We start from the raw sequence: 106,953 nt of genomic DNA on the forward strand, positions 1-106,953 counted from the left end.
ATGGTGCTTCAATAAGTTAAAATTTTGTATTAACGGTAGAAATTTTTGCTTCAGTTCTGAATGGTACTTCAATAAGTAAAAATTTTGCATTAACGGTTCTGAATGGTACTTCAATAAGTAAAAATTTTGCATTAACGGTAGAAATTTTAGTTTCAGTTCTGTATGGTATTTCAATAAGTTGAAATTTTGCATTAGCGGTAGAAATTTTAGTTTCAGTTCTGTATGGTACTTCAATAAGTTAAAATTTTGTATAAGCGGTAGAAATTTTTGCTTCAGTTCTGAATGGTACTTCAATAAGTAAAAAAAAATGTATTAGCTGTAGAAATTTTAGTTTCAGTTCTTTATGGTACTTCAATAAGTAAAAAAATGTATTAGCGGTAGAAATATTAGTTTCAGTTCTGTATGGTACTTCAATATGTTCAAATTTTGCATTAGCGGTAAAAATTTTAGTTTCAGTTCTGTATGGTACTTCAATAAGTAAAAATTTTGTATTAGCGATAGAAATTTTAGTTTCAGTTCTGTATGGTGCTTCAATAAGAAAAAATGTTGCATTAGCGGTAGTCATTTTTGCTTTGTTCCTGAATGATAGTACTTCAATAAGTAAAAAAATTGTATTAGCGGTAGTTTTAACTTTTAAGTAATGTTTATATATATATATATTAATTATATTATGTGAGCTTTTTATAGATTGCGATTAAATGAAATATATTGTACTTTTTTATTCGTACGATCCAGCTTATATTTAGTATTGGCGATAGATATTTTTGCTTTAGTACTTAAATAAGTTAAATAATTATTAATGGTTATACAAAATCTCTTTTGATATAAATATGCATAACTTATTACAAACATTCAATAAAATAGAGTAGTTTGAACTATTAAGTAATGTTCATATATATTAAATGAGTTTTTAATATAGCTTCAATATAATACTAGCGGTAGATATTTTTGCTTTAATACTTAAAAAAGTCAAATAATTGTAAATGATAATACAAATGCTTATTATAGTCTAACTATCCATAATTTATTATAAATATTCAATAAAATAGTTATAATTTTTAAGTAACATAGGATTATATTATATGAGCTTTTAATCTGTTGATATTAAATTAATGAAAATATATTGTATTTTTGATCCGTGCGATTAAGAACGGATCAGTAAAATCTGCTGTATGTTTCATTTAAAAATTTAATTTTTGTTGGTAGCTATCGTTTGACATTTTTAAGCTTGGATTTAGTACTAGCGGTAGATACTTTTGCTTCATTACACAAAAAAAGTCAAATAATTGTAAATGATAATACATATGCTTGTTATATTTATAAATTATTACAAATATTCAATAAAATACACTAGTTTCAATTTTTAACTATATTATAGAAGCTTTTAATCTGTTGATATTAAATTAAATAGCAGATATTGTAATTTTTGATCCGTGCAATTCAGAACGGATCAGTTAGATCCGCTATAAGTTTCATTTCAAATTTTTATTTTTGTTGGTAACTTTCGTTTGACATTTTTAAGCTTCAATATAGTACTAGCGGTAGATATTTTTGCTTCATTACTTAAAAAAGTCAAATAATTGTAAATGATAATACAAATACTTGTTATAGTGTAAATATCAATAAATTATTATAAATATTCTATAAAATACAGAAGCTTTCATTTTTAGGTTATCTTAAGTATATTATAGAAGCTTTTTATCTGTTGAGATTAAATTAATGAAAATATATTGTAATTTTTTATCTGTGCGATTAATAATGATTTGAGCAATAATATCTACTATGTGTTATATTTGTCTAGCATTTTTAAGTTTAAATGTAGTATTAGCGGTTTGGTTCAATAATTTAACATTTTAAGCTTAGATAATTTTGCTTCATTGCTTAAATAAATGGCAACACATAAACTTATATCATATAAATAACAATAAATAAATTATTATAAATATTCAATAAAATCGGGTAGTTTTGTCCTGTAAGTATGTCTTAAGTATTTTATAAAAGCTATTTATTGAGTTGAGATTAAATTAAATATAATTTTTTGTATCTTTTGATTATTTCAATTAATAAAGATAGGGACTGTATAATATGCGATGAGTTATTTTTTAGTTTTGAATTGTGTTCGTAGCTTTCGTTTTCACTTCATTTTAATGATTATAATATATAAGAAAGTACAGAACTTTTACAACAGCTTTTTATCAATTGAGATTAAATTAAATATTATTTACAATGGAACGTCGCTTAACGAGTTTAATCCGTTCCAAAAATTCAGGATTTTTACTCGTATACTGAAATACTCGTATAGTAAAACATATTCAAAAATACATATAATATGTGTACACAAGTTTTAAAAATGATGTAGCAGGCGCTCAATCCGGGACTGCTCTTCTCATCATCACTCGTAATGCGAAACGTCGCTCGTTAAACGAGTCATTTTTGTTACAATTCATTTTAATCGTTAAGCGAAATGCTCGTTAAGCGAGGTGCTCGTTAAGCGAGGTTCCACTATATTGTAATTGTTGATTCGTTTGATTACTAACAATTGGAAATGTTGGAATTGCTATGATTGATTTTTTAGATTTTATTTTTGTTATAGCTTTTTTATTGGACATATTTTTGTTACATTATATAAAGCAACTCAAATATGTTCAAATTTGTAAATGATAACACATGTGTAAAATAACATATATAATTTTTAACTTTAAAGTAATGTAAAGTAATATTTATTCGTCATTACTGAAAGCACTTAAATCAGTTAAAAAATTGTGATTAGTGACAAATAGGGACCTTTATAATATGTTAAAAGTAGATTTTTTTAAATATTTTGGTTTCATTATTTAAAACGACTTATGTAAACTGATTTGGAGCTTCCACCAGTTGCAGAAGCAAATGTAATAAACTTTGCTTGTATCAACATTAAAAAAATATTGAAATGCAACCAAACCAACACAAATATTGCAATGTTATCAATTTTTTTAATATGAAAATATTTTATTTATTACAAATCTGTAACAAATGTTACAAAATAATGATTACTAATTACATACAAACTATAATATGAATAGTAAATAAATATTTTATTTACTATTAACTATAATCATTGTCAACTTTGTGATTTTGTAACATGTACTTTAAAAAAAAAATGGCATAAGAAAAGTAAACTATATAGTTTAGTTTTAAAAAATATGTAAATACAATATTGTCTAGATCAGTTCATGAATGGCGAAGTAATATAAAAAAAATAACATTAACCTTAAAAAATTTAAATTTTACCTAGAAATTAGTAAGATATATATGTGAGTTCCTTAATATCTGTATTATTTAATAATTGGAGCTGTAGAATCATGGATATTACGATAATATTAATTTTAACTACAGGCTTCTATGCAATTTTAATGTTCTTTGATATGTTCTTTAAGGTAATTCTTGTTTAATTTCTGTAAATATTTCATAAGATTACTTTGTTATGTTTGTAGAGTTGTATGCATTATCCATATATACAGTATTTGAAGGGGACTGGGCTACAAATAAAGTTTTTCCAAATCCAATGGACTACAACAATTTTCAACAGATTCTTCTTGAGATGTGGCTACCAGACCAGATTCCTAAACAACTGGTTCCTATTAGGACTCTACATCACATTAACACTGCTCCCTCTGTCCGTATTGCTTTTGCTCTTTGGAATTGGGCAAAGTCTTTTCTTGAGCAACAATGATGAAAATTTGATCATCGAACCTATAATACCAGGTGTGAACACACCAAGCTCTGAATTGGGTTACTACAGTCTGAGCCTTATTATTTGCACCATAGTCCATGAGTTTGGTCATGCCCTGGCAGCAGTTATAGAGGATGTGCATATAATCAATGTTGGATTCAATTTATTCTTTGTCCTACCAGTAGCTTATGTTAATTTAAGCTCTGATAACTTGAACTCTTTGAATGTGTGGAAGAGACTGAAGATTTTAACTGCAGGGATTTGGCATAATTTAGTGCTAATTGCTGTGGCATATCTGATTTACAGTATTTTACCTTTTTGCTATTCGGCAGCTTTCAGAATAGATGAAGGTGTTAAGGTAACTTATTTAAGTGAAAACTCTCCTCTGCTGGGAGGTAAGGGATTCGAATTGGACGACATTATAACAAGGATCAACAATTGCCAAGTCAAGAATGAATATGACTTCAAGATGTGTTTAATACAAGCGAGGAATGAGAAAATTGGATATTGCGTTGAAACGGATATGGTGCACAATTTGGATGAGAGCGTACAGCTGAGGCAAACTAATACCGCTTTCGATTGTTGCCCACATGGAAAGGAGGATGGTATTTGCTTCGAGTACATTGAGAAGACGGACGGAGTTATGGAGATCCCGCCACATGCTTGTTTACCAGCTAGAATTATTATAGAAACTTCCCAGCATCACTGCAAGAACAGTGTTGAATGCCCTGATGAATTGCATTGCCTAAAGCCACTGCTAGAGAACAACACCAGTCTTTTCAAGATTTCTCGGGTTGGGAAGGCACCAGTCATTTATATTGGCCATCCATCTGATATTTTTCTGACTGTGAAAATATCCTCTTACATCCCCAAGTACAGTTTATCAAAGCACCTGCATCCAGATGTAATGCTGAAATTTCTAGAGTACCTGATAGTGATTTCATTTGGATTGGCTTTGATCAATGTGATACCTTGCTTATTCATGGATGGACAACATATAATCCACTGTTTGGCACAAATGTTCACAAAAGACTCAAAACCCATAGCTATGGCAATTACTTTACTATTTACAATACTTTTAATGATACACTGCATTCACTCTATTTATCTAAACTTAAAATAAAGTCACTTGGCCAGATTGAGGCTTGTCTGCAGTTCTTTCAAGCTCCTTTCTCCATAGTTAAGCATCATCTTGATAGTGATTTCGTCAGTGTGGTGTGATTGGGCTCTAAAATCGCTGCGTGCCCAGTCTCTCAGTTCCTTTCTGTGTACTTCATCAGGAACTTCTCTGATAGCTCTAAATATCTTGCGGTACAATTTCAGCACTTCCTGTCTCAGTATAAACTAAAAAAAAAATTGTTCAAAGTAATTCAAGGTATAATTAACAGGTCTATTACTTGTTTTAGAGAAAGCATCGGTTTAACATTAGCCATTCTTGTTGCTTTAATGGGTTTTTAAATAGTTTTGCAGGTTACGTTGGATGTTAGGCCACCATATTTACATGTAAACATTAATGTTAAATAGTTTTAACTGTATTATTTCCAATTAATGATTAAATTTAAGTTAAATAATTTGGTAAATCTAATATTAATATGTTATTTTGATGAAATTAGTGTTCAATTGCTTGTTTTCTAGATGGGCGATGGTTGTTGTTAAATGTTGGTAACTATTCAAGATGGGTCAGAGCTACCAATTGCGCTGGTAACGTCATTGGACGAGGCAAGCTCGCCGAAGTAAAATGGCTTGCGTTGAGTTGATTGTGTGATGAAGGCAAGCCGAAAAGAGTAATTGAATCGTTTCCAAGAGGAAGGGAAAACGGAGACAAGGAGCAGAAGGGAAGAGTTTTAGAGTGCTGTCCAGGAGGACCTGGTGGGTCTATTGGTGATCAATTTTACTGGTGGAAAAAATATGGACGCGGTCAAGTCGTTCAATGCCGAGGTATGTATGTGTGAGAGAGCTCCTTAGGAACTCAACCTTGCTCCTGCACAAGGCCCCCTCCTGTGAATCCTCCTCGAATAATCCTTGGGCGGAAGCTCCGGGGACGCCGCGCGATGTTTTTTTGTTTCGTATCGGGGCGTCCCCACGGCCAACTCCGCCGGAAATCCTCGCATCGTCGTCACCTTTTAATCAATATTTTCGCATGCTTTTACTTTTCTCTCCACGCAAAAACCGCCCCCCAAGGAGGCGGCAACGACCACCCAACCCTTTGTTTACTAGGAGACCCCCCAGTTCGTGCATCGCGACTACTGAAGTTATATAATTTATACTTCCCCTCCTTAAATCGTTAATTACAGGCACATTAAATCGTTCAATCCAAAAGATTAACGCTGTAAACTCGAAAAATAAAATACCATTCAAATCAAGACACAACAATGATTAATATTTCGAATAGTCACTAGTTGCTTTTGTTATTTTAAAAAAATACAATTTATTGCAAGATAAACAATTGAAGTGCAAACAAATTTTACGATTATAAATTATGCTTGGAACATATATATATATATATAAAACAAATCAATAGTAAAAAACAATACATGTAGTGGACATTGTCCACATTCAATATTTATAATTGCTAAATGTTTTAAGTTTTACATTGCTTTTAAATGCAATTACGTTTCAAAGTCTTCAGTATTTTAATTGAATAGTAGATTTTAATGGATAATTCCAAAGTATAGTTAAATTTTAGTCGTCCATTGTTGAATACAATTAATATTGTATTCCACATTCTAATACATTAACTACTTAATGGAAACACATAATATTCTAGTAAAACATAAGTGATTTGCAAGAACAATACAACTTCATTTTTAACGTTAGTGTTATTTGTGTATCAAATATAAATGTTTAATATAGAATTATAGTAATGAAAACATACAATTTTATTGATTTTTGCTTATTGTATTAATTATACAGAACTACTACTTGATATAAATAATAGATTATTGAATCTGTAAGAAATTTACATTACAATTAATTGTTGTTCACTTTTTTGTACGAAGTTTATTGCTTTTTCGTGGAACCACTTTGCAAACAAGTTCTGGTTGTTTACAGTTTGTTCAGTTCCTCCAATTAATACGTTGTTTAATTGCTTTATGTTTACGAATTAAACAAGACGTGGCAATGAATGTGGAACCTAAAAATGCAACTTTTCGTTTATGATTGTTTGTTTTTTGTAGAATACTACGTAAACATTGACCTATGAATTAGCACCCACGCATTCATTCAAAATGATAAATGTTTTTATCACTGGAATTGCAATCGCATTGTTTCATACTTCCTGTTTTTTTTTAAATGAGTTTATAAATCATACTCTATCTAGAGATTAATGCAATGAAAATGTATAGGTTAATTGATATAAAATTTTATCTATTATATTGTTGTATTTACGTTTTTATACTTTATTTTAAATTAATTTTAAAAATTAAGTGAATTCTTTTCATGTAGATTGAGTTGCCTATATTAACATGTCTCTATACTTAATCTTCATACAATATGATCATCAAAAACAACATTGGTTGCAATCGAAATGGAGTTTGGTTCTCTACCACCAGACGATTATCTTTCTGTTTAAATTAAATTTTTATTTGTATAATAACAAACGAGAGAATAATATCTCTTTTATGAAACCTTTTATTGCATTTTTTAGTTTTGTCCATTGTAATATATTATTTATGTAATGTATTTCAATAAACAAATATGTACATTAGTACTAAAGATGAAGTTTTCTTTACTTTATCTTTTACATAAGAGAAAATTAATTTAAATGATAATTGCTATGAGAGTATACACGAAAATTAATGTTCATAACAGTCCAAGTAATTAGTAATATACATTGTAATTACTTATATTTTTAAGTAGAATTTTTATAAATATTGATTATTGTTCTTCCTTTATAGCTGTCTTCGTTGTACGAAGTCAAGCCGCCCATCTCGAAGGCAAAGATGACGGCGCTGACTCGGGGAGCGATAAAGGCCATCAAGTTTTATAAACACGTGGTGCAGAGCGTGGAGAAGTTCATCTTGAAGTGCAAATCCGAATACAAGGTGCCTGGTCTTTATGTGATCGATTCCATAGTGAGGCAGTCCCGACACCAATTCGGAGCAGATAAAGATGTGTTCGCGCCAAGGTTCGCCAAGAACATGCAGCAGACGTTCATCAACTTGTTCCAGTGTCCACCAGAGGATAAGGTTCAATAAAATCCTACAAAATACTCAACTCATTACTAATGTATTTCTATCATCTCATTCAACAGAGCAAAGTGATAAGGGTTTTGAATCTATGGCAGAAGAACCAAGTGTTTGCGCCGGACGTGATCCAACCTCTCTTCGATCTGGCCGACCCTAATCATCCTATCCACAAGGAATTGAATGCGGCTTCGGTAGCAGCCGCCTCTGGTGCAGTCCAAAACAACGGAATCGCCTCCCAATCGGCCATTATCAAAGGTTTGTTGATGATTTCGTTTACATACGTTAAACTGAAAGTATCAAAGTATATAAATAGCGAGAAATCTATATTTACAAGCGGAAAACGCAGTATGCCAATTGCTCAAAATCATCAATAGTTCTATTATTTTTTAGGCGTTTTAATATGGTAAATGCAGTCGATTTTTGCAATTGTTTCGTCATTAGCAGTCTTATGAATTACTAAAAATTTCATTGCTACAATCGATTGCATTTGGTGAGGAAAATTGAAGGACCTTGTCATTACTACATTTCAATGTTTCATTGAAAAAAAGTCCTTTGATTTTTTTAGCCAGTTGCCAATATAATAGTTAATCAAAATCAATTCGTTGTAAATTTAAGTTTTTTGGAGGACATCAAAGGTAAGTTCCATAAAGTTTAAAATTCGCGACGAATTGTATTTTTGAGTCAATTAGTTTTGATTTATTTCTCTTTAGTTTTGCTATAAATAAAAAAGCTCTCCAGGGATAACCAACCAGTCACATATGTGTTATATAATGGGTTTACGGTTATTATTATTTTTTCTTGTGTGACTCGTTGCTAATCCGCGGATGGTTTTACGCATCTCACGAAGATGCTATTCATTTATTTTTTGGCATACTGCACGAATGTAGGCATATTGTCTAAATAAGTTGTTCGTAACTAGGTTCGCCAGCGCTACAGAAGACGCCGACGAAGACCGGAACAGGATGTAGTGCCGACCAGGCCGCCTTGGCCCAGCAACTTGGGAACATTTCTAATAATCCGGTACTAAAAATGACTATGGCCCTCCCCACGTTTGTCCTTGTTGTTGCCCTTCTCCGAGACGGAGCCCGAAGGGAGAGTTTAAAAATTACAAAGCAAACGGTCGGCGTGTGCCGCAACGAAGCATTACATTTTTAGGGAATAAAATGAACTAGCCAAGTAACAAACACAGACGGTTCTCTCGAGGATCTACCATGAATTTTCAATTATAAATCATTGGATAGAAACAGTGAAATGGACGAGAAACAAACATATTTGCATATAAAGATAAAAATCTTATTGTATGAGATCTAATCTTACCATGCATTAATTAATATTTGTTATATACCTTGTATAATTAGAAGACAAACCCTTCATAAGATGAGATACCTTGTTTCAACTAATTTCATACAATATTGAAGGTTTTATATAATATTTATTATATTGAAGTTATTAACTTAATTATTTAAAAAATACTTAATGTTATTTATTAATAAAATCAAGATAAATGTTGTCAATTGTAAATAAGAAACTAATTAGTAATTTGTATTGAATAGTTTTGTTAACAGAGAGAAAATGTGTATATTTATTCAAAGTTATGTTACTTGGTTACGAACATTTTTTTCCCCTAAAAATTTGATGAACTAAGGGAGAATCAGAAAAAGTGCATCAATTAATTATAGTTACGATTAAAAATACGAACAGACTTATTTAGACAATATGTTAATTGCATGACGCTTCTATATTGCTTTGATATGATGTGGCAAAGGTGCTTTGTATTCTTGTAGTACATTTTGTGTTGAATTGTTAATCTGTAATGCGTTTCTCATTTATTGTAGAATGCCTTGGATCCGAACACTTTGGTTCAACTGCAGCAGTTGCATAGACTTGTGCTAAGACAACAGCAACAGCAAGGCGAAGCGGGAAAACAGGAAGGACAGGTTCACTTTGACCGAAAACTATTGGACTTCGATTATGGTAGCGACGAGGACGATGATCCTACCAATCCATCACCTAAGCCCAATAACGCAGCCATTGACAACGTTGGAAGGTAAAAGCTTGTGACGCTTTCCTGAAAAGAACAAAGAGATTTATTGTTTGGATTTTACAGTCTTTTATCAAATCCTGAAGTGCTACGGCAGCTACAAACGCTCCAACAAACGATGAATAATAGTCAACCCATGCATGCTGAGTATGATTTGGAGAAGTTGCGCAAACTTCAGGAAATGAAGCAACAGGAGGAGGAATTCGATAAGCATTTGGCGCAAACATTGCCTGTGAGTTTAATAGTTAAACCAGTTGCAAAGTGGATTTATTGAGATTTTGTTTTAGAATCTGCCTTTCGCTGCTGAGTGTGAGTTTAAACCAAGTAATACCAATTCGCCTGCGCTGCCGGCGTTTTTCCTGCCAACTGGGACGGATCTTTCTCAGCCGCCACCTGGTTACAAACCTCCAGCTCCTTACGAGCTATCGCAGCCTGATGACAATGCAATGGAGTCGGAAGTAGAATTTATAGGGACCAACGATGACGTTGAGGTTATCGACATCGATCATGGCGATTCTAGGAGTCCATCGCGTGACCGATACCGTCGTCGTAGGAGTCGATCCAATGAAAGATCACGGGATCGTGGAGGAAGAGATCGTAGGTCACGTAGATCTCGGTCTAGATCCAGATCTAGATCAAGACGGTATAGGTCTAGATCGCGAGACCGCGAACGCGAAAAGGAGAAGGAAAAGGAGAAAGACCGTGAGAAGGAGAAGGAACGCAGAAAGCGCGGTTTGCCTCCAATTAAGAAAGACAATCTTAGCGGTAATTTAATTTGATTTAAAAACTTTGTATTTCTATTAATTGCTATGTTTTGTGTAGTTTGCAGCACTACGCTATGGGTTGGACACTTGTCTAAATTAGTACATCAAGAAGATCTTTCTGATACTTTCGGTGAATTCGGAGAGATTGTCAGTATCGATTTGATTATTCCAAGAGGATGTGCATTTATTGTAATGCACCGACGCCAAGACGCTGCAAGATGCTTGACGAAATTGAAAAATCACAAGATGCAAGGAAAAGCTATTACTGTAAGTAATTTGTTTTTGTTATTTATCCATTAAATTAATTTTATTAAAATTTTTCTATTTTGCATATTTTTTGTAAATTTAATTAGTTTTTATTTAAAATGTTTGTAACAAATAAATGTATTATTTCAGTTAGCATGGGCTCCAGGTAAAGGTGTCAAGGGCAAGGACCTTAAGGATTATTGGGAGGGTGATTTGGGAGTCTCCTACATCCCGTTTTCCAAACTGAAGCCTGACATCGACATGGAATTACTTGAAGACGGTGGTATGGTTGACGAAGACACCGTTCCTAATTGGCTGAAAGACAAAATGACAACAGATTCTACTAAGAATGATATTTCTGAACACACGAATTCAAGTGTCGTCCAGCTAACGGAAATTGGAACACCTGTGGGTGTGGATACAAGTCAGCCACCGCCGGTCCCAGGAGGCGGCCTTTTGCAAGCTCCACCTATGGGATTGTCTTTAGTGCCGCAATTCCAGCTAAATAACCGTCTGCTTGGTATTCCACCAGGATTAATGCCTAATGTGCCTATGGGTGTGCCGCCCCCGAGCCTAATGCCCAATCAAATGATGGGCATTGGTTCGCCTTTCGGGCAAGGTTTGCTGCAGCCGCCTATGTCGCAGTTACCTCCGTTGGACAAAAGCCAGTCCGAGGTGAGCGGCATACCCGAACAACTGTTGCCTTTTGGATTGCTTCCGCCTCAACCGCCCCCATTGGTGATGCCACCACAACATGATGACAATATGGATATTGAGATGGAAGACGCCGATAAATCGGATTCGAAACTTAACGATAGCTTCAACGGCAGCGATACACGGTCGTTAGATGAGCTCAGACGTGGTGATGGTAGGAATCATAGCCACGATAGAGATAGGGACATGAATAGGATGTTAGGAAGAGGAAGAAGAGATAGTAGAGAAAGAAGGGATAGGGAGAATGAAAGGGATAGTAGAAGCGGCGAAAGACGCGATCGGATTCCGAACAACCGTTGGGGCGATCCCAGTAGACGCGACATTAGGGATGGTAGAGACGATAGGAGAGATCGTGAGAAGGCATTGAATGATCGTTTACGCGAAATGGCCGGAGACAATTCGTTTAAAGAACAGGAACAACACAATAACCATCCACCACCGTTGCTGGAACGACCGATATTCCCTTTTAATAGCAATGAACCACCCATGGATTATGTTAGGCGAAGGCATGATGATTTTCCGTCCGAGTTTGAGGGTCCGCCGATCGAATACGAACCGCCAGTAATGGATTTTGATGGTCCTCCGATGGAATTTGATGGACAAATCAGACCTATGATACATCCCAGGGATACGTTGAGATTCGAAGAGAGAAGACGAGGACCTCTTCCGCCTGATTTTGCTTTTATGGGTCCCAGGGGACCTAGGTTCAGGCCGGATGGCTATGGCCCAAGAGGCATGTCTCCAATGATGAGACCACACATGTTCCATCCAAGAGGTCCACCTCCACCGCATATGCGAGGACCACGTCCAGGTAAATTACTAGCTTTATTCATTAGAATTAACAGAAATTAACATATTAGAGTCCATTAATTCTGAAATAAGTTTTTTACAACTTACACCTTTATTTAATTAATGTTATTATTTAATTTATCTTTTTACAAACTAACACTTAGGTTCAGTTGTTCTGAATGTAATTATTCCTGAACAACCAAACCGTTAATACTAAAATATCAAATATTTGTTCATGAAATGCAAACTTATACAGCCATCATTTCTCATACCCACTGAAATAGACTTACATTCAAATTAATTGCACACACTATATATAATCCAATTTCTAGATACACATTATAAGGAAAAACATTAAATATCTATTAGCGCTAGACTTGCACAAACCTTGCTTGCTTTTAGTATTCCTGTTAAATGTTATCAAAAAATGATTTTGAGATTGTTATTATTGTGGAATGATTGATGAGTGAAATTAATTATTTTACAATAATTATTTGGATAGTCTTTTATATTTCGGGTTGGTAATGGTAGTTGTTACGGTTTCGCAGGACCTTGGATGGATGGTGGTATGAGACCTAATTTTCCTGCTCGATTTGAAGGAGGTCCACCAGAGTTTTACCGCGGCGGTCCACCATTTGACGATTCTCCGCATCTGCCATCGAGGCATAGACCACGTCGCTTCCGACCAGATTTCGACGGGGAGCCATCCGCGGATCAGAGCTTCGACAGACCGGAGAGACGCAGCCGATGGGGAAACAACTCGATCAGTGAAGACAACCCACCATCATTGAGTGAATCCGGAAAGGACGACTGCGGTGACGTGGAGGAAGAAGTGGAGGGACAGTTGCAAAATGAGGACAATGAAGTCGTCGGCATAGAAGTTGATGATGAAGGCGATGTCGGCGGAAACACGACACCCCTTCACGACGAGCCCAGTGAGCTGGGAGGAGGTGAAGGAGGAGGCGGCAGCAACGACGAAATCGTTGATGACAAACCTTCCGCTGAGGAAGCGGTAGTCAATGCAGAAGATCCCGAGGCCGCTTCCTGAGAGCACATCACCTTCATTATAAGTATCTTATTTTTACTATAATCGATTCGGCAGATTTTTAAAGTTCAAAAGTGTTTAATTATTATTATTTTTAATTTTCATTAATGTTCATTTTTCTTTATGATTATTTTTCGTTTTTACAATTTCCTTCATCGATTCGAAACTATAGTGTTGCAAATATGGACTGCGATTTTGAATGGATTATATAAAAACACGGCTGTGATTAGTTTAATGAACACAGGTGAAACTTACTAGAAGAGAAAAAAACGACAATTATTGAATTATGGTGAGAAGAGCTGAAATAAATTTGTTATTTGATAGCTGTTGGATTTTGGTTTCCTTGAAGAGGATTGATCATTATTTTTATTTTATTGTTGAGGGTTGAAAGGTAGGTTCCATCCTGTGTTCATTTTTCGTTTATTGTCTGTGGTGAAAGAGACAAAGAGAGAGAGAGAAGGAAACTCCCGTCGCTCGGGCTCAAACTGAGCAGCGAGTGCAAGGTACTGTCTTTTTATATTCTCTTCATTCAAAGTAGATTGGTTCGTTTCCAGCTGCTGATGCATCGGTTAGTAATTGGATGCTATTACTAAAAATCGGGAATGTTCATGAATGCTACGAGCTGGAAGCGAACCAAGGCTAATTCATATTTGCAAACATTTGTATAGTAAACTCAAGTATATTGGTATATATTTATATAATATATGTATAGAGAAAATGAAGTGGACGATTAAAAAATAGAGAGAGAACGGCGACTATATATATTATATATACGAATGGTTATGTTATTGAGAAAAAGAGAGGATTTTTATTTGTAATAATAATAATTATTGAAAAAAAAGAGTGGTTCGAACGACGACGAGAGAGTTAAGATTTTTCATGTATTTTTCGTATTTTGGAATTAGATGGTAATTTTTGTGTAATTTCCTCTATGTTCTGTTTTTCTTTATTTTATTTTTTCGATTTGTATACAATTTAGTTTAACTAAATAATTATATAAATAACAATAATAATAAAAAAAAATTAAAAGCTCAGGTTCAATAATCTCTTTATTCTGTTTATATATTTTTTTGGTATCAATTGCAAAGAAAATTTACTTATTTATCCTGAATGTCAAGTTAAATTAACTGAATGAATTTATCAATTGTAATATAATTTGCTCAATAATAGTTTTTTTTTCATTTATTGAGAAGCATATCAATCAATCAACAATTGTTACTTATTTTATATTTGTAATCTATGGCATAAATCTTCTTTTTTTTTTAATAATTGGTTTTATTTATTGTTTTACTTTTATATTTTGGTTTTTCAAACACATCAACTTCGTATCGAATCTTGTGATACATAAACCAATTGAATGCATTAGAAAATCTCGAATTGGAAATTATTTTTATTCAAGTTGAATTAAGTTGCGCCATCTACAGGGTTGCGATCAAGATATAATTATGCATGCTCCCAAACTTTTTGTAATTTGCATGAGAATTTAGTAAAAATGAAAATCAACGAACAATAAAGGCAATATGTATATAATAATATATTTTTCATATATATATATATATATCTATAACTTATTTACAAATTTATTAATGTTTATGGTTAAATGAACACTAAATTATAGGTCATATATTTCTTTGACAACTAGTTTATTCTCGTACAATTAAAAGAAAATTCTGAATATAAATAAAATGTTAATGTTAAAATTTCGGATTTCTAGAAGAAAACAAAGCTATTAAACTAGAAAAGGCCTTACAATCATAAAATGGAATTAGAATATACAGTGGAACCTCGCATAACGGGCAAAATTAATTTTCAGAAAAATGATCCGCATAACGAGCGACGATAAGAAGAGAAGTCCCGGATTACGCGCCTTCTACATCATTTTCAAAACTTGTGTACACATACAAGTAAAAATGCGGAAATTTTAGAACGGATTAAACTCGTTGAGCGAGGTTCCATTGTAGTGGTAAAATTTACTGAACATAAATAAGAGTATATTTCTACTAAAATATTACAGTTTTGAATACTTTTAATTCCATAAATGTAACTCCGACTTTATGTTGCAAATATTGAATTATTCTATCTAAATTTATATCGTTTCTCAAAACATCTAAATTTTCCTAACTATACGTGACCTCTTTTAGCACTTGTCTAGGAACGCAAACTAAAATCTTACTGTATATTGTAGTCTATACATTTCAAATATTTTATTAAATATACTTTTAAATTTCTAAAATTGGATGACTCATCTAACAAAAAATGTTATGGTTGACCCTTTCCAGTCCAGTGATTCCAAAAGGAATCATTAATTTTGAATTTCAATTTTGTCTTTCGATTATTAAAACTGTTGGAAGCAACTAATGCGAATTGAAGCTAGATGTATTTTTAACAGTAGGAAATGTTGAATAATGAAAAAAAAGCAAGTACTGTGTTTTTTATGATTAAAGAAGTGCTTTTAAAGATTTGAATAAATAAAAATTGGACTGGAATGGGTTAATACTAATTTTAATAAAATATTTGATGATTTAGTCTTGAGTTATTTAAGAAATATTTTAGGTCTACAACCTTTTTTTTTGAAACGAACATTCTTTGAACGGATTATGTTCGTTTACCGATCAAATATTGCACTGGAAAATGTTTATACACATCGAATTACTAGTAAAATAAAGCAGCTGTTGTTGATTAATGTTGGATACTATCCCCATGGTTACATAATAAACAAGGAAGGATTGTCAGAAACGTCTTGTAAATTGTGCAGAGGCTAATCATTTTAATAGTCAGTGAACAATAATAATTAATAATGTCGGAGCGTATTATGGTAGACACCTCGACGTTGGTGAAGTACGATAATCCTATACTGGTTATCAAGCATGATATGTCGAGGAAGGAAATTGCATCGATTCAGCCGTGCAAAGCGAAATCTACTGGTGCCGTGACAGATGCCAAACGGGAAACGGAAGAGATCCTGAATTCGATTCTTCCTCCGAAAGAATGGGAGGAGGAAGGTCAGACGTGGAGGCAGCACGTCTCCACGACGCCGGCCACGCGTCAAGATGTGGTCAATTTGCAAGAGCAGCTCGATATGAAATTGCAGCAAAGACAAGTAAGAAGCATTTAAGCTTGCGGCATTTTGATTGAAGTATTTTAGGCGAGAGAAACTGGGATTTGTCCGATCAGACGAGAGCTGTACACGCAGTGCTTCAACGAGGTCATCAGGCAGGTTACCATTAACTGCGCGGAGCGTGGTCTGCTGCTGCTCCGAGTTCGTGATGAGATGAGGATGACCATCGAGGCGTTCCAAGCGTTGTATTGCAGCAGCATCGCGTTCGGGATGCGTAAAGCTCTGCAATCAGAGCAAGGAAAGACGGATCTTCAGAAGGACGTGGATCAGTTGAAGGATGAACGCACAGATTTGGAGAGACAGTTGGCCGATCTGAGACAGCGTGCAGAGCAGGCTGATCGAAGAGCGGCGGAACTGAGACAGGCGGAAGAGAGAAAACACGCAGAGGAGATTTCATTTCTGAAGAAGACCAATCAGCAGCTGAAGGTGCGCAACATTAGAACACTTTATTTACGACTTAATTATGTTTTCCATAGGCTCAGCTAGAAGGTATCATCGCCCCCAAGAAATAAGGATTTCAATATCGAAATTCGAGAAAAAGGAGACTATTACAATGTGAAATTCAATTACTTAATTTATATTGAAATATTTGCATTTGTGTTTTAACCAAATAAAATCGGTGGGTTTTGAAACCAACATCTGGACTTGATGAATTTTTAACATAGTAATATGATTAAATCAGGGAAACAAAAAAATCTATGTATATAAATAATATCAAAACACATCTTTTAATTAATTTATTTATTTAAAGTAATAAACGTTTTATTATAAGGCAATAATCCCAATGTTCTGATTAAATTTAATTTCCTACTTTTAATCATTTCCGTAGACCAATCAATATTTGAATTATTATATTCTCTGAAAAATATATGAAAATGTCCTGAAAAATCGATCTCTACTAAAATGTCTTAATTTTAGACTTTCAATCTGAAAAGTAGTATCCAATTTATTATTTTGGTTATGCCATTTCTTTGTATATGCTTCAAGTAGATAAATGAAGATACGAAGATTGTCCTTAAAATTCATTTTTTTGCAGTAAAATATACTTTTCACTTACATAATCTGTCAATTATTTACTTATTCAACCTTGAAAGAAACAGTTGTGGTAAGGAAATAGAGGTTTTTGATGGGGAAAAAACTATAAAATATGAAGCTGAAATAGAAAACAACATCTTCTCATAAAAAAATTGGTCGTCAGGTTTAGATATATTTATGATCTCGTTCGGAATTTATTTTTATTTTAAAATTTAAAATGTCCGTCTTATATAAATAGCACAATAATAAACGTCTATTGTATAAAATAACAAACACATACCACCACATTGAAGTTAAGAGACAGTGAAAAAAAAAACTGATGATAATAATAGTTATTAATTAAATAATAGTAATAATGATTTCTCTTCTTATAATTGTTGATGTTCTTGTTGTTTTTTTTGTATATATGTATATAAACTAACATTGAAAGAATGAAAACAAACGTAAAGATATTTGAATACAAGATAAATACTTTGTACATTTAACGCAAAAAATAATTTAGTAACCTAACGCTTAAGAAAGTGAAAAATAAAATATATTATGTATGTATAATAAGTATAATCGAAACGAAATAATAGTAGTGTAAACCCAGATACCCTTGGAAATAAAGAATAGAGATTTTTTTGATGATTTCTATATACCAGACGGAATGATTCTCAGTGTTGCTGCTGCTGCTGTTGGTGGGCTTTGCCGCCCTTTTTTGAACGTTTTCGTCGCTTCTTATTTTTGTTGGGCACAGCCGTGTCCAAGTTACGCTCCTCCTCCACCGTAGGCGTGGCCGGCTCCGAAACTGTCTCCTCCCCGTCCACCTCTTCCTCACCGCATTTTGCGCTGTTTCCGTTCAGACCGATCGATAAATGCAAATCATCGTCCGGCTTCGTTAATTCCAAGGATATGATTTTTTCTTGTAACGTTTCCACCTATAAATCGTCGGTAACAAAACAAAGCCGTCTTAAATGTGTTCAATCTGAATCGTACATTACATTACAAATAATAAAAACAATCCAAGACAAAAAAAAAACGATAAAAACAAAAGCTTAAATCTAAAAGCTACCAGTGATTTTCAAATTTGAAAGTGGAAAAGCTTATGACTTCTTTATATTTTACTCAAGTGCTATTCAACACCTATGTGTAATTTCAGTGTACATTTACAAATCGACTTGATATTTTTGATTTAAGTTTATAAATATTTCTATGGTGTTCACAAAACATTTAAAAAATAAATAGGTATTTAAGCCTTAAATTTAGTAAAGTTTATCTTTTTATATCGTTCCTAATAAAATTGGTAAATGTATACATGTTCTTATACATCTTAGAACTAAATAATTGTAGTTTATTACTAAAAAAATCAAGTCGATCTATAAGATTCACAAATTGTATAATTTATTCTATATTATACATTTTGAAAATATGTAATTTAGAAAAGTGTTCAATGAAATTAAGTATGTACAAAAAATACAGAATTTAATGAATACAAGTGATACAATTGACAGAAACTAAAGCTTACACTATTTAAAAAATTGCAATTTATGATACGTTTCAATTGAAATAAAGTGATTTGGTTTTGTATACAAGAAAGTGATTCAAAAGTAAAATATATCGCATGATTTTCTTGAAATGAGAATCACTCAGATACATTTGCAAAATATATACAGAGTGATCAATATTTTCAAACATTGAAGTCACAAAGTATAGATCTAAATCTACTGTACTAAATAATCATAATACCTTTCCAAGCACATGCAGGGAAAGCGACATGCTACCAAAAAAAAAGTACAAAGTACACTAACAATACTAGCAAAGTTAAGGTTTGGTTTAGTTTACATTGATTAATAATCTATATATGAATATATAGAAGACATAGATATATATAGATATAGTGTAGTTGTTAGACTAACCAGAAATGGTGCGTGTGTATTCATGCTGATGAACCTTTTTTTGCTGTTGCTGTTATACCTCTCTTTCAATGAGTTTCTCGACATATTCGACGGTACGGACCCTCCTCTCACCGGTGACTTCGTCCACGTATTCCTCTGTTTTTCTGGTCACCTTTTCGCCGACGATCTTCTCGCTCTCACGGACAGTCGTACTGCCCGGCTTGCTACGAACGGCAAGCCGCGGAAAATCGGCGCTCGACGGCCTCAACTGGTGTTGGCACAGAAAGGAGAGAAGACACACATGCAAAATGCTGTTAGTTTTAGTAGTTTACTTCTTAATCTGCGACGGACAACGTCACTGTTGTTGTCGTCGTCGCTTCCTCGTCCCAATTAAATCAGATATTTCAATATCAACATCGATATATATATATTAACGTTAGGCATACGATTTTCTTTTGTAAATCGAATCGGATTAGTCGAATCAATCAATTAAGTAAACAACAACAAAATCAAACGTCTAAGAGATGCAACATGCGCTTAATTGGAATCGAAATTATAAGGGGAGTTTTGGGGATGAAGGGGATTGTTTGTTTCGCACTTACCTCTACGTTCTCTGCTGTTGGCTCGAGCTGCGTATCACCTCCCGTTCCGACTATATCGCTCATGGATTTTATCACCATCTGAGCCTGGATGGCATCCTGCTCGAGAGACTTTAGTCTTGCTTGTCTCCAAGCAGCTCGTTTCTCTGCACGAAGTGTCCTCTCCTCAGCTGGCGACAGATTGCAATCGTCATCGTCGTTCAACAAACCGTCCTCCCTCATCCTATCCTTCAGTCTTCTCTCCGCCTTCGCGGTTCGCACTATGCCTATTGCACCAATAGTACTGTGTGGCCTACAAAATAAATAACAATTATGATTCACAATAAATTGTCAGCAAACAAGAACTAAGTATAAGTAAACTTTAACAATAATTACCTAGCGGGTTGTGACTCTATGGACTCGTTATCGGAGATATCCAAAACTCCTAAAGAACCCACATCGCATGAAGACAAATTCGCAATTTTCTTTTCTTCTTCCGCCTTCATCCTTTCAACTTCATCAGCGCTCAAGTAACTGAATACCCTTTCTGGAAGACAAAGAAAAGTACATTAAACTATTTATAATAATTAAATAAACGAGGAAACAAAGACTGATTTTTTATGAAAAAAAAATGCAACTAATAATTGAACATTGGGATAAAATAATTCGTTAAGATCTTACCCGCTTTAGGAGATGGTTTCTGGCTTTCCTCCATGGCATTCTCGAAGAATTTCTTCTTGTCACTCACCGACATTTTGTTGTTCTTCGGTGACTGCGGCGGCTAAACACAAGAGAATACAGAAATCCGTGAAACATACCATAAACAATGCACATAATATAAAGATAGATAAATCAACTAAAAAATACTATCAGAGAGATATAATATAAGAGAAATTAAAAGAATTATACGTTACCTTCGAATAGAGCGAAAATCGCTTATAGTAAGTATCATTTTCCTTATCTTTAAAGTGTCCGTCGTGAATGTTAGCGGAATTAGTAATAGAAGTTGCGGATAGTGGTCTTTGTTGGTTGGGAATTGGTGGAGGAGGTTTGCTGTAGAACGTTGCATTGCTAACAATCTCCGGCTGCAACAACAGAGTGTCTGTTTCCGTCGATAAAGTCTGTTTGAGGAGCACCTTTTTGGGCGGCACCGGTGGCGGAATTTTGATTGGTGGAATTTCATCGTCGTTTGGGGGCGGAACCGATGGAAGCGGTGGCGGCACATCGGCTGCATCGCTAACAATGAACTCGAGCAGCGTTTCAGATAAAGGATTTTTCGTTGTCGCGGGTTTCTGCTTGTTTCTGAACACGACATCCGGGTGTTTGGTTTTCAGGTCGATTGGAGCTTGAACCAAAGTCGGATGTGTATGCAGGTTGACTGGTGGAGGCGGGGGCGACATGACGCGGTCATTAGCAACAATATCGGCTTTCCTGACTTCACGAACCGGATTTATGTTTAGCACGGATATGTACGTCTCTGGGGGTGGTTTTGGTAAATTCTCGAATTGCTCGGGCGGATCGATGGGTACAACGAAATCATCGATACTATCATAGATATTTTCAAGTGGAGGCGGCGGCGGAGGAAGCAACAGTAAAGAATCCTCCTCCACCCTCGTTTCTGGTATTATTTTCTTGATGACAAAAGTGACTTGGGTTGGTTTAGGAGACGGGATTGCATTATTATTACAGGTCGTAGTAGTAGTAGTAGAATCCACATGCTCGTTAGTCTTGGCACCTTTATCCTGTCGCAAGATTAAAATCCTTCCTTTAATTTACAACTACATAACAATTGTTCGATGGTAATGGCGATCCCAACCACCGACAGACACCTTGTGCAAAGCGGGTGCGTTTTTTCTTTTTTGATTAAGAATACAAAATTGTATTTCTTTTCTTAGTTGTTGGTGTAAGATTGAAGACATATAATAGAGAGTGCGATTCAGTGTAATTTTTACCAAAAATATATTTGCCATATATCACATAAATTCATTTTGATTCCCAACAATAATAATGATAATTAATATTAATGAAACACAACAACAAGGATAGAGGAAGATCGCAGCGATTTTCCTTCTGAGGTATCTCAAATCAACGAAGCACCATATACGAAATATTGTGTACACACTTAAGCTCTTTAAAAGTTACATAACTAAGATATATATGTGTATATATAATATATACGCCATCATACAAAACTTAACATTGAAATTAACAAGAAATTGAAACGAAAACATCGATTCGCACATAATTCTCCTAAATATTAGACAAACATTGGCAGTACATACTGATAAAATATTCAATATATAATATATATATAGATATAGATGATATGACAACAACGAAAATAATTAACTACATATAGAATTAATGTTAATTTCCATTTGGCAACTACGACGAAACAAAGATATTTCATATATATATAGATTTGTGTGTGTGTGTATATATTTATATAATAAATTTTCCGAAAAGTTTCTCTTCTTAGTTTATATAGCTTATCCACTATTACAAAAGTACCTCGCTCTGAAATAATTGTTATGGGGAAGTTCTCTCTTCATTCTGCAAGAATCGTACTGCGTTATTAAAAATGTGTGTATGTATTTTTTTGTGAATTTCTTCACTAAGATCTACCACAAGACAACAATCATGCTCGCGCGCGCTCCGCCAATAATAACACTATATATGTAAATAAATAAATGGCAAATCATATTTTGGGTAAGATCAAAGAAATAAGTAAAAAGTTTATTTACTTAAAAAAAAAATAAATAGCGTACAGGACTTTGTGCGAACAGAATGTGTGCGATAGTAAAAAATAAATAAATAAAGGAAGCGATTGATGGGAGGAACACAGACCTGCTCTATAATTAGAGAACAATGACAGACACCTATTTGCAAAAAAAAAATAACACAAAGAGAAAATAATACACACAAAACATGTAAAAAAATACAAATAATAACAACATTTAAATCCATTCATCTGCATTGAATTTAAAAGCATTGAAAATTACTTCTCATTGTCAATTACAACTAACCAAAACGTTGATGCACACACTAACATGTGAATGCAACAATAGAAAATGTAATTATTCAATTGGAATAATGCATTTTTATACAATATTTCTTGAAAAGTGCTTGAATTTTCTTCTGCTTATATATGAAATTACTTATATGAAAGAAAAAGAGTTATGAATTCTCTTTTTTCAACTGAATATATCAATAACGCGATACTCGCCAAGTAACAATTACTTGCAACAACACTGACAATTTTCTACTTCCAAACTATAAATTAATACTCTTAAATTAATTAAATATATTTAATTTAGAGTATTTAAAAAGTAATTTTATAATTTTTTCTATACTTTTGTAATATAATTCTACAATTCTATATAAAAATCATCTTTTATTACTATTAAATTTTGATAAGTTAATCATATTTCAATATAGATCAAAATTAATTGAATGCAGAAATTATTAAGAATATAAGTAAATTCAATGACGAATGAATGGATTGAAATAGCGGAGAGGCATCGACATTCTCGACAATGAAATAGCCACAGCTTTAGCTGCTAATGATGAAAACTTACCGTAGTTAGTTGTGGTGCTAAGGTGTGTTTACTCATCACAATTGTTGTAGTTTTAAGTTCGGAATTTGGACCACCTGGCGATTTGGGCGGAACGGCCGCGTCCGGTCCTTGGGCCAAAGTCTCTACAGCTCTCACCACATCCAGAACTTTATCGGCGGGTGTCGTCGGCTTTGCTTCAACCAGTGACATATCCTCGAAATCCTCCTGCACTCTCAACCGTTTCTCCGCTTCCTCTTTCTCGAACTGCACGAGCTCAGATTTCATACGTTGCTCCTGATACGCACAAAAAACAAAGTACATCAACACCTCGTATATATATCATATATCAAATGCACATACCTGCTGTGAATCTTCATCTGGCATATCCAGCGAGCTAACGCTTTGAGATCTGCTGCTCACGGATCCGCCTCTCACCAAACGACCTTCCGCTACGGCTCTGTCCACGTCGATCTTATCATACCCTTTGCAGACTACCATATGAATGGTATCGCCACACATTCTTAGAGTGTTCACCGCCTCCTGATGGGTGGCGCCGAGCAGAGACTTCCCGTTGACTTCGAGCAGCCTCATGCCTGTCTTCAACCTTCCATCTCTTCGCGCGGCTCCCACCGAATTGATCTTAGATATGAAGACGCCCTCGTCGGACCGATCGAGCGGATTACCGCGTTGTCCTTGCAATCCACCCTTGATGTGCATACCGAGCTTCTCGTTGTCCGCTTTCACGATAACCAACTCCTGCGGATTATCATCGAAATTATTAATTAACAGAACAACACATAAAATATCCCAATTAAAACTTTGTTACTCACGGTCGTGTCTACATGTTTAATCTCCAGTTGCTTGGAAACAAAAAGACAAATAATGTACAAAATGTACTTAAAAGACTTACTTTTTTTCTTTTAATCTTAATTTCAAGCAACCGTTTCCATGTAAATTATTACTAATAAGTGAATAATACCAATTTAAAAATATCTTTTTAGCAATAAGCAAAGTACAGTAGTATGTAAGATAGTCATTATAGTATTTAAATATGTTTGAACATATAAAATTTAGTTCATAATAAAAAAAATATTTTTAGTAAATGTATAGATGTTGTAATTAATTGATAAAGTTAGTAAAATATTAGGTAAATACATAAATTTACTATTAATGCATTTTCTGTTTACATACAAAGTTTCTAAGAAACTGAGGCGTATACTAATGAACTTGTTTTATAGTTTTAATGTAGTGCTAGGAAGCGACTACCTTCGGACGCAAAAATATGCAAATTAATTCATTATATTCTCTTTAGTTTCAGCTGAAATTTGCATGTCCATGAAATTAGTGGTTTTACGAAAACGACACAAAATGAATACCATAAAAAAGAGGATGGAAATGAACAATACCTGGTATCCTTCTGGTAGAGGATCGTGCCTGATATTCAATGTAATCTGATCTCCAGGTCGCAGCAGTTCCATCACTGCCTCCTGGTGCGTGGCCTGCGTGACATCGGTGCCGTTGACCTTCAGGATTCTATCGCCGACTCTCAGCTTACCGCATCTTGCAGCTGTTCCACCGAGCACCATCTGCAAACCGCACCTTATTAAGACCACAACATCATCATTAACAGTATACGATAACTCACGTGGGATATGAAAATGCCCGGTTCTTTGGTACCGAATGGAATACTGGAATGATCGGTGCCTCCAATAATACTGAATCCCAGCGATCCCTCGGCCTTGCTCAAGATGACATCCTGCACAGAAGGAAAGGACAAGTGGAAGAGAAATCGATCCGAAGAAAATGAACAAACGTAAACATTACCCACCAACGTTTTCCTTTAACAATCGCAATACAAAAAAGTATCATATCTAAATCTCATATCTTAGTCTCTTACAAAAAATTAAAAAGGTGCGAAACCCCAGCAATTTTACATCCTTTTCGCATCGAAGCATTTATTATTATTAATATTAATTAGCTTAGGACAAATCCGATGTGATACTTTCAATGAATGTGATGGAAAAGGAAACAACCAACTAAAAAAATATATCCAAATGAAAAGTAAATTTCTAATGAAACAAAAGATATTCCAGTTCGGTTCGGTGATTATTACTATATATGTAAATATAATAAATAAAAATATGTAATAAAATACTCTAAAAGTGTAAAAATTAAGGAGATTAAGCGGAAATCAAGGACAGTAGTATATAATAATTATTGTAAGGAGGAAAACCGAGATTGTCAGATCCTGTTACCTGCGTGTCTTCGCTGCACTGTGGATGAGGCCCCAAAACAAATCTAATACAAGTGTTATTGTTTTGAAAAGTTTAGAAACGAAAAATTATTAATAAAAACATACCAACCAAAAACCAAATCACTAGAAAGAATATAAAAAGTAATCGTTAGGTGTGTAGTAAGCCGTGCAAATAAACAAAACAAACAAACACAAATGTGGTGATGTCTTTTCAATTCATATATTTTGTTTCCTATTCCCGTTCCCGTTGGGTTATTCACAATGTAAACAAGGAACGATCATAATCATTAAAATCAATATCACAAATATGTTATCGCCCCATGATAATGCTGATAAATTGGGTTACTTTATACATAGAAGTCTCATATCGAGGCCACTCGATTCCTAATTAAAAAGAAAAATGTTGATGTTTACACCTTTGTACAGTTTATTAGACCATTAGTTTTTTAAAATTTTAATGATGAGTTTTAATGTTAATAATCAGTATTAAATATTAAAAGAACATGAAAACAAAATACAACAAAACAATATATGAAAAGCAAAAATCGATGAAAACTATTTTTTTTAAACAAATCATTTCAATTAATTAAAACAATTATAATTTCTAATCAAAACTAAACTATTTATCTTAACTCAATTAAAAAAAAACGATTAGAAAGCTTTTAATTAAAAACGAAAACAATTAAAATAAATACAAAGCTATGAGAAATGTATAAAGGCGTGTATTTTTTTATAAATCTTTTTCAAGGAAATGTTCTTTGGATTTAACGTTGATTTTTTAATTAGTTTGATGAAGCATAGCCTTGATGAATTAATATTGATGGGTAATGAAACATGCAAAAAAAAATATTAATGACTCAATTATTTTAGTAATGAATCATACAATGAATGTAGTATTAGTTACCATTGAAGTATCACGCGTCATTTGAAGATTCGCATATGTGGGTCACGCTTATTTCAAGTTCTATTACTTTACATGTTTCAACTAATTTTAAGATTGTCATCAACTAGTCCTAAAAAAGTCGTTTAAAACTGCTTAGGTAATTAAGCAAGTATGAAATAAATACTTAAGTAAATGAGAATGTTTGCTAATAACTATTTAATTAAAGTAAAATCTATTAAACCTACACAGATAATATCTAAGTAATCAATATATGAAAACGTATATGTAAAAAATAAATATGTTTTGTTTTTGTAAATTAATATTTTCATTTCAGTCGTTTCCATAAAGATTTCTTGAAAAAAAGTGATTTGAATAATGGAAATACTTGAAAATCGAAGTTTGCGACGATAAAATATACATTTTCATAGCAATTTAAAGGCGAAACAAAGGTAATGTATAAATATTGAGTAAAACATCGAGCGAATGCGATGGATTTGAGCGTGGGAAATGTGCTACTGTTGTAAAGTAAGAAAATTATAGTAAATTGGAGAACAGCAACAAACAAAAAAAAATGTAGTTCCAACCTTGATGTTGCATTATTCCACGCATCGAAAATTGGACATTGTTAATATTCCCTACGCTACATTAACGAATTCCAACGAAATATCACCTCAGCAAATTCCCTAATCGGTAAATTGCAAAAGTTTGGAACACAAATCAAACGGCAATGGTCGTATATAACGCCCATTTACGATCTTCATTTGTTTCTTTTCCCTTTTATAGAAGACGCCCACAGTTGTTTTTGTCTTCATCTTCATCTAAACGCCCACTGACATCCTCAAAATAGTTATTTTTTAATTAAAAATTTATAATATTTGGATTCAATCAACAAAATTAAAATATTTTTTTCTAACTAACTTAATCCAAGATATCGTTATCAATCATAATCAGTACAGTAAATAAATAAAATATTAAAATGTTAAACGTAATTTTCTTAAAAATACAAATTTTATTTATTTTTTTTACTTTCTTCCAGTTCGAATTCAATCGATAATTTTATTTTTTTTTATCAATCATAATCTGCTCACTCAATAAATAATTAATAATTCGATGTACTATTCTTTGAACCTATCCTAATTCTATTATTATTACTACATTATATATTATTCATCTACGCAATAATAAAATTAAGTAATAGCAAATTCTAATGTATTTTGATTCAAACATTATTTTATAATCCATGTTATCCTTATCGATAGCAATCTGGTAAGTAAATAAACAACTATTGGAATGTTAAACGTAATTACGTTAAGTACACAAATCTTTTAAACCAATCTAATCATATGTACTCTTCTCTTTAAATCCAAATTTGATATTTAGAATCATGTTTAAAAAAGTTAATAATATTTAGATTTTGATTAATTAACTAACTATTTCAACGTAAAAATTAATTTTGTTTGATATAATAATCGTTTGTACTATATATCTAAATCTATGAATACTGTTTTGAGATTTTTTTTGTTGTTACAAGTAATTATTAGATCTATATTGTATGGAATATGGTATAATGCATATTATTTCGAGTTGAGTTAAATGGTCTGATATTGATTTGTAATTTTCACCTATCTGTTTAGCACCTGAACGCAAATCCCCGCAAGTGCTTACTAACTACTCCATCTAAAATTAGTCAAATAATAAAACTACTCGGTGGGTTAATGCAAATAAAAATACTGTAAAGAGGTTGTGAGTGTCTGTAACCTAAGGTTAAGCATGCATTTAAAGTGGGTGAGTGAGTGTGTGTGTTTGGGTGGAAATATAAATTGATTGGGGCTCTACCATCCATCCCGTCCTTCATACCTCGATAATCAGGGGCGTGACCAGCTTATTATCGGTGATCCGCGTTACCACCGTTTCCGTAAATGTGCTCTTGGTTATGGTCTCTGTAACACGTCCGGGTCCGGTGGGGGCGGGCGGGAACTCAATCGCCTGCTCCGGCTTCCTTATCGTCACAGTGACGTTCTGTATGTGCGCATCGGTAGGGGACGGGACTTGGGGACAGGACTCACCGGGGGAATGGTTTTGGGCATTCGTGTGTTTCAGGAAGTGGGCGGGGATCATTGCCTGGAAATCCTCGTTCGTGATGGGCTTCGGTAGTACCTGAGCATCGTCTCCCTCCAGCGATGACGTCGGCGTCACCGGTTTGTGACTGTTGTTGTTGTTGTTGATCGGAGCGGCGGTGGTGGCGGCGACGGCGATAGGTTCTTGCTTCTCGAGCTTGTTCGGCGATTGGGCTAGGGGTATGGGCGAAGGTGCTTTAGGGGCGGACTCGCTTTGCGAGGTCAGAGCTTTTCTGGGAGCCGGTTGCGGACGCTCCGCTGCTTTCGGCACTTGGTCCACGCCGTTCGTTTTCGAGTGTTCCATTTCCGGCGTCTCCACCTGAACAAACAAAAAAATGATAATTAATATCACTAGAACATGATTAAACTGTTGATTTTCATTACCTTCTTCTCCGGTTCCAAGGATCTCCTGTACCCGGTATACCGATTGGCCATGTAGCTGTTCGGCGAATATAGACCGGAATATGGTTTGGGGAGGCCGTACATCCTGGGGGATTGCTGAGGGCCGGGGGATGGAACGGGGCTACCGCCGTCCTTAGAGATCGGCACGTCACGCTCCACTACGAGTCGCACAAAGCGCTCCAGACCCGTGAGCATACCGACCGCTTGATCATGGGTGGCCCCGCTCAGGTCCACCCCGTTAATAGAGGTCACCTTATCCCCGACCGACAGTTTACCATTGCTGTGAGCCACTCCGCCTTCTGTGATCCTGGATATGTATATGGCATCTGAAGACCCTTTGTACGCGGGCGAGCCCTTTCCACCAGCTATGCTAAAGCCGAAGCCTCTCGAGTCTCTGATCAGCGTGGTGTGGATGGGCACCTTCTGCATAGCCACATCATCTTCGATGGGCGGCAGCGGCGATGGTATCGGATGCTTATGCGGCTCAGGTACCACCAGCACTTCGCCACGCAGCTCGTTATCGCGCACGATGCGCGTCACCTCGCGACATACCTCCAAGATCAGAATCGACCCGGAGGCCTTCAAGATTTCAACGGCATCGTAGTGGCTCACCTCCTGCACGTTCTCCCCATTCACGGTCAACACCTTATCTCCAACCCTCAGACCGGCCAGATCAGCCGGCCCACCGTCCGTCACCCTCGATATAAAGATACCCTCATCGTCGCCCTTGAAGGGTGTCGAACCTCTTCCACCTGCTATAGACAACCCTAATCCGGCCCGAGACCTCTCGATATGTATCTCGTATTTCTCCTCTCTCAATTCGACGGTGGCATCCGATTCACCAACTGCAAAAGAAATTCATATTAAATGAATATAAAAAGCATACTCATATTTTATTACATACTAAATGATAAGAATAGATAGATATATCCATTTTATCACTAATATTTTTCATTTATAGCATACTTTATTCTGAATTAGTGTACTTGCTCATTATTAGTAAAGAATATCAAAGCATAATTTATTACTGATAATCAATCGATACAAGCATAAATATGACTAAAGAATAAAACAAAAAAAAACGTTTATGCGAACAGACAGATAATGTTTAATGTATATCACTATTTACAAATTTATGAATCAAAAGTTTTAAGGAAAAAGTCACACTACTCTCCAATGATAGTGTCCAAATTGTAATTAAATCTTCGACGTATCTTCTAAATAAAATTCTCCTAAAACTTAAGAAAATATTATTTCAAATAATTCCAGTAACATTTTAACACAACATTTACTAAAATTAAAGTAAATAGAAGTTTGCGTTTACATAGAGAAGTTGTTTCACATAATAACGGTACATTCCGTTCATTTTCAATCGTGATCCAATTTATAAGTAAACATAAATGTTAAATCATTATTGGTTAGCATTCAAAAAAAATCGTACATAATGTTATTTTATACTTCTTTATTTGTATTAAGTGAAAGCTAATCTAGAGTCGAGTCGAAACAAAACAAAAAGAGAAGACTTAACAGTTTAAAGATGTAAGCATGGCTATTGCATAAACGTTGTATTGGTACCATATGAATAATAAATTGCTTATTAGTGAAAGTGTTTTTGATGAGGACACGAAATAAAAGATTTCATGACATTTTAATTATCAATATCGAAACACAATAGTATTATTCGAATGCACTTGTGCATTTAAATGCCATGAATACAATACATTTATTTGTTAACTTTTTGCATCATCAATGACAAATAATTTCGTAAAAAAAAAACAAATAGATCAAATACCAAGAAAAAAATATTAAAGTTCGAATAAATAGAAGATAATTTAAAATCTATTTTTCAAATACGATACGAGCACTGAAAGGCTTCGAAGTGCAATGCACTTAGACTATTTACATGATCTCGAAATAATTAATGCGTTCATTAAAAAAAACCCTGTTTGTAGTTAAATACTACTCATTTTTAATTAAAAAAAATGACAATTTTTTTTTTAACTACAAATCATTATTAGAAGATTATTTCAGTAAGTAGTTAAAATTGAATAATGAATTTAAATACTTCAAGAGTTCTGAACCTAATTCCCAATAGTTGACTTCTTAACTGGTTTAAACTGAATTTATTCTTGAAGTTACATTATTGGATGCTTAATTCTTGCTATATGGTTTCGATATTCCATGCGCTCGCTCTTCCGCACAGTAAATTTAAATCCAATTATGTTTCCATTATAATAATTTGCTTTTAGTTGAAAGTTCTTGGGTCTATCTAAATATGTTAATTAAATGCATGCGCTTGCTTTTAAAACTAATTAAAAGACTTTAATCTAATTAAAAAAAAGTGAATATTGCATTATTAATTAAAGCTGATTTGGTGCTATTTATTCATCGTTGTGACAAATCTATTGAATTTGATAATATTGCAGCACAATCAGCAAATATTTGTATGACATTGGAATATCTGCCGTATGGATGTGAAATACAATACGTTGCCATGTGAACGCCTGATTCAATTGAACACAGATTAGTTTGTTCCTCTTGGAATTGTTCTCTGTCTGCTTGATGTTGCATAAGATCCGAATTAAAGTCAAATTATTTCGTGTGTTTTAAAATGCTTTTAAACGGATTTAGTTAATATTTCTACTTTAGCAAAATATTAATATTATGCGTGGTTTGTAGGTGACTCAAGCCACCTTGACAATAGGATCCAAAACAAAATGAGCACCGATTCGAGACGAAGAATGTATGTATTACACAAATAGTTGAATTGAATCTCCAGTTTAATTGCGTTACTGACCTGTGTATCTTAGGATTTGCGTTCGCTTTCGGCGTGCTGAAAGTGGGGATGGTGCAGGATTGCGGGAGGAAAATTTGACCACGGAAGCTTTGGACCTGGGAAGGGTACCTGCGCGGATGTTCACCACAGAACCGCCACGCGATTTAATCCGAATCTTTGGTAAAGTGCTCATGGTTGCGCGGCGTTAGCATTTAGCAATTAACCGAACTAATTGCAGGTGAGAAACAACAAAAATTGATCACTGGGTCGCGACGATAAGATAAGAACATTTTTGGTGCGGACGCAGATTCCGCGCGCGACGTTCTGCTCCCACGGCCTGACTATCAAGTACTAATTCAGAACAAACTAAGCTTAATCTCCTACCACCTAGTACTCGCGCACACGGCGCGTACTTACTTAGAGTACGCCCACGCTCGTAAGAAAGGTACTTGCACTCACCTTGGCTGCGATCTCCGAGCGATTCCGTCGGCGTAGTCGTCGTGGTGCTCATCCTGTCGCTGTCCTCCTCCTTGCGTTTCATGGCCTGAGGAAACAGTCGAATTACTCAATATGCAGACAATTAGTAGACAACATAAACAACAGCAAACAACAAATAGAAAGAAAGAAACTCGCACAGCAAACAAAATAATTGTTACTATCAACTACCGATTAAAGGAGATCGCTAAAGAAAAAGCTCGGAACCGCTCATCTAAGCAACCCCACATCACTACTCGCATTATCCTCCTACTCGTAAATAATGAAACAAACGAAGCTCTCGAATTATAATGTAAAATAATATAATACAAAATTGCATACAAACAAAAACAACTGTTGCCTTTCCGCTTACAAACATAAATAGATGTTTGTTGAAACTCTCTGCGAATTTATAATAGATAAAAAGTTATCTTATGTTCCCAAAATACATGGTAACAGGTTGTATTCTTGTGTGAATTGAAATAAACAAAAAATGTATGGGCGTACATGGAAATCGTAGAGGAGCTAATTTTCGCTCCTATATAGTAAACAGTTTCTAAAGTCGGCGATGACATCACCTTTACAAAAGTCAATCGAGACGTGTTTTACGCAATTTATAAATAGAATGAAACACGATACACTTTCTTGCAAGGAAAATACATTGTTGCGGGAAAAGTTTATAAAAAAAATATATATAAATGGAAGGTAATTTTCCGAGAGGTTTCAGCTTCTTCTTTCTTTTTCAAACCCTACGCCAGCGAACTTTAAATGGGAGGGAAATGAAGATCAATGTAAAATTGCCTTCGTAAAAGTTTTCTCTTGAAGGACGGAAAATAATAAAGTTTTGTTTCGCAACGTGCGGTGAAAGGACGAACATTTTAAATTTTAAATATTCCACATTTTATAGACCATTTTTTTTTGTTATTGCGTTACAGCATTACTTCTTTAAGTATGGTGAAAAAATATTATGAATTACATCATAGAAATAGTAGTAGTATTAGCATCATTTGTAGGATCATTCATAAAATTATCACAATACATATTACTTAAGTTTTGAAGTAAATCATTGATGAAATCAATAATATTATTATTTTATATTATTTTAAGATCAAATGTGTAAGAAATAATTTATTTCTTTAAATTAAAGTGTATAGGTTTATGCAAATTTCTAAATTTATATATAGCTTCAAACATTGCCCTGCGCAATTATCGACAGTGTTAACGTTCAAGGCTGAAAAATAGACAGCAGAAAAAGACTTGTAGTATTTCCAATTATTTAAATTTCTAGAAAGCAAAGTAACGTCAATGCAAGAAACACGCATTTATAGGTGTTATATTCGATAAGTCTTGGGACTAATACATTTTTTGTCATTTCGAATCTTCTATTATTATAAATCTATTTATATTTTCGTGAATATAAAATTATCGATAGATAAATTATTTTCATTCATGATTAAAGTCAATTAATAACCAATCAATTGTAATTGGAGCGAGCTTAATGCATGTATCGTCGTTGATAGAGACTGCGGAAATCCGTGGATACGTCGAGGATTGAAACATTAAAAAAAAATAAGATCAAACAAATATGGGACCGGGGCTTCGCATTATCTAAGATCTGAGCTTCCCGAATGATTTGTGTGTAGCGGAATAACGCAAATCCCGCAGAGTCACGTGCTTTAATACCATTACGTCGGACTAGATACGAATCGAAATCATATTTCTCGTACTCCTCAAAACGACGGAAGAATAAACAAACAAAAAAAAAAGGAACGCTAGAACTGGGACCTCTCTCTACTCTAGCCGCAGCTATTATTGTAATTTGCGTCGTCGAGGAGAGAAAACGCCTTCCTCTCTTCGGAACGGTAAAATATGCATTTTGCCTCTCTGCGAACGGAGAAAGGCCGTTCGCGCTGCTGCAGCAGGCAGTTTGTAGGGCGCGAACGAGCAGAGAAATAAAGCAAACAACGAACGTGGATAGTTTCGAAATACTCGTGAATAATACGGCAAATAGCGCGCGATAAGCGATTAGGCCGACGATGATAAGATCACGTCGGACGGAATAATGCAGCAGGAGTTGATGGTAAGAGAGGAGTAGAAGGAGGAGGTGGATAAATGGGACAGTTGGAAATCGGTTAGGTGGTGGAGGTGCCCATTATCCGAAACCGGAACGCTAATTAATCGGCTATTGCAGAGAGCGCGCAGAGAAAGGGAGCGGAAAAGGCAACAGCGAAGACGAAACAAAGGGCGCTCGAATCGATACATCCGAGCGCCGCAGATGTAATTAACGTGAAAAAAATATACAAGAACAAAATTAATATAAATAAGAAAACAAACAAACAAAGAAAAAGTAACAATTATGTATATGTATGCAAAAGCATTGAACTCAGTTTGCGAAATTGGATAATACAAGAAATGCGCAAAACTTATTTCGAATTGAGCTTGAATTACATTCTTATCAATATGTAAGAAAATATAGAGATTATGATTTAAGCTAGGTAAAGATTAGTTGGTTTAGGTTGGATTGGCAACTTTAAGAGAATGCAATAATTATAGGTGTAGTGAGTTTATGGTGAAACACCGTTAAAACAATTTCTGGTGTTACGCCAATAAAACTAATGGATAGAAGACAAGTACAGGCCTCCAGGAATTGATACATAAGACTGTAGCACAGATTTCAAGTGAAATATCAAAGACCAAGATGCGGAAATTTGTACCTGGAGAACATCTATAAACATCCAATAAAATTAAAAAAAAAACGTAACATAAATTTGGTTCTATTAAGTGATAGATTGATTATAGAATCTTCAGGTACAGTGGATGGATGTCTTTAGAATACGGAATATTGATCATTAGAGATAAAAATCATCATTGTACTTATTAATGTGGTTGACACCAGCAATTGAATATATTGATTCAGAAAAGAAGTAGAGAGGACTTGTTACAAATTCTTCAGGTGCTTTGGATGAGGGATGAGGCATACTGTGAATTAACAGGATTGATTATTTGAAAATGCTCAACGGCTATTGAAAAGTTTTGATTCTCATAACTAGTTGTACATAATATAAAATGCGCAACAGTTGAGTATTGAACTTAGGACAATTTATTAGTTTTGAGCATTCATTTCAGGTATTACACGAATTCACATGTAGAGTATTTACACACATATACATATATATACTTATAAATACGGAGTTGTGTTTTGTTCTTCTAGACCTGTGCAATGATCGAAGCCACCTTGTCTTTATCAATCGTGGCCGCGTTGATGCGCTTGTTCTTCAGATGATGCGGGGTGTCGCGACGGTGAAGGCGCACGGGTCGCGACGCCACATCCGATTCTTCGATCTCCGAAAGGCCGGTCGCAAATCCGACCCGTTTCCTCGCCAAATCCTAAGTACACACACACATCTCTCTCATCTATCTTCCATGCATCTCGTATACACATAAATATACGGCTGAGGTCGCATACACGACCTAAGACGTGTTCATGATTGGATATTGTTTATGATGGATTAGTACTCGATTAACACCGATATACAATGAAGTCGATGTTAAGTTCAAGTGAACCGAATGTGGATTAAGCCGGTTACTCAGTACGAGATACTACTTTTGAAGTAATTTGTGATTATGATTAATACAAGTATCGCTTAGTGAGTAGCCGGCTTTTGATTTATCGTAAAAAAACATTTAAAAAAAAATTGACTTACATCATCAGTGTCATCTTCGAGGCTCGGTTCGCTGCTCTCCTCGTTGCCGTTGTCGATGGTTGTGGACAGCGGGGGCGGCGGGACCGGAGCCGGGACGGTAGCAACGGCTGCGGCGACGACCTCCGGCGGCTGCTGGTCGATGATTGGAACGGTTTCCGTGGTGGCCTGCAGCTCGCCGCTCTCCTCCAGCGAATTCTGACCCTTGGAAAAGAGCTTGTGAGCTTTCGCCTTGAGCTCACGCGGATGCGGCGTGTTCTGCCGGACGAACGGTGTCTGCTTGTTCGAAAGTGACCGAAAACAAAAAGAAAGAGAGAGACGAGCGGAAAATCTCGAATTAGTTCACAATGGTCGACCACTTGACCTCTGGCCCGAAGAACCCCTGGTTCTCCGGCTCCGTACACGCACCCACCACCAACTACAATCTATCCCGTCCTTCTCCACCTCTACCCTTCCTACATGCACTCCACGTCTAATTAACTAATTAATTGCAATTGCACGCCACTCTCAGAGGCACGTATAGTGTATCACTTAGCAAACCACAAACATAAATTTCACTTTTTTTTCTTCTCATTTACAAACGTGCATTAATAACGGAACAGATAGATCTCTGTGCAGTTGTCCCAATAAATAATATTTCTTCAATTTTCCTAGTTCTATACAAAACACATGTTGCCTAACAGTTGCAAGCTGTGAATCATCAAATAACTATTCAAATATTATCCACGGCAACCAATTAATTTTCGTTATAAATTGTAATAAACATTATTAATAACAATAACGCATATTGTCCCACAAAATTAACGTATTTACATAAATTAATATGAACAATAACATATCAAATTATTTATTTGGTCCTAATAAATTTTAGTTTCATTTTTTTTTTCATACAAAAAATATTTGTTTAGACATTTTAGTTATTATATTTCCTTTAATTAAATTAAATTGTTGAAAAAGTCTGTTAATAAAATAAAACGTTCAAATTAATCATGCGTGCGATTTCACCAAAACGATGAAGTTGTAATAATAATCATTTTACGATTTAAAAATTAACCACGATTTCCGTTCCAAATTCACAAACAAATCGTGCTGTGTACGTAAATTAATAACATCCCATTTGCATTTCCGTACATTTTAATTGGTTCGTTACGTTTGTATGCAAATCAAATCAATATACAAACATAATTTATAACGGATATGTAACAAAAAGAAGGCAAATCCTAATTTGAACATTATAAATTTGTCGAAATATACAAAAAAAAACTGCAGTTAAAATCAACGGGAAAACACTTGGAATAAACATTTTAAAGAAAAAAATGTTAGATAATCGAATGCAATTGGAACGACACCTAGAAGAGACTGATGATGATGGTGTGTATCTCCAATTATGCAGGATATCAGCGTATTCAGTTCAAGCTGTTTCATTTCTCGTAAATAAAGCAACATTTTCCGAACTGCCGTGATTCGCCCGTAATGACTATAATTTCAACCCATTTTAAAAGATCTCGAAGGAATGCCGATAACAGCGTTACAGTTATGCGCACTTTCCTGTTCCTCTCCTCCTCTTTGCGTTTGTTTTTCCACTGTACCTTTCTATACTGCCTGGTCGTGGAACAGTTAAAACAAAGGACGCCCCATTTATATTCCGCGTTTCGTCAAAATAGTTCATTTATCCTTCTTTTTTTTTTGCTTGCCATCAATTTATCAACGTGCATTTCATTTGCATACGTCCATTTCCTGACCTCGGCCTATTCATCCACCATTAAGACATAAATTACTCCGCTGGTAAATACAAATACTAATAACTTGCGCCCATTGACATTTCAAACCCGCAATATGAAGAATCGGTCCATTCATTGTCCATTCCATAAACCCATTTATATAAATGTCATTCAAAAATAATTTACACAAATATGGGATTATCGTTGTAAATAACTAAAGAATACATGAAATGTCTTTGATGAAAACCTGCCCAAATTTATTATATAATCTACAAAAAAGTATTCTTTGTATAAAGAAGAGAAGTTCTTACTTTATGTAAGAAGGAAATGAACAAATTAGTTTTTGTTTCAAATAATTATAAAAAGAATTAAATATATACAATTAAACGGTGATTAGTTTGCATAATAAACCCTACTGATTCTAATATGTTTAGTATACTTACCATTAAGACGAAAGACAAACTAAGAATAATAATAAAATGGAAATGTAAACTAAAAAAAAGCATTTTTAAAGGATAATGGATCAAATATACAATAAAGGAGGAAATTTATACAGATGTGTATATATATGTACAAACAAATTACAAAACCCACAAAAGTAAATTAAAAGATACAAACATGCTATGGAAAATAATTTATTACTTACAATAAATAAAATGATACAAAAAAACGTGAAAGAAAAATAACATAAATTAAAATTGAAGAGTTGAATAATCTACACTACACAACTTCTAGTTTTATCCAATCCCCTACAGAACAACCACTAATTACAAAATAAATAATAAATATTAATTGGCAAGAGAAGAGATTAGAAGAAAAAGTGTTTTGTGAAAATTAAAAAGAAGATCATGCAATTTTGTTTGTTTTTTTTTCGTTCTTTATCAAGCAATTATACGAAGCATTGGAATGAAAGATAATTTTAGTTTACATTTCCAATCGATTATCCTATATGCTCTAACCTGAGATTTCATTAGAAACTAAACACTAGTGAGATCTTAATTAAACCTTGTGTGTTCGTGTTAATAATAAATATTTATATAAAAAAAAAAACTTGTGTAAGTACGTCTTTTGTGCAACGATTGTGCATGGTCAGTGTGAATGTGTTAATCGTTATTGTTTATGGGAGCCAGCATGTAGTAGCTCTCGCTTCGGTATAGTCGCCGATTGAAACATTGTGTAAACCAACCCCACCATAAAGGACATTTTGGAAGAAAGGTGCTCACCTCGCGACAATCCTGGTCCTGCGAATCGACGAACTTGACGGAATGAGTGCGGCTCGCCTCCTTCTCCTCCCAGTCATCGTCAGTCTCTGGATTATCTGAACGCATCACACTCCCATTAGATAGGATAGGGGTTACATCACACCGATACAAGCGCCCATCAGAAGCTGACAAATACAACGACGTGCAAAAAGAAAAGAACATTCCACGTATGATACAGATGATGATGATGTATGCGATAGGCGTACTCCGATAATAATCAGAAAAAAACAGTTTTCTAATGCTGAATTTTCCAAACGTTTTTCTATAATTAAATCAAAATATAAAAAACACAAGTGCTTAAGAGAAGTTTGAACTTGAATAGTTATAGATTTACATTATTGACTCTCTAGAATTTAATTAGCGTACTTTTAAGAAGTCTTGAGACCTAAAAATATGTTTTTTTTTGTATTGATTGATAAATTTTAATTAAATGAAAACATTTCATCATTGATAATTTGTTCCACGCAATACTAGCTCAAATTGCTGATTATTGTTTTTCGGTTTTCGGCCTGAATTCGCATATTGTGATTAAGATATATACATTGGATGAGTGATTGACACATATGGAAGTCGGTGATGGAGAAAATAGAGTAATAGAGTAGCAAGCAGAGTAAGGAGAAGAAGGTGCGTGAGGCTGTTGCTGGTGGTCACTTACCTATCGTCGGCTGATACTCTTGCTGCGGCAAAAGGAAGCAAGTTAATACTGTGGTACCGGTGGCAGGATCGGTGTCCGTCTGGAAGGTGAGCAAGGACTGCGCTTGATTCTCGCTCAGCCAGACGGCTTTTAGGGCAAGCTGCAGGAGCGTAACCGGCAGATAGGGAAGCCGATTGCCGGATACGTCGAGGACGTGCAATCTTTTGCAGTTGCCGATAGTATCGGGCAAGAGCGTGAGCCTATTGTCCCGGAGGCTGAGCACGCCGAGCTCGATAAGGTTCCCGATTTCTTCGGGGATCGTCGACAGCGTGTTCCTGTCTATATTTAAATTCGTCAATTTCACTAATTTACCTATCTGCCTAGGTACCTCGTTCAGGAAGTTCTCAGTCAGTATCAGTTCCTGCAGATTCGTACAAAAGCCTATGTTAGAGTTTAAAATAGTTAATCTGTTTTGGTCCACTTTCAGAATGGCGAGTTTGCTCAGCCTGCCGATGCCGTCGGGCAGCATTTCCAGCACGTTTTGCGACAGGTGCAGGTCGGTCAGACTCTCCAGGCCGGACATCTCCTCAGGAAGCGATTCCAACCTGTTCTCTGATAAATCCAGGCATGTTAGGTTCTTCAGTCGACCAATTTCTGACGGCAATCGCTGCAGATTGTTATGGTCCAACCAGAGCTCTTGCAACGCAGGCAGCTCTCCGATTAGCGCTGGCTGCAAACATCACCAAAACAAAAAAGAAAGTGGATTAGTTATGATTAGATTAATGCGTTTCGCGTTAAGGGATGATTGTCCTACCAGTTCTTCGATTTCATTATCACCTAGATCGAGGCGCTCTAGTTTCCTGAGTGATGCCATAGAGCCGGGCAACTCCTTGAGCAAGTTTTCTCTCAGCTCCAGCGATGTAAGGGCTGCGAGCATGCCGAAGTCCGTCGGAAGGGACGTCAGCGACATGTCGTTCAGCCCCAGGACGGATAGGGAACGCAATTGACTGAAGGTGGGCGGCAACCTGGGTATAGGGTTCGAACTGAAATCGGCCACCTGCAGGGAGCGCAGCGCGCCAATACTCTCTGGTATATCAGGAATATCTGCGAAACAAAAAAAGAAGATATTCACATTACAAATTTTACATTCATAACTCGAGGCACGTCAACGCACGAACTCCTTCCTCTCCACAGCTCGGAGCTCATTTTAGCCGTCTATTTTATTTAGCATCACATCTGTGTATTATTATACACGCACACACTGATCGCTAGTTTATTTACATTAAAAATTCCTTCACAAGGCCTTAGGTACATACAAATCATCGAAAATAGTACTTCAAACCCAAACCGACCGTAAATAATTCATTACCCTACCTACTTGATGTAAATTTAGTTTATTAACTTCCATAGGGTTGGAATACTTTTCCAAAAAATACACAATTTAAATACAATGACGACAACTCATTTCAACAAAATTACAGTGAAATTACTAAGCAAATTGAACAATTTAAACAAAAAGATATTTTATTCTTAGTATCAAATTATAAACGAAAATTCGATATAAACTAAATTTGGCAGAAAGGACAACCAATAAATTTCGTAATTAAATAAATAAAAAATAAACCAAACTTTAATTTCAATTGGATTTCAATTAACAAAATCCACCTCTACACACAACAAAAGATTTTTATTCCAATAACATACTTCCAAAACAATAGCAACAATACAATTATTCATTGTATACAATTTGAAAGTAAAAAAATGATCAATGCCAATCTCTATTCAAAAGAAATGAAAATTTAACGATCACATTCAAATCTAAATATGATTCATTAAAACATATTTTTTATGTAGCGAATATAGTTAAAATTTCTAAGAACAAATAAAAAATTCATGAATAATTACATTCCCAACGTTAGTTACGTAAAATAGTAGCATGAAAATACAATAGACTATATTATTTAGTTGAAGTGTTAAGTTTACACCAGATATTCAAACAGGTTCAAACTTCAAATTTTATGTAATTTTTACACCTCGTATGTAACAAATACAATCATTGATGTGATATATGATAGCTGACGTAATTATAAACTTTCTTATGACAAAAGTTAATAATATCGATTTTGATATAGGAAGAAATATGTATAATGAACTATTAGATATACTTGGACAACGGAGGGGTAAACGTATTTTGACTACATCTACATAATCCAGAAACTTGTACAGTTGGAGAAGATATTTTTCTAGTTGTTCAAAATCAGCCATGATTTCATTTCCTAAATGTTTAATGAAATGAATTTTTTTAAATTTCTCGAGTCCCGATAATTCCCGGGAAAACCTTAAACAGTTGTCTCGTGTCCCGGGAATCAAAAAAATAACGAAACTAAGCAACCCTAGTTGTGTGACCTATTAGTGGTTCGCGATGAATTTTGAATGGGTCACGAAATGACAACTGTCGTTGGATTGTACGACAAAAAAGTTGAGAAACACTGATAAAAAAAAAACGTTCATTTACATTACATTAAATTGAGTTCCACATGTTATCTTCTATATGCACAAAGCTACGAAAATGGTAACAATATTCTAACACAAATCTTAAGATGTAAAATAAAATATTTGTTTTCTTATAAAGTTCCGTTGAAAGTCAAACAAAATTCTATATACTACGTGCAAATCAACAAAACTGGAGTAATTAAAATAGCGTGTTTGACATGTCGTACATAATAAATTCAGTAAACGAGTAAACTCGACTGACTCACAACAAGTTCTCTAAAGTTGCATCAAGATTCTTACATACCATACAATTAAAGTGATATTATTCGTAAGTGCGACAACAATATCATAATAACAAAATATTTTGTTTTAATAATTAAGTTAATGAGGAATCAATTTACATCAATTATTGAAATTGTATAAGCATATATCTTTTCTATATCGCAATAATACCTAGACTAACCTCGAATTGTACTTACGTCATCTCTATATTTTAAATAACAAATGAGCAAAATTCGAGTCGTATGTACTTTTAAATCACGACTTAAGTCATGTGCTATAAAATTTCAACAAAGTTAAACATTTTCAATTCAACCTTTCAAATAATATTTGTCCTTATTACATGCGTTAGGATTTCCAGACAAACAAGAACAAGTGATCTATGCAAAATAAGATTTGATTTTCGATACAGAAATAATTTAATATTATATTTGCATAATGAACTAAATTTACTATGCTAAATATCAGTAATAACTGTATTGAAATTCTTGAATCGATTGGGCTCTTTTGAAAAGGAGCGATGCAAATTACGGATCTGTATAAAATCGAAGTCTCTTCGTTGGCGAAACTAAATGTAATTTATACGCTGTAAATATACCAATAGAAGTAGTCTGTTCCATTCACGAGCCAATCCGTCTATATATATATAAATGTGTATGGTAATTACGCTCACAAATAAAATATACGACTACGGTGCCGGAACGTCTTCTGTGATGCTGAGGAGCAAGCACAAAGAAAGAAATGATGAAACACGTTCGTAATGGGCAATTTCGTTTGCACAGTCATTAGTTTATATCGTGCTCTCTGGCACTTTACAATTTTTAGGAAGTCACAGCAGTATCATTATATTCCCACTTACCAAATTACACTTTTTTAGAGCAAACACATTGTAGTTTTTTTGACCACATTCCATTTTTTTTAAATTTTAAGTACATGTAACAAATTACACTTTGTTTTTTTTTATTGTTGTTGTTCAAACACTACACACAATCAATGTATAAACAAGACTCAAGCATCTCATGATTGATGATCAATTGGGAAAGAAACCCAATTAATATACTGCTACCACGGAAAGGAAGTTATAATCCGTTTCCTAATAACACAACAAAATATGTTTTTCTTGGAATCAATAACAGAGAAATATGTTCTCAAAGAATTATTTATATCTGCACCCTGCGCGTATTCTATTAAAAGCGCCCTTCCTGAAAGTAATCTATTTAAGTACCACTTCAGAGGTGTTATTTCGAAAAAAAAATCGTAACTATTTTCTAAACAACTCAAACAACTTGTGATCTTTACAAAAAAAATGTAATCTTCAATATTTTATCGACATGTCAACTTGCATTCTTGACAAGTGACTACTTTGATTAATTTAATCAAACTTACAATACTGGTACAGCAATTGTCCGGTTTGAAAATTTAAAAAGCAAGCAAAATATAAATAAATTCTAAAAAATGCGTACTCAAGTAGTCCGGTTTAAAAGAGTTTTAAATAAAGACTGAGCAAAATTAGAAAATGTGATATTGAAAGTCGTAACTATTTTTATTTAAATAACTAAAAAAAACTTGTGATCTTTACAAAAATATGTCATCTTCAATATTTTATTGTCATGTCAATTTGCATTCTTGACAAGTGACTACTTAGATTTGTTTAAACAAACTTACAATGCTGGTACATCAATACCTCGCATAGTCCGGTTTTAAAATTTCAAAACCAAGCAAAATAAAAATAAATTCTAAAAAATGAGTACTCAATTAGTCCGGTTTCAAACAGTTTTAAATAAAGACAGCAAAATTATAAAATGTGATATTGAAAATCGTAACTATTATCATTTAAATAACTAAAAAAAAACTTGTGATCTTTAAAAATATATTTCATCTTCAATATTTTATTGTCATGACAATTTGCATTCTTGACAAGTGACTACTTAGATTGATTGTATCAAATTTGAAATGCTGATACAGCATTTAAAATTTCAAAACCAAGCAAAATAAAAATAAATTCTAAAAAATGAGTACTCAATTAGTCCGGTTTCTATGATAAACCAGTAAGAATGAATAATTTCTGTGTAGATTGAAATATTTAAGTGGTCTTTCAAATGCTGAATGAGAAATCGGATAATATTAAAGAGAATAACACTTTTTAAGTAATAGCCAATGTTTCAGATTATAAATGATTGAAGAAGCTGTTATATTTTCTATGAACAGTTGAAAATGATCCTACTCGGTATTACATCAAGAAGAAAATATTGATGTAACTAGGATAGAAGAAAGATTGTAATTCATGAGAAGATCAACTCACTTTGAAATGCTACAAGATAATATACATTGCAGACACTTCTAATTTATAAGTTCAATAATAATACCAGAATTATTATTAAGTTAGGAATACAACAATTCGTTATTTCTCAAGATTATCCTATTAAAGAGATTTTATGTCTACTTTAATTTTATGAAAGTGTATTTTCTGCAATAAAAAGTTATAATTTTCCCACAATAGCTACAATTCCATAAAGCATCTGAACCACGTAAATTTAATTAAGTTTCTGACTACGACATTCACTGAGTTTTTACTATAATTAAGTAAACTATTTGCATCAATTTCATAATTAAAATATATTCTCATAAATAATTTACTTAATTGAAACAGATTACATTCAGTTTATTAATTAAGAAGCTACTCTAAGTATATTTTGTTAACTCAAATTTTTAATTAAATTAACATTTTATTAGTAGACTTCGTAAATCAATTATGAAATCAACATGAAATATTATATAAAAATTAAGTTGGCCTGTGAATCTTTCAATTCAACATCAAAATCAAGAGTTCTGAACTATAATCTACTCTGAAATCTAGGCCTATTTTAAAATAAAATTTATTAGACTCGCACATTACCTACAAACTTTTTTTTTCTTCTCCAAATAGTAAACAGTTCGATCAAACAAACCACTGACTCGGTTATTTAAAAAAAGAACCATAAATCAAAAACTGTTTTTTAAGAGACAGAACTTGCTATTTACAAAATGCGAAACGTTCAAGATAGAGGTAGTAGAGAAGAAGAAAAAAAAACACCCACCCACATAATATTAAATATCTAAACAAAGGAGCGCCTATAAATGAATAGCTATATTGCAAACAGATCAAAAACGTTTATTTTTCAAAGGAAACGTTAAAAGCGGAAATTTTCCATCGAAAACGCCGCGATTAATATACAACGTTGGCATTTTCAATTTTGCTTCATATTTTTTTTGCTGCTGCTGATGCTGCTGCTACCCGATTGTTTTCCTCTTTTTCTCGTCTCGTTTTTTTTTCTTTCCTTCTTTCGTCGATCCCGAAATAAATCTCGAGGATATTTCGACTCTGTAATAATAATGATGTTGAACAAAATATTCGCTTTCTGCACGTTTTGCTCGAATCAATCCGAACGCCAACAATAATAATAACACAGTATGAAAATATCATGAGATTCATAAAGAAATATCGCTATGTTTACAATATTAAAGTAAATCTTTTAATTACGCAATCAATTAATTGACTTTATCACTATCAGCGTACGATTAAATTGTAAATGAAATAAATCAATATGTTATATCAATAAATTAATGTTTTAATTGAACATTATTGAAGCATTCGTCATTCAATGCAACAGTTTTATTAATTTGAAGTAAATCATAATTTGCTGAAAATTACGGAGTTTGTTATATCAAAGATTCGATATCAGAGTTAACTGAAGTTAGTATATACATTCTTGTAGACTATCCTATTATTCTTGTAGACCAGCGGTTCTTAACCTATGGGTTAAATTTCTAATGGGTCACAAATTGACATCTGTCACATTGTGTCAAAACAAGCATATATATTGATGTAGGCTATCCTATTAATCTTATAGACCAGCGGTTCTTAACCTATGGGTTATATTTGTAATGGGTCACGAATTGACATATATCACCATGTGTCAAATCAAGCATATACATGCTTGTAGGCTATCCTATTAATCTTGTAGACCAGCGGTTTTTAACCTATGGGTTATATTTATAATGGGTCACGAATTGACAACTGTCAAAGCTAGGTTAAACATTCTTGTAGGCTATCTTATTGTTCTTGTAGACCAGCGTTTCTTAACCTATGGACTATATTTATAATGGGTCACGAAGCGATATACATTATTGTACAATATGCTATTAATCTTGTACCTATGGGTCACGAATTGACAGCTGTAATTATACGTCACAGCAAGGAAGTGGAGCAAAATGTTGGGTCGCGCGGCAAAATGCTTGAGACTATATCAAAATTCTTAAAAATATAATAAATCAAATAATTTGACATTTAATCACGAATCTATAAAACAATCACGTTCATCTCTCTTTTCACTTGATTTCTACATTGATTACGAAAATGTGGAACTTCGAAATATCAAATCAAGAAATATCATTCATAACCAAAAGGTTGTCTAAAACAGTTGAAGAAGCTGAACTCAAAGAGAATGTAATAGTTAATACACAATGAAACGATTGAGGTCAATCTGAAGGTTATACACAAAAATATACAAACGAAAACCAAGTGGTTAGTTGTAAACATAAATAAGCTTGTGATAATCTTTTTTCGAAACTTGAAATTTACTTTTAATTGTTCAGAATCACCTAAAGTCAATATGCAATAAACAGTTTTGTTATAAACTTTTGTTTTGCTATTTATTCATTCAAGTATAGTACTTGGTAACTGACTTTTAAAGTTCATTTTGACTTAAGTGAGAAACTAAAAAATAAAGTAAAACTTCATAACTTTGATGGATAAATAAATAAAAATACACTGAAAGAGAATAGTTTTGAACAGAACTATGTAGATATCAATGTTTACAATTAAAAAAATAACAAGGTTAACAACATTTTGGTGTAATATATCAATCAATTTTATGGATAAATATATATATTTCAAGAATTAAATTTTCAAAGAAACAGAAACAAGACATCAAACAAAACAAAAATGGGTTTACTATATAGTAGAGAAAAAAAGTCGATAAAATTTACGGCTGCTTTAAAATCCTTGGAAGTTTTAGCATCAAACATAAAGTATTTCCAAACGTGAAAAACATACGGATTTCATATAAAATAAAAAACTAAAATTATAGAGCATTAAATGTATCAATAATTCCATTGGATAGAAATCATGTTCGAGTATGACCGACAAGTAAATAGTCCCCAAACTGACTCACTAGGAGTAGCGATGAGTGTGGTAAGTTTACTGAACAGCAATAACAACATTTATTTTTTAAATACAGAGACTCACCAGAGCTGCATAAGCGTAGTATGTTTATGATGTGTGTTTTACAAACGGCGATGTTTACATTTCAGACAATGGTTTCGGTTCGACCGATCGCTTTTCACAATGGCATAAACATATAAACACACTACTCCGTTTTTACGCAGAAAAAGCCTTTATGTAACCGACTTTGCCGCCGCACTGCTTGTCTTCCTTTCGCCGCATCGCATCGGAACTTAATCTCATTACGCTAATTGCTCTACAATGTGCATACCGACGATCGACATATGCATGTGCAGATTCGCACGACCTTGGACGTCCGTTCCAAAGGTAAACGAACGATTTCCTGCTGACCATTTATTGGTATTATGGCATTGCATGAAACGCCAATGCACTTGTACCATAATAAAATAAGTACTTTGCTCGAGTATATGTATACATACATATATATATATGTATATAAATAGGTCTTTGAACTTTGTGTAACAGCGGACGTAATGGTGTTATGGAGTTAATCCTCCGTCAAATGTCCATGCACTCTATCAAAACATGAAGCAGCACTTATTCCTCCCCGACAATGCGAAAGATTAAGAACTGAGCGAAGATTGGAAAGAACTTTCGGGTTCGCTGCTGGATAAGCTCGTGTTCGACATTAACTTTACCAAAAGATGCATTTGCATTGAAACGCATATCATATGAATTGCGGAACGCATGAATTATTCCGAAACGCGCGACAATCGATACGGGCTCTATATGTGCTATAACAATTTAATTGCGTCACAGCCATAAAATATATCCACGCAATTTCATTATCCGTGCAGATTGCAACAATTGATTTGCAAAAATGGAGCGAGAAATTATGCATATTTTTTTGGGTGGAAATACAATGAAATGATGTTTGTAGGAGTGTTGGAATCGCGTCGGCCTCATCAACAGGTCGTCGTGTATATTTTGATGCCGGGATTGCGTGGCGTCCGCCGGTCACACGTTTTCCCACATTCCACTAAGTGTAATAATAGTATTGAATTATATATTTATTACTCTGCGCGCAACGTACACCCCCCAGTCATGCAACCAGTGAGAGTGGTTCTTGTTTGCGATGACCATAACTGAAACTGGATGGCAAAAAGAAAGCTTTTCATTCTACATAGCAAATCAAGTTAGAATCGAATACTTTATATAATAAACATTCCTCTAAACTTATTAAAAACAATATGTTTTCAAACTTAAACTTAAACCAAATTGTATTAAATCAATACAATACAATACATGCTATTAATAAACCTCAAAATATGATTAACAGCAGTTTGTGAATTGGTTCACAAAGTTCAAATATTTAGTCTATATCAACGTTTGTCAACCTACAAGTTAAATTTTTAAAGAGTCGCAAAATGACAGTGGTCATCTTGTATCAAAGCGAGGAACTGATGAAATACTCTTAGCTGTTGAGTTGCAGTGTACGTTCAAACAAATATGTAGGATCTAAAAGGATAAGAAATACTGATCTATATCACACATTTCTACATCATAAATACAATATTCAATATATTTATAACTGAAATTAATGGTAAACTAAATCCAACTATGTAATACGTGTATACAATTACTTTGGAAAAAAGTATAATAATAATCATAAAAGCATTTAGGAAGCTTGAAAAGGAATTTAATGTATGATACTTGTCAAGTACTTTATAAAAAAAATTCATGAAAAACATCAAATTGTAGTCATGAAAGCTATGTTGGCTCTGCAATATCTAGACCAGTGTTTTTCAACTTTATTTTAATCGGCATACTTGAAATGTACACTTATTATAATTTGGACATACCTAAGAACAAACTAAAATTGACATATTATACAAATTCATATGAAAGAAGCTATAATATTCTTAGAACTAATGCATACTTGTATAATGCTTAAGAAGTTACTTAATGAGTTAGTGAGTCGATATTTCTTAAATTTATGTAAAGATGAATGAATGTATATTCGGAATACTTTCACAACAAACGCTTTGATGTTGCATGTTGAGACATGCACGTGAGATTCTGCACGTAATGTATATCGAATCTGTATAATTTTTAGGTTTTCAAAACATGCAGATTGCTGAACCTACTGTTATATCCATCAACATGTCTTTATGAGTCAACATTTCAAAGCAGTTGCGAATATAATTAAGATTTAGATCAAACCTCTATGATTATGTAAATCTTTAAGCAATTGCTAAACTAAATCACATTTTTGTATCAAAACACACTTTGTAATTATTGTTTGTTATACATATAATAACGTCTCTAAATATAATTTGGCAGATTTTTGTACATTTACAAATTTACTTTATAAAGATTTTACGAAAAAACTACCAAAACTTTTTGTAATTTGTTGAAATCTTCTCTTGAAGTGAAAATAGAAAGAAATTGTAGAAATACTAGAACTATAAAAATATGAAAGGTCATAACATATTTTTTTTAACCAGCTTTATCAAAGAGGAACAAAATATTCTAAAAATAATGTCAATATTAAAGTTCCTATTATTATATTTTTAGTGAGTACAATACGTTAGAAAATGTTCAGCAATTCTTGGAACAGATCCAAACGAACACAAGCGCAAAGATAAAACGACAGACATACAGACACCAAGTCTCTTTCCTATTTTTTTTAAATTTATTTACATTTCTATCAAATTTTAGAACATTATTCTATTTAATATATAGAAATTTAAACATAATAATAAAATACAAAAAAAAAGATGTTTCGGACAGAAATATTAATAAGTGATACATTTGATTAGAAAACGATTTTCAGAAACTCTTGACTCACTCATTTATACTACCAGGAAATATAGTATTAATAGTTGAACAAAATATTTAAAAATATGAAATTTCCAATAACTGGATTAAAAAATTGGAAACATTTCAAAGATTCTCTGAGAAAAATAATATAAAATCAGAATTTATAGAAAAGTGTATCGAATAACGTGAATATTTTAAGAAATCTTATTACTAATATTAAATTGTAATAATTTAATTACATTTTTTCTTTTTTTTTTTTTTTAAATTTAAAACATTTAATTTGAAAGTGAGTCTTGACTGACTCAATTGTACTAAAAATAGATTAAAAAAATAGGAATTTCCAATAACTGGCTTAAAAATTGGAAACATTTCAAATATGTTAAATATTTCAGGAAAAAAAAATATAATTAGAATTGATAGAATAATAAGAAATTTTAAGAAATTTCCTTACTAATATATAATGTAAATTTATATTAATAATAAGTAATTTTTTTAACAAATTATAAAATATAGTGGATAATTTGTATTCAAAACTATCAATAATACAGAAGAATGATGCATTTGTAACAAAATATAGATGGTAAAATGTAGCAGGTTCTTAGGAATCAAAAGCTACTATTATAAGTTGAAACTAAGAATGATTGAATCATATTTTTCGATGCATCCTGGACCCATCTGTTTCTTGTCAATTCTCTCCACGCAGAGTGTTACATACATATATACATAACATGCACCAGGATAATACGGGAATAGAATATCTGATGAAGAATATTAACGGCGATGAGTAATATATAACACGCACGATATTAAAACACGTCGATATATAAATTATAATTCCGGCATATAATACATTTGGGTCAATGCTGAGTGAAATTACGTCTGGACCGAAATAGATTTTTTAGCTAATTGCGTCCATTAAACCCGACCCGACCGGCGAAAGACGATTGAAGAAATGGCCAGAAAGAAAAGAAATAAAGAGTACGCAAATGTTGTGAGTCGAAAGGTGCACATTTGTAAGCGAGGTGGGCGCGGTTGCAAACAGTATTTTTAAGTTCCTTGACACTCCTCAGGCAAGGTCACCGCCTTCCTGCCGTAAATTTATTTCGGAAAAGTAAAGTAAACTTTAACTTAATGGAGAGATACGGGCGACGGGATTCGGCGACGACGAAATAAGAAAACAGCGCTGAATCGATCGCAGTCCTAATTTATGTGAATACTTCCTGTTAGGTCCTTGGCCCATAAAGCGAGGAACGTGAAAAAAAAAATTTTTGAGAGGATACACACATTGGGACGATAAAAATACATGAACGATCTAATTAAAGCACCACAAAAGAACCCATTGTGTGGCGCGACGTTGGAACAGAATTGAAACATCAAAGAACAGTTTGTTAATAAATGTATCGGAGAATCATCACCATCGAATCCACGGAACGAAAGTTGTTCGGAAACGGTGTTTTTAAGCGCGAATAACGGTGCGAGGACCACGACGACGATGATGTCCTCTCACCGTCTTGTATCTCTTCTGGGAATGAGGTGTAGAGTGGATGGATGGCCGACCGGTGGGAATGCGCGAGCCGTCGACACGACCAACGTAATTTGAACTTTGCCACCTGAAATGGACAGGCAGACAGAAGAAGGCGGAAGGAAACGGAACCAGGCTTCGGTGCACGCAAGAAGAACCGTTACGTCAAACACAATGGTACCATGGATTTGTTCCTGTGTGGAGTTAGAGGTGGAGGAGGAGGTGGTTCCACATATGATCCTCCGTTCAATCGTTCGCAAATAATAATCAACAATTGCGAGTCATCAATAATTCATTATCGTCGTTGTTTAGTCATCATCAATTTCATCGTAATCATCGGCGGCTTACAATAAATAAACGCTTCTGCTTGTTCTGCTCGGAAACGGCGGAGCGTTATTGGAAATGTCAATAGCGCAGCGACGTCACTACATTATAACTCATCGCATCGGAATGCGACTGTTTACACCCACTTTATATTAATAAGTCTAGGTACATAAACGAGCAACTAACTAACTCATACTTGTACTCGCACAATCGGCCTATTGATAGAGCCCAAATAACTATTAAATCGAGATTTGCATCCTTGAATCGCAGCATAAATTGATCGAAAAGGCCAAGCTCCAACCAGTTAACAACAAATCAATCCACTGGACACATTATTAAAAGATACAAGAGCACAAACAAAATAATTCCATTGAACAATCCATTAACAATCAACTAGCAAGATCTAGTCAAGATCACTTATAAGAAAAACTTCTAAATATTAAAATAGTTGATACAATAGATATTCGGTTAACGCACACAGTCCGTTCGTTCGCATCCTCTGAATTACTACATTTACCAACAGAATCTAAATATTAATCGTTCTCAAAATAGAAAGTATAAATCAATTTTTTGCTAATTTAAAAAAAAGCAGAAACTACGTTATTCAATAATATTATATAACTTTAGTCAGAATTCCACAGTCCAAAGAAAAAACACCACCTGGATTTTGTTGCCCCTTCAACCAAACAACAAAATCCAGTTTCCTTTCATTTCCATTAATCTCGAGTAACCAGACTAGACAGTACATTCCGAAGTTGCAATTCCTGTTTGAAGTAGTTTATATCCGAAAATACAGTCGCAGAATCCCAACAAACAGCATTTTTATCAATACTAGACGTTTTTATTGACCTGCTTTGTTAAATATAGAAAAAGCGTTTAAAATACGCTGAATGAAAGCATTGAAATTCTGACCACCAGGTAGTTTTTTTTTTCTAAACATTCCAGGTTTTCTTTCATTTCTCCTAATCTCAAACCGAGCGAAGTAGTTGATATTAACGTTGATAACACAAAATATCTACAACTGATAAAAAAGAAAGTAACGCAATGCTAAATTATATTCGTTCTCAAAAACTTATAGTCAATATCACCGGAAATTATTAAGGATGCAAGTCATTATTACACTATATCCGTTTCTTTTGACTTGACGTATTAATGAAAAGGTGTTAATTTTTAAAATGGTTATAAAATAGTTCATTGAAACGCATTTCGAAATGAATTCTCGAAATCTTAATTATACCTGCAACTAATAATCACAGGTATTCCATAAATGCAATCCTGGTATACGTTATCATTTAGTCCATTATCTTGCAGTTTCGTAAACGTTTAATGTAGGTTAATTCCTAGAAGTGGGTTAAACGTATATCAAATATTTGTATTCTAAATTTACTACTTTAGCAAAAACAAGTTGTTTCATATTGCTTCCAATTCTTTAATAATTGCTAACATTGAAAAAAAAAACATGTTAAAACTAGTATTTTAGTCAATGTAGTTTCGTATATCTAAGTGGGCCACATATTAAAAAAAAATAGTTACGTGATGCATAATGAACGCATCTAATTAAAATATAAATTCTTAACATGTCGTCATGGAAAAAAACACTATGGCTACAGCAATATCACGTAACCATGACTACATTTATAGTGCCTACTCCTAGTTTCCATGGATTCGTCGTATTTAAAAATATTATTACGTTCAACAAGTTGAAGGTAAAGCACTTAAATAAGAAATTTCAGTAGGTTAAATGCAATTAATTTTGATAAAAAGAAGTACTATTATTCAAAAAATAACTTAAAATCTAAATTTAGAATAATAACACTTGTTTTTTGGCTCCGTATTATAAGTATAATATGGATGCAATAACTATAGCTATTAATTTTACTACTGCACTACTCCTACAAATATCGTAGGTGTTGAGTGCATTTCGCTCGAAGCCCATTTCTATGGTAATCCGTGGTTAAAGAAATGTGCAACGACTTGAGGAAGAACAAACTAAAAAAAGAATTATCCCACGATTTCTTTTCAACGATTCTAGTAAACGTGATACACTGTTAAAACGGGCCGTCGTGCGAGTGAAAGCACCACACCATAAGGACAAACTATGTTAATTTGCTGTATTTATTATTTTCGTTAAGACTTAATGTCTTCTAGAATGAAACAGAAATTGCTGTGAAACATTTAAATGTAACTACTTTTTTTCTGCATCACTTAACGTTCACTGGCTGTAATTATAAAGAAATGGTAATTAAGTAATTCAACACTAATTCTTATAATTCACCAAATAATTAATTAAAATACAAATAAATGTTTTATTTTATGTTATTACTTTATTATTATAATTACAAAATTGTACAGACAAAAGGACGATTTTCTTTATATTTTATTATAATAATACTGAAAATAATATATACTTTCATGATTTTGGCCGTTATTTATTAAGGTCAGTATTTTTAGCCATTTTTAGCAATAAATTACAAAAAATGCTCAGTATTTTAAATAAATTTGTAAGTATTTATTAAAAAAAATATAACATAAACTAAAAATGTGACAACCTAAACTAAAAATAATAAAGTACGCCACGTCACTGATGAATATATAGTATAAAAAAATAGAAAATGCGATTTAATACTTAAATTATTTACAGTGACGATTTATGTTACAACACAAAACTTAGCATCAATTAATTAAAAATACGGACAAAATAAATTAAATTGTCAAGATTTTGACATGACGAATAATCTACATATTTATACTGTGCAAATTATGAATCTAAATATAAAATTATTTATTTTATTTTTGTGAATGTAAGCTTGAAAATAATCAAAAACCACAGGAAACCGAAATACATCGCGATGAAAATACGTAATGTTCTCTGCAACTTGTTTGTAAGTTTTTTTTTGTATTTCCTTCTCCGTCTCTTTTCCTTTTTAATGGATAAATTAAAACCTAGTTTTCCTTGCTTGCTGTGCTGTGTTATGAAGAAGAAACTTGTTTAGGAAAACGCTTCGTTATTCGCGACGAAACCGCAAATCGGTTACGCGATTGGGTCAAAGGCAATTACGGGTGTGTCAATGAGTTATGATGGAGTTTAGCAAATATGCGTGCTTGTGACATCAGTGAAAACAGAAGCAAACAACGTAGGTCATCCATTTTGGGGACAAATAGAGCGATTAATACAGTAACGTTGTTCATCTTGTGTTTGGTCATCGCGCGGTATTTATTGAACACACAGTTCACATCTGTACATTACATCATAATACGTTTGTTATACCACAAATTAAAAAGTAATTTCTCACTGGAATCGCCGTCAGCCATTGATTGACGATTCATTAATTATGCTCTGAATAAAATTATTTATTATATTAACATTGAGACAGGAACTAATTCAATTTTACATATCTTTTATAACATTCATGATTTGCAAATGCCTTAAGTATTTCAGACAGTGAATGTACACGTAATTAGAAGATTTCAAGTCATCATTTCTGCATTATTACATTGTTAATGACAGATTAATAATAAGTCTCTCCGTTTCTAGTATTACGTTCAATTAAGAACACAATATTAGTATATACCATTGATTAATACGAAAGAAACCCGCTGCGAGAAGATTGGCCAAGTATATAAGCTTTAATTACAATTGTTGGAGAGAAATGATGAAGGTGGATGTTTCTTGCCGATTAATGAAAAGAATGAATGATAAATGTTATTTACAGATAATAGTTTAAGTTCTGTAATAGTACTTTCCATTGAATTTTGCTGATCTTTTTTTTTCTTTCACGTAACATACAAAATATTCTATTTATGGGTGTCCCATTGAGGAATGAAGACGCGATTTTTGCTTTTTGTTCAGTTATATTCCGATCCAGGCCAGCGGCGTCGGAAACAAGAGCCGTCGTCGCCGCCGCCGCCCACGAAAGCCCTCATTTCAGAAAAGTTAATTAAAATCCCACAGGCTATCATTGTGATCACGTTTGGATGAAGCTCATACATTATTGTTTTTTGCGTTGTGTGTGTGTTTTGCTAGGAATTCAAATAGACCGCTCGTCCTTTTTGGTAATAATTGTTAACAGCTAACAGGTTTCCTCGAATACAAAAAAATGAAATGTGTTTCGTTTGGCGAAAGGAGATTGTACCATCCGCGTCCGTGGGTGGATTTTTTTCACAATATGTTACCTCTTCTCCTCCTCCTCGCATACCGGTACTTTTAGAGTTTCTTCATATTGATGAGACAATAGATATAATGATTTGAGATGATCAAGAATTTTGTTGACCGTGCATAGAATGATTAGTGCGTGGAATCTAATTCGCTTTGCTTGCATGTTTTACTCTGCAAAATAGGTAAGATATTTCTTGGCCTTGGAGATAAAACAAATGACATAAATATATGTGTGTGTGTATGAGCATAAAACGATTGTTAGCGCGCTGTTCCGTCCGTGACTCTCTCACTCACCATTTCTGGAAACGTCCAATTCGACGAGGTTCTCGAAATTTTGAATGTCCGAGGGTAACCTGTGTATCTCATTATCACTTAAGCCGAGTTTCCTGAGGCGGTGCAGTCGGAAGAAGTTCTGAAATGCGTAAGGAATGAGTGAGTGAGTGATGAAGGTGGACGAACGGATCGTTGTGTTGTCCGTAAGCGTCTCTTACCTTCGGAAGATCGCGTATGTGGTTCGCATCCAGGAGCAGCTCCTCCAGGCTCCTGGAGTACCTCAGGATGTCCTCTGGGACCGTTGGTAAAGAGCAGTGGCTCTTATCAATGCATTCGACTTGTCTATTGCAGCCTTTGAAAATAGGCATGCACCGGAACATCTCGGCACATTAACTTCCAGCACTCTCGCTCTATCTCACCTCTAACTTGCCCACAGAACCAGAAGGAACATCATTCAACAAAACTCGCGAACGCCCGCCAAACACTAGAAGAACAACTGAAACTCTAATTCATGAAACTGAAAATACTGCTTCTAAATGCTCGCTGTATCTCTATTGGATGGATGGACTGGTATATGTATGTGTCTACTATACAGCGGGCACCCACAACACCCGTGTCTACAACTACGAACGACGACACCACTCACTCACTCAGCAACGCCACTCCTGAAACTACTTTCGCGAACCCGCGAGCTGTATGTCCAACATGGATTCTAGTTTGGATCCCAGGGAATCTACCTTACCCACCGCATCCAATGATGCCATCTATCTAACAACCAACTAACGCAAACCCTTATAAGTATTTAATCATCACTATTGCCACCCTTATAACAATTCACACTTAATATTTGTTCTCATAAGAAATATTAACAAGCCTCATATATCATTTCTTTATGAAACAACGACAATTTTGCATTAACCAATAGGATAATAGGCAACCCACAGTGTTTATCATAATTGTATCTACTACAATTTAAATACTAACTTAAAATAAAGGTTTTTTCTTTTATATTCAAATGCTTTTTGTGACTCAAGTAAATTTAAGAAACTCAAACTCACTTAATTTATTTATACATAATAGCTTTGTTGATCTACGGACTTTACTAACCATGAAAACTAACAGATTACTTCAAAATATACGGTAAATAACCAATAAGTGAAAACTCTGAAGGTAAAGTTGCATAAATTATTACGTTATTTTAGTTATTATGCAATTTGTGATACACGGTTGTATAAAAAAAACACTTTGTTTACATTTCTCAAAGGAAATATAAGAAACTGGCACCTCATGTGCTGTAACTAAATAGTAGTGAGTATGTAAATGTTTTGTTTACTTATTGATTTCATTTGGTTGTATTTTGTGTGCAACAGGTATTTGGTAAATAAACATGTGTTTTTCTTAAATAATCAATCAGAAAAGTAAACTGTAAAAGGTAACAGAAGCAGTAATCACTAAGATATTTTTGTTACGTGGAAATTCGTAACCAAAAAATATTGATGCAATTATGAAATTATAACAATACTTATCATTGAAATGAACGAAGAAGATGAAGAAAAAGCGCTTTAATGATTAGTGCTTAATATTGGACTCTACATATCTCTAATATCATTAATCTGATATCTTTATAAAACAATATTTTAGATTTCTGGCAACAGAAGTTTTATGGAATGTACTGACGCTTTCAGTTTTTTCAGAAATATTCTAGTGAGGTTTGCTGAATTAGACAAATATCAAAGAATAGGGAAAATTTAAATTGTTTAATTTTTAGCTTCAGTTGGTAACCCTATTAGCAATAAAGATATCCTGAAATAAGAGTAGTAAATTGCTTCATCAGAAGCTATCTCCATAATTATTCTATTGAATTTTGTAGTAACTAAACTGATTCAATTGCAGGGGAATCCCTAAACACATTTCGTCTTAAGCAAATAAATGATTTGTTGTCAGTCATATGACAATGACAGTAAATAAAGCGGTAAAATTCGATTTAGCAGATCGTAAACATTGCAAAATTTTCATTAATTTAAAGTTGTAGCTTGCTGAACTTACAGATTCGTTTATATATGTATACGCTAGTTCATTCATAAATAACACTCTTGAAATGTGTATTTTGTAGTGGTCATTAATGCAATTCTTATTTGAATACTATGTAAAAATGATCGATTCCCGCCACAGTCCATTGTGTTTGATTGAGTCACCTGAATGTTAGGTTAACAGTTCGGTATTGTTATTACAAAATTGATATATAATTACATTATTACATAAATAACAATGCTGAATACTAATGACGATGACGATTTCTTTACGGCAACAAGGTAAGCGCAGTTATAACATGACGTTGAATTCAATGGAATCTGTTATGTAAAAAAAAAACAATAAAAATGTATGTATCAATCTCTACATAGCAAAGAAATTTGTAGTGCTTCCAATTTAGCCAATCTATTCGGGACAGCGCCAGGTGCAGACGCCAGCGCGACACTCATTTACACTGCACCCAAGCAGCCAAAGGTCCCTGAGCCTCCAGAGAGTAGTAAACAGAAGGTTCAGAACAAGCTGATCTGTGTAAAAACCATACAACTGTACCATCTGTGAGTTTGAGATTTTGGTGGGTTACATCCAGTAAAACGTTTATTTAAGGGTTGAAACCGAATTCGCGCATCTGGGCAAATATGGGATTGCAATAATTGGGGATTCCGTCGCCAATTCGTATAATTTAATTGTGTACAAGACTAAGCAAAATATAATAAGCAGCAGTAGTTTGAACAAGAATTTCGTTTATAACGAGCAGGAGTGCGTCGGTTCATTTTGCGATGATTGGAAGCAGACGATGCGCGTGCATTTCGACGATCTGAAGGATTCCAAAGACTTTTCGCAGGAGCTGACCAGAGTCGGAGTTCAGGTGAAAGTTATCAAGATGGATTTGGAGGATGGTAACGACTGCATGTCGGATAGTTCCGGTGCTCAGGCTAGGGCTAACATTCTGGATAGGATATCGAAAGTTGGGCAATCGATACTGCCGAACTCGAAGAACGTGGATTTAAGCGAATCCGAGATTGAGGATGTAGTCAAAGCAAAGCGACCTGTCCGAAAACAGAAGAGGCATTCCATTTCGGAGAAAGATAGCATTCCCGAAAAGGTATTTTTTTAAATTAGTTTCGATCGATTAAATTGGAGGATTTGATTTTTAGAACCATTCGGATTTGCAAGAGCCTAGCAATCAGCAGTTCATGGTGCCGGTATCGCAGGCTCCAAGCTACCAGCAGCAGCAGTACATGCTGCTCAATGGTCAGTACGTGCCGAGTAATATGATGCAGCCAAACCAAATGATGATGCCCACTCAGATGATGCCTCTGAATGATCCTTTTAACATATACTTCGCGGAGAGCAGGAGCCACAATAGCGAGGTTCGCATGAACTTAACGCAGCTTTCGAATAAGTTGGAGACGATGATGTCGGAAATAACCAAAATGAACGTCACTCCGAGTTTCTCGGAAACTGATTACTTGCACGAGAAGATCAAAGAGTTGGAACGGAAGCTGACGCACTTGTCGAAAGGCGATTCGACTGAAGCGAGCGAGGCGAAAGCTTTGGAGTTGAAGCAAGCTAACGACGCTTTGCAAATAAACATCAATGAATTAACAGAGAATATCCAATCCAAGGATCAAATGCTTGAACTGCTTCAGAAAGAGGTGTCCACGCAAAGACTGAAGATCAAGGACCTCGTGGAGTTTTTCGAAGACAATAGAGATTCCAAGATGATCATTGTAGATTTGAACGAGCAATTGTCGAATTTGCGTCTAAAACAGGAGACTTCGGAAGTCAGATTGGAGGAGCTGCAGGAGGAGGTGGCGCAGAGCAATAAGCTTATTGAAAACCAAAAGTTGAAGCTGAAAGACTTCGAGGAGTATCATAAGAAACACGCTGGACCGGACAAACTGGAGGCGGCAAGGCTGGAAGAGCTGCAAACCAAAGCATTTAGTGACTTAGTGAAGGAGAGCATGAACTCCATGTATCAGAATATATTGGAGAGGATGGAGAACGGCGGTGCCGGAGATGTGAAGCGAGCGCTGATGCAGAACATGAAGAAGGCCACGTTTCAGATCATCGAGGGATACAATGAGAATCGAACCGGAAGCAGCAAGGGCGGCGGCGATTCCGGTCCGCCGCCCGTGCCTGAATTCGAGGTCACCGTTTGATGATTCCAAACAAAAAAAAAATGAAAGCACACCAACAGCAAGGACATATTGTGATAAGAAGTCTGTGAAATACTTTATTGGAAACTTACAATTAAATTATTGTTAATGCTAAGATTAAGATTTTTTTAGAGATAGCAAAGCATATCTGTATTGTCTTTTAAAATGTTTTTTATTATAAATCAAAATTATTTTATTCGTAACAAATATAAATTTATACATATTTTACAATTCGCGTATATATTCATAATAATAATCAATTAATTAATCCTATTAACCTTTATAAGTTTCCTCTGTTTCACATTATACACAGCTGGTGTTTGCCAAGTACATATGCCGAATACTTACATTACTTAAACAACTACATGTAATTGACAACTTGTAGAAGTACTCAAGAAGGCCAAGTTAGTACTTCCGGAAACTCCGTAGCCATACATCAGTGGTATTTAGGAAAACTACACGTCCCACACATGCAATCGAATACTACAAGTTACTTGGTAAGTATATATTTTATTATAAATCAAAATTATTTTATTCGTAACAAATATAAATTTATACACATTAATATTCGAGTATTCTTGAGCCCGGCTCGTTGCTATGAATTATTAAAGACTAAAAACTTTATTAATTCCATATTTGGCTCGTTTTCGGATTCATTTTAGATTTAAGAGACACAATTTTATATGATAAAAAAGGTAATATTAAATGAGTTTATAATTAAAAAGTAATAACATATACATATGGAATACAGCCAAAAAAAAAACAAGTAAGATACCAAATACTGTTCTTAAATGTAAAAATTGTTCATTTAAACTAAATATGATTGAAGTTTACAGTTCAAAATGTTTTTTCATGATTTTTGTCTCGATGTGCAATTGCATTTTCTCTACTTTACGTTTTTGCGTCTTGATATTATCTTCCAGAAACACCAAATCCTCGGGTTTATCTGAATTTTCTTCGCCAAAATTCTTATGGTTGGCATCTTTAATTGCTGCTTCTGCGTGCATTTGCCGTAACTTTAGCAATCTGTTCTCGTAATGCATCAACTCAATGCGCAAAGATTCTAGTTCAGCGGATGAAAAGTCGGTGCCTAGTGCGGCCTTCCACAGTCCCTGCACCTTGGGCTCCACAAAATCTTTGCTTTCCGGACCTTGCGCCGTTTTCCGTTCCAACTTATCGTAACTATCCTTCAGATGATTGTTGTGTTCCCTAAGCAACTTCGCTTTATCGACGTAAACCTTGCTTGGCAGTTCGTTATCCTGCCACCCCAAAGTATTGAATTCCTCTAATTTCAAATCAACTGAATCTACATAACAGAAAATCTATTAATGAATTTGTATATTTACAAACATTGTTATTACTTTCATGATGATCATCAGTATTTCCATCTTTAACATTAGCTAATAAAGAGTAATATTGATCGACTTTATCTTGATGATGATCGAATTCCTCTTTGAGCGCCGCCAATTCGGAGTCGGTAAATCCAGCGGCTTCCGCTTTTGACCACAACTTAATCAACTTCTTGTCTTTAAACAGGCTCTTATTTAAATAATCATCATTTCCTTCAGTGTCAGAAGAGTGCTCTTTCCTCCTGATTCTTCCATCCTCAAAATGCTCCAGCAACCCATAGAGATCCATAATAGTAAGCAGCTTCTTCCTAAGCTCAGCTTCCTTCAACCCATCTTTATCGCCGCCCTCAGACTTTAACCTTTTGAGGGTGAATTCCTCTTTATCATGGATTTTCAACTCGCTGTAGATCGACTTCAGTTTTGGCTCCGTCAATCGCTGAATACATGTTATTTACTTGCTGGGTCGTTACACTTGCAGTAGTACTTACAAGTTTGGCTTTGGTCCAGAGGATGTTTATCTTTTTCATCCGGAAAGGCGCATCCAAATCTTTCAATCTACTAATTTCTTCCGGCTTTTTCACGTTTGCTTCCTTCGAGTATTTATTAACGGCATTAGCGCTAAATACTAGAACCGCGAAAACCACGAAGAAAAGAGGTTTCATCTTGCACGCTGCTTTGATTCAAATTGCAAAGTCACCTATGAATGGCTGTCATTCATTGGTCAATTGACATTAGTCTTCATTAATCCTTTTTATATACGTAGAAGTAGTGTTAATACTTTGAAGATTCATGTGGAGATTGTAGTATTATTTAATTGTTCCAATCATGTTGCTGTGTGAGGGTCATCAAGAATAAGGTGGTTTATGTAATTCTGATGAATGTTGAGTGATTATTTTGTATTAAGTTTTGTTAAGTTTTAGGTCGTGCGAGGAGACCACACGGAAACCATCGAACGTGTTGTGGCGACACTGACTGGAATCGTAGCCATTATTTACTAGCGTGTTTATAACGTGAAATTCCATTTGACAACTCGAGAAAAATATCGGTGGAAAAACTTTCGCGATCGAGAAAATCCGTTCGCGCTCTCCACTGGGAGGACCTTCCAGGATGTTCGAGTGTCGGTCCACGAAGGAAATGCTTAAATGATCATCGCCGGCATCTAGATTTTCATCCACTGTCCATCATCGTTTCCCTCATATCTATACAGTGAAAATGGCGAGAGCCCATCATAACTTATGAACACCAGTAAATCTTTAATTATGATTTAATGTCACATAAAAAGTAAGTGAGCACAGAGATTCCACGCGGTCGGACACCTCGCAGCTGCGGCCCGCGGGCCTAGCTTCAGCCCGCCGAGATTCGATCGGGAGCCAAAAAAAATAAATAAAATAAATGGAACGCAACATGTTTGTTATTGTTTCATTTAAATGATGATACTGTAGCAGTTGCACTTATTACTAACGCACCATATTTTTTTTCCTCACGAGTCCACTAATAGGTGTTTATTTATCCAATTTAGACCCAATTATGAGGTGTTTACATAAGTGATTGCCTGTACACCATTTAATTGTACAACATAACAATTTATTTTACAATTTTCTTACCTCTGTTTTAGCTATCAGTCATGTCTAGAGGTTATGGTAAATACCGTCGGGGGAATTACCACAATGCCAGTTTCCAATTTGATAGTCTGTTTAAAGAGAATAGTAACAGGCCCTCGGCTGCTCGATCCACAGGAACTGTTGGCAAATGGGGCATTACATCTTTCACCAGTATTAGAACTATCAATGGTAAGCGTACATTTATTTTATCATTACATCAACTTGCTGAAAGTAATATACTTTTAGTACAATTAGAATGAAGGAAATTATTATCTAAATTATTAATACCAATAATATAAAACTTAGTACTTTATATAAAAAGATTGATTTATTTTTAAATGTCCTACATATGGACATTATATTAAGAAATGAACTCATTTGGCTTGATCTTGAAAACATTCATTTAAAGATTAATCATAAGTTTCCAATTAGTCATTTTGCTGATTTGAATTATAGAATATTTTCATTTTATCTAAGTATTATTTAATTAAATATGTTCATAATATTCATTTTAATATGTAAACGAAATTTTACTTTATTTAAAGAATAAACATATCTAATATTTCCATAAAAAATCATATATTTGTTATGAAAGTGTAAATGAACAAAATAATTTAAATACATCTATTATACACAGTACATAAGTTCCGGAGAAAACCGTGTAAATCAAAAAGTTACTTATTCATAACAAATTTGTTATGAAAATTGTTTTATTAAACAAATCAATAATTAGAAATATCAATATTTATGTAAATGAGAACACTGATTGAAATTAACTAGAAATTGTTTAATATTATGTTAAAACAAATCATTTATCTATTTCATGTTTTTTTTTAACCTCAATTTATGCTGCCTATGTGCTTTCAAGAGATTCTTCAATTAAGATTTAAAATCAATGTTAAATCTAATCGTTAGTGAGATTTTATGTAATCGCTAATATAAATGTTTGTTCAAACTTTATTGCAAGAACAAAGTTTACTTAGGTTCGTTAGTTTATAGCCTTGTATGTACACGGTATGTTAATTACAAGTTTCTAATTACTAGACCAATAACGAATATGCATAGAGAATTATTCTGTACTGGATGTAACAGGAAAATGCACTTAAGAGTTTAGACTGTTTATTGTAATTAGTAAATGTTATTTAACTGCAATTATATAACATATGCACTTATTACTGCATGTATAATAATAATGTTTATTTGTTTGACGAATATATACGATAATAAACGAGCAAAGCAAATAAATAAATGAATAATTGAAAATATCTACTGTACATTAAACAAACAAAAACATGGCGTATCGATTTTTCGATCGACTCTAATGAAGAATAGTTAAAAATGAATTAGTTATAAATCTAGTTGATCTAGGATTAGATTAAAATCAAGGATAGTAACATGAGTGTTTATGGTAACTCTAGTAAAAAGGTTTTATAATAAATAAATTACTTTTGTTTTAGGTTTAAGTCATGAAAATGAAAAGGCAGCAGCTGCTCCAGTTATCCAGGAGACCAGCGTGCCGAAGCCCAAGAAGTTCTTCAAGAGCAGAAACTCTGACAATCCGGAGCCTCAACAAACTTACAACGAGCGGTCGGATGTGTCGTATGGGAATCCAAGCAAGAAGGCTAGGGTGGAGAAGTCGCCGAAATCTACGTCGAAGCGGTTCTTCGGATCGAAATCACCGAACGAGAAAGCCGTATTGACAGCGAACAACAAGCGAGCAGAGAAACCTCCAATAGTGTTACGCATATATCGTGGTAAATCACAATTGGTCAGTGATTCTGATGAGTCTGAGAGCACGCCCACTCCTTCCTCCACGCCTGTACCCTCAACATCCACCGTAACTTCACCGAGAGCGCTGCGAGATTCTTCACAGAAGTCACCTAGTCACGGCAGGATCACCAGGTCCACGAGGCGGAGCATGCAGCAGGATCCCAGCAGCAGCCCCGCCACTGCCGACACCGCCATCGACTCGTTCTCATTATTCACTTCACCCAGGAACGATACAGACCTCTCACCACAGTACATACCAGCGGAGAAGTACGAAGTGGAGCGTAAGGCCATGTACGATAATTTGTTGGGCAATTTTGATCAGTCCCAGAACGTCGAGAATGAGTCTCCCAACATCGATTTACCCCCGAGAGAGACTACAGAGCAAATGGATGAGACCACGATCAAAGATGATAACGAACTATTCGCCGACGATAAAATATATAAAGAGAAGGAACCTGGTGACTCATCTCCTGTCCACGAATCAGAGTTCGATGAAGAGATGCACATAGACACCTTCTCTATTACAAATAACCAAGAGGTAAATGAAGATGTAGATCAGGAACAACATGAGTCAGAGGAGGAGCAGCAGGAGGAAATGCAAGATGAAGAGGTTGAAATGATGGAGGAGAGTATAGAATCGATTTCCAAGGAAATCCATCAAGCTCCAGTTATGGACGAACAACCCCTCGAGGAGGACGAAGAAGAAGAGGAAGAAGATGAACCTGAAGAAGTTCCGGCCGCTATTGAAGAGCCTGCGAGTAATCTGAATAACTTAGAACAAGTCGAGGAGCAAACTAATTCAGCGAGCGGTTAGTATAAAGATGATCTTTCCAAGTGATACATTTTATAAATTCATTGTCGTTTTAGGTAAATTGGAGGACGAATGGTCGACGGGCTCGGACAGCGATGAAGCAGAGGTGCCGACTATGCGCGAAACGAGATCCCAGAAGAGTCCAAACAAGAAACCAGCGACGATCGAGGATCACAAAGAGGAAATCCTGGATAAGATCTTGGAGAAACCAGAGAATCCGGTGCCTGTGAAGTTGGTGATCTCCAAGAAGAAAGGCAGCATCTTCAAGAGTCGCAGTTTAGTTGCCGATAGTACGAAGAAGCGGAGGGAGAAGTTGTATAAACACAAGTGGAGTGATGATAATAAGGACGTGATTCAGAAGACTGGTGAAGGTACGACGACTAGTGAGACCGCGAGTGCGTCCGTCTACGACGACGATGAGTGCTTTAAGGATGACCCCCTAATGATGGTTGTAAAGGAGGTGGATGATGATTCCAGCGTTACCAGTGTGAAGTGCACCAAGAGTGATAAAGGAGTAAGTTTCTTTACAAAGAGTGAATTAATGATATGCTGACGGTTATATTATTTGTTATTAGTATTACACGGTAGTGAGAAACGTTAAGAAGGCCCATCAAATGCAGGAGATCGGCGAGTTCCAGGAGTTCAACGACGACGTTGAATACATTCTGGATGCGCTGCAGGACAACAACCCCATTAGCACCAGGTGCCTTTCTGCTATTACTTTGGCATCAAAGTGTATGGCACCTGCATTTAGAATGCACGTTAGGGCTCATGGTACTGTGGGGAAGTTCTTCAAGGCGTTACACGATGCGACTAGGGATCAAGTAATTTATATGGTTAATATTTATCGTAAGGCGTATTATAAACCATCCGTTTCAGAGTTTAGGATTATGTACGGCTACTGTGATGTTCGTGTTGAGTCAGGATCGTCTGAACATGGATTTAGATAGGGATTGTTTGGAATTGATGCTAAACTTGCTGGAATCAGATGTGAGCTATCAGCAGGCATTGGACGTGTGCGGTCTGAGCACGGCGCAACTCGAGAAGAACAAGCAGAAGGTGCGTGAGCTGTGCGCAGAAGTTCAGAGTCAGGGACAAGCGATGCACCTGAATTTGGACAACATCACCGTTGGACAACTCGCGATGGAGACGTTGCTCAGTCTGACATCGAAGAGAGCCGGAGAGTGGTTCAAGGAGGAATTGAGGGAGCTTGGCGGGTTGGAACACATTATGAAGACGATATGCGAGTGCTGTCGTCAAGTTTCCGACTACGTCGTTTCCTGGACTGATGCGCTTCTCGATAAATTGCGCAAAGTGGATAGATGTTTGCGAGTTTTAGAAAACGTAAGTTCTACTATCCTAAAATCTATGTGATATAATCAAATGATATTGTAAACTTATATATACAACCTTTAAGATTTACAATTGATGGATGAGTTCTATCAAAGCTCGATGTTTTGACACAAGTAAATGCGAATTTTTATAGATTTGTGGTATCAATTTTCTATATATGCTTATTTCGATATAGTCAAACCACAGAAATTAAATTTTAAAGAGAGAATTTAATGATCTCATACGATGTGTTTCAGGTCACGCATAACAATGAGGAAAACCAAACGTACCTGTTAAAATATAAAAATGGAATTCTGCTAGACACATTAGTGAAGTTGTACAGGCTCTGCGATTCCGAGATCCCGCTTTATCCTGTCACAGATATAACGGACAAGGAGTCGGCTGGAGCTGTGATTAGAGAAGCCCTGCTCGTCACTTTGAAAGTGCTGATTAATCTGACCCACCACTTCAACAAGCAATGTAAATCATATCACCTAGGTATTTTATAGAGTAATATTTATCATTGTTCATTTATTTTTAGCCATGGGTAGTACACTGATTGGAGAGAGGCCAGGTATCATCGACGCCAGTCTGCATCTTCTGCTGCAAGTGCCTCATTATATACCGGATCAAAAGAAATTCGAGCTAGGAGTTTTGGTGAGTCCTCCGACGAATACATGATTTGATAAATCTAATTTTCATTTCTTTGACGTAGGTACTTATGTTATTGATCAACTTGATACAAGACAACGATTGCAACAAAAAGCTGCTGATTGGCGCGAAGGCTCCAGCAGAATTCGAAAGTATATTTCCATGTAAGTTATAAACCATACTTAATTTATACATAGTAGTTTTTTTATTTCTTCACAATTAGCCAATGATAATTTAAAATCAATCTTTATAAAGTGGATTTAATTAAGGTTACTTATTGGCCCATACTTTACACTGGGATAATGGTTTTGACCTTCTTGAACGTGACCTATTCTTGATCTATATTCTGCGTGCTTATGACTACAATGAGAAGAATGTGGTACAACTATTTAAATGTCAATTACAGTTTTTCTTTTGTTTTTTTTACAATAAGTATAATTTTGTTGTTCATAGTTGCTAAATCTTTTTTTTCGTTTGGTGTAGGTGATAAGACTGCAGTAGAAGCTTTAATTGTACAATTTCACCAATGGGAGGAATGCGCGCGGGTTGCGGAGAAGCGCACGGATGCAATCCTGGACGGAGAAAAGGATGGCGAAGCGGCCACCCAACCGAAAACAAATGAAGAATTCATCGAAGAGACTGTTGCAAAACGTAATTATATCATCAATCGCTTCAGTATTTCTATAATAACGATTTGCCTGCGGCTATGTTTCAGTGCTGCAAAAGGCGGGTACGCATATGGAGTTCACATTCTTAGCGTCGTATCTGGTACTTCTGCTCGGCTACCTCATAATGGATAGCGAGGAGAACAAGCTGATCGTGCGGAAGTTCCTGAAGGACAACAACTTCTCGGTAATGGTGGAACTGCTGAAGAAGTTCTTCAACTTCATGAATCTTACTGCTTCGACGGAGGCGTCCAGCGTGTGCGCCATCAAGGCGACCGAGAAGGTGATCAAGTTCCTGGAGGACTGCGACAAACCTCCGGAGCCGCAGGAGACCGCCACTACTGCAACCACGTACAGTAGGGAATGCATGGATCTCAGTTTCTCGATAACACATTAAACATATTGTGGCGGCGGTCGAGGCGACGCCCGGTTTGTACAATTGTTTCTTAGGGAATTATTAATAAATATATATTGTTACTATTATTTTAAGCGACGTAAAAAAACACGAGACACCACAGACACAAACACACAAAACGAGAGCAAAATAAAAGAGAAAGGCTTCTTCTTTCCAATTTTACATTATTTTTATTTTTTGGTTTGGCAGTTGAACGTTTAATTTCAATATTATTATTATTTTGTACTATTATTAACATATATTTTTTATTTTTATTTGTACCTTAAAATATTTAGTTAAACTCGTTCTTCCTGATTTTTACAAGAGATACATTTTATTATATTATATACATATATTTATTGTATCAAAACATTTGTTTCCAGTCCGCCGCGGCTTCGGCGACGGAAACGCGGGGTCCGTCTTGAATTTGTACATTATATATATTTTTTTTTGTTTGTTTTTACTTTAATATTTTTTTTCTTCGAAACGTATATTTGATATGATGTATAAATTATATTTATATTATTTATTATACAAATAAATATAGACGATAGTACTTTCTATATTTTACGTAGACTTAAACAGAACTTATAATTAAGTTAGAAGTGTACGGAGACGACGACTTGGCGATTATTATTACGACGACCACGACGATTAGGGGCGAGCGCAGTTGTAATGTTATTGGATTGTTTTGAATTGTAAATATAAGCAATCGAGATTTTTGGTTTCATTCATTTTGCGAATTTTCTATATATTTTTTTTCTATTTGAAATTTGTTCGATTCGTGTAAAATACTATTCAAATGTTTTATATTTCAGTAAATACATTATTATATTAAACACCCATAACATTATTTTTATTTGGTATTTGAAGTCTTCAAAGCACATTCAAATCATCTTCGATTAGTAAACTATGAATTTGTAGACCAAACCATTGAAGAATTGGTTGGAACTAATAAAAAAACTTCTAACAGAATATTTCATGTCTACATGAGAAAAGCAAGCAAAATTTACTTTTTCATATTTTCTCACGTATTTTTTGGCCACAAACTTTAAAGAACTCGTAAGTTCCCTAACGAACTCTAAAAAATATAAATTATAATGTTGGGCTCCAATGTTAGCAATATTAAATGACAATCATATCATAGTAATTTAAGTACAGTGGAACCTCGCTTAACGAGTTTAATCCGTTCCAAATTTTCCGGATTGTTACTCGTATACTGAAACATACACATAATATATGTACAAAAGTTTTAAAAATGATGTAGCATGCGCGCAATCCGGGACTTCTCTTGTCATCGTCACTTGTTATGTGAAACGTCGTTAAGCGATGTTCCACTGTATAAGATTTTTTTCATTCAATACCACTGGCAGGGCCGATTTAAGATTATAGTAGACATCCGATTTAAGATTATACAGGACATCCAAACAATATTTTTCGTAGGGCAAAGGCAACTGCGGCTATTGAATAAGATTGCTCTGTCTACTGGTGTTTATCGGTTTTTTTTCAATTGGATCTTATTTTGTATTGGATTTTTATGATACAGGCATCAATGGGCATCAATAAGAAATATTAAAAAAGTATAGAGTGTAGTTTTAGTAAAAATGAGTAAAAAAAATATTATTTTAGGAAGTAACGGACTTCTTTTATTTCATTGCTTATTTTACCAACCATATGAATGAAAATTTAAATTCAAAAGTTATTAATTAATTAAATAAAGTAACTATTTCTATATTGATATTGAAAAACTTAATATTATGAGATAAAATTAATTAAAATACGTTAAATGCACATATTTTTATATAATTAAAAGCGATAAATAAAAAATGGATATTTTTTTATAAAGTTGTTAGCTAAAACAAATGAATAACAATAACCGTTAAAATAACGAAGAACAATGAAAAATCGCATTCAGGTTTGAAGTGTTTTCGAGGAAGGTACGTTTTTGCTTTGTTCGTGTCCAAAGGCGAAATCATGAATTCTATTCAGCGAATTGAAAAATATGATGGTGAGTTTTGTTATAAAAAACATATTTGTAACGATATGTAAGTTTTTATTTATAAAACAATTTTAATTGCAGAGAACAACAATTGTTCGATTTTCATCGTTATTGACAACTTGATGTACAAGGAAAACAAGAATAAGGGGCAAGTGGTCGTTGGTCCGCCGATGAACGAAGAATATAGGAATATCAAGGAACCCAACTACGAACACGAAATCTTTATATGTGAGTATATCCGGTTGTCTACATATGGCCGTCAACTCGAAAGCGCCATCTATTAATTGCAAAATGTTATTATTAATCAAGCATAATCAATTTTACTAAGGGGTCGATAAGCCGTAAAGGGGAAAGGGTAGAAATAGAGCAAAAAAGAGATTTATATCAATTTATTATTATTAAAAAAGAGATTTATATCAGTGGCAGAGGCAGTGGGACACGCATTGTACCACGTTTTGAACATGCCAAGTGGGACATTAATATAATTTTCAAAAAAATACAGGAAAGGGATGAAATTAATAGGACAGTAGAGAATGAAATGCAGTGCACGAAGATGTCTGATTCAAAAGGATAAATAGTGACTATTACTAATACTGTTAGAATTATTATTAATTAGAAATTAAGATTTTTTTAAATATAGCCATAATTTACTATGTGTGTTAATACTGTTCTTTAATTAGTTATTAGAATGAATTAAATTATATACTCCAATTCATTCTAATCATGAATGATAATCAATTATGTCCTGGTATTGTCCCTGTTAAAACATGTAATTTTTCATAAATATTAGGTGTTCATAAAGACATGAGTTGTTAAGTTCAGCATTAGTAAATCTGTTTGGATATGTACAGGCAATATTCCGAAATACTTTCGGGAGACGAATTTGATTCCGATCGTGTCTAAAATCGGCGCGATCTACACCACGAAGATGTTTTACACGTTTTCGGAGCAGAATCGGGGCTACGCGTTCGTAAAATTCGTTAGCGTGGAAGCCGCGCGAACGGCTTTGCACCAGCTGCAGGGCTACAGGATCGGGCCGAAATCGAAGTTACGGGTCACCAGGTCAATCAATAACAACATCGTGTTCCTAGGTCGGTCCGCTCCTCGCATCCATCGATCCCTATCCATAACTAATCCTGTAAACTTTAGGTAATCTGAACGCGAATCGGTATTCCCTTCTATACGTAGAGGCGAGGATCAAAGCCATCGCGAAAAACGTCCGCCGCGTATGCGTTTACGCCGCCTCCAAATGGGCCCGGTATTCCGTGACCGTGGAATTCTTCGACCACTCCGACGCAGCTATTTTCAGACGCGCGATGATCACACTCAAGGACACCTACTTTACCCATTCGGTTATCCTCAATTGGTACGGAAACGCTGTCCCCCAAACGCAGGTAAATTACCAATTTCCGACCAATTTAACTTCATTTATTTAATGAACCGATCTTTCAGATGATTGCCGACAAGTGCTGGTTTTCAAGAGATAACCAGGTTAATCCGATCACCAACATTATGGATATGGAGGAGTTTTGCAGGCTGAACTCAGAATTGCTCGAAGATTGAAAAACATCAACAATACCATTCGCTTTAAATACTCTAATTTTACATTATTCGATTTTCAAACAATTTTATATCTCATTTAATTTACTATTACGCAATTTAATAGGCAAATAATTTTAAATCACTTTTACGTTTCATTTTCATTTATAATCATTGACATAACAACTGATTTGATTCATTTTATCTCTACATTTAAATGTTGTAATATCATGTTAAAACCGATTAACAAATAGTTTTATTGGCAATTTGATCATTATGTTTTCAATTTAAAATCCACAATATCATATATAAACATATCTAATTCTCGATAAATGTATATATAAACATTAGAAAACTTCATTGACAAAGTTTTAATATTTATATTAAAAAGTATAGTTTGACACAAATGTTAACGTTATTTGAAAAAATATGACAGTAATTCTAATAAATCATATTATTTTCTGGTATTTTAGTGAAATTTTGAAGAATATAATTGGATGTGCGGATGCGGAATCATGCGTCTAATCCTCTAAAGGGGCTTATTTGCATTATTGGACATCTTACAACCTTTTGATTGATACTTACTGTTAGGTTTCTTTGGATGAAGTTCCAAGACTAATACCCTGTTCTCTTTGCAATTATGTCTGGTGTAAAAACTATAAATTGTAGTTTACTAAATCCATAGCATGTATGTTTATGTATATAATGATATAATGTCATGAGGACAAGGACCAGAAAACATGTTACCACTTAAGAATATGAGTTAAGAATTGGGATGTGACAGATGCATGTAGATATAAAAATCGATTTGTATTTTTAGCATCTGCGTTTGGTTTTATTAAATATATAGACGATTCCAAACGACAAATGAAACATGCATTTCTGAATGCACAAAATCTTAAAAATAATAATATCAACAACAACAATCAACTCTCGATTATTGCCATGTCAGGAAGTTTAATTTCCACGTCATTGCCATGTGGAACATAAAAACATTGTATGTAATATAGTTTTCAAGCAGTTGTATACGAACCAGACATAAAAGAAGCTTCACTTTCATAAAAATCAATTGTTTAATTAAACATTAACAAAAAATGCCCATCATTCGAATCGAAAATTACAGAAAAATAATTATTATAACACGTACATACACTTTTATCAATTTGATAATATAATCAGAAAAAAAAAATATAGAGAGTAATTGTACTAAAACTTAAAGAACAAAAAAATGCACACAAGAATCAAACACTATGATGAATTTGATTCAACTTTATCTTCCCCGGAGTCGATTTCGATCGACTCAATTTTCACTTCTTTACTGTCCTTCTCCCACCGACTCTTCGGCTCATCCTTCTTTACGTTTTCCTCTTTGGTATTATTGACGGTGCTGTTCAACACCGGATCGATTTTGTCCAGGATCTCGACGAGAGTCGTCTGGAATAATTTGGCACAAGCCTGTAACAAATATAGGAGTTAAATAAAGCCATTTAAGATGTGTTTAGGTAGTACATTTGTCCGATGTAGAGAGTCTTCAGCAATCTTCAGTTTTTCCTTGTAATCCTTCAAGTCGGTGTTCAAGTTTTTGATGTTAGCATTGCACTTGTTGTTCTTATCCAGCAATTTGATGTTTTCTGATTTCAGGTCTATCATGCGAGTCTCTGTATCAATTCGCGCTTTGTCGCTTCTCTCCAACTGCGCCATCAGCTTTTCCACGTCCACCAAAGCTCCTCTGAACATCACCAAACCTAAGGAATACAAAATAATACAATAATGCTGAATGATTTCAATAATTCAAGTAGACGCACCTTCATCCAAAGTGCAGGCTTCTGAACTATCCAATTTAAGCTTTTTATTTCGTGGACCATCGTTGAATATTGGCAAAAGCATTTTATTCCCCACTGCCAATTCTTCGATGTTGGATTCTCTGTCCGTGTCATCGATAACAATAAAACCCTCATCCTTGGGTTTGTCTGTGAGCTTCCTGTAATGCAGCGAATCCCTAGTAATCACTTTACCCACCAGCTTCCTGACCTGCGCTCTTGAAAGATTCAAACCCAACGTATACAGCAAATCCTCGATATCCTTTTCAAAAATATAACCGCAATGGGTCTGGTCAAAGTATATGAACGATAAAAGGAGATGCTTGTCTTTGGTGAACATCTTCACGCGTTCCTTCTTTTTCTTCTCCTTCTTCTTGTCCTTATCTTCATCATCATCCAACTCATCTTCCTCGCTTTCATTTTCCTCTTTCTTTTTCTTATCCACGCTCTTTCGGTCTTCGTTCTTCTTGTCATCTTTACCTTTATCATCATCGTCCCTTTTCTTATCGTCGTCCTTTTTGTTCGCTTTCTTATCCTCCTTGTCGCGTGGTTTATCCGGTAATTCGTACAGAGCCCTGTATATGTTAAAACCGAAATCTCTCATCAGCATTTCGTTAAACAACTCAGCAAATAGCGAGACCTCGAACGAATGCTCTTTAGTATCTTCCGGACGGTAATCCAAGAGCAACGATAACGACATTACGGTACAATCGAATTTGCCAGATTTCGCTGTGCGCGAAGGATGCACGATGATGTGCTGCTGCTCCGGTAAATTGTATCTCTTCTCAAGTTGCTGCTTCTCCTTTGCATCAATTTTCTTTTCTTCTTCCTTCAATTGCAACAAAAATATTCAATTAAAAACATGGTACTAGCATAAATCCAAAATATTGATTATAGTTAGCAATAATTTAAATAGTTTTAACACTATTGGATTATTGTCCATGGCTCTTTTCTGCCATCTATATTAATTAATTTAAGAATTAATCCAAATATGTTAGGTAATAACTAATTCATTAATATTATTTAGTACCTCATTTTTCTTTTCCTCGCAAGCTTCGTCTTCGTTGACCTCCTTGCCATCATCTGATTTAGCTGATTCAGATTTAATTGCTTTGTTGAGCTTTGCAACCAATTGAGATTTAATCAGTCCTACACAGTTGATGGACCTTGCTTTCAGCTCTTTACGCATCTCCATGATGCCCATTGACTTTGGATCAAGCTGCGAGTAATGGGTTGGCTCCAACTTGTTCTCGTTGGATACCTCCTCTTCCTGTCACAGGAAACAACAGACATATTAACGGGTGGTTTCCGAAAGCGAATGAGTTTCAAAAAATAATAATTTAAAACAAGAAATAAAGAACTTAATGGGATACTAACATACACATCCACACAAAGGTTCCATTCTCACCAAGAACAAGAACAATAGAATTACAATCATTAGTACATCGCCAATAAAAAGAATAATGACGCACAGACTGCGTAAAGAGTAAAAAAAGAGAAATAAACAATAAGGGGGAGGGTTGAAGGAAATAATAAGATGGACAAAGGTTGTTGTTGTTGATATAGATGCGGAGAAGAGACATTTAGAAAAATCCGGAAATTGCCGAATTGGCAATTGTCTCGCTCGGGAATTTGCGGCCCGGCTCCCAAATACCTATCCTATACTATGATTTCGTCGTGCATATACCACCCGTATGCGCAATACATGAGTGTGTATATATATATGTTTATATAGATGTATATGTTTATGGAATTTGTATGCAGCAGACACATGTATATAGATCGCAGATATGTGTAAAGAAATAAAAATAAAAAGTTAGGTGCCTTTTCGTCGCTTAGGTGCGCCTCATCTGGTGGCTCCTGGTCGGCGGCTCTCGTCAGCTTTCGCTCGAGCTGCTTGCTGTAGTTAAGTTGCAAGGAATCCCACTCCAATCTGGTGGCTAAACAGCTCCAAACATCCGGAAGAAAGAGGACCACCGTTTCCACGCGGGCAGCCATGGGTCTGCCCTTGTGGCTGCTGTCGCCTCGCCGGTAGTAAAGCTCCACGAAGCGGTACCTATTCAGAACACATAAAAGACATAAGACCTCTCTCTAATTGCCGGAAACACGCGCAATTCATCACCCGCCTACTTACGCCTACTCCAAACTCTGTAAAAATCAAACCTAAAGACAAACTATCGAAGATAGACTAATGAATATATATATATATAATATGTACACAAACGAAAAACAAAACAAACGAACGGAACAAAAAATAATAATAATGAAATCAGAAGAAAACATAAGTTCAGAAGAAATAAATAAATAAATAAAATAGGTGCCACCAAATAATTCACGAATGTTCATCGCCAAAGCCTCAAACGTTAGTCAAGCGATCACTCACCATTTCGTACAGTTGGACAGGTCGATGCCGGTCAGAGCTTTACAGGTCCTGATAGCAGTCTTGATGAGCACGCTTGGATCCTTGTCTGGATTCTCGCCATCCAAAGATGCGCTCCACGGTCCACCAATAGCCATCGTTTCATTCTTGCCCCGCAAACCAACCAAAAAATTAATTAATCTCGTTGGATGGATGTAATCCCTTTCCTCGCTATCTCTGTCCCTCCGATCCTTGTCTTCAGCCATTGCACAGCATTTCTGGTACATCTCATCCATGCCCGGAACGCTCATAAGCATTACCTAAGAAAATTGTTTAATTATTCTTATTCATTCATTTGAAATTGCAATTTATACAGTACTAAAATGGCAAATTCTTCATTAATTAAAATTCTTGTTTTATTTGAACATAGTAATAATTTGAACTAAGTATTGAGTTATGATAAATAATACTAATGATGATTAGTTTATATTTATATGATCATGATTTTGATTAAATCATTGTGGATTTAATATACTTACTTTAGCTGAGAACAAATAGTCAGCATCTGGAGGCTCCAAGACTGATTCATTTTCCAAGACAGGATCTACATCCTTATGCATAATATGAAAGGAGCATGGTTTGTTTAAAGTGAAGGGTTTGTCTGCTGGGAAAGCATCCATCCAACGAAATTGACTACAAAAGAAGTCCGATGGTATGTACAAATTGGAATACCGGTGTCGAGTTTCCAAAACATCAGCTGATACACTATAAATAAAAAAACAAACGATTTTTATTACACATGCTAAATATAATTCGCAATGAACGAACGTACAGATCTAACGCTATCTTAGGGATCTGCACCATGTATCTCGGTACAATTCTGGAGCGTCTCCTATTCTTTGGGCTCCTTGATCTTCTCCTCAAAGGTGACTTTTTGTCATCCTTTTCGCGCTCTCGCAATCGTTCCTCCCTGCGTTTCTTCCTATCGATTTCCTCATCATCACGTTCTCTATCTCTGGAACGCTCTCTGCCTCTACCGCCGGCAGCAGCTTTCGGACGACTTCGATTAAAGTTACCGTTGCTCCCCTCGTTCGGGGGAGGCACAGCGTTATACGAATTGTTGCTGCTTTGATTTGTGTTGAAACTCTTATTAGAATTATTCCTTGATGGGGCAGGAGGATTTCCCATGGGCAGAACTTGAATTCTGGTGGCATTCCATTTAAAGGGCATTGTAGAGTTGTATGATGCTTCCACTAAGACCCTGTCTCCAACCATTGGTGTTCTCTGGCCTTTGCCACAAGCTGTTGTCTGGAAGAACACATCCTCATCGACAAAACCGAAATTGTCGTGGACAGTTGTCACTGTACCTGTAAAGAACCTTTGCTTTGTACTGGTGTTGTTTGCTGACTGAGGCACTGAGTTCACAGATTGCTGGCTCTGGAAAGCAGATGCATTCAGGTTCCTTGGACTCGGATAGGTCACAGCGCCCACCTGCTGGAAAAGCTGGTTTGAGGTGAGCTGCGTACCCAGTCCTACAGCAGGGTTGGCCATCTGCTGTAACCCCAAGCCCAGGTTCTGCTGCTGCATGCCAACATTTTGGAAGACTTGCTGTTGCTGGAAAGGCACTATGCCACTTGTGTTCATCGAGCTGAGGCCGCCCTGGCTGATGATCTGCTGCTGCAGAGCGTTCGTCTGTCCGACGAGGTTCGGGGCGCCGCCTCCGCCACCTCCACCGCCGCCGCCCCGCGTCCATGGAGCGTTCTTGGCGGTCCCGTACGGCCCCATGTTGTTCATCGTTGATGCTGCTTTTGTTATTATTGTTCTATTCAATTAGCAGTGCACCCACTCACACTCCTTTCTCTACTTCTGTTTATTACTATTATTATCACCACTGACGAGTTACGTAAATTGTAACTGAAGCGCAAGAGGGCACCCACCGACAGCTGCACGACGACGCGCGCTCCTTGGATACCTTCGTCAACGCTCATCTAATACATAGACAACCCAACTTGCTATATCCTTTAAAACTCTTTCCCAACGCACATTCCTGCTCATAAAATAGCTTATATAACTATTAACACATCAACTTGGAACATAACTTATTTATTTATTTACATTATATCTTAACAATAATATGAAACTTTTGAATATTTTTATGTTTGAAATTTTATTTTTTTTAGCGAATCTATTTAAAAACCCCAATGTTCTAATTGACAAATATTTTTTATTGATCAAATACAAAATATTTGTATTTAGTTTTTCAGTAACTATCATAAATATACAAGAATCACTATTTTACATCCAACATATGAAAAATCCATAGAACACCTCAACTAGAAGTAGTAAACAACATGCTTAAATTCTGAATCTATCCAATCGAAATATAGATTTTTCGTGTTGAAAACAACATTTTTAATGTATGAACACAAATATTGCAGCAGTCATAAGATAAATGATTGGACGAAATAATAAATTGTATTTATATACTACAAATTTGACCTAAATATATTGATTTAGATTTGCACATATTTAACAATTATTTAATTTTATTTGTCCAATTTTTTGGGCATTTCATCCAAACAGTAAAATATAATTATTTATCCTTGTAGAGTTGAAAAACTTCAATCAAGTGTACATAATAGTGTACATTCGTTCTGTTTATACTTATGCAATAAACATTATTCTTTTATAAACAGTAACAGTTTAAAAACAGATAACAACTTCTTTATAGATAATAGCAATAAATCATGCACTTTACTTGCGATTACAAATAAAACATAAAAATACTTGAGGCGATAATACTAATTACGTTGACTTTTAGCAGATCTAATGAGCAATTTATTTCGCTACAAAAAAACATGATTGTTTTCAATGACAGAAAGATACACACACACTTGTTTTTAATTACACGTTAGATGAGTGTTCAATCAGGAACAGGAAACGCCAAGTATTGCACTAGCTTCTTAATTTATGGGACCTGAAAATGAACGTCGATGAATCAGTGGTGCTCCAAGTTCTATAATCGATTTAAATGTCACGGACGTCGTTTTTTTTTAAGCATTCTAGACAATATGACATGTATATTTATAGAAATAATTAATATTTAGACACAATTACAATTTTATTTATACATTAATTATTTTTATCTAATTATAAATGAAGTCTTTGTTGACGTGTGGACGTTGAGTTAATGCTCATATCATTGCAACATTGATTGTTTATAATTTGAATTATGCAATCAGACGATAAAAGGCATAAAATATATAAACACATATTGAAATTATCGAATAATTACAGATAATTGTTTCCGACCAAATAAGAAATAAACAAAGATACTTGCCAGTAAAATAATAATGATAATTTCAATAAATCGTTACAATTCAATACAAATTTGATAACTTTATCAACTGAAAGTCTTATACTTTTAGATCATCTAAAAATTCTACCAAAACAGATTCAATAATAAATTATTCAAACCAATTTTAATGAGACTATAGTCAAAATACAAGATACATAACGTAACTAATCAATTAAAGCTACTAATTATACAACTATTATCGAATGATATTTATTGATTTAGTATTCGTTTTTTTTATGTTAGTAAAAATATTGAAAACTTACACCTTGTTCTCGTTTTTAATTTATACTATAGTTTATTTTTCACGTTTAATATTTCTTATTCGATGTATTGAAATATGAGGGATTAGTCAATAAATATTTATTAATGAATAAGAGTATTACACATAAAACAAATATAAATAACATATTTATATCATAGTTATTAGATAGATGATGACTTTAATCTTAATAAAAAAAACTTGTTATTTTCGTAGATTTGTCATTTAGTTGTAATTTAATAATTTAGCAGGATGTTATGAACTTAGTATTAAATATTTAGCAGAATTTTAGTTGATTTTAGGTTCTTGTAAATGTGTCAGATTTAATGTTACATTTTTTAATATTTACTAATTTCATATTACATTTCTTTTACGGGGATCTGAGTAAGATTCTATTTGAAATAAGATGAAAAATAATGGTTTTGACTGTTTGAATCATAGCTTTCGATAAAATTAATTAAATTATTTATATTTGTTTACTTCAGTGTTTGAAGTGTTTTGTAAACAATTCCGGCGAGTCTGAAATCTAAGGATTAAATATGTCGTCTCATCATTTCGAATTATGTGGAATAAAAATGATAAATTTACGTTGAGTATTACTAATTATCTGGAATGCTTTGATGCAAATCATCGTAATGGAATTGTCAATTGTTTATAATAATTTGTGAAAGTAAAGAGTATTGCTGAGTAAGATGTTAATACGAAGCAAGAATGTATAAATAATATTGACAATATCGTTCATAACGATTACTCATGCAAACGATGATAATAATTATGCAAAGAGTGTCTTTTTCTGTATGCAAATTTAAATCTAATCGTGAGGCCCACGTTAATTCATGCATCATAAATGGAGGCGTCCGCCTCATGTCCTTAAATAAACGAAATGTGGAGGAGATAATTTTAGAAGGTCGATGGAATTTTCCATCGGGATTCCAGCGCACCGCAACCAAACGTACATAATGCGAAGATCGTTACCAAAAAAGAAAAAGTTAAAGGAGCAAAAAAAGACAATTATTGCTTCTGTTAGTGCTCCCCGAAAATAAACATGTTTATGTTAATTTTATTGATGTAATTTAAAAATAAAAATCATTGTAAATGCATAGGTTTATCCATTTGCTGAGCAAATATTGACAGGAAATATTATTGTAAAGAAAAAAGCGACGGTTGAAGGAATCGCAGTTGAAAGAGACGGAGAGAGTGGGGTGTAGAGGACTACGCTAGTCAAAAGGATGTTACGGTATACGGTTTAGGCGCGAATTTCGAAATTCTTTGCTCGAATCGAGATTTCCTATCAGATTCCATTTGGATAATTTGCAATTTTGTGTTTGGATTGATTTTATATGCGTTTAGAAAATGTTTTCTTTTGGTTTTATTGGGATTTGGTTTGATTTAGGTTCTCTGTTGCATGTGGATGCTGGGATGGATTGGAGGTTCTTGGTTTCGTAATAGGTCGAAGAACGAAAATGAATTGTATAAATAGAATATATGTACATATTTTTTTATGGTATATGGAGATAAGGTTCGTTCGGAGTTTGTGGAGTAGCAGTAGCGCGCCGTCAATTGATTAGTGTTGTCATTTCCGTAGTCATGGCACTCTTCGCTCTTTACCGTAAGGCAGGCTCTCTCACTTTCCAGACCGCATTCAGTTGTGGATCCACGTTAAGTGCACAGTCGAGTGTTTCTCTGATCCGTCAATTCTCCAAAAATATGGGTTTGCCAAAGGTGTTTTTCGATATGACCGCCGATAATCAGTCGGTGGGCAGGATCGTCATCGAGGTAAGTGCAGAGAATCGAGAAGATTGAGGTTGGGCGAAAACGCCGCATCATAGCCTTGTCCCCCTCTGATTGCTGCCATGCTTGCTGGAACTCGCCGGTAACCCAACACCGCCCGGAAAGTTACGGTTATCCGCATCTATGACCTTCAACATAGGAAAATTACCCATGATAAAAGAATTTCCTGGACATCCTTTAGCATTTCAACAAGAAACCGGCATCTTTTTATCCCATGTTCATTTATAATTATGATTAGTCATCCATTGAAACACCTATAAATTTTTCTCCTGTTGTTTGCTTCCGGCAATTATTACCATTCCAAAGGCGACTCGATTCCGTGCAGCAGCAGCTTACCTTGGCAACAGCACCAAGCAACGCGTCTCATTCCGTGTGTCTTCTTTTTTTTTCCCGAAACAGCTGAGGTCCGACGTCGTCCCAAAGACTGCCGAGAACTTCCGCGCCTTGTGCACCGGCGAGAAGGGCTACGGCTACAAGGGATCCACCTTCCACCGTGTCATCCCCAACTTCATGTGCCAAGGAGGAGACTTCACCAACCACAACGGCACCGGCGGAAAGTCCATCTACGGCAACAAATTCGAGGATGAGAACTTCACGCTGAAGCACACCGGTCCCGGTGTCATGTCCATGGCCAACGCTGGCCCAGACACCAACGGCTCCCAGTTCTTCATCACTACTGTCAAGACTACCTGGTTGGACAACAAGCACGTCGTCTTCGGTGCCGTCGTTGAGGGCATGGACGTCGTCAAGAAGATCGAGGGCTGGGGCACGCAGTCCGGCAAGACCTCCAAAAAGATCGTCGTCTCCAACTGTGGACAACTTTAAGCAACAAACTACAATTCTTTCGTACATCTTTCTTTAAACAAAAACAACAAAAGAAAAAAAACTTCTTGTTTTTTTAATTTACCTACATACTTATAAAACAACAACAAACAAAAAAACGCCGGTACACCCACACTAATTACATCCCAAAAAATGCTACAATTTAAAACAAAAATAATATGTAAGAAATGCAATCAATCATTCCTCTGTAACTACTTCGGTGTATCGTTTTTTTCCAGTAGAAATGTGATTACGTTAAGTAAAAAAGAAAAATTACAAAAATGAACAAAAAAAAATATTTGGCGCTATTTTATTTAGTTTGTAGCCTAAGATCTGCATTTATAATGTTTCTATTCTCATGTGGTATTTCAAATAAACCATATGATACTACAGTATAGATTTATCTCCATTAACCTTGACTAACCTCTCTTAGTTCCGTGGGCTCTGCATTCCCTGCTGTAATCTACAAAGTCATTTACATCCTCCGTAGGCAACCAATGCTACATAGGCGTTACTGATTTAAATTTAAGTCACGCCATTTATTGCACTTTACTCTAACATAATTCCATGAATTCTTGGATCATTTAAATAGTTGTATTTCTCATAAATTAACACAGAATCAAGTATTCCTTGTACTACACATAAATAGAAAATAAGAGGTCACATAAGGTTATATTTAAATAGTTCAGGTGCTTTCCATTTTGCTCTTCTAAGTAAAAACATGTTTTCTGTTATTGATAATTATTATTCCTAATGAAATTCTTTTTAATGTTAAATAAAAGATTACTATTTATAAGCAATGCTTCATTTACTTTATAGTTACATTTATTACAAATAAAAAACATATTTAAAACTTATTTAATTTGAATATTTCTTGCATAATTACTTAAGCATTTGATTAATATTCTTTTACTAGAAAAATGTTTTACAATCTATCTTGTAATATTCCTGAGTTTTACAGAAATATTTACATCCGTTTTACAAAAACTATCGTTTGAATTGGTAGATTTAAACTTCTGTTGATTCTATAGATTTTACATATCAGCAAAAAAAATTCTAAAGCATAAACTGCATGTAATTAATAATAGATCTAGAAATAAATTAAAGAACAGTATTGAATTCCTAAATATTTTTATAGCTTTATCTATTACATGAACATAATTATGAAAAAAAGCATAAAAGATAGATTTTATTTAAATTGCAATTGCAAAACTTGAAACAGTTTTAATTGACATTTCAAGGCAAAATTGATGTTTTGGAATTAATTTATATATTTATAATACAACTCATGAACCGTAACTGAAAATATTAAATTATATAGTATTTTGAGTATTTTGAAATAAAAACAAAAACATAATACTTTAATAATTTATCAAGAAATATGGATTTTTGATAATTTTAATAATTAAAATATTTATTACATCCATATAAAATACATGTTCAAATTTAGTTAAAATATATATTTTAATTGAAATTTAAAATGATTAAGTTCCTTATGGCCAATTAATAGTAATTAGGCAAAACTAGTTCGTAGTAAATTTGTATAACTTATTGAATCTTATGGAATCAAGTTAACATTGGTGACTAGCAAGTTGACATTAGACAGAAAAAAATATGTCAGTGATTAACAAATTAATTGTGATTTACATATTCAATGAATCGTGTGAATTTAATATTTACAAAGAAACTATACATTTGGTAAGTCTATAAAAATCATATTAAAATGTAATGTAATATTTATTTGTTTTAGATTGCATTTATCAATGATTAGAGCACAAAATAATTTATTATATATTTATCTGGTATTGAATGAAGAAAAACTTGAGGATGTGCCAATTGGGATTTGCAAACAGCTTGCTTTCCTAGAAAGATATTCAGTGATGACGATGAGAAATAATTCAGTGATGTTATCCATCAAATTCCTATCTGCACGCAACTCGCGGTTTTCATCAAATATTAACAGTGAGTAATTAATGCGTTTTTTTGATTAGATTGAGGCCGATAATTGGATTTAATAGAAAAGTCTGATAAATTGATTGTTGAAAATTTCATGGGCACACATCAATTACGTGTTTCTTGTAATGTTACGCAACGGGTATTTCTAATTACATCGCGATTCGAGGGCGGCGACGTCGGAATTACCTTTAATTACTCGCATGAATTATGTAAAACGGTCGTGGTGTGTCCATTGATTTCTTCTTCGAATTACAAATTATTTGATTTGTTACGTAAGAAATTCTTCCGTTCGTCCGTTTCCGATGAAAGTGACGTAAATGCAATTGATTGCGCGGTTCTTCTTTTAAATTTTAATTATATAATTACTTTAGAGTAATTGCACGAAAGGTAGGTAAACAAAAAAATTGTTGAAGGACACGCGCTGTCTATGATCGATATTACAGACCAATGTGTGATATAACCCTTTGAGGGGCGGTGGGATACACATTGTCCCAACTTTTGAACATGCCTAGTAGGGCATTATTTTAATTTTCTAGGAAATGTCCAGGAAAGAGGAATTATCCTTTAATTTGTTTGGATGAATATACCATATTATCTGATGTTGATTCAGTTTACGTGGCTGTCTGATTCAGTTGTCTAGAAATTTGTTAGGTCTATAAATTTAGGAATTTATGGCCTCTCAAAGAGTTAAAGGGAAAAACCGATCATTTCAGTATAATAAAATGTTTTGAAATTTTGAAACCGGATTATAGTGAATCCGGACTGTAGTGAAGCTGGACTATGCGGTGGTATTGCTGCAACTGTTTGTAGAATTGATGTAAAGAAAAACAAAGATCATTTTGGGATTATTACACGGATGTCGATCAATCGCTTTTATTTAACATTCAGTAATTATTTATATACATCGATAAATATATTCATTCATTATTATTATATACAAATAATTTAAGTACACAAACAACACGGAAAATGATTATTTTTTGGGTTTAAAATACATCGATTACAGCAATAAACATGTATAATATACGATATATAGTTAATTTTCATTTTTTTTCTTGGATATAGGACACATTGTCCCAAATACATGTACATGCATATATAATTTATATGTGATAACACTATTATTTATTTTAGAATACAGCTTTCTTTTGGCGTTGTTCAGGTGGTTGCCATTTACCTCTTTGGTTGGTAATTTAGATAAAAGGTTATTATTATTATATTTTTTTATTCTTTTCTCAATAAGATCTAATAATTAATAGAGATTGTCTATACATAGAGTGGTCCAAAAAATACATCAAGGGGAGAAAATAGAAACGTTACATTATTACTTATTATCTTTACAATATATCATAGATATTTACAATAGAAAAACAATATTTTGCTAATAGCACCTTCGTCCAGCGAAGGTTCGAAACTAAACTCGGAAATATCAATAAAAACAAAAATAAATAAATAAAGACTTAAGTCATTTGGGAAATTGCTACAATCGATTCATTTCAATCGATAATTGCAGTTTGCTTCTTTAGATTCTTATAAAATACTTGTATCTTTTTGTTTGTGTTCTAATTTATTTCCTATTGGCTACGAATATTTCAGAATTATATATTTAGTTAGTATTGCGAGTTATTATTTTAGTAAAATATTTGGTTCACGCAGGTTTCCTCAATATATGATTGTAGACAATTATTAAATTTAATTATTATTTAGTGTTATGGAATATTGAATAATAATAGAATGTGTATTTCTTGATTTGAGAATAAGGAATAAATATTCACGTACCAGACGTGTTTATTGAAATCTTAAATAATTCCTAGAATATTGATTATAGTGTGTTTTTCAAGTTGTTCATATTTATTTAGTTCTACTGTGAAAATAGGTTATAGTTGTTTGTATAAAATGTAATTTCCCAAACGAAGTGAGTCTTGCGAAAATGAAAAGAACGCAACAACTTCCCTTAATGATATGAAAAGAAAATAAAAGTTACATATACTATATAATTTTCTGCCTTTATAAACTCTCTCCTTTGACGAATGTCCGTTCGGTTGTGCTTTGGTCGCTCGGACCATGTTGTTCTGAGTGTTATGCGTTTTCCCCATATATAAATATATATATCATTTCCTTGACTATCCTTTTAGGCCTAATACAAAATGAACACAATGCATAAAACAGAAGATGATTTTGTAATAATTATAATATTGTATTTATTATAACATCAATATATTCCTCTACTATTTAAATTCTTATTCCATTTTTATTTTAAACTCTCATCTAGATTGTGATTGTACTCTTTTAAATACCATCAATTATCCTTAAGACACATTTAATTTGTAACAAATATTAGTTTATAAGTAAGTTAAGTAATTATTTTGTTTTGGGAGTTGGGGGGTGGTGGTGAGTTGAGGGAGTGCGCTTTTTTAAATGAGATCCAGACATGTGGTCGATAAAAGCTATTTGACAAAGAGGTCCTTCAGAGAGGAGCAGATTGAAGAGTCCGCTGCTTCTTTGGTTTGCTTAGGTTTGGAAGAGGTTTGCGGCGCTTTGAGGAAATCCTCGATGGCGTTGCCGAGGACCTGGGGATCGACGACGGAGTCGTCCCAGAGGACTTTGTTGGGTTGTAGGGCGGGTTTGGTGCGTTTGGTAGACATTGGTTGGTGCCGTTTTGTGAACCAGTCAGAGGGTGGTTGGGTGGTGACTACATTTGTTAGAGCGGAGACATCGAAACTGTTCGATCTGTTCGTCTTCAGGCGGTTCCGTTTCTGGTCAGTCGTTGATTTCTTTGCTGGTGCTGTTGACGGCGTGACGGACATCTCACACTGCCGGTCGATTTCGGTGGCGGAGGAGGTGAGCGAGGACAAAATAGAAATAAGATCAGTATTTGAGCAAACTATGCCGGTGGATTTTTTCTTACATGCGCTCGGCGGAGGCGGCTGCTGGTGTACTTGTTGTGGTGGTTGTTGTTGCTGTTGTTGGGGTGGCAGTTCAGAGGCTCTGCGAGCTCTAGAGCTGCTCGGGATCGGGGTCAGGGTGGTTCCGATAAAGTCGGAGTATCGGCGGCCCCCGCCGGCGCTCGTAGTGTACTTCTGCACGTTGGTGCCAACTTCGTCGAGGTTCTGCACCTCGCAAACCTTCTCGCTGCTTGTGTTCCACAGTTTCATGCGCACCTTCCGCGCTTGCACGATGTCGTCCATTATGTCTAGCTGTAGATTGTGGACGCTGCCCCTCGGCTCGGTGGAGGGCGGGCCGCCGCCGCCTCCGCATCCACCGACGATCGACTCGCGCCTCGAACCCTGCAGAACGCGATTCGGAAACGCCGCCACCGATTCCCGTCGGTTCCTGCCAAACAGCGTGACCGGCAACTTGCAGATGGTGACTACGGAATGTCTGCGGCCTCCGGGCATCGGAGCTGCTGCCGTGGACAGCGTCGCCAAGAACTCGGTCTGCCTAGGTCCAGGACCAGACCCGCCTTCACTTCTTTCAGACAATCTCCGCACTTGGCTAGCCGTGATGCCGCTGCATTGCGGCGTCGGCAGAGAGTGCTTTCTAGTCTCCTTCGAGTCCCTCCACGGAGACAGCAGGTAGGGATTCATGAAGTTCGTCGGCGACTCCTCATCGGAGGTGTCGTTCTCCGAAGACCTCTCCTCGGTAACGCATTCCGGCACGTCCAGCTCGTCGACGACGATCAACGGCTCGGAGGGCTGCGACTGCAGCTGTACCATCGGCTTTCTCGACATCCCCTGCAAAACCAGATCAAAACAGAAACGAATTAACAACCCCTCTGTATCCCGAGGCATCCACCCTCATTTCTACTCCACCTCATATATTCTAACACTAACTACATCAGTCGCACGACAAACGCCGCCTATCGATCAGTCGCTATACATAGATTCGCACACCCTGCGAGTCCAATCGAGTAAACTCTAATTATACCACTGCTACACGATGACATAATTATTATAATGAACGGCTTCGGAATTAATATATATCAATCTCCACTCGCTGTGAGCGCTTCCTATTAACATCAATCACGCATACCCATTACTTATTACATTTACTTATTCAACGATAATAACTACCTTGATTATCGTTTCACGCTAATTACTTAAAGACTTGCCAACAGGAATACTTATCAATACATTAATGTGTATACTAGAAGTATGCAACTTAAATATTAATCCATATGAGACATAGGCAGATACTCAAAATTTAATTAAAATATTATCATAATATTGATCTGAAAATATTTATGGACAATAGTGAACGTCTACAATACCCATAAATAAATATTGACAAATATTTTATGATTAACTAATGTACTTTCAATATTATTGAACTTTTACCAACAAAAATGTCGATAAGCGTTTCTTCATTAAATAAGGTATTTTCAATTTTGTAGTGAATATATGAAATATATGAAACATGTATATTTTATATCTTACATATTTGATATTTAACAGATTATCCTTTCAACCAATTCTTCTTACTTAAGCTTTTGTAATTCTATATTTTTTTTAATTTTCTATATTATATTAGCATGAAACTTATAACAATTTTGGACAATATTTTGTTTAGTATGTCATAGTTAATATTTAAAAAGTTATTTAATTTAGATTTAAAAACGGTCGTGTTTCTGTGGATAGGAATTTGAATTACATATTCTAAAAAAAAATGTTACGTCCATTATTGAAGTGCTAACAAATTTCTTGGCTATATTTGGAGACGTCGACGGACAAAACAAACAGTGGTAAATATAAGATTATAACTATGACATATTATGTTTTATTCGGTATCCAATATCAATATAATAATATATCATTAACTATTAGTTCTTTTCATTAAAAAAAAATTGATGAAACAATATAAAATAGATTTTTGGTTGTTTGATTAATATCATATAATTTTTATTGGACATTTTCAATATAGTTATAGTTAGAGTAGGAAAACTTGACAGTTGTTTATAAAGGGTGTCCCAAAATTAACGCAAGATTTGAATTAAATAGAAAACACAGTTTTTATCACAATCACAAAATCACAATCTGAAGACTAAAAACTGTGTTTTTTATTTAATTTAAATCTTGCGTTAATTTTGGGACACCCTTTATATATCACTTTAAAAGTACACGATCGGTAAATGTATACATTTCACGATAAATATATACATTTACCGATATTGTAAGTAAATGTAAGTATAAATCTGGCAGCAGCGTCATATATCTACTATTAACGGTAAATGTTTACATCTACCTACGTATATTGGTAAAAGTTGAAAATACTAAATACGAGATGCAATTGTTGTATATCAAGGTTAGGTTAGGTCACCAGCAAACAATGGGTTAGGTTCAAAATAATTATGTGTTTGTGTGATTAGTTTTTTTTTTTGGCGTGAAATAACTTATATATTTTACCACAGATTTTTATGGGAATGGCGTTAAAATACTAGAACTGTATTTACTGATTTAACCGAAATTTAAAAAAAAAATCTAGATAGTCTTTATAACAAGAACAAAAAATAGTATCTTTTGTGATTTCTATATCATCTTTTCTATGCTATAAGAAAAATTGTGCTCAAAAAATAGTTTGCTTTTAAGTAAATATTATATTACTCTATTTTAGACTTGCACGGATAATAAAATGTTGAGCCTAACAAAGTTAATTATTTGTACCGTGCAAGCAGAGTAGAACGTAATGCTCATACATTTTGTACATGCATAATGCAATTATAATATATATATTAAAATGAGAACGAACTTTACGTTTCACTGAAAGCAGATAGAAGGAGGAGGACTTTTGCGTTTAAGAACTTATTTAATAATCGGATGGAGCGGAGCAAAATCCCATCTGGAAGCTACTGCGTCCGGGAGCTTTAATGAGAATCCGGATTGGAATACATACGGGAGGAAAATTGAAGGAAAATGAAACACGGGACGAACAACAAAAGAAAAATTGTTGAATGCAATTTGAAAATTTGTAAATAACGCAACAGTTGGCTTTCCATGGTTCGCATTCGAAAATTCATTTAAACTTTTGCATGCTCATTACTATTCTCATTTTGCCAATATGGCAAACACGTAAAATCTAGTTTTATGCTATTCATTAAACATTTGCGTAATATCCGCAATGTTTACATCATATTTTATTGTTGTTGTGAAATTACCTGTTCATTTATTTATTTCTAACTACAAATATTTAATTACTTTATTTTAGATGTAATTAATTATACTCAGTAAAAGTAATTATCTAGAGGAAAGGTATTATATTCTTCATTTCATATATTCTTCAAATTGAGTCATTTTAAATTTATTTTGTTCCATTTTTACAAAGTAATACATAAAGTATTTGTTAAGAAAATGTACAATGTACAATGTAGATTTAGTAGTTTTTAACTTTTCAGATGTTCTATTTTTAGAATATTATCAAGTATATTTGTGGACAAAAAGTCTATTCGAACATATTTTGAAATATGTCCTCAATTTCTCATTGATCTGTGTTAAATATATCAAATAAATAATAATTTAGGAACACATAATTTATTGAAATTTAATTTTATAATTAATTGAATTGAATAATTAATTATTTATTTTTAATAATTATGTTTGCTTTCGTTAAACTGTTTGTGAAAGGAAATATTATATCCAATATGTTTCAAAAAAGTTGAATGTAAATATAATAAAATTGGAATTAGAAGAGGATCACTTTTGGAAGCTACAATCTAAGTATAATACAAAATAAACAAGTCGTGTCCATAATCGAATCTCCGAGCGGAGGAAATCTCTGTTTTGCGTTTCTTTCGCTTCGGAAATCAATATGTAATTTTCCGGTTTTAAAATTGGAACTCCCGCCCTCGTATGTTTTCAAACCAGCATCCTCAGCCTCCTCTTCCACCGATCACAGACTTTTCCATTTGCGACTTAATCTATACATAAAACTTGCCTTCACCAAACAACAGACAGTCTACAAATTTTAACTAAAATATAGGAATTGAACTGAATATAGGAATAACGGAAATATAGGAATTGGAATATAACTGAATTTTATTCAAAATATTATTAAGAAAAATCAAGAAGAATAACATATAATTAATTATGAATGTTCAGAATCATGGATTACATTTGAGAAAAAAATAATAGGAAATCATTAAATTATATTATATTTTATTTATTGGTATTAATCAATCAATTGAAAATAAATTTTATTGTCTGTATTTGTGTAATTGTATAATTTTATTTGATGCCAATATTGTGGTGATTTAAGTTTATGTTAATAGTCAATTTATTTTTTGTAGTTTTTTTTAAGTATGAACTTATTTTTATTATTTTTTAATTTATTGAAAAACATTGTATTATTTCATATTTTTATAGTCACATTCAGGTGTAACGATTTTCTATTATGGAGAAAAGTCCAGAAAAATAATTACAGAATATAAGAATTTACATAACCATAAATATATGAAATTGCGGGAGCATTTGCAGACCACGAAATGAAATGCGTTCGGAATATAAAAAAATAGAACTACTCGAATTTAATTATTTCTTTCGTACCAAACGAAATCTCGACATTGCTCGAGGAGATGAGCTTTCTAGGGAATACGAGCTGACATCCTCGCTGAATAAATAAAGCTCTTTGTAAGAACTGCATTTTATTAGGGCATGGACGCGTACCTAACGTTTTTCCCTCTTCGTGCTCGCATTCCTAATAACAATCACCGTTTTCCCCGTCTGCAATATGAAATACAGCGTATCTAATAATAAATCCAACGTGAATTAAAAGTCACGAGTTAGAGCTGGAGGGTGAAACGAGCACAAAATTAGGTCTCGACTTCAGGTTTATTATTATTAAGAAACTCTATTGCCGAGCAACATACAACAAAACAGAAAACGGAAAAAATAAGTAATATCACTTCAAATTGAAATAATGTATACGCGTATACTTAAAAGTTATGCGTGTAATGAAAAAACCGTAAATTAATGCTTTTATATGGGAATTTCGTTATAGAAAGATATATTAATAATTACAATTATCCTTCACTGTCCGATTAACGTACAATTATCCTTATATATTTACTTAAGTAAAAAAATAATTTCAGCGTGCGATGAACGTACATAGGCTTTGGTCATTTGTTTTAGAATTATGTATGTTAGTTGAGCTTTTAGTGCATTGATAATATTTACAGAAGTGTACGTTCCTATGAACGTCGAGTACGTAGATGCAAAATGAAAGACAGGTGTGTTATGAAACAAATAAATTATTGCTTTTCCATGGGAATACGGGTGGAAAGATTTTTTTCAATAGATAATAATAGTTGTGATCCTTATGTTTTCATTTTCATAAATAAGGAAATTCACCGTCTGAAAATGGCTGTGGTCATTTGTTTTCGAATTATCTACGTTACCTTAGCTTTTAATGTATTGATAATATTTAGAGAAGTGTACGTTCTTATGAACGTCGAGTACGCAGATGCAAAATAAAAGACTAAAGGAATATGGGTGGATTTTTTTTTCAATAGTTAATAATAGCTGTGATCCTTATGTTTTTATTTTCATAATTAAGGAAATTTACCGTCTGGAAATGCACATTGGTTGTGGTCATTTGTTTTCGAATTATGTACATTAGCTAAGTTTTTATTGTATTGATAATATTTAGAGAAGTGTACGTTCTTATTAACTTCGAGTACGCAGATGCAAAATAAAATACAAAGGGAATATAGATGGAAAGATTTTTTTCGATAGTTAATGATAGCTGTAATCTATATGTTTTTACTTTAATTATGATAATATGATTAACATTTGATACTCCTAGAAAATTGAAATATTTATATGAATCATTTGGGCGACAGTAAAGTTCGTATGAATGTTGAGTACGGTATATAGAACATGTACTAAACAATGTTAAATCCATGCGTTAATATATATATAATTAACGTACATTGGCTTTGTGTTCAATTTATGTATGTTAACCTAGTGTTTATACTGTAGTAATAATATTTGCAGAAATTGACTAGTCCTCACTTAAATTGTGAATTCATGTGTCGAGTTTCGCTAGGCAATGATGTACGACGACTTTGCATGATTGAAAGTAAATGTAGTTTTCACGACTCTACAAATATCATCTTCCTGTTGACAAATTTCTTCATTCGCGCTTCACATTTAAATTAATACTTTTATGCGCGCAAATCGGCTGTAATGCATTTGCCTTTCGGCGAAAGGAAATTGTTTTATGGACGTGGATTATAGGATGCGATTTGCTACGGGATTTATAAATGAGCGACAAACTGAGTTGTCAGGTATTTACTCTGAACGAAATCGATTTCAATCCCCACCGTCCATCGATCAATCAGGACGAAGCAATTCGAAGACTGTCGATGAATAAAACAAGATTTATAATTGGAAGTTTGTTTGCAATTTTCGTCTAGTTTATGTTAACTTGAAGCTAATGTGACTGATAGGAATACAAAAACGAGGGAGTTGAAAGTAGTTTCCCTTTTCCTCATTTTTTTTTCATTCTACTCGCCCTTCGGCATCTGACAGACTCTCCCATCCGAATCGCCGGATGAACGAGGCTTCCAATATACAAGGTATTATTGCTTTGAATGGAACTTCCTCTTTGGTCGGGACTTCCGTTCTTGGTCGTCCGACCTATACATAACATCTCAGTGATTTTAATGATGTGACTTTATACGTTTTTACCAAATGAAATGTTATGTACTCTCCTCAGAAATGTAATATCTAATTATAGTATTTTTGTATTTTATTACCTAAAATTGCAAAAATCTATTGTCTTTATATATTTTATTTTTGTAGTAGATTTTTTTTTGTCAATGTTCAAAGACAAACAATATGAATTAATATCGATTTGTTTTCATAATTTTGGGGTTGCTAAGCTTTTCTCATGTATGTAATAAAATGGTTATATAAAGAAAGGTATGATTCAGAATAGGGAGAAAGGTCATAAAAGAAATTGGACAAAAATTGTCAATTATGAAGAACGTAGAGAGATGAAAATGCACGAGTTAATAATTGAAATGGACTTCCTTAAATTGACGCTGAAACTGAAATTGATTCGGGCAATTTAAAACCGGGACAAAAATCCGTGGAAACAAAAGCCGGGAGCGGAACGAGGCGCCTAATGAAAGGTGGAATGATATTACGTCTGCTGCGAATGCAACAGATAGGAGGAGGGAACGTTCGGACGGAAAGCAATTTTGAACTTTGTCATTTCGGATCCGTTCAACTGACATATATTTCAACTTCACGTAAAAAAAAGATGAGGAAATGAACGTTCGTTAATTATACATTAAAAGAATGAAAAGTTACATCTGTTTGAATGATAAAATCAAGAAAATATATATTTATTTTAACTATTATTAATAAATTATTAATTTTCATGTCTGTTCTTCAGAAAAAACAATTTTTATTTATTATGAATTATGATTTTTTCCAATTATTTTTTATATTTTTATTTCATCATAATCCTGAAAACTTATGTAACTTTTACCAAATATAATATTATTGTTTGTAAAAATTGTAGAATTTTAGTCAATTTAGAAAAACCATTTTAATTTGTTACATTTCATTGCGGACATATTACGAAGTTCGAAATTGTTATCAGAGATAATGTTAGCCGATGTATGAATGTAACACCTCACTCAAAAAGTTGGTAGTATAACATATAGATGGCGCTTCTATCGACAAATCCATATGAGTTTTAGATAGTACCAAGCTTCAGACGACGCCTGCCAAAATTTTATGGAAATCTGACATTTAGTTAACAAGTTACTATGGTTTTAGTGACGCTACTTTTGTAATTTTCAAAACAATTGAAAAATCTTAATTTCGTGTATTGATAAAACATTGCTTGATAAGTGTTATTATAGTTTGTAACAGTTGTAGAACTTTACTCAATTCATCTTATTTCTATTTAAATTACTGATATACTTATGTAACTTTTGCAACAAAAAATATATTTGTTTGTAATAATTGCAACTGAATTAAAGTTTTACAGTCAACTTATAAGAAAATCTTAATATAATTAAAAAAAAATGTCAACAAGAATTTCATAGGAGATGGTATATTTTAGCACACTTGAAATTGTATTCGTATTTCTAAGGATTTTTAAGATTGAAAATGTTTACTTAATTTCTAGCTAATTTGTAAATGCTTTTATATTTTTAATGAAAACTTTAACTTTATTAATATTGTATTTGTTTATTACTTCAGTATTTTTATAACGAAAGATAGTATTTCTTTTATAATAAAGAGTGTCCCAACATTAACGTAAGATTTGAATTTGCCGCCCTTTGTTTGTGCAGTAAAGTGTTAAATTATTTTTTTTTCTTTGGGGTTTCCAGTACACAAATGTCGGCAAATTAAAATCTTGCCTTAATTTCGGGACACCCTTTATAAAGTTCATATCAAGTATTTTCTTTGTCAAAAAATGTTTGTATCAGTTTTTAATATAATTTATTTTAAAATATTAAAAAGTATGAAAAATTATTATAATTATGGTTAAATTTCTTTTAATATATTGAGGAAAATTGATAGATCAATTTTTAATAAAATTATTTATTTTTTTTGCGTCTTTTAATTGTTAAATTACAGTATATTTAAGGCGAAGTTAATAATTAATTTAATCTACTTTTTTTTTGAGTAATTTCAATATGTAGGGCATAAAAAAGTTGAAACAAAAAGAAAATAATTATAACGTGTATGTGTGTATCAGAAATGAAATGTGTTTGCCGTTTTTTTAATTAATTGTTCATTCGTGTGTGTTGGCGTATAAAGGTTTGTGCTGGAAATTGATTTTGGACAGAACAGAATGCTTTTGCTAGTCTGTATAGATTTATAGGGGAACGCAGATGAAACTAAACTAATTGGAAAATGTGTTTGTAAACTGGCGATTTTCCGTAATATTACAAATGAAATTCATTTTCCATGAAGCACAGTGTGTGTGTGCGAAATTAATATTTTGTGAGTCAGGGTCAGGTTAAAATATATATATAAATATATATTTTCTAATTAACTTTGAATTTTGCTTTCACGGAATTATTTGTTTGTAGAAATATTATTAAGTTTTTTTGGTTTATTTTATATACATATTAATTTATTTTACGAACTAAATTATTTTAGTGTTTTCATACATGTAAATAATTCTAGAAATTATTTTTTTTTTATGAAAATTTGGGACACCCAAATATTTTACAATATTTCTTCAAAAAGTTTTAAGAAAAAAATAATGTCTACGTGTCAAACTTCAACTCGATATTACATCTGAGTATAGAAATATCCTATAGCAAATATTCTAGGAAACGTCTTCAAAATATTAATTCAGAAAGTGATTATCCTCATCCTTATAGAAATTACTTATATTACAAGAAAATTTTAAAAACTCAACTACCTTTAGCTTGTCTACCATCAAAAGCACTGTTTTTGAGTAATTTCATATACATAAATGACTCATATAGATACTGACAGATTCACTATAGTCCGGTTTGAATTACTTTGTAATTAATACTTATATTTGTATCGCTGGAACATATAAACCAATATTAAAGGAAAAAGTTAAGTCCTCTTTAAAATATTCTTAAACTACGTAAAATTTTAGCTCTTAATGTATAATCTTATCATGTTTCATATAAAAAAAACATTTTATTATAAAATATTATGTAACACTTAAAAATTGTAAAACTTGTGTATCTAACATGTGAACTGTTTTGAAATGTTATAGTTTAGTTAAGTCCTCTTAGCGATAGATACATTTTATTTTCATGGAGGTAATTTTGTAATCCTTTTTGAAGTATGTTCCGTCTGTGAAAATAGCTTTTAATTTGCAAAGGAAAATTAAATTGCATTAGTAGCATGTGAAAAGAAAATTGAATAAAAAAACGGCCGTTCAATGTGCAAACAAATTCATCGTCGGAGCTTGAAGGACGTAACAAAATACTATGTAATAAACTAATTAAAGTTAGTTGGAACTAATTGCGTATAGACAGCAAAGGTCTATAATGTGACTGTTACACGAGAATAAATTACAGGCAACATATCAACTGGTATTGTCTAGAGTTTATATATACATTAAAACCTCGATCAGTGCGGATTCAATTGTACTGATTGAAAATTTCAGTTTTTTTTTCCCTGTAATAATCAAGTCTCTTTCTGTGCCGTTTACTTGTATGTGATTTTAAATTTCTCGATAAGTGCGATTTCAAATAGTACGGAATTCATTAGCCGCACTATGCGAGGTATTGCTGTACTTTATATTTAACATCCCGTTAAACTATCAGAAGAAATTCAAGATCAATTACCAAAGATTACATTGGTTACCTCGGTTCTCGAACGCCGCAATTCTCAAAAGTAATTCTTAAATGTATCTGTTTTCGAATAGATTTTCGGATCCCGGATACAATTTAGGTACTTTTACCATCAACACTCTTTCGATAACGTTTATAGTTAGTTAATTTTTTGTGTTTATTTTATGTATAAATTATTTACTAATTTCTTGGTAAATCAAGTAATAATGGAATATTCTTGACTTTGAAAATGGAGAATGTTCCCGAATGTTTCGATACTAACAAAATACAGTTCAAAGGAACTTTGTTCGACAACCGAGGTACTTTCATTAACAAAATTTTGTGGAGTAAATAGAAGGTGGTTAATTTACAAGCATTGTCATAATAACATATAAAAATATAAGGATTTGCATATATTGTAATTAGATTTTAGAAAACAATCCTATATCAATAACCAAAGTTTGTTACAGAAGAACCTCTCATTCGAACTCCTCATAAATCCAAAACAAAAACGTTTCTGTTTCCGAACAGATTTTCGGATCCCGTACAAAATTTATATATTTACGCAAAATAAATCGATTTAATACGTATCTATTTATTACATTTTTCTTAAAGTAATTGTATGGTTCTTGCAACAACAAATAATAACAATTATTGTATAAGACCTCATATTTTTAATTGTTTTTGCTTATCATTCTATGTATTAAGTATAAGAGCAATTAAAGGACTTAAAAAACGAATTATATCATTTTACATTCATTATTCTAAAACTGAAACCATTTTCTTCGTTGATTCAGTTTTCGAAGAATTTTATTTTTCTTTGAAACAATTATATTCGTCAATATTTAGAATTTGATGAAGAAACTATACTTATTGTAATTATTACTATTTTTGTGCATTTTATAATAAAAATTAAAATATTCTGACAAAATAATTCAATAATTAAAAAAAAAAACGTTTTTTTCCTATATTTTAATGTAAACAATATATAAATATAAAAACGTGCTTATTGGAATATTTTAAGACTTTTCCAAAATTAAATTATAATTGCGATGTATATGCAAATTGTATTTACATCGATTGGAACCTTGGAATTCATGTAAGAACGTCAATTTAATTTCTGTTTTTATTAATAACGACGTTACGTTGTTTGTTTTTGCTGTGACGTAAATTCAATTAAAAGTCTTCCCACGCGAATATCATTTTATATTAACTCTCTGGTCTTGCGCTAGTTCCACAAGTGCACATTTATTTACTTTTGCGTGGAAAAGTTTCCTGTGTTCTCCTAGATACTTTGCATTCATAAATATTTTTTCAGCTCTCTCATGCAAATGTAAGCCGCAGAGTAAAATGGGGACGGTCGACGGTATTAACATACCGTTCCCATTCGCATCCGAAATGATTGTAATAAGTTCAGCACTGTCGACACCATAAATGTTTTGGTATGAAAAGCTTCAGCTGTAATTACTGCGGTGCGTCTGCATTCGATGTAATTAAACAAAACTTTCAACATTATCCGATTATAATTCTAATGTTTTGTTACCAACATACATTCAAGATTTATTTTTGCTCTCACATTAATCATGTAGAGCTTTTATTAATCTTTCCTCTCGGTGTTTTAATCGCTTATATTTTAATTATTACATGTTGTTAAATGACTTTTTCTATTATATACAGTTTGGGTTATTTATTGTTCCGTTTGAAAATTTGAAATCAAAGTAAAATACCAATAACTGGTACACAAAATTATTTTCTTATACTGAAATGATCGCTTTTATCCCTTTATATAGTCCAGTTTCATTTTATGCGGTTTACTTTAGTATGTATTCAGTTCTTCAATTAGTCTGGTTTTCAACAGTCTGAGACATTAATCATGTAGAGCTTTTATTAATCTTTCCTCTCGGTGTTTCATTCGTTTATATTTTAATTATTACATGTTGTAAAATGACTTTTTCTAATATACACAGTGCGGATTCACGCTAAAGAAAGACACATTCTCAACTGTAAGACTTAATGGACAAGGTCTGCCTAAAGCAACAAAAGTCAAATATCTAGGCATGCATCCAGACAGAAGACTCACCTGAAAAGATCACATTCAGGCTAAGAGGGGGCAATTAGAAATAAAGTTTAGAAAACTCTACTGGCTTCTAGGGATAAGGTCGGAATTATTAGTGGAAAATAAATTACTTATATACAAAGTAACACTGAAACCAGTATGGACTTATGGCATCCAATTGTGGGGTGCGGCCAGTAAATCGAACATACAAATTATACAAAGGATCCAATCAAAATGCCTAATAAATATAATTAGGGCTCCATGGTTTATCAGGAATAAACAAATACACGAAGATCTTCATATAGATATAGTCGAGGATACAATACCAACATTAGTAGTTGATGCTAAGATATACTGGAGTCACATACTAAAGTTCCGGCTATTGGCATACTCGACAACAGTGAAACCACAAACAGGCTGAAGCGTTGCAAACCACTAGATTTAGTACATAGATTCAAGTAATTATCAATGTTCAAATCATCATACTGGTAACTATCCACCGGGAAAGATGATTATCCATTTAATGTCAACGGCGATCTTAAATTTACTCAATGTTCTCATTGATGAACAGATTGTGAATAAAATTATACGACATAAAAAACTTTTTGTATGTATTCAGTTCATCGATTAGCCCGGTTTTCAACAGTTTGATATATAAGCGAATCGAATACCTGCACTATTTCGGTTTTCGGATTATCCATATTAATCTTTTTCATAATATATTGTGGACATTATAATGATTTCATTTCATTTTTTCTAATATGTTATTCGAATTTATATTCGAATAAATGACAAATTTTCTTATAACATAACATATATACCTGTCGACTTGTCTGTATTTATATTAGTAGAACTTTTCTTAAATGGAAACAAATTCGATATTTTTTTTTCATTAATTTGGCTCCAAATTATTTTTATAATTTGTTACATAATAGACCATTTTGTTACATAATAGACCAGGGGTGGCCAAACTGTGGCTCGCGAGACCCATGCGGTTCTTCAAGAGTCTTGGCTAGTTGAACCACATTAAAACACAAATATTATTTATATTTTATATTATGATTGAGATTAAAAAAAAAATATTATACCAAAAAATTTTGCTGCAAAAAGTATGGCCACCCTCTGTAATAGACACTTATTGAATTTGCAAATTTTAAATTATAGGTTTGGTATTATATGTCAGGGGTGTCCAAACTGTGGCTTGCGAGCCCCATGCGGCTCTTCAAGAGTTTTGTGTGGCTCTACTAATAAATAAAATATTATATATATTTTACTTTATAATTCTTTTTTTTTTAATTTTTTAAACTCCCAATATTTTCGGGTAGGTAACAATGGCACTTACTACAAAAAGTCTGATCACACCTATTATATGTCGTTATAATCTTTCATAAATAGTTTTTAAATATTTTCCATATAATGAAAAATAAAATCATTCTATCATATGCTTTTGTATTTATTTAGTTATTATTTATTTGTTATTATTTTAGGGTAGACAAACTAATAAATTTAGTAATTATTATTATGATTACTTTTTTGGTAAAATGGACAAAGAATTATAATAAATGGAAAATGAAATAATAGTAAATTCCAATTATTTTATTTACAAAATAAATAAATTTAAAATATAAAAGGAAATAAAATTCTATTTTTATTTCATTCTTTTGGAATTATTATTTAATTTATTTTCAAATATAATTAACAAAAATATACTTTTAATTCATTATTTACAATATTTTATACAACTTATTGAATAGTGTAACATCTGGTACACAAAGGAAGTTTTCAATTTTTACGTTGAGTATGAATGATCCGTCAATATTTCATGTGCGATTTTCACGTCACATCAATCACAGTACACTGAATTACACTTTTCCGCTTTTCGTATATCATGTTAGAGTAATTTGTTTTACGAATAAACTAAACTTCACTAAACATATATTTTGCGAAAATAATTATGTAGGAAAACTTATAAAAGTACAGAAAAATAAATAATATAATTTGTAATTTGGTAATGATTATTTACTAACATTATATTTAGTACATTAGCATATGATTGTAATATTCTTGAGGATTTTTACGAAATTATATTACTCGAGTAATTTTCATTTCCAGACGGATGATAAATATGCAATTTATTTGTATCTATTTTTCAAATATTAATTGATTTTAAGAATTATTTAGGGTTTTCCCTAAACACAACTTTTGTTCAGGAATTTTTTATAAGAAATTGGAAAGTACAAAAAATCATTTTTGAAAAGTTACATAACATAAACACCACGTTTCAATACTTTGGTAGCTCTTGTTGTATATAACAGAAAATTGTTTATTAAATAATAATTAATCCTGATTTAACTCAATTTTTGTGTCAAAATTGTTATGATTTTTTTTGTATATTACCTAAAGATAAAATAAGCTTTGATGAAAAATAATATTAATTAATTAAAGTGAATAAAATATTTGTTGTAAAAGTTTATTAATATTTATTTTTTCAATTTTTGAATATTTTTTTTTATGTAAGCACTTCCTTCCTCCATGCAGCGAGAAGATATGTTTGTCTATATTTTCTCTATTTACTGTTTTATTTATATAAAAGTTATTCATGTATAAAATCTTAGTTTTGCAACAAAAAATAAATGATTGAAACAAATAGTTTTTTACTTCATCTATTTTTGAAATTGTTATTCGAAAACTGAACATGATTAACTATTATAAAAACGAAGTTTCTATTAATTATGAAAATTGTTTTCGCTTTTCGAACAACTAATATTTCATTCAATTATATTTTATTCGTATTTTAATATTTTGTTCCTAACTGGCTTTTATATTTCGATTACAAGAGCAATCATGACCTATATTCACGTTACATCTTGGAAGAAATAGCATCAAAGTTACTTAACTTCTTTCAATATTTTACCCTTAATTAGGTGTTATTACTCGTTGATTTAACAAGGAGCGACACTGAAAAATGTTCCAATTTCCACGTCGGATCTAATAGATACGTCAATATTTCATGTCGCGTCGATCACACTTTACTCGTATCAAAATAATCTTCCCATTTGTATCCTCTCGTGCGTAATTTGTTCGTAGAAATTAAAAGCTTATATCAAAAACATTAATTTTCCATGTTTATAGAGAGGCGAAAGCTCTCTTGCAAGTGTCGGAAGATAAATAATAAAGTGCTGATTAATATTTAACTTGAACTTAGTGCGGTGTTCTGTGCCGTACGTAATGTGCATAGGAGATAAAGAGCTTTTCCCTCTTTGGGAACAGATTATGTGGATGTGTTGTACCGGATGCATAATTATTGATTTATTAACGGTAACCCAATTTCCGGTGGATTATACCTAACAGTAAGGCCGGAAACGGAAAGTCCGAAGTCTTAAATTTAATTTAGTGGATGAAATAATGCAATTGTTTTGCTTCTTGATTTTCTTACCGCGTTATTAAACATTCCAAAAATTCTTAAACGAAGAGCTTGAACAACGGAATTTCTTGATGAACGTATTTTCATTATAAATCAGATTATTTCACACGATTTATTTTTATTTACTACAAGAATATTAATTAATAACACCAAACATATGTTTCAATAAAATGTATATAATGTTAACAATAGTTATTTATGTGTCAATATGTATATTGATATTTGGCATTTTAAAGAAGTTAAGCATTATAGAATTGTGCATAATTATAGGTTTTCTCTTCTATTTCGGAATAAATATCCCAAAAAATAAGTATGAGTTAATTTAGAAATAACAAATATTGCAATTTCATTACATCAATACTTGGATTTTAATTAGTCCGGATTATGTCCAGTTTGAAAATTTGAAAATAAACTAAATTTTAAGTACAGAAAATATTTTGTTACATCATTGTTTTTTCCATTCATTTCCCACGTTTATTTTTTTATAACTTTCAATATAAGTTTCAAATAATCCAAAATATTGGCAAAACCGGATTATGTGAGTTTTTTTTTGTATTATATCACAAATGTATGTTTGACAGTTTACAAAAGTTAAACCGTAGTGTATTGTTCATATTTTTTTGGTTGGGTGATCTTTTCAAATATTGAATTGTTACTTTTAATTTTAGAAGTAACAATTTTGTAAAGTTAAATGAAAAAATTCTAATTACAATTTGAATCCATTAAGTATTTTAGAAACGTAAGATAATTACATACATTATAATGAAGAAAAACTAAAACTGTTTTCTCCATTACACGAGACTACAGATGTTTAATTAAAAATTCTCAAAGCCTTCTTCAGCCTAAATTTTTTTCCAAGCTAACTTTATAGCAGTAAATGTATTATTAAACATTCCAAGCATTCTTCAAACTGAAGCATTCAAAATGATGCATTCCCTTGCTCATATATACAAAATATTTCCCAAAATTATATTCAAATTATCATTGAATCTAACATTCACTTTTATTAAACATGAAAACGTGCCGAAAATAAAATTATATACGAATGTATGAAATGCGTTATGAAATATTCATTTTCTTTCTTCAGTTATTATCTTATTTAAATATATATTTTTTTATTTTCTATTATAAATTTTTATTAAAGTACCAGAAAGCATTGAAATATTTTTGAATGTATATGAATTTTCAAGAGAAATAATAAAAAGATGAGTAAATTAAAATATCATTACAATTACGTCAATTTCTTAATTAATGTATACAATATTAGCATAATTATTTAATATAAGATTAAATGTATTTGTTTATGTTTCTCTTTTGGTACGAATTATAGTATAATGAGATTAATTGGCACTGTGTTACATGGAAACCGCGTTAAGTGAGTACCGTGTTATAGGAGGATCTACTTTAAATCCCTTGCATAATGAGATTAATTTGTACTGCGTTATATGGAAACCGCGTTAAGTGAGTACCGTGTTATAGAAGGATCTACTTTAAATCCTTTCATAATGAGATTAATTTGTAATGCGTTATATGGAAACCGCGTTATGTGAATCCCGTGTTATAGGAGGATCTACTGTAAATGCATTGCATAATGATATTAATTTGTACTGCTTTATATGGAAACCGCGTTATGTGAATTCCGTGTTATAGGAGCATCTACTGTAAAGTCATCCCTTGCACAACGAGATTAATTTGTACCGCGTTAATTGGAAACTGCGTTATAGGAAGGTTAACTGTATAGTCAACTCTTAAATAACGCGATAAATTAGTATGAATTATAGTATAATGAGATTAATTGGCACTGTGTTACATGGAAACCGCGTTAAGTGAGTACCGTGTTATAGGAGGATCTACTCTAAATCCCTTGCATAATTAGATTAATTTGTACTGCGTTATATGGAAATCGCGTTATGTGAATTCCGTGTTATATGAGGATCAACTGTAAAGTCATCCTTTGCACACTGAGATTAATGTGTAGCGCGTTATATGGAAATCGCGTTACAGGAAGGTTAACTGTACATCAACTCTTAAATAACGCTATAAATTGGTGAGAATTGTATGAGAATTTCGTGTAACTGGAGGGTTTCCTGTATATGTAAAAAATCGATTATTTAGTATAAACAATTAACAAAATAAAAATATAATTTATAAAGAAAATTCTATTAGATTCTTCCAAAAATTATTTTGTGATTTCATCATGAACTCACCAAGATTAGCTCAGTGAATAAATTCCACCTAACTGAATTTATATGAGTCCAACAAAAAAGTAGTCTAGTAACACCCAAAATACATTTTTTCCCCGTCATCTACCAAATCCCCCGAGTCAGCCTTTCACATTCCTCCTTAACTTTGCCCCCCCACCAAACTCACACAAAAACCTGTGTATGTGTGTCCTCGTAAATCCAGTCTCATCCCTTTCTTTTTCATCTTTCTGCACTTTTCAGACGTCCCAAAGTGCCAGACTTTTTTTTATATTCCTTCACGAAATGAGTGGATATTTCGTGGAGTATTAAAGAAAAAAGGAACTGTGCCTTCTTGATCGATGCG

The 106,953-nt window shown here is 33.6% G+C and overlaps 11 protein-coding genes across 21 annotated transcripts; 6 read left to right on the forward strand and 5 right to left on the reverse strand.

Annotated features, from left to right (window-relative positions):
• The first annotated feature begins 3,256 nt into the window (after positions 1 to 3,256).
• LOC108561796 (membrane-bound transcription factor site-2 protease) lies at positions 3,257 to 4,849 on the forward strand. Its single transcript, XM_017919866.1, has 2 exons — positions 3,257 to 3,416; positions 3,474 to 4,849. The coding sequence occupies exons 1-2, from the start codon at positions 3,342 to 3,344 to the stop codon at positions 4,833 to 4,835; spliced, it is 1,437 nt and encodes a 478-aa protein (XP_017775355.1). The 5' UTR covers positions 3,257 to 3,341; the 3' UTR covers positions 4,836 to 4,849.
• LOC108561797 (LYR motif-containing protein 2) lies at positions 4,756 to 5,213 on the reverse strand. Its single transcript, XM_017919867.1, has 2 exons — positions 5,110 to 5,213; positions 4,756 to 5,056 (listed from the first exon to the last, which is right to left on the reverse strand). The coding sequence occupies exons 1-2, from the start codon at positions 5,143 to 5,145 to the stop codon at positions 4,838 to 4,840; spliced, it is 255 nt and encodes an 84-aa protein (XP_017775356.1). The 5' UTR covers positions 5,146 to 5,213; the 3' UTR covers positions 4,756 to 4,837.
• Positions 5,214 to 5,403: 190 nt separating this feature from the next.
• Positions 5,404 to 14,384, forward strand: LOC108561795 (splicing factor, arginine/serine-rich 15). Of its 2 annotated transcripts, none has more exons than XM_017919865.1 (10): positions 5,404 to 5,650; positions 7,609 to 7,899; positions 7,965 to 8,154; positions 8,819 to 8,919; positions 9,735 to 9,946; positions 10,007 to 10,172; positions 10,228 to 10,705; positions 10,763 to 10,971; positions 11,101 to 12,475; positions 13,053 to 14,384. In XM_017919865.1, the coding sequence occupies exons 1-10, from the start codon at positions 5,621 to 5,623 to the stop codon at positions 13,499 to 13,501; spliced, it is 3,501 nt and encodes a 1,166-aa protein (XP_017775354.1). In that variant the 5' UTR covers positions 5,404 to 5,620; the 3' UTR covers positions 13,502 to 14,384. The 2 variants fall into 2 exon arrangements, with proteins under 2 accessions (XP_017775354.1, XP_017775353.1); XM_017919864.1 differs by having other exon boundaries at positions 5,405 to 5,650; positions 13,002 to 14,384.
• Positions 14,385 to 16,218: 1,834 nt separating this feature from the next.
• On the forward strand, positions 16,219 to 17,169 carry LOC108561787 (putative inner dynein arm light chain, axonemal). Its single transcript, XM_017919848.1, has 3 exons — positions 16,219 to 16,598; positions 16,644 to 17,042; positions 17,093 to 17,169. The coding sequence occupies exons 1-3, from the start codon at positions 16,296 to 16,298 to the stop codon at positions 17,126 to 17,128; spliced, it is 738 nt and encodes a 245-aa protein (XP_017775337.1). The 5' UTR covers positions 16,219 to 16,295; the 3' UTR covers positions 17,129 to 17,169.
• Positions 17,170 to 17,825: 656 nt separating this feature from the next.
• On the reverse strand, positions 17,826 to 57,697 carry LOC108561788 (protein lap4-like). 8 transcript variants are annotated; one of them, XM_017919851.1, is made up of 21 exons: positions 57,200 to 57,695; positions 57,003 to 57,120; positions 40,702 to 40,991; positions 39,909 to 40,617; positions 39,215 to 39,309; positions 36,274 to 36,546; positions 35,783 to 35,956; positions 32,555 to 32,639; positions 29,302 to 30,164; positions 28,658 to 29,236; positions 25,309 to 25,419; positions 25,070 to 25,249; positions 24,494 to 24,523; positions 24,024 to 24,419; positions 23,685 to 23,957; positions 21,021 to 21,848; positions 20,788 to 20,887; positions 20,503 to 20,653; positions 20,131 to 20,419; positions 19,608 to 19,796; positions 17,826 to 18,571 (listed from the first exon to the last, which is right to left on the reverse strand). In XM_017919851.1, exons 1-21 carry the CDS (start codon positions 57,359 to 57,361, stop codon positions 18,308 to 18,310), a joined length of 6,159 nt encoding a protein of 2,052 aa, XP_017775340.1. In that variant the 5' UTR covers positions 57,362 to 57,695; the 3' UTR covers positions 17,826 to 18,307. The 8 variants fall into 8 exon arrangements, 7 of the variants coding, with proteins under 7 accessions (XP_017775340.1, XP_017775343.1, XP_017775338.1 ...); XM_017919854.1 differs by having other exon boundaries at positions 28,958 to 29,236; positions 39,215 to 39,378; XM_017919849.1 differs by having other exon boundaries at positions 39,215 to 39,378.
• Positions 57,698 to 59,044: 1,347 nt separating this feature from the next.
• LOC108561791 (coiled-coil domain-containing protein 18-like) lies at positions 59,045 to 61,366 on the forward strand. The gene is made up of 4 exons (XM_017919859.1): positions 59,045 to 59,293; positions 59,399 to 59,566; positions 59,616 to 60,114; positions 60,167 to 61,366. Exons 1-4 carry the CDS (start codon positions 59,250 to 59,252, stop codon positions 61,172 to 61,174), a joined length of 1,719 nt encoding a protein of 572 aa, XP_017775348.1. The 5' UTR covers positions 59,045 to 59,249; the 3' UTR covers positions 61,175 to 61,366.
• Positions 61,367 to 61,915: 549 nt separating this feature from the next.
• LOC108561792 (alpha-2-macroglobulin receptor-associated protein) lies at positions 61,916 to 63,276 on the reverse strand. The gene is made up of 3 exons (XM_017919860.1): positions 63,009 to 63,276; positions 62,533 to 62,956; positions 61,916 to 62,477 (listed from the first exon to the last, which is right to left on the reverse strand). The coding sequence occupies exons 1-3, from the start codon at positions 63,180 to 63,182 to the stop codon at positions 62,002 to 62,004; spliced, it is 1,074 nt and encodes a 357-aa protein (XP_017775349.1). The 5' UTR covers positions 63,183 to 63,276; the 3' UTR covers positions 61,916 to 62,001.
• Positions 63,277 to 63,296: 20 nt separating this feature from the next.
• On the forward strand, positions 63,297 to 69,872 carry LOC108561789 (protein wings apart-like). Of its 3 annotated transcripts, none has more exons than XM_017919858.1 (12): positions 63,297 to 63,385; positions 63,441 to 63,801; positions 64,136 to 64,310; positions 65,579 to 66,700; positions 66,759 to 67,216; positions 67,278 to 67,526; positions 67,582 to 68,046; positions 68,292 to 68,514; positions 68,576 to 68,691; positions 68,750 to 68,849; positions 69,169 to 69,336; positions 69,401 to 69,872. In XM_017919858.1, exons 3-12 carry the CDS (start codon positions 64,145 to 64,147, stop codon positions 69,745 to 69,747), a joined length of 3,414 nt encoding a protein of 1,137 aa, XP_017775347.1. In that variant the 5' UTR covers positions 63,297 to 63,385; positions 63,441 to 63,801; positions 64,136 to 64,144; the 3' UTR covers positions 69,748 to 69,872. The 3 variants fall into 3 exon arrangements, with proteins under 3 accessions (XP_017775347.1, XP_017775346.1, XP_017775345.1); XM_017919857.1 differs by having other exon boundaries at positions 63,312 to 63,385; positions 63,425 to 63,801; XM_017919856.1 differs by lacking the exons at positions 63,297 to 63,385; positions 63,441 to 63,801 and adding an exon at positions 64,002 to 64,074.
• A 4,592-nt stretch (positions 69,873 to 74,464) lies between these two features.
• LOC108561793 (cell division cycle and apoptosis regulator protein 1-like) lies at positions 74,465 to 79,448 on the reverse strand. The gene is made up of 8 exons (XM_017919862.1): positions 78,294 to 79,448; positions 78,001 to 78,226; positions 77,486 to 77,781; positions 76,927 to 77,158; positions 76,133 to 76,372; positions 75,088 to 75,931; positions 74,792 to 75,027; positions 74,465 to 74,737 (listed from the first exon to the last, which is right to left on the reverse strand). Exons 1-8 carry the CDS (start codon positions 79,253 to 79,255, stop codon positions 74,531 to 74,533), a joined length of 3,243 nt encoding a protein of 1,080 aa, XP_017775351.1. The 5' UTR covers positions 79,256 to 79,448; the 3' UTR covers positions 74,465 to 74,530.
• A 3,196-nt stretch (positions 79,449 to 82,644) lies between these two features.
• Positions 82,645 to 84,083, forward strand: LOC108561794 (peptidyl-prolyl cis-trans isomerase-like). Its single transcript, XM_017919863.1, has 2 exons — positions 82,645 to 82,854; positions 83,269 to 84,083. The coding sequence occupies exons 1-2, from the start codon at positions 82,666 to 82,668 to the stop codon at positions 83,692 to 83,694; spliced, it is 615 nt and encodes a 204-aa protein (XP_017775352.1). The 5' UTR covers positions 82,645 to 82,665; the 3' UTR covers positions 83,695 to 84,083.
• A 3,284-nt stretch (positions 84,084 to 87,367) lies between these two features.
• Positions 87,368 to 89,381, reverse strand: LOC108561786. The gene has a single exon (XM_017919846.1). It carries the CDS (start codon positions 89,376 to 89,378, stop codon positions 88,095 to 88,097), a length of 1,284 nt encoding a protein of 427 aa, XP_017775335.1. The 5' UTR covers positions 89,379 to 89,381; the 3' UTR covers positions 87,368 to 88,094.
• Between the last annotated feature and the right edge of the window lie 17,572 nt (positions 89,382 to 106,953).

The sequence above is a fragment of the Nicrophorus vespilloides genome, unplaced genomic scaffold (assembly GCF_001412225.1).
Source record: "Nicrophorus vespilloides isolate i.1.1-1 unplaced genomic scaffold, Nicve_v1.0, whole genome shotgun sequence".
Taxonomy (NCBI): Eukaryota; Metazoa; Arthropoda; class Insecta; order Coleoptera; family Silphidae; genus Nicrophorus; species Nicrophorus vespilloides.

Excerpts from the sequence above, each read along its gene's own strand:
- LOC108561796 (XM_017919866.1), top strand. The coding sequence starts at position 3,342 with ATGGATATTACGATAATATTAATTTTAACTACAGGCTTCTATGCAATT. Across the intron at positions 3,417-3,473 it reads TCTTTGATATGTTCTTTAAG|AGTTGTATGCATTATCCATA; the intron begins GTAATTCTTGTT and ends TTATGTTTGTAG.
- LOC108561797 (XM_017919867.1), bottom strand. The coding sequence starts at position 5,145 with ATGGCTAATGTTAAACCGATGCTTTCTCTAAAACAA. Across the intron at positions 5,057-5,109 it reads CGATGCTTTCTCTAAAACAA|TTTATACTGAGACAGGAAGT; the intron begins GTAATAGACCTG and ends TTTTTTTTTTAG.
- LOC108561795 (XM_017919864.1), top strand. The coding sequence starts at position 5,621 with ATGGACGCGGTCAAGTCGTTCAATGCCGAG. Across the intron at positions 7,900-7,964 it reads AGTGTCCACCAGAGGATAAG|AGCAAAGTGATAAGGGTTTT; the intron begins GTTCAATAAAAT and ends CTCATTCAACAG. Across the intron at positions 8,155-8,818 it reads CCAATCGGCCATTATCAAAG|GTTCGCCAGCGCTACAGAAG; the intron begins GTTTGTTGATGA and ends GTTCGTAACTAG.
- LOC108561787 (XM_017919848.1), top strand. The coding sequence starts at position 16,296 with ATGTCGGAGCGTATTATGGTAGACACCTCGACGTTGGTGAAGTACGAT. Across the intron at positions 16,599-16,643 it reads TGAAATTGCAGCAAAGACAA|GCGAGAGAAACTGGGATTTG; the intron begins GTAAGAAGCATT and ends GAAGTATTTTAG. Across the intron at positions 17,043-17,092 it reads AGACCAATCAGCAGCTGAAG|GCTCAGCTAGAAGGTATCAT; the intron begins GTGCGCAACATT and ends TGTTTTCCATAG.
- LOC108561788 (XM_017919849.1), bottom strand. The coding sequence starts at position 57,361 with ATGTTCCGGTGCATGCCTATTTTCAAAGGCTGCAATAGACAAGTCGAA. Across the intron at positions 36,547-39,214 it reads AGGACCAGGATTGTCGCGAG|ACACCGTTCGTCCGGCAGAA; the intron begins GTGAGCACCTTT and ends TCGAACAAGCAG. Across the intron at positions 24,420-24,493 it reads TTAAACATGTAGACACGACC|GAGTTGGTTATCGTGAAAGC; the intron begins GTGAGTAACAAA and ends GATAATCCGCAG.
- LOC108561791 (XM_017919859.1), top strand. The coding sequence starts at position 59,250 with ATGCTGAATACTAATGACGATGACGATTTCTTTACGGCAACAAG. Across the intron at positions 59,294-59,398 it reads GATTTCTTTACGGCAACAAG|TGCTTCCAATTTAGCCAATC; the intron begins GTAAGCGCAGTT and ends AGAAATTTGTAG. Across the intron at positions 60,115-60,166 it reads AAGATAGCATTCCCGAAAAG|AACCATTCGGATTTGCAAGA; the intron begins GTATTTTTTTAA and ends TTTGATTTTTAG.
- LOC108561792 (XM_017919860.1), bottom strand. The coding sequence starts at position 63,182 with ATGAAACCTCTTTTCTTCGTGGTTTTCGCGGTTCTAGTATTTAGCGCT. Across the intron at positions 62,957-63,008 it reads TCTGGACCAAAGCCAAACTT|CGATTGACGGAGCCAAAACT; the intron begins GTAAGTACTACT and ends ACATGTATTCAG. Across the intron at positions 62,478-62,532 it reads TACTGATGATCATCATGAAA|ATTCAGTTGATTTGAAATTA; the intron begins GTAATAACAATG and ends TCTGTTATGTAG.
- LOC108561789 (XM_017919858.1), top strand. The coding sequence starts at position 64,145 with ATGTCTAGAGGTTATGGTAAATACCGTCGGGGGAATTACCACAATGCC. Across the intron at positions 67,217-67,277 it reads GCACCAAGAGTGATAAAGGA|TATTACACGGTAGTGAGAAA; the intron begins GTAAGTTTCTTT and ends ATTTGTTATTAG. Across the intron at positions 69,337-69,400 it reads CGAAGAGACTGTTGCAAAAC|TGCTGCAAAAGGCGGGTACG; the intron begins GTAATTATATCA and ends GCTATGTTTCAG.
- LOC108561793 (XM_017919862.1), bottom strand. The coding sequence starts at position 79,255 with ATGAACAACATGGGGCCGTACGGGACCGCCAAGAACGCTCCATGGACG. Across the intron at positions 77,782-78,000 it reads ACTATTTGTTCTCAGCTAAA|GTAATGCTTATGAGCGTTCC; the intron begins GTAAGTATATTA and ends CAATTTTCTTAG. Across the intron at positions 74,738-74,791 it reads ACTCTCTACATCGGACAAAT|GCTTGTGCCAAATTATTCCA; the intron begins GTACTACCTAAA and ends TATTTGTTACAG.
- LOC108561794 (XM_017919863.1), top strand. The coding sequence starts at position 82,666 with ATGGCACTCTTCGCTCTTTACCGTAAGGCAGGCTCTCTCACTTTCCAG. Across the intron at positions 82,855-83,268 it reads TGGGCAGGATCGTCATCGAG|CTGAGGTCCGACGTCGTCCC; the intron begins GTAAGTGCAGAG and ends TTCCCGAAACAG.
- LOC108561786 (XM_017919846.1), bottom strand. The coding sequence starts at position 89,378 with ATGTCGAGAAAGCCGATGGTACAGCTGCAGTCGCAGCCCTCCGAGCCG.